At 41.9% G+C, this 116,367-nt stretch overlaps 4 protein-coding genes, 1 long non-coding RNA gene and 1 pseudogene across 7 annotated transcripts; 3 read left to right on the forward strand and 3 right to left on the reverse strand.

Moving 5' to 3' along the window:
* The first annotated feature begins 3,562 nt into the window (after positions 1 to 3,562).
* On the forward strand, positions 3,563 to 4,820 carry LOC127221613 (isocitrate dehydrogenase [NADP] cytoplasmic-like; annotated as a pseudogene).
* An 8,231-nt stretch (positions 4,821 to 13,051) lies between these two features.
* On the forward strand, positions 13,052 to 19,342 carry Ndufaf1 (NADH:ubiquinone oxidoreductase complex assembly factor 1). Its single transcript, XM_051183670.1, has 4 exons — positions 13,052 to 13,695; positions 16,722 to 16,907; positions 18,297 to 18,371; positions 18,986 to 19,342. The coding sequence occupies exons 1-4, from the start codon at positions 13,120 to 13,122 to the stop codon at positions 19,133 to 19,135; spliced, it is 987 nt and encodes a 328-aa protein (XP_051039627.1). The 5' UTR covers positions 13,052 to 13,119; the 3' UTR covers positions 19,136 to 19,342.
* A 3,656-nt stretch (positions 19,343 to 22,998) lies between these two features.
* Positions 22,999 to 50,717, reverse strand: Nusap1 (nucleolar and spindle associated protein 1). The gene is made up of 11 exons (XM_051183677.1): positions 50,418 to 50,717; positions 46,680 to 46,748; positions 42,247 to 42,390; positions 39,623 to 39,776; positions 36,821 to 36,919; positions 35,093 to 35,202; positions 33,278 to 33,450; positions 31,695 to 31,864; positions 27,311 to 27,427; positions 25,205 to 25,313; positions 22,999 to 23,904 (listed from the first exon to the last, which is right to left on the reverse strand). The coding sequence occupies exons 1-11, from the start codon at positions 50,508 to 50,510 to the stop codon at positions 23,808 to 23,810; spliced, it is 1,335 nt and encodes a 444-aa protein (XP_051039634.1). The 5' UTR covers positions 50,511 to 50,717; the 3' UTR covers positions 22,999 to 23,807.
* Positions 50,718 to 50,843: 126 nt separating this feature from the next.
* Oip5 (Opa interacting protein 5) lies at positions 50,844 to 55,643 on the forward strand. Of its 2 annotated transcripts, XM_051183673.1 has the most exons (6): positions 50,844 to 50,917; positions 50,990 to 51,160; positions 51,401 to 51,467; positions 53,545 to 53,667; positions 55,130 to 55,211; positions 55,503 to 55,599. In XM_051183673.1, the coding sequence occupies exons 1-6, from the start codon at positions 50,860 to 50,862 to the stop codon at positions 55,596 to 55,598; spliced, it is 597 nt and encodes a 198-aa protein (XP_051039630.1). In that variant the 5' UTR covers positions 50,844 to 50,859; the 3' UTR covers position 55,599. The 2 variants fall into 2 exon arrangements, with proteins under 2 accessions (XP_051039630.1, XP_051039629.1); XM_051183672.1 differs by having other exon boundaries at positions 50,854 to 51,160; positions 55,503 to 55,643.
* On the reverse strand, positions 53,555 to 75,824 carry LOC127221623 (uncharacterized). Of its 2 annotated transcripts, XR_007834457.1 has the most exons (4): positions 75,661 to 75,824; positions 73,633 to 73,716; positions 70,985 to 71,263; positions 53,555 to 53,649 (listed from the first exon to the last, which is right to left on the reverse strand). It is a non-coding gene; the product is annotated as an uncharacterized LOC127221623 (long non-coding RNA). The 2 variants fall into 2 exon arrangements; XR_007834456.1 differs by lacking the exon at positions 53,555 to 53,649 and having other exon boundaries at positions 63,719 to 71,263.
* An 8,174-nt stretch (positions 75,825 to 83,998) lies between these two features.
* Positions 83,999 to 113,781, reverse strand: Chp1 (calcineurin like EF-hand protein 1). The gene is made up of 7 exons (XM_051183674.1): positions 113,566 to 113,781; positions 106,627 to 106,699; positions 100,259 to 100,339; positions 94,973 to 95,100; positions 88,751 to 88,812; positions 84,963 to 85,085; positions 83,999 to 84,504 (listed from the first exon to the last, which is right to left on the reverse strand). Exons 1-7 carry the CDS (start codon positions 113,630 to 113,632, stop codon positions 84,451 to 84,453), a joined length of 588 nt encoding a protein of 195 aa, XP_051039631.1. The 5' UTR covers positions 113,633 to 113,781; the 3' UTR covers positions 83,999 to 84,450.
* Between the last annotated feature and the right edge of the window lie 2,586 nt (positions 113,782 to 116,367).

The following is a 116,367-nucleotide window of genomic DNA, read 5'->3' on the forward strand; positions in this document are numbered from 1 at the left end:
GAAGGAGCACGGGCTTCAAATTTTGGTTTAGGAAGGTGAAGGCAAGTTAGCCCTTTATCAAAATATAAGAGAGGTTTGGAGGGGAAAAGGAAGTGTTTTATGTCTATTGGATTTAAAATCATCTGACAAAAGATCAGCACCAGTATAAATGTATGTGTGTGTGTGTGTGTGTGTGTGTGTATGTATATATATATATATATATAATGTATATATATATTACATATATATATAGCAGGATTTGTATTTACTAAGGAATATAAACAGTAATAATTTCAGGCTGTTATCAAGTCTTCCTGGAGCCCATCAGTTCATTCATTCTGACTGAACTTTGGAATTCAGATCTTCCTTGGCTGTGTTGATGAGCTCTTGCTCTTTTGCTCACTATTCCACTTTGACTCTTTTAAGTTTTCTTTTCCAACTCAACTACAATACACATCAAAGATCCCTTGCCAAGTGTGGAGTTATAAACCGGTAGTTCAAGCTACTTGGGAGGTTAAGACAGGAGCAGCATAGGGAAACAGGCCTGCCTAAGGCTGCATAATGGGTCCAAGACTAGTCTGAGCAGTTTAATGAGACCCTTTCTCAATAAGTAAAGTATTGGAGAAAGTAGCTCAGTGATACAGGGCTTAAAAGCATATGTAAGGCCCCAGGCAACAATCTCCAATACTAAAACCAACAATAACAGTGTGCATGCTGCAAAATAGTAATAACCCCAGAAGAAGGATCACATATTTGAGGGTAGCTTAGGCTATATAGCAAGACCAGTTTATATATGTCTCTGAGATATGTGTGTATATACGTGTGTGTGTGTGTGTGTGTGTGTGTGTGTGTGTGTGTACAATTCCTAGAGAGAAAATGCTGTCTACTGTTAGCTATTTGAAAAGATGTTTTGGATTACAATGAAGGAAACAACCAAAGTAAAACCCAGGTACCATGTACTCCTCAAAAGTTCTCCCTAACTGTAATGCTTAGACATCTAATCTCCAGTATATTCTCACACCAAGATCATCCAAAAGGACCACAAAAGCTGAATTTCTAGGTACCCTTAAGTTTGATGCCCTCTGCTTTTTAAATGTGTTCACAGGATTGCTAAAATGCCATAATACAATCAATGAATTTTAAAGGTGGCCTTTGAGTGAAATCTGATAAATTTTGAACCACCTACAAGGGTCCTCTAAGGATTCAGGAACAAGTTACTCCTTGAGACTAATCAATATCTACATTGAGGGACTGACCTTTCTAAATCCCTTGTTGAGTGCTTTCAAAAATGTTTATTGAAAGCAAAATGAGGGTAACTGAGCCTGCTCCCCTGTCTCAAAAAAGCAATAAATAAATAAATTGAAAATAAGCTAGATGGTCACTTTTGTTTTCTTGTTTTGTTAAAAGGGTTTGACGTGGAAAACACTATAGTGACTACTTTTTTTTTTTTTTTTTTTTTTTTTTTTTTTTAGGCAAGAACTACTGAAACAGAAAAGAAAGGATTAAAGAGTTAGAGAACTACAGAGCTAGTTCCAGGATCGGCACCAAAGCAATGCAAAGAAACCCTGAGACATGTGCAAGTGCAACTGCAGTGGATACAAACGGGCAATGTAGGGAAGAAAATCCATTCAAGGGCTACATTCCATAGTTCCACAGTAGACCAATAGTGACAAGTATACCTCATGGTCAAAGGGCTGCTTCCAGAGTGAGTTCTCCTCCTACCATGGGGGGCCTGGGAATGGAATCCAGGTCAGGCTTGGTGCAGTTGCCTTTACTCACTGAGCCTCTTGCTGTCCTTTCCATGCTTTACTGGGCCAGTACAGTAGCAACTCTAGAAACAGCAGTATCTTTGGTACACTAATAAATCTGTCTCAGGAGAGTACTCCCTAACATAAATAAATAAAGGAAGGAAGCTGGGCACAGTGCTGGGAAGCAGAGACAGGTAAATGCAGCCAATTTTTCTGAAACGTTGAACTCTGGGTTCAGTAATAAGGTGTAGAGTAATAGAGGAAGATTCTTGACAGTGATGTCTGGCATCTGCACACACTTGTGTGCGAACTAAATAAAATGTATGAAAGGACTAGTCCTTACCTAAAACAAGTGGCTTGAATTGGAAGAAAGGGATTTCATGAAAAAGTCCAGAGGTGCACAATACAGGGCTGCTGAGACCCTCTTATCTTGTCTCCTGTGTGAGACAGGATCTCACTGTGTAACCTGACTTGGCCTCAAATTGAAGATGCTATTCCTGCTTCAGCCTCCTGAGTACTGGGATTACAAGTGTGGCTGCCATACTGAGGTCCCAAGATGGGTGCAACTGCTCCGATTCACCAAGTACCTAAATCCCCCAAGTCCTTTCAGTTCATTACTGTTCGTGGTTGTTTTCATCGTCATGGTCTAAGATGGAGTTCTATCATCTGTAAGTTCTAGATACCATGAAAGCAAAGAGAAGGGTAGAGAAAGCCTCCTGTTGTCTGCTGTGGTGCTGGGGAGTAAACCTCAAGAGACAGTGGTGGAGGAAAAGTTCCCATAGGGCAGGAGAGATGGCTCAGTGCTTAAGACCACTGGCTGCTTTTCCAGAGGACCTTTGTTCAATTTCCAGCACCCATATGGTTGCTCACAACAGACATAATTCTAGCATCAAGGTACCTAACGCCCTCCTCTAGCCTCTGAAGGCATTGTACACATTAGGTGCTCTTACATACATGTAGGCAAAAGTCCACACACATGAAGCACATGAAGCAAGTTCCCAGAAGCATGTGTTACACAGTTGTAGATTAGGCAAAATGCCTATATGCTTAAAAAAGGAAATAAATCTTCAAAAATAAACAAATGAAACAAGATGCTATCCCAGAAGCTATTACATGGCCTGCTAATCCTACTGTTACTTGCAATGGGGGCTTGGAAAAAAAAATCCATATACCCAGCTAAATATCCTATCGCAATGAAAAGATGGGAAAACATGTCAGTAACAATGGTCTGTTTTTCTTTCAGGGCTCACAACCTGAATATGATGACCGAGTTAGGCAACGCCAACCAGGAATTGAAGCCTCAAGTTTGCCTAACCCTTGTGTCATGTCAGGAAATTTGAGGATTTGGGGATTTTTGTGAAGGTGTGGCACATCTCAGCATACACACAGTGATGCAAAACCACCTGTAACTCCAGTTCCAAGGAATCTGATGCCCTCTTCTGACCACTGTGAGAACTGCATAGATGTGGTGCAGAGACACACAAATGCAGGCAAAACATTCATACACATAAATTTTAAAAAGGGACTGGAGTGATTGCTCAGTGGTTTAAGAGCACTTGCTACTCTTGAAGAGGACCCAAGTTTGATTCTCAGCATCTACATGGCAGTTCACAAGCATCTATAACTCCAGTTCCAGGGGATCCTACACTGTTTCTTGGCTTCTGAGGACACTGTATACATGTGCAAAGGCATACATGCAGGCAAAACATACACACACATAAAAAAAAATAAATATTTAGGTGCAAAGGTTGTGGTGGATGCTGAGCCAGCAGCAGCTGAGTTGGGACAGTGGGACAATCTGTGCAGTCTGTGTGCGCACAGGTGTGAGCAGGGTTATTGAAGTAAAAATGCCCCCCAAAATTCATGGCAGTTCTGTGGTGGAGATGCAAGGATATGAAATGACATGAATCATTTGAGAACTGATTAAAGAGAAACTCATTCTTCCCTATATGGAACTGGATCTGCACAGCTATGACTTAGGCATAGAGAATTGTGATGCCACCAATGGCCAGGTGACCAAGGATGCTGCAGAAGCTATAAAGAAATACAACGTCGGTGTCAAGTGTGCAACCATCAATCCCAATGAGAAGAAGGCTGAGGAGTTCAAGTTGAAACAAATGTGGATATCACCAAATGGCACCATCCGGAACATTCTAGGTGGTACTGTCTTCAGTACTGTAAAACTATCCCCCAACTGGTGACAGGCTGGGAAAAACTCATCATCATTGGTCATCATACTTATGAAGACCAATACAGAATGACTGATTTTGTTGTTCCAGGGCCTGGAAAAGTAGAGATAACCTACACACCAAAAGATGGGACTCAAAAGGTGACATACATGGTGCATAACTTTGAAGAAGGTGGCAGTGTTGCCATGGGCATGTACAACCAGGATAAGTCAATTGAAGATTTTTTGCACAGTTCCTTCCAAATGGCTCTGTCCAAAGGCTGGCCTTTGTATCTAAGCACCAGAAACACTATTCTGAAGAAGTATGATGGACATTTCAAAGACATCTTTCAGGAGATCTATGACAAGCAATACAAATCCCAGATTGAAGCTCAGAAGATCTGGTATGAGCATTGGTTCATTGAGGACATGGTGGCTCAAGCTATGAAGTCAGAGGGAGGCTTCATCTGGGCCTGTAAAAACTATGATGGCAATGTGCTGTCAGACTCAGTAGCCCAAGGTCATGATTCCCTTGGCATGATGACCAGTGTGCTGTTTGTCCAGATGGTAAGACTGTAGAAGCATAGGCTGCCCATGGCACTGTCATGTCACTACTGAATGTACCAGAAAGGACAGGAAACGTCCACCAACCCCATTGCCTCTATTTTTGCCTAGTCCTGAGGGTTAGCCCACAGAGCAAAGCTTGATAATAATACTGAGCTCAGCTTCTTTGCTAAGTCTCTAGAAGTCTGAATTGAGACCACTGAGTCTGGTTTTAAGACTAAGGACTTGGCTGCTTGCATTAAAGCTTACTCAATATTCAACATTCTGACTACTTGAATACATTTGAGTTCATGGACAAACCTGGAGAAAACTTGAAGGCCAAACTAGCTCAGGCCAAACTTTAAGGTCAAACCTGGGCTTAGGGGGGAACAAGTCTTTGTGGTAACCAAGTCCACAGGTTTACTAGCTCTGTGGACCAGGCTGGCCTTGAACTCACAGAAATCAGCCTGTCTCTGCCTCCCGAGTGCTGGGATTAAAGGCATGCTCCACCAACGCCCAGTTCCCAGTAGAGTTTTATTTAAAATATGTTAATATAGATTTTAAATTCAAGGGTTAAGAGAAATAAGGGTACTCAGGAAAGACTAAGTCATATCCAAGTTCACTTAAGAGCCAGAGGCAGGTGAATCTTGGTGAGTTCAAGGCCAGCCAGGGCTGTATGTAAAAGATACTATTAAAATAAAAGTTATATCACTGCTTGGGTGCCAGTTTCCCATAGGAGTATATCAATTAAATATCTTTGGATTGGATATGTGTACTGTTTGAATGGCGTTCAAGTTCTAACTCGCTATGAAACCTCCCCCACCCTTCTTCGGTAGGTGAGGTTAGATGGTGGTTTCGGAGGTGCCTTAAATGGGCTTATATTGTTGGAGCTCCTGATTTTCAGCTGGGGAGAAGCTTCAGCCAGACTCAAGTGAAGGACCCCTTTCCTTTGCCATGTCTTCAAAATTACCTATCCCTCTATCCTGTCTTAAGTTCAATAAACATGTTCATGATTACCCAATGTTTCAATAAACATTATTGTAGGCTGTATGTCTTATCTTGTTCACATATGTTGGTGAAGCTTGCAGAAGATATAAATGACCAATGTTTCTTTGTGGATAAGAGTGACTTATGTCTGGATTTTGTTGTGGTCAGCATTTCTGTCTAGCAAGTGCTGCTCCAGATATATGGCCTTTCCTTAGAACCTGGGACTAGGAAATCCTTAAGAAGTGTGTTTCTAGTTAACTTTAGTGTGTAATCTATAAAGACTTCAGTGGGGGCTAGAGAGATGGCTCAGAGGTTAAAAGCACTGTCTGCTCTTTCAGAGATCATGAGCTCAATTCCCAGCACAACCATCTATAATGAGATCTGGTGCCCTCTTCTGGTGTTTGGACATACATACAGGCAGGACACTGTATACATAATACATAAATAAATCTATTTTTAAAAGACTCCAGTGGTCAACTAACTCTTATGAAGCAGAGCAGGCAAGAGGAAGGAGAGATTTTTGAGGATTTGGTCTCAATGGGGATAAGCATACCTCAGTGCCCAGGGCTATCAAGACTGCTCACGGGGTAGAGATACTTGCCTGTTCAATCCTCAGAACCCACACTATGATGCCCCCAACCAATCAGTGCTATAAAAATTAAAATACAATATTGTTAGTGTTTTTGTGATCAAACTGTGGGTCACAACCTGTGCTCCAAGACAGGTCTGGCCCCCTGTCTTCAATAAGCCATGTTCCCTTCTAGAGCTGGCAGAGCCCTTATACACAGGTCACAGCAGGGAAAAAGCAAACTCAAGACATAGGATGTTTGACCATGTCTCCTTGAAGCCTCCCACTGAAGGGATGGCAGAGCTGTGCTCTCCTTATCTCTCCAGTCCCTAAATGAGTTAAGGTCAGGGTCTCAATGCCATTGAGAGCTCTCCTCCACTGCCATAGTCACTGTTGTCCTGTTTATCAGTAACACCCCAACATTGTTCACCAAGACCCCCAAAGACAGAACCAGTCAACTGCAACTTCACCAATCGATTCAAGAGAACCCCAAATGGCTCAAAAGACTCCAAAGGTGACCAGGAAGGCAAAGCTCAGGGTGCACAGATGAGGGAGGGACTTACCAGACATCCTGTTTTCTCAAAACCCAAAACAAAGTCCAAACTTGGTTTTCTGCTTCACCAAGTAGATGTAAAACGTGGCTAAGGGGCTGGAGAGACAGTCAGCCTTTGGTTCTTGGCACTCACATGGCAGTCTACAATCCTAAATTCCATTGGCTCTGAGGGTGCAAACACACATGTTGCACTTATATTTGTGAAGGAACCAGCCCAGTAAAAACAAAGATACTCTAAAGAGAGTATCTTTACTCTAAAGAGACTTTTGTGTCTCTCAATCTAACAGACTATTTAAACAATGTACCTCAAAGAAATGGGAGTTTCCCCAGGAATCTCATTTGAGGAGGAAAACAAACAAACAACCAAATGGGGAACTTGTCTCGCTAAGAAACAGATTTTACATAGTTTTTACAGGAAAAATGAGGAGGCAGAGAGACAGACAGACTCAATTTCAACAGACTAAGGCTGTTTTATTGGGACAGCAAGGGGTCTCAATCTTTCCATGAGATGAAGGTTGAACATGCTTTGGACAATGGCACACATACACATATACACACATACTTGGGTAGTTACTAGGAAGTTACTGCTACTTTTTGTGGTTTGACTAGGAGCGGGCTGGGTTGCTTTCCTTACCTGGACTGTTTCTGCAAGTGGAGCTGAAGTCAAGCTGGGCCTAAGCCATTCTTTATGGCTAGGAGCTATTATCACATACAGCCTGACTCAATTCCTCATGACCTGAGGCTATTACCCAACACTTTGCTAGACCACTTTAGACTAGAGACTGGAGCCCAGACCATGATGAGTCAGTGGTGAGCAGGACCACACCAGGATTGGGCTGCTTAACTACACATTTCCTTCATCTGCATTCAAACTTTGATTCCACTTCATGACTCTGAGGACTGGCTTAAGTGGTTTGTTCCATCTCTGTCCCCTTCCCCAGTGTAGCTAGAAGGGTTAAATCTCATTTTCTGCTTTCCATATTTATTTAACTTTATTGTTTTTGAGACAGGGTCTCTCTATGTAATGCTGTCTGTCCTGGAACTTCTCCGTGGTCTAGGCTGTCCTGGAACTACCAGAGATCTGCCTACCTCTGTTTCCTTTTCTTTTTTCTTTCTCTTCTCTCCTCCTTCTCCCTTTTCTCTCTTCTTCTCCTTCTTTTCGAGATAGGGTTGCTCTGTGTAGCTCTGGCTGACCTGGAACTCACTCTGTAGACCTGGCCTGACTCTGCCTCCCTAGTGCCGGGTTAAAGGTGTGAGCCACCAATGCCCGTTCTCCTTTTCACTTTTAATTTGGTTCTTTTAATGGCCTTATTGAAGACGGGTGGCTGCAGCTAACTTGGGACACAAGTTGTGACCCACAAGTTGGATAACTCTTTAACAGAAGTGTACACAGATATGCAACAACTCTGCTGTGTGGACTAAGTGGGTAGCAATTGAGTAAAACCAGGACTGATTGTTATCTAGGTCTATGCATTTCCCAGCACAGTTCCAGCGAAGTGGCTTTCCGGATTCACAGAGTGGACAGTTCTCAAGGGACTGCAGGGAAGAGGAGGCACGAGCGCCAGACATTTAGGAGTGAAAAAATCATTTAGGAGTGAAGAGGCGTTAGCAGTGCCTATCTCCTATTTGAAAGACAGAGGGTTGGTATTTGGATATGAGGACGGGATGCAAGAAGGAGAGCGAAAAGCTCGCTTACAAAGGATAGAAATTTCAAAACACCAACCATGGAGGAGGGGTGGGGTGGGGCTTTGTGGACCAAAAGCCTCAGGTCATCCAGCCTTAGAATCCGCCGGGGATTATCTGACACCTTGTGCCTAAATACCTAGTTTGGCGCCGGACCGGAAAAGTAGATGGACCTCCACCGGAAGCGTGGAGAACCCGGTGGGAAAAATAGAAGGACTGGGCGGAAGTGCGTGTGGCGTCTGAGAAGGTGAGCTGAACCTTCTCACTGCTGGGGAACGTCAGGGACAGGGAGACCCGAAGGAATCCTGGCAGGCGAGGGGTGAGGGGCTTCCGGAGGCTGGAGAGTGGTCAGCTCAGCGCCCCCCCTCCCCGCCTGGTCTGCAGAGTGAGTTTTGTCTCTAGTGTGTGACCTCGAATAATTTAATTGTGGGATCTCCTTTCCTTTTGTATTTGTAATTGGAATAATACAAATAGTACCTGTCTCAGGATTACCGAGAAGCCAATAAAAACACACTCAGGATAGTTTCTGCCACACTGTAAACCCTAGATTAACAGTCGTTACTCTTCTGTAGTAGAAAATGATACAACTCGGAGCGGTGTGAATACCGTAGTCAATACTCACCGTTAGCTTCGGACCGCTGTCGTCCAATTACTGAGTTTGACTGTGTTTATTGCAGGAAATTACTAAACACGAAGTTGTAATGTTATTAGGAAGATAATAAGACATCTGAATGTTTGGAAAACAGGGTTAAATAATTGTTACTCATAATCCCACCTGTTTACTACTTTAAGCCCTTTTCCTTCTCAAAATTATTGTCTTAATAGTTATTTTTTTTTTTTTTCAAAAAGGGCCACATAATGTCCAGCCTGAACTTGAAATTTCTGTGTATCAGTTGACCTTAAACTCTCGATCTTCGTGTCTCTATTTCCCAAGTGCTGGGTTTTGTAGGCTGCACCCAAATCTGACCAGGATTTTGATATTTAAAAGGTGTTCTCTTTAACAAGGCCTCACCCGGGAGATAGAGGCGGAAGGATCATGAGTTTAAGACCAGCCTGGGTCACATGAGACTTACAAAAAGAAAAAGAAATACAGACTCTCTTTGGCTGGGTATGGTAAGAAATGCCGATAATCCTAACACTTGGGGAAGTTGAGGAATGAGGATTACATCACAAGTCCCCTGATGTGTGGAGTGAAGAGGGGGGCACGTTAGAAGCATCACAAGTCCTCTGTTGCAGTTGAAGTGGCCTGGGTGTTCCTTTTGGATTAGGTCAGGAAAAGATTCCACTTTAGTTCAGGCTGAAATACAGCCTACTGTGTAGCCCAAGCTGTCCTGAAACTTAGGATGCTTTCCAAATGCTATATTATGGGCACGTTCTATGCTTGGATGTGGGTGCCATTCTGATTCAGATTCAAGCACTAATGGTGGGCTAGATTGTTGAGGACTTAAAATTTATTTTGATTATGTTTATTACTGTGTGGGGTTATCAGAGGGTAATTTTTTGGAATCAGTTCTCTCCTTTCACCTTTAAATGGATTCCAGGATTCGACTTTGCTTGCTTACCTGATGAGTCATCCGATCAGCCCCCTCCCATCCCTTTTGTTTTTAATGTTCATTGGCATTTTGCCTACATGTATGTCTGTGTGGGCATGTATGTTTGTGTGAGGGTGTCAGAAGCCCTGGAACTGGAGTTACAGGCAGGTGGGTGTTGGGAATTGAACTCAGGACCTCTGGAAGAGCAGCCAGTGCTCTTATGCCCCCTGAGCCATCCCTTCAGCCCAGTCACTAGCAGTTCTTAACTGCTGACCCATCTGGCCAGCACCCCAGCCCCATTAAAATGTCTTGTTTGTTGCTGTGTGCTGACTGGTATTGGACTGTTGTGGTGCTAGAGGTAAAGTTCAGGACCTTGCACATACTTGACAAGTACTTTCCCACAGAGGGACAGTTTCAGCTCTTAAATCTTCACTTTTATATTGTTTTGGACTGATCTCTGGGATTGGGACAGGGCTGTTTGGAATGGGAGGGAGGAAGGGCTGTTCTGCCTTTCTGGTTCACTCCTTAAATGTTGGGCAAAGTTGGTACTTTATTAGAACTGTAGGAGTAACATTGCTGGTGTCTTACAGGGAGCAGCATTAACTAGTGAAAGGACAGGAGGCCAGGGTTTCAGTTTCAGTACTAGGAAACATTGTGACTGTAGGCAAATCTCTTGGTGTGTTTTCTACAGAGAGGAAATACCTCACTGATTAGCTTCACAGGATTCTTTTTTTTTTTTTTTTTTTTTTTTTTTTAATTATTTGTGAGTCTGTGGTGGCGGTGCATGCCTTTAATCTCAGCACTCAGGAGACAGAGACAGGCAGACCTCTTGAGTTCAAGGCCAGCCTGGATTACAGAGTGAATTCCAGGACAGCCAAGGCTGTACAGAGAAACCCAGTCTAGAAAAATCCAATAAATAAATAAATGTTATTTATGGTATGCGTGTATGTATAATGGATGTGTATGGGCACATGTGCTGTGATGTATGTGTGGGCAGAGAAAAATTTTTGTGGCATTCTCTCCTTGCATTTTTTTTTTTTTTTTTTGCTTTTATGAGACAGGTTTCTCTCTGTGTAGTCCTGGGTGTACTGGAACTCACTTTGTAGAGCAGGCTGGCCTCAAACTCACAGAGATCCACCTACCTCTGCTTCTTGGGCGCTGGGATTAAAAGTGTGTGATACCAATGACCAGCTCTCTCCTTCCACTTTCATGTTGGTTCTGGGAATTGAACTCAGGCATGTTCAGCAAGCATCCTTTACTCACTGAGCTATCTTGCCAGCCCTTGTTTCACATTGTAAGTAAGACCCTAATTCTGGGGTCCTGATGGGCCAGTGGGAGAGCCCCGCGACACAAACACCAAAACCAGGAGCTGCAACAAGCAAGAGGTGTTTATTGAACGAGTGCACTCCGGTGACAGCAATCTCGGGGAAAGCTGCACACCCCCCAAAGGGTTCAGGCTCTTTTTATAGAGAAAGACCGCAATCAGCATACATGCATGGGGCACAAGGTGATTGATTGCAAAGTATGATCTCATGTTTGAGACAACAGGTATGACCTGTTCTTCATCAAAGGAAAAACCATAGAAAGACTTGGAAAGTCCCATGACTGTCCGTTGGCCAGGAGTGACCCAGACAGAGCTGGTCATCTGGAATCATTTGTTCCAGGATTGGGGCCTATTTCCTTGTTGTGGCCAAGACCTGGGAGAAAACTCTTTCATACTCTGGCTTTCTCTTGGCTGTACATTTAGAGCCTTCAGTTATTCCACAAAGGTTTGATGATTCAGTAACTAGCCCTATTTAACAAGATCAGCCTAGCATATAGCCACTAATCCCATCACCATAGTAACCTTTCTTGTTCTCATAATTCCTGATCTTTCCACCCATGTCAACGTACATTCTTTGTGATTTTCTATATTCTGCTTGCAAGAACTATTCTCCTGCCCCTTTCCTACATCCTTGCTCTGCAAACTAAAGTCTTTCAACATGATTCTTATGTGCGTTAAATGAGATAATATATGTCAGAAAATCTCTAAGTATTAACAGTAAGGTTTAAATGTGATGGTATTATTTAGGTCTACCATCTTTCCTTTCTTGCCTAGACTTGACTTGAACTTGTTATGTAGCCAAAGATGACTTCCTGATCCTATTGCTGATACCTACCAAATGCTAGGATTACAGCCCATCACCACCCTTCTTAGGTCTACCTTTGTGGTGCTCAAGTAATAACATCAGTGTGGTCCTGGCCTACAAAAATCTTGGGAGTCTCATGAAAAGGTTGAGGGAGCTTCTTTGTGACTGTCACTTCAATCAGGGTGGATAGGGGCTTAATTCCTGAAGAAAGAGAGACTCTGGTTTCTGTGAGGGCATACTGCTTTATTGGTATAGTAGATGAAGCCTCAGTGCTCCAATATTCACAACCTAGTAAGTAAACACAAGCAGGTATCACTCAGCTTTTCTGAGTGCGCAGTGCTCACTTTAGGTCTACTTTTTATAGATGGAGTACTAAGTCCAAATCATTTACCCCAAGCTCTAGACTGAATTACTTGAGCATTTTACTTTTTAGAACCTATTGTGCTTTAAAACTTCAGAAGAAAGCCTGACAGTGGTGGTGCACACCTTTAATCCCAGCACTCAGGAGGCAGAGGCAGGCGGATTTCTGTGAGTTCAAGGCCAGCCTGATCTACAGAGTGAGTTCCAGGACAGCCTCCAAATTACAGAGAAACCCTGTCTTGAAAAACAAAACAAAATAAAACAAACAAACAAAAAACACAACAACAAAACTCCAGAGGAAAAAAGTTTTAGTAGAAAAATTAAAACCCCCAATAAAAAGCTGTTTTAAAGTTGACACAATCTCTTGAGGCAGCTTGTGGCACATACTTGAGTTATTTGGGCATTCATCACCAGTTCTGTAAAGCTGAGGCTTTGCTTTTAGTTGTGTTGGTAGTTTTGTTTTGTATTGTGACAGGGTCTCATGTAGCCCAATTGTCCTTAAACTCATTATGTAGCTGAGGATGATTTTAAACTCCTAATCGTCCTGCCTTCATCTCCCAAGTGCTAGGGTTACAGGCACATGTCACTACACTTGGCTATATTGGCTTTTTTTTTTTTTTTTTTTTTTTTTTTTGATGCATTAAGACAGTACTCTACTTCTAAGAGCCACTGCTGCGTAAACTAAGGGGGTAAAAGCCTATGGATTATACAATGCATGGTCTCTGTTGAGTTTGAACTTCTGATCCACTGATTCGTTGCTCTGCTGGTAACCAGTGTCTCTCCTGTTATAGGTGGAATTGGGCCTGATTGCCGAAGCTTATTTTCTCAGCCCATGGAAATTTTCACATTTTGACATTTTTTTTTCTTACAATGGCTTCCATTCACAAATTACTGACTAGTACTTATATCCATAGAAGCTTTCTAAAGCCAAGGGCTGCCTTGCATCCATTTATGGGTATTCAGTTCGTAGACTATTCTTCCAGTCGTCTTCAGAAACAAGTGGCTCCTACTGCCAGAGTCTCCCAGCAGAGGAAGACTGAAGAGGCTGTACAACAGGACCACCACAAAGAAGCTGCTTTGGATGTAGCTTCCCCTGACCAGAAACCCGAAGTTAGTTTTGATAAAGCAATTAGAGATGAAGCAGTAGAACATATTAGGCGTTTGAAGAATGAAATTATGGCTCATTGGATAGGTCCAGAAGGCCGCCCATTACAAGAGGTCTTAATGGAACAAGCCAGGGTTGTCTGGAAGTTCCGTGAGGAAGAAGATTTGGAGAGGTGGATGGTGACTTCCGATAAGACAATTGGAGGCAGAAGTGAAGTATTCTTGAAAATGGCCAAGAACAACCAAAATGCCGTGCTCTATGGAACTCTGAGCTCCGAGGCCCCTCAAGATGGAAACAGTACCCAGAGTGGATACTGTGCAATGTTATCCAGGATTCCAAGGGTAGGTGAGGTCTAGAAGCCAGTTTCCTAGTGACTTTGGTTATAGCATGAACTATAACAGACAGCTTGCTTTTCTGGAAGCGAACACCTCTTTTTTGTTATATATAGGAATCTTGCTTCTATATAGGGGTAATCACTACTTGGCTTGAGTGTAAAATGGGGCAGCCCTTGTTTCGGGCCAGAGAAGAATGGTGTGTGTCTGAGGAATCCTGAGGACATAGACTTTGAAATGGGTCTGTGGAGATTTACGTCTTCAGCATGGATTAAGTAGGGTCACCCTGTAGCCTGGTTTTTGGTTTTAAGACAGGGTCTCATAAAGTTCAGGCTGGCCTTGAGCTAATTATGTAGCTGAGAATGACCTTGAACTCCTGAAACTCCTGCGTTGACATAAATGCTGGAATTGAAGGGGTGTGCCACCATTCTGGTACTTGTATTAATATTTGACATTACTATGCTGGGGGCTGGGGAGATGGCTCAGTCAGTAAAGGGCCTGCCATACAAGGTTGAGGACCAGAGTTTGGATCTCCAGTGCACATAAGAAGCTGGGTGTGGCATCATGCTCCTACAAGTAACAAACAACTACCTGTGTACGTTTAATAGCCATGTATACAGCTCTGTTGTTATTGCACTATGTCTGTGTTATGCTAAATATGGATACAGATTTTGTCTCTTACTCAAGTATCATGTGGTTCATTCTAGCCTTTCATCTCTTATCTGTAACTTTCCTCTCTAACAGTGAGAAGTCCTCTCACCATCCTCTGACCCCAGTAAATATATAATACAGTTTTAGAATTTCTGTAGTTGTGTTGCCCAAATTAGTCTTGAACTCCTGGGTTTAAGTGATCCTCCAGCTTTTGCCTAAGCAAATGCAGGTCTGTACCACCATGTTTCATTCATGTCTATTCTGTGTAGGGATCAGACCCAGGGCCTTCAGTATTGTATGCAAATATCAGAGGTTAAGCTACACCCCAGCCCCAGGTTCAGGATTCTTAACCCACAACCCTGTCAGAAATTACTTGTTAGAGTGAAGTGCTTAAACTGGGCCTGATGATGCATCCCTGTAATCTCAGCAGTGTGGGAGGTTAAAGGCAGGTGTTTTGCCAATTCAGGGTTTGCTGAGGCTTCTGAGTAAGTTCAGGGCCAGCCTAGGCAAATTAGTGAGACCCTATCACAAAATATAAACCTGGGGTATAGTAGTGCATTTTTGTCACTGCATTTGAGAGGAGCCTGGAGGATCGGAGTTTACGGTTGCTCTGAGCCCTATAGTGAGTGCTGGGCTATATGAGGCCCCATCTCAGAGCACTACCTAGTCAAAGGAGGGCTAGAGGTTCAACAGAGTAGTAGAGTGCTTGCCTGGCCTGTGCATGGCCCTCTTTCCATATTACAAGACAACAACAAGAAGAACATTGTCTGTTCATTTTAGTTATTTTTGTTCTTTTTCTTTTTGTTTTTTTGAGACAGGGTCATTCTTTGTAACAGCTCTGGCTGTCTTGGAACAAGATTTGTAGATCAGGTTGGCCTTGAACTCACAGAGATCCTCCTGCCTCTGTCTGCCTAGTGCTGGCATTAAAGATGTGTGTCACCACCACCCTCGTTTGTTTTTAAGATAGAATTCCCCTATGTAGCTCAGGCTAGCCTTAAGTTTATTCATATTTCTTGCCTCTGCACAAGCACTGGGATTACTGATGTGAACCACCAAGCCTAGTTTAACATTGGTTAGTATGTTTTTCCAGTGCAGGTGCACTTTATGTACATTCTCCACTTATCCCTCAAAACAGTCCTAGGAACGAGATCATCCCAATGCTACTGTGAGGAACTGAGGCTTTGGGAGTTGGTGATTCCTGCAGGGTTACAGCTAGTTAGAGTGAGTATTAGTACATGTCTGAGCACTGATGTCTCGAAACCCAGTTGTCCTTGAGAGTGCTATAAATAAATAAATGCCTACGGAAATGCACACTAAATTCCTTAACTTTTCTCTCTTTTTATTATTTACTTAGAGACAGAGTCTTACTCTGGAATGAAGAAAACTGGTCTGATAGCTATGTAGCCCAGGCTGGCTTCAATCTCTCAGAATCTTTTTGCCTCAGCATCCTTAGTGTAGGAATAACAGGCATGTGCCACCACACCTAGACCTTAAATTCCATTTTTTTAATGAGAGTGATAATCTAGGCTGTTAAACACAGATTAGATGGTTAAGTGCCTAAGTGGGGTAAAATATCTTGATGATATCTATATCTTAGGGCGGTGAGGAGGATTAAAGGAAATCATGCACATAAATTGCTTGAATGTTAGCTGTCATTATTTAGTGTGTGTGTGTGTGTGTGAGAGAGAGGAGGTGGGGGAGGGAGAGGTTAAGAGTGTACAAGCATGTGGAGTCCAGAGGGTAACGTTGGAATGTCTTCCTGTATCACTGTCTGCCTGTTTTTGGAGACAAGGTCTCCTCCTGAACCTGGAGCTCACTGTTTTGTCTAGGCTGGCTGACCATGAATCCCTGGGCTTGCCTCTCTCTCTGAGTGCTGGAGTTACAGATGGACACTGCCAACCAAGTTTTGTAGGTGTATGCTGGGATCTGACCTCAGGTCCTTATGCTTTTGCAGCAATCACTGAGCCATCTTCCCAGCCCTTGAGTTTTAAAACTTGAGCTTGATTTTTGATGGTAAGATAGTTGTCATAAAATGGGCCACTCAGAAGCCACTGTTTCTTAGAACCAGGAAGAAAAAGTACATTAATTTCTATTTGGCAAACACAAATGAGTGTCTATCATATGGAAGCATTGTCCTAGGCTAATCATGCCTTCAGCATTACCTTAGAAACATGTCAGTATTTTGTACTAAAATACTGATTTATTTGCCTCCTTGTGGTAGAAAGTCAGGAGGATGGCTCAGTAGGTAAGGCACTTGCTGGTAAGCATGAAGACCCAAGTTTAATCTCTGGAACCCACATGGAAAAAGTTATTCTCTGATGTCATATGTGCCCCTCCCCGGTAACAATCTGATGACTCGGCAGATTGACTTTTCTGTACCCTAGGGTGCTTTTGAGAGGAAGCGGTCTTATGATTGGTCCCTGTTCAATACTCTGTATCTCCGAATCCGTGGGGATGGCCGGCCTTGGATGGTGAATATCAGGCAAGACACAGACTTGCTCCAGAGGAAAAATCAGATATACAGTTACTTCATGTTCACTCGTGGGGGGCCCTACTGGCAGGAAGTTAAGGTAAATTTTCAGTTCTTCACTGTTAGGAAAATGGGGTTTATCGAAAGTATGGTTGCATTGTAGCTTCCTTTTTTATACTAATCATTCTTTTTTTTTTTTTTTTTTTTTTTTTTGTCTACATGTATGTTTGTGGGATGGTGTTAGATCCCCTGAAACTGAAGTTACGAACAGCTTTGTCATGTGGATGCTGGGAATTGAACCTAGGTCCCTCTGGAAGAGCAACCAGTGCTGTCAACTACAGAGTCATCTCCTCAGCCCATACTAATCATTCTTATATAGAATAGAGGCAAAATGAGTAGGAATAAGAGGACCTTGGGGAGATAACTTTTTTTTAAAGGACTTATTCTGCCTGCATATATTTTTGTGGGCCAGAAGGAGGCACCATATCTTATTATAGATGATTGTGAGCCACCCTGTGGTTGCTGGGAATTGAACTCAGGACCTTTGGAAGAACAGTGTTAACTTCTGAGCCATCTCATGGCTTGCTTGTCCAGACTGCTTTCTTATAGAACTCAGGACCACCAGCCCAGGGATGGCACCACCCACAATCACCAATAAGGAAATGCTCCACGGGCTTACCTATAGCCGCATCTTGTAGAGGCATTTTCTCAATTCCCTCTGCTTGGATGACTATAGGTTGTATCAAGTTGGCATAAAACTAGTCAGCACAGTGTGTTAGCTCACTAGCCAGTTCATTTGTGTGGGAGGAGTATTTGGCATGCAGGCACTCTACCACTGATCCACATCCTTGTCTCAGACCAAGAAGATTTGCCTTTTTCTTGTGATGCAAATAACTAGCATACTCCACCATCATCTCATACAAGGATTGCACCCAGGGCTTCTCACTTGCTGTGAAAATACTTCAAAGCCCAGCCTAATGCTTTTTTTTCTTTCCAATTTTGAAGTAAGGTATAACTAAGTTGCCTGTGCTGGCCTTGAATTATCATTGAATTATTATCTTCCTTCACTCTTCCAAGTAGCTGGAATTCATAGGCCTGCTGGCTGGATTGTTGGCTGTGTGTGTGTGTGTGTGCCTGTGTGTGTACACACTCTCACACATTTGTACTTATTGCCTATCTTTCGTGTAAAATAGTAAAATCCTTAAGACCCCAGGCTCAGTCTAAATCACTAAAAAAACAAAAACCCTTCAGAAAATGGCAGTTTTAATCCAAAGAGCTAGCCATTTCTAATATCTTTATTTTTTTTTTTAACTTACTAACTTACCTATTTATTGAAGTAGGGTCTTGTGATATTGCTCATGCTAGTCTGACCTCCTGCATTTAGGTGATCCTTCTGCCTTAGTCTTCTGAATACTGCGACTGTAGCTTTTAGCTATATATGCCTCAGATGGTCATGTTCCAGCTCTGAAATAACTTGTGTCTTTTTCAGATTCCTTTCTCCAAATTTTTCTTCTCAAGTCAAGGAAGGATAAGAGATGTCCAGAGCCCACTTATACTTGACAAGGTAATGTTTTCCACTCAGAGTGATGCCTTCTTTAGTAAAGTACAGTTGCTGTTTTACAGGGATAGCAGATGAAAGATTAAGATTCCTTCAGGCTGCTCTGTTGGGACTTAGACCTCTATCGTGGGGGCCACCTCTGTTAGGACTGATGTAAACTTGGGCCCCTGGGGGTTGTTACTATGGTCTTGTATTCAGCCTGCTTCATTTTATTTTCACTGTGTAATATGAGTTCAGACAGAGACTCCATTGAGAGTCCATGCTGTACTGACTGTCTTAAGTGGACCACTCAGAGGGGAGAGGAGGTAAAACATGGGGTAGAGAGAAGCAGGCACCCAAGTGTGGTGGGCACTGCTGTAAATCCCAGCACTTGGGAGGAGAAGGCAGGAGGATCAGGACTTCAAAGCCCGCTTGGGCTACAAGCAACCTGTCTAGAAAAAAAATGGAAGCAGTCTTGAAATTGTACTTCTTATAATTTAGTACAGCAAATGAAAAATGTAACAGCATGCTGAGGGCTGAGGGTGTGAAGCCTCTGGTGAAGTGATGCCCTTGAGGCATCTGGAGACTTCAGGAAGAAGTCAGTGTGTGAGACTAATCTATTTCTCTTATTTTACATTTAGATCTCTTCTATAGGATTCACCCTGGCAGATAAAGTGGATGGACCATTCTTTCTGGAAATAGATTTTATTGGTGTGTTTACTGATCCAGCCCATACAGAAGAATTTGCTTATGAGAATTCTCCAGCTCTTAACCCAGGACTTTTCAAATAGAGAACTGGGAGCAGACTTGAGTAAACTGAAGCATGGTCACAAAATACAAAGTAAAGCCTTTGTGTCTACCACCTCCCCACAAACTTTCTGTTGTGCTGGGTGTAGGGTAAAAAGGGCCAGTGAAAGAACACCCTGGCCCTGAGACCAGTGTCAAGGAAACAAACCCTGCCCCTTACCAAATCAGGAATTGAAATCCAACAAGTCCCTGAGCATGAAAACCAACCAATCCCAGAGCACAAAAAACATCCAACTCCTGAGCATGAAACCAACCCCTGACCACAAAATCCAGTCAATCTCTGAGTTTGTCCTAAACTCAGGAATTAAAATCCTACCACACCCTGAAAATCTCTACCTTGGAAAGTTCTGCCCCTAAGGAATCATATATAAGTTCTGAACCTGTGTTCATTTTGGGGCTGCCCCTTCTTCTGCCCTGGCAGAGGCAGCCACTCTCCTGGATTCTGACTTTCCAGTAAATCTCTTCAGTGAGGTTTGTTGTAATGACTTGGAGATGTAACAGCCTCACTGGGGAAATCCTCCCCTGCTGGAGAAGAGTTGTTACACTTTGATTAGGGAAACCTTTCCCAGAGCAAACACTGTAATGCTTTGCTGGGAAGTAGTGTCCCACTCAATAGAGCTGAAGCACTTCTGTTGGGATAACGTTCCCTGTTGAGTGGGATAACGTTCCCTATTGAGCTTCGACCACCAGGACACCTTTTCCTTAAAAGCTGTAACTCTGGGAACTGAAATCGAACCCAGGACCTCATGTATGCTAGGTAAACATGAGCTATATTCCCAAATGAGTACTTTTTTCTTCCTTTGGGTTTTTTTTGAGACAGAGTTTTTCTGTGTAGCCCTGACTGTCCTGGAACTCATTGTGTAGACCAGGCTGGCCTTGAACTCCCAGAGATCAACCTGGTTCTGCCTCCCAAGTGCTGGGCTTAAAAGGCATGCACCACTACCACCATCAACTGGCTGAGCAATGCATGTTGTTACAAATTCCTTAAGGTTAAATCCTGGTTAAGAGGGACCCAGCATGAACTCCAGGGCTGGGTTTTAGCTAACAAAGGCACAATGTAAGGGATGCATGTCCTACTTAAGGAGACAGTTTTCTTTCTTCCTACTTTTTTTTTCACTCTGTAGACCAGGCTGGCCCGGAACTCAGAGATCCGCCTGCCTCTGCCTCCTGAGTGCTGGGATCAAAGGCGTGCACCACCACTGCCCGGCAGGAGACAGTTTTCAAATAAGGCATCTCTGGGGCAATTGTGGTTGATCTTATACTACTCTGCCCTTCTGTTTCCAAATTGACCTTTGAGGAGAGGAGTGTGCTAAGTAATATGAAGATAAATGTGCCATGGAAGTCACTGGGAATAGGACACCTATATAGAGCTGGCCTTCCAGAGACATTAACTTAGTAGTTCTTACTTTCAGGGGTTTCTTACATGACTGCTGCTGGTAGAAGAGATAGACTGATTGCTAAAGGGTCTTATTCATTTAAAAATGTCACAGTGGGCTACAGAGATGGCTCAGTAGGTAAGATCACTGGCTGCTCTGACAGAGTACCCAGGTTTTGTTCCCAGCATCCACAAGCATCTGTAAACTGGAGTTTTAGGGGAACTGAAGTTCTCTTCTGGACTCCATGGGCACCAGTCACATATCAGTGCACAGATATACATGCAGTCAAAACACCCATGCATACTAAATGAAAAAAATTCCTTTTGGTTGTTTGGGACAGGGTTTCTCTGTGTAGCCCTGGCTGTCTTGGAACTCTCTGTGAACCAGGCTGGCTTCAAACTCACAGAGATCTGTCTGCCTCTGCCTCCACAGTGCTGGAATTTTAAAGGTGTGTGCCTTACTGAAAAAAATTTTTTTTAAAAAAAGATTTATTATCTGTACAGTGTTCTGCCTGCATGTATGTTTCAATGTCAGAAGAGGGCACCAGATTTCATTACAGATGGTTGTGAACTACTATACATTTTCTGGGAATTGAACTCAGGGTCTCTGAAAGAGCAGCCAGTGCTCTTAAACTCTGAGCTATCTCTCCAGCCCTTAAATTTAAAAAAAAAAAAAATTTAAAGGCTTACTTTTATTTTTTATGTGTGTTGTTTTGCTTGCCTGCATTGTCTGTATATCTTGTGCCCATGAAAGCTAGAAGAGGGTATTAGATCCCCTGGAACTGGAATTATTGGCTGTTATGAACCCTAGTAGACAAAATTCCAAATAAGGATATTTAAGGGAAGAGCATCTTTAGCATCTCTCGAAGAACCCATTTTAGATATTTACATGTAATACCTCTGAAATTTTAGAAGCCAGGCGGAGGTGGTGACACATACCTTTAATCCCAGTACTCATGAGGCAGAGGTAGGCAGATCTCTGTGAGGTTGAGGTCAGCCCCTGGTCTACAGATCCAAGACAGCCAGGCTACAAAGAGACTCTTGTCTCAATCTTCCTCACCCCAAACATTTCTATTCAATCAAAAATCAACTTTAAGTGTCTTCAATCTCTTATTTTATAAGACAGACATGAAATATATCAATCTAGATTTTTGGTTTCTTTCAGCAATATTTTATAGTTTTCAGTGTACAAATACTCACTGTAGTTTGAATATGAAATGTCTCTCAAAGGTCCGTGTGCTAAAGATTTGATTCTCGCCAGAGATATTATGGGATGTAATAAATCCTTTAAGGATTAAAGCATTATTTTTGTTATTTTGAGACAGTCTCACTATATAACTTTGGCTGGCCTAGAGCTCACTGTGTAGGCCAGGCTGGTCTCAGACTCACAGCAATCCTGCCTCTTTTTCCAAAGTACTAGGATTAAAAGAATGAGCCATCTGTGGTGCTTTAAATGGGAATGGCTCCCATAGGCTTCCTTGTTTGAATACTTGGTCCCCCATTGGTGGAATGTTTGGGAAGGACTGGGAGGTGTGGCTTTGGTGAGCAGGTATATCATGGGAATGGGCTTTGAGGTTTCAAATACCCTAGGCTGTCCAGTTAGCTCTCTCCCTTCTACTTGTGGATACGGATCTCAAGTACTGCACCAGCAACATGCCGCCTGCCTGCCTGCCTGCCTGCCCTGCTCCTCACCATGGTGGTCATGGACTCTAATCTTTTGCAACTGTGAGACTAATTAAGACTTTCTAAGGTACCTTGGTCATAGTGTTTTGTCATAGCAATTGAAAAGTAAAATAAGATCATATACCTAGTCAGTTTATGTATTTATTTATTTATTTATTTATTTTAAGAATCAATTTTTGGGCCAGGCAATGGTGGCACATGCCTTTAATTCCAGCATTTGGGAATCAGAGGCAGGCTAATCTCTTGAGTTTAAAGGCCAGCCTGGTCTACAGAGTAAGTTCCAAGACAGCCAGGGCTGTTACACAGAAAAACCCTGTCTCAAAAAACAAACAAACAAATCCCAAAAAACAACAACAAAGTGAGTTTGAGGCCAGTTTGAGTTACCTGAGACCCTGTTCCAAGAAAAAAGTTGGTGGGGCTGGAGAGATGGCTCAGAGGTTAAGAGCACTGATTTATTCTACAGGTCTTGAGTTCAATTCCCAGCAACCACATGGCTGCTCTCAACCATTCATAATGAGATCTGGTGTCCTCTTCTGGTGTGCAGACATACATGCAGGCAGAAAGCTATTTACATAATCAATAAACCTTCAAATAAACAAACAGACAAATAACTAACTAAATAAATAATGCAAGATCCAGGACAGCAGGATCAAAATATCAAAAAGAAATAAGGTTAAAAGAAGTTTGTTGTGGAAGAGAAGTGGGTGGGTAGGATGTGTAAGTACTTACTAACATTCAATGGCCATTTAAATCCTGGGCAACTTATATTTTAAAAGAATGAGCATACCAAAGTGAAACAATATTTTATTTATGAAAATCATAAGCATTACACAGAACTCAGAATCTCTACATGGCAGAGCAAAGAACTAAAAGCTATGTTTAGCTGCTCTCCTCTTCCTTAGAGCTTAGTCTGACAGTGGTGGTAACTTGTACATTAGTAATTCTCATTTTGTTTGTGATGATACCAGGTATCAAATCCAGGGTCAAGTGGGTGGTGGACAAAGCTGTTCAGCTGAGGCATACACCCTGCCCTGTGGCTTTTATTTAACAATCAGAAAGCACTGAGGAATTCTATTTTAAAAATATAATGAGTGACAGTTGGCAATTACATGAAATGATTTGAACAAGGCTCCTATAAACTAAAACATGTTTTACCTTGATTAGATATGGATCCATAACAAATCAATAGATTATTATAGACTTTCCAGACTAGTGAACAAAGGAGTGGTCTCCTCCCTCTCCCTGTGGGCTTTATCTCACCCACAGTCTCATGTTAAGCTCCTGCTGTGGCTTGTTGGAAACGCTCTTGTCCAGGAAACAACAGGTTGTCTCTGTTAGAACTAGCAAGACCTTGACATGAAAAAAACCTATGGCGAGAACCCAAGGACAGATGTCTTGAAAAGCAGAGTGGTACAGGACATCAGGTGAAGAACACTGTGGTTATGAACTTTAAGGTGAGAATGTGATTTCAGAGTTATAGCACACGAAGAACAGGCACTCCACAAGCTATGGTAGAAAAAGAGCTTCTGACTAAAGTACAGGAGAGTATAAACACATTTACAAAAGGAAAACAAGTTGAAATAGAGCAATCGACAGGATTAGTGGGCTTTAGGCAAAACCAGGTTTCTCCGAGCTTCCAAAACCTTTGCCTTCCTCTCCTTTCGTTCTTGCTCATGTTTCTTCCGTTGTTCTTCCCTAAGAGGGACAGACAGGTTCCATGTTAGGCTTGACCTAGATGCTCCAACAGGCACTGTAAAGAATGTCCTTCTGACCAAACATCCAGGTAAGTAACATCTGGCACACACATGTAACAGATGTCTACAGGGCACTGGACTCCACTTACAGGTTCCGACATTTGTCAGCATTGTGTGCCAAGGCTACAGGCCATTATGTTAACTCAGTCACCAGAGGACTCCTTGGTGAATGCAGTGCCTGCACTTCAAAAATTGGTTTTAAATGAGAAGTCTTAGTCCTAGAAATCAAACATATAGTTTGGCCACAGTACTAGAACTACAGTCTACTGACTAGAGACAAGAAAAATAAACCTCCAGGCTCATGATATCTTACGATAGTAAAAGGTCTTGGTGCAAATGGATATAGGCAAGAGGTGGATGATAGGAAACCTGTAGGGGAGAGTCCCAGGCAGTAAAATCTGATTCAGCCAAGATCAACTACAGCCTGGAGATCTCAGGCCCATGCTTTTGCTTGGAGCTGCATGAGTGAGGCTTCACTCTTAACATGCCTGCTTTTCTTGGGAGTGGAGAATTTATACCTGCCCATACTTGAGTACTGGCATCTACAGGGATAGCTACATGTGCTGTTGGGAAGACAGGTCCCACAGGAACATGAAGCAGTATTTGGGGTGCATTGCAAACCCAGTTTGGAATCTAGTTTGTTAGAGCTGAAAACACCTAACAAAATTTACATTTTTAGATAGGATATCATGGGTAGGCAGTTTTGGCGCACACCTTTAGTCCCAGCACTCAGGAGGCAGAGGCAGATAGATCTCTGAGTTTGATGTCAGCCAGGTCTACATAACGAGTTCCAGGACAGAGAGGCCCTGTTGCAAAAAAAAAAAAGCAACCAAAAGACAGAAAGTGTACCTCCAACAACAAAAGGAATGTCTAGGAGGTGGGTCCTAGAGCAAGATACAATTGTTACTGGTAGCACCCTTGTTAGTGATTAATTCCAAGTCTCAGGGATGAACTAGCTCTTCAGGGGGCTTCTAAAGACAGCAGAACACTTTTCCATTGCCTAATCCTCACATTCTTCCTTACTCTCAAATGCACTCTGTCATAACACAGCATAACACAGCACCTTGGAATTCCAGAACTGAAGTAAAAATAAACTGTTCTCTGTACAGTGTTTAATCACAAGCATTTTGTTATATCAACACAAAATGGAATATTCTGACACTATGAAATCCTACTCCTCACCTTCTTTGATACATTGTCTTTTGAAATAAGGAAATGTGTAATATGAGATATGTACTCACCTGGTACGGAGATGAGGCTGTTTATAAGTTTTCTTATGTATGCTAACTCTGTTTTCACCCTCCTTCAGAGAGCCATTCTCTTTAGATTGCCCCCAAGGTTTCAGCTTTCCTAGGTTAGGAAAAGGACAGGGTTAGGATGCTTTTATTCACAACTATATTGTCTCCACATTTTTGGCTATCATCATGTTTTATAGATATTTACATCAACATGTTTTATAGATATTTACATGTATTTTCTGCAATGTATATTGGGTTTGTAGGAGTGTGAGCACAGAGGTCGGAGGATAACTGTAGAGAGCGGGGTCTTTCCTCTCCACCAAGAGTTCTGGGAACAGAACTCACGATGCTCAGGGTTATGCAGCAGGCAGTCTGGACACCCGGCAGCTCACTGACCTGTGTCTTACATCTGTGTGCACGTGCCACCGCATGGGTAGGAGTCAACAGATGATTTCCTGCAGTTGACTCTTCTCCCACCATGGAGGCCCCAGGAATTGCAAACTCAGGCTGTCAGATTTGGTGGCAAGTGGCTTTACCTGCTGAGTCATTTTCTTTTTTTTTAAACTCTAAGGAAGTCATAGGGGCCAGAGAGATGGCTCAGTGGTTAAGAGTGCTTACAGCCCCTACAGAGGACCCAAGTTCCATTCTCATCGCCCATGTCAGGTATCTCACCGTCCCTGTAACTCCAGTTCCAGGATGTTCTAGGACACCTTCCGTATTCCAGGGTACCGCCTGCCTCCCTGGACACTGCACTTATATGCACACAGATAGACAGTACATATAACATTTAAAAAATCTAAGCAAATACTAGTAATTAAACCTGTTATCGTTGGTATGATTATACATCAGACTGAATAAAGCAATTATAACCAAATAGTTTATCTTAAAATTGTATAAGTATTATTTAATAGCATTTTAAAAAATCATTTCATATTTTTAAGATTTTTTTTTTTTTTTTTTTTTTTTTTTGGTTTTTTTAAGACTCTCCTGGCACTCACTCTGTAGACCAGGCTGGCCTTGAACTCATAGAAATCTACCTGCCTTTGCCTTCCAAGTGCTGGGACTAAAGGCGTGCCTTCCAAGTGCCCGGCTATTTTTAAGATCTTTAAAGATGCTTTAATTATTTGTATATGTATGTGTGAGTATATGCCACTGTGTGGGTACTGTGCACTTTATAGCTAGGCATGGTAGCTAACACTAGTAATTCCACTTTGGGAGGCTGAAGGAAATAAAAGGTCATGAGTTCAAGTACACACTGGGATAGAGTGAGTTTCAGACTGGCTTTAGCTACACAGTGAGACCCACAATCAAAAACCACTCTCTGCTTCCAGCCCACGTAATGTGGCAGGTTGGCCTCATGTCCTGCTGCAGTATCTTCCTGGCATGTTGGGCTGTATCTGCCTAGAACTACTGTGACACAATGTGATGGGACAGCCTCATGCTCGCCACATAGCCTTCTCCACCAAAATGAACTGGACCCAGCCCTAAACGTAAGGCCCAAGAAACCTTATCTTTTAAAACAAAACACCAACAAAGCCCAAACAACAAAAACCCCATACACAAAATAAAGTCACTCTGATAAATACTTTAAAATTGCTTAAAAAAAAAAAGTTAAAAAAATAAAGCAATAAAGTGAAGAAGATTCCGTCACTCTGAAGTTCAGTCATTCTTTGCTTTGAGCAAATTTGAGGACAACTAGAATACTTGAAGTCCTGTCTCAAAACAAAGGAACAGGAACTCAAACCAGTATTCATACACCCTGTTTTAAGATAAAAAGGCAACACAGGCCACTTTTAGGCTGACATCAATCTGTTGGAAAATCTTTTAAGTCAGGGATTCATGTGGAAGCAGGGGCAGAAATTTCCATAGTAGGACTTCTTTCAAGTTTTTTCCTCTTGTTTAAATTCAGAATCTCATGCCTGCCAGGTAGCACTTTACTACTATATATGTTATAATACCAGGTGAACACACAGACACACACAGACATACACCTACACACCCACACACAAAGACACACACCCACACACAGACACACACATACAGACACACACACACACCCACACACCCCTTCAGCCCTTTTGACATCGTCTACCAAACAATCCCACATACCTTTGTGTGGCTTGTAGTTGAGGGGACGAGACAAGCTTGCCTTTAGATCAAATAATGGTTTCTTACTAGAGCCTGGAGTCTGTGTTGCTTCAGTTGTTAACTTGAATGGGGTAATAACTGAAAAACAAGCAAAACAAAACAAACAAACCAAAAAAAAACCCAAATATACAAAACACCAAAGAACTTGTTTTTGGGTTTTTTTTTGGGAGGCGGGGGGCAGGGTTTTTCTGTGTAACAGTCCCGGCTGTCTTGGAACTCACACTGTAGACCAAGACGGCTTAAACTCACAAAGATTCACCTGCCTCTGCATGTCCCCTCCCGAAGTGCTGGGATTAAAGGTATGCACTACCACACCCAGCTAGAACTTAATTATTTAAACAAACAAACAAAAAAATAGAAGTTAAAATGTTTTTCTCAGGTTTGTTTTATGTATATTTATGAGTGTTCTGCCCACATGTCTGTACCATATGCATCCCTGTGCCCAGGGACTATTAGATCTCCTGGAGCTGGACTCATGGGCAGTGTGAACTGTCACACAAATGCTGGGAATTAAATCCAGGTTCTCTGAAGAACAGCAAATACTCATAACTGTTGTTGGTTGTTTTTTTTACCGGTTTGGAGGGGGCTAGCCACCCAGCTCCCAAATAAAAACCACACACGGAGGCTTATTCTTAATTATGAATGTCCAGACTCAGACTTAGCTTGGCTTGTTTCTTGCTGGCTTTCCTTAACTTAAATTATCCCATCTACTTTTTACCTCTGTGCTTTTCCCATTGTCTTTTGTAAATCTTACTCCATGGCTTGCTATGTAGCTGGGTGGCTGGTCCCTGATGTCCTCCTCCTTCTCTGGCTACTTTCTCCTCCCAGTCATCTATTTATACTCTCTGCCTACCAGCCCTGCCTGTTTTAGACAGGCAAAGAATCAGAGCTTTACAGAGTTAAACAAATGCAACAGAAACAAAATAATATTTCCCAACACATAACTACAGAGCTCTCTCTCCAGCTCTCCAAATTACAGGTTTTAATCAAAGTATTTCACCAATTAAAAATGTCTACATTATGGATGAAATGTTTTTGTCCCCATCTTCCATTCCAATGGGAAATGGAATCTTAATTGAGAGGAATCATTCTCCCTAAGTGGGATTAGTGCAACATAACGAATCTCTACAATGTATACTAGTTCAGTGTGGTGGTTGAATAAGGATGACATCTTAGTCTCCTGTATTTGAATGCTTCACCAGGGAGTGGAACTCTCTGACAGGCTTAGAAGGGTTAGGAGGTGTGGCCGGCTGGAGGAAATATGTCACTGAAGGAGGGCTTTAAAGTATCAAAAGCCCATGCCAGGCCCAGACTCTGTCTACTGACTTCAGGGCAGACTGTAGAATTCTCAGTTCTTTCCCGAGCACCATGCCTGCCTGCTGCCATGTTCCCTGACAACATGAAACTGGAAGCAAGCTCCCACATAAATGCTTTCTTCTATAATAGTTGCTTTGGTCATGCTGTCTCTTCAAAGCAATAGAACAGTGACCAAGACACTTAGTTTGCCATTTGAGCATGTGACTAGAAAACAGCAGCCTGGTACTTCAGGGGCCTTTGCTAGGTCCCAGCCAAACTAGAATCCTGATCTAGCCTAGAATCACCTAATTTCTTTTGTTAAAAGTCACTCAGCCTTTGGTAGTTTATTATAACAGGCAAAATTAATATGTATGGGTCATGTGATGTAGATGCTGGGCTCAAAAGTAGGAAAGAAGGGGTGTGAACTAGATGAGGAACCTAACTACTGAGGTTTGCTCCCCAGTTAGCAGCCCCTGGACATTCTGAATGGTTCATCCTTGTCTAGGATCATCTAGGAGTATAGAAGTCTTGAAATGGCTGAGGGCTGGGGAAATGGCTCAGCAGATAAAGGTGCTTGTGATGAAGCCTGACAACCTGAATTTGATCCCTGGAAACCCATGTGGTGGTGAGAGAGTGAGTCCCACAAGCTGTCCAAATGTGTGTCCTGGCACACAGGCATGTACATACACATACATACATGAATCTTCTTTTTAATAAAGAAAGAAAAGCTGATAGCCATCACAGGGAGTGCCAGGGCACGACTCTAACTGAAAGGTGAAGGCAGCAAGGCCTCAGCTACTCGAGATCCTGTCTTAAAAAGCAAATAAAAAAATGAATAGAGGGCTGGAGTGGGTCAGAGCATGCACTGTTCTGAGTTCAGTTCTCAGCACCCTCATCAGGTAGTTCACGCCGACCTGCAACTCTAGCTCCAGGGAGAGCTGACAACTTTTGGCCTCCGTGGGCACCAGTACTCATGTGCTCATACCTACTCACATACTTAAAAGAAATGGATTTTAAAAATTAATTAAGCCAGCACATTTATAATCCTAGTACTCAGAAAGCTGAGGCAGGAGGACTGTTGTGAATTCAAGGCCAGCCTGGGCTACACATTCAGTTCCAGGACAGGCTCCAAAGCGACACAGAGAAACTGTCTCAAAAAAATAAATAAATACATAAGTAATGCATAGTATTGTTAACTGAAATAGATTTTTTAAAAAAAGCCAATTTCATACGGGTGAAAATATTTGTAGCTCTAGTTATTAGTAAAAACTATTATTTAAGAATGTAAATTTTTGTAGCATAGAGTTAAAATGAGGATGGGTAATTTAGCAAGCCTTATTGCCATTGTTGAGCATCAAGTATCTACCACATTTTATATTCCTTTCCCTTCACAAGAGAAGCTACTCAGTTATGTCCAATGTGAACATTTGTGAAGAATCAGCTAAAATCAAGAGTCAATTAGTTAAACAACCACAAAGGTAAGTTTATTTATTGTGTTAATGGCTCTAAAGCAGGAGGTGGTGTACACCCTTTAGTACAATAGTCTTAATCCTCTGTCCAGAATAAATGCTTACATTTCCAGAGCATATGATATGTTTTAGAAGTACCTATATGTTCTTAGGGAATAAACTGAAATATATCCATGCTATTAAACTACCATAAAAATAACTGAACTTAGCCGGGTAGTGGAGGCACACACTTTTAGTCTCAGCACTTGGAAGGCAGAGGCAGGTCCTCTGTGAGTTGGAGGCCAGCCTGGCTTACAAAACCACACAGAGAAACCATATCTGGAAAAATAAAAACAAAACACTGAACATGTCCGAATCTTGAAACATTCTGTTGACTGAAAAAGTCACAGGAAAAAAAGTCAGAGTTAAATTTTATTCATGTAAAATTCACGTCTCACAGGGTAGTGGTGGCACATGCCTTTAGTCTCGGCACTCAGGAGGAACAGGCAGGTGGGTCTCTGTGAGTTCCAGGCTAGCCTGGTCTGTAAAGCTACACAGAGAAACACTGTCTCTGGGGAAAAAACAAAATCGAATTTGGTAAGGGGGGGTGAGGACCCTGAATCTGAATTACTTAGCAGAGAACACTCAGCATGAGGCAAACACTTTGGTCTGGGCCTCATATCTTTATGTCTAAGCAATAGTGAACCCTCTTGTTACTGTGATATAGGTGCTGTTCAGGCTCGAGCTCTTTGCAAAATGACAAGATATAGCTACTAATCACTTTTTTCTAGTCACCCTGCCCAGGCCATTTCTTCATATTTAGAATGCTAGGCAGAATGTTTACTGGCTGATGATAAGGCCAGATGATGAGAGGCCATTTAAGAGAAGAATTTTTTAAACTTAAGTATTCTCGTCTCTGCATTCTCTTTCTGTGTATGTGTGTATGTGATGCTTGTGTGTGTGTGTGTGTGTGTGCGTGTGTGAGAGAGAGAGAGAGAGAGAGACAGACAGACAGACAGACACATTCAGCAACAGATAGAGAGAGAGCAAACACACATTTTGAGGCAGGTATACAATAGCCTGGATCTCACCAACTGGTGAACTCCAGGGAGCCACGGTCTGTCTCCCTGGCACTGGGATTATAATAAGCTGCCAACACATCCAGTGTCCTTTTGTTAGACAAAGGTCCTAGGAATTGAACTCAGGTCTCATGTTTGAAAGACAAGTGCTTTTATTCACTAAGCCATCCCCTAGCCCTGGACCCTTGAATTTAATGTTCCTTCTTCCTGTTCAGTTAGGCCATGACCCCATTAGAAACCGAGTCTCCACACCGATTATCATCACCAATGGCGTCTCTGTCTGAAGCAATGGACAGCCCGAGTCTAGGAACCACTGTCAGCCTGACATTTTCAAGAGATTCTAAGGAGAAGCTTGATGTGTACAAAGCAGGAGTGTGAGTTTATAGCTCCTGTCTGGGTAAGTGAAAAATATGCTACAACCTTTTTGTACTTGATTTTATACATATGAGGAGACCTTAGAGAAAGAGGCATGCTTAACTTCAGAAGTTACAGGGTTAAAGCTAAAACCTTTTTTTTTTTTACCTGCAGGAGTGGTCTTTAAAAAAGACCTCTCAGTGGTCATTAACTTGGGTGTCCTGAGCACAGCCTGGCCTTTGTAAGCACTCCCAGGTAGGGACACATGTGGAGACTTCCTGGCTGGAGTCTTGGTCAATGAGCACTTATGTTCATTATCTTTAGTAGTGGCTGAAAACCTAAATGCAACAATGGAGAGAAAGATGTAGGTGCTTGTAACAAGAGTAACTACAGTTAAGCTTCTAAATGAAGCCACTGGGCCATCACCAGGTGGTCCATGAGCCTCAGTAAAGACTTGCTATGTGAATCACCCTCTCTCAACAAAAGACTTGCTTTTGTTAACTTCCATTTCTTGCAAAATAAGTTTTGAGGGACTAGAAAGGGAGCTCAGCAGCTAGAAGCACATACAGAGGACCCAGATTCAGTTCCCAGTACCCACAAGGTAGCCCACAACCATCTGTGACTCCAGTTTCAGAGGATCTGACACCTGGCCGGTCCCTGAGAACACAAGGCTCACACACATCAACTAATAAAGCTTTAAAAATAATAGATAAAATACATTTGTGTATTTTCCAGTAATCTTGTGTTGGCCAATGACAGACTTCAAGGGGTATGCCCGTGGGTCTCCAGGGCCAGTGCAGGAAGCCATCAGAGATGCCATCCTTTGCCTTTTCCTCCTGGCAACATCAAGTCAAAGGGATGGGAGACTGTTCTACCAGATCTCACTCTCTGCTCATGTCAGACATGTATTCTTGTGATTGTGCTGGCTAGTTTTATGTCAACTTGACATAAGCAATATTTGAAAGGAAAGAACCTCAATTGAGAAAATTGCCTCCGTAAAACCCAGCCATAGGGTATTTTCTTAATTAGTGATTGATGGGGGAGGGCCCAGCACATTGTGGGTGGTGCCACCCCTGGGCTGGTGGTCTTGGGTTATATAAGACAGCAGGCTGAGCAAGTCGTGGAGAGCAAGCCAGTAAGCAGCACCCCTCCATGGCCTCTGTATAAGCTCCTGCCTCCAGGTACCTGTCCTGCTTGAGTCTCTATTCTGACTTCTTCCAATAATGAACAAAGATGAGAAAGTGTAGACAAATAAACTCTTTTCTCCCCTTTACAGCAATAGCAACTATAACTAAGACATGATTCTACATTTTACTATCTCTGAAAACGAGAGGTAGGGTGGTGTGGGTTTGTAATCCTAGCAATGGGGAGGTAGATGCAGGTGGATTCCTGGGTTGGCAAGCTAGGTAGACTAGTGTACTTGGTAAGTTCCAGGCCAGTGGGAGACTCTGTCTCCAGAAAAAGAACCATAAAAGGCCCCTGATGACAACTGGAGGATTTCTTCTATCCAAGAAACCTACACACAAACATATATACACAACACCCAACACACACACACACACACACACACCCCAACCATAAAATGCCCATGAGACAATTGGAGGGTGTCCTCCATCCAACATACCTACACACACATATCCCAAGCATATGTGAACACTGGTAGAGATCTTGTCTAGCATACCCAAACCCTTGGATTTAAACACCAATGTGAATGAGTGTATACAGTCACTTAAGAAAAAAAATCTCTTTACCTGACATTCATTTTAGTTGCTGAAAGCACAGAGTGTTTGTCCAACCCCTTCAGACCCTGACTTTCAGGGCCATGGGACTGGCCTTGTGAGAACTGCTGCCTGGCAGGAGTACAGGGTACAGAGAGTCTTCCTCTTGCTGGAACTGGGGTCACTAGCCCTTTCTTCTCAGGCTGCTTTTGAAAGGAATAATAAGCACCATTTAAAATCTTGGTCTCAGGCCTAATGACCTGCATTCCATCCCACAGCCCACATGGGAGAGGAAGGAACCAACTCTCACAAGTGCTCCTGTGACCTCAACATGCACACACATACACACACAATATGATTTCCAAAATAAGACCTTGTTCTCAAACCAGGTGGAGGGGTATATCCCTGTAACGCCACCATTTGCAGGGTGGAGGCAACAAGGTCAGGAGTTCATGTTGCAGCATGGAAACAAGAAGGCCAGGAATTCATGGCCAGTTTTATCCAGAGTCATTTCAAGACTAGCTTGGACTACATAAAATCCTGTCTCAAGATAATAAATAAAAATAACAACAACAGCAATTTAAAAAAAGAAGAGGGGCTGTGATGGTGCACACCTTTTGTCCCAGTACTTGGGAGACAGAGGCAGGAGAATCTCTGTGAGTTCCAGTCCAACCTGCTCTACAGAGCAAGTTTCAGGACAGCTAGGGACACATGGAGAAACCCTGTATCAAAACAACAACAACACCTAAAAGCAAAGTAAAAAGAGAAAATACTCTGGAAGTTCTGTTTTCTTGTTTTTAAGTGTTAAATGTCTTTATTTTATGTGTATAAGTGTTTTGCATGTGTGTGTGCACTGTGTGCATGCTTGGTGTCCAGGGAGGCCATTAGAGTGTCAGATGCCCCAGGTCTGGAGTTCAGACATTTGTGAGCTTCTATGTGGGTCCTCTGGAAGAACAGACAGTGTTCTCAACTGCTGAGCCATCAATCCAGCTCCACTCAGTCCCCTTTTATTTTATTTTATTTATTTTCCAGACAGGGTTTCTCTGTGTGGTCCTGGCTACCCTGGAATTCGCTCTGTAGACCAGGCTGGCCTCAAACTCACAGAGATCCACCTGCCTGTGCCTCCTGAGTACTGAGGTTAAAGTCATGCACCACCGATATCCAGCTTCAGTACCCTTTTAAACTAACTTTATACTTTTTTTTTTTTTTTTTTTTTTTAATGTTTAGTGCTATACCTCTGTTTTGAAAGACAGCAAGCTAGACAGTACTGGTCCGTCCTTACATGAGTGTTTCTCAGCCCTGTCTAGAACCATCAACTGTGTTAAATATTCTACAATACAGTCTTGACTACACAACAAAAAGGCAGATAACAGAGGTTAGTCTGAGAACATGAGTTTTAAAAATTAACAAGAAACTGGGAACATTGGCACACATCTTTGATTCCAGCACTCAGGAGGTAGAAGCAAGTGGATATCTGTGAGTTTGAGGCCAACCTGGCTTATATAGTGAGTTCCAAGACAGCAAGAGCTACATAGTGAGTGTCTGTCTTAAAGAAAACAAAACAAAAACCAAACAACAATAACAAAGAAGATAGGACTGGAGAGATTGCTCAGTGCTTAAGAGCACTAAATATTCTTCCAGAGGATTTGGGTTTAATTCCTAGCAACCACATGGCAGCTCACAACAATCTGTAACTCCTATTCCAGAAGATCCAAACCTGTATCCTACCTCCATCGGTATCAGGCAGGTACATGATATACATATTTATATGTAGGCAAAACACTAAACACTCATACACACAAAATAAAATAAATGAATTTTAAAAAACCATTTATTTTGTCTGTATACCTTTAGTTCATTAAGTGAGTTGTGGTCGTTCAAGTGTTTCTTTTTTCTCACAATATATTCATCAATGGATTCCATTTTCTTAAAATGAGCCTCATGAAGCCTCTTAAAGTCTAGAATGTATTACAATATGAAAAATAGTAAGATAAAAATCCATTTTAACCTTCTCTGTGTTTATATTAACATTTGTTCTCTTTACTTTCCTGACATTCAACTTTAATGTCATCCTGACTAACACATAATTCTAGAACACTCAGCTTTTGGAAACTCAGGGGAAAGCATATTCATCTTAGGGACCATCAAGCATTCACCATCCTCCTGACCAGTTCCCTGATGTCTGGGTTTGGAGAACAAGAGGTTTGTCCTCTTCCACCTCTGTTAGTTAAAGGGCCTTTATTTAACCATTACAACATAGACCAAGTGTGCACGATGCTCTGCCACTTGAGATACAACTTCTCTAGCCTCTGAAAACTGACAGCTTATATGCCAAGAAAGCCCTAGGTTAAGACCTGTGTGCAGCCTGGCGTTGGTGGCACACACCTTTAATTCCAGCACTTGGGAGGCAGAGGCAGATGGATCTCTGTGAGTTCGAGACCAGCCTGGATTACAAGAGCTAGCCTCCAGAACCACAGAGAAACCCTGTCTCAAAAAAGACCTGTGTGAAGGTACAAACAATAAATACATTAGACTATTGTGTTTTCTGACTCATCTTATTTTAATCACTTTACGAATTTGAAAGCCAAGCTGAGTGTGGTGGCCCATGCTCTATAAACACAGCACAGGATAGGAAGAGACAAGAAGATCAAAAATTCAAAGCCAGCCTTGGATACATGGTGAATCTGAGGCCTTGTGGGGTATATTAAGACCCGTTTTCAAAAAGCCCAAAAGACAAAACCTTCAGCTTAGAGGATTTAAAACTATAAGATGAGCGGGGAGTGGTTTGCCAAATCTACCTTATGCTATTCCATTATTGAATTTCTTTTTCTTTTTTTAAATTTACTTTATTTCATATCTATGAATGTTTTGCCTCCACACATGTATATGTACTATGTGTATGCCTGATGCTCAAAGAGGCCAGAAAAGGAAGTTAGATCTCATTGAAACTGAGTTATGGATGGTTGTAGCCACTATGTAGATGCTGGGAGCTTAACTTGGGTCCTCTGAAAGAGCAGCAAGTGCTCTTAACCTCTGAACCGTCTCTCCATCCTCGATTATTGAATTTCTAATATAAGATAAACAGTATTATTATAAATATCTAATAATCTATGTGTCAAGCAACACAAGGCAGATGAGAAAACTGGTTTTGTATTTTGATGTATTGGGACAGAATGTCACATTACTAGACAGGCTCATCCAAAACCATGTAAGCAAGCCTCCAGCTCCAAAGTGCTGAGTACAGCATGTATGTAGTACCCCACAGATAATATTTCATCAGATGTTTATTTAAGTCTTGCTATGTGCTATTTGATGTGCTAGCTACTAAGTAGTGGAAAAAGCATTCTCAAGTTATATACTAACCCAGGAACCCTGAAGCACAGCCATTGTTACTTCACACTGAGAAAGTCAGTCTGAGGTCAGGTGCCCACTATGCTGAAGCTAGGAACCTAGAACAGTAGAGCATGAGCCCTGGTCCCCATTCCTCAGATGTTAGCTGCTGCAAACCACTACCTATTCAACAGGAATCTGAAGGAGGCCAACCCACGGTTTTGTTTCTTTGTGTACAAAACTTACTTGGTGTAGTGGTTGTAGTCCTTTTATTGTTTCCAAGTTTGGAAAACCCATCCGTGCATAGAGATCTTTTTTCCAAAGGCCTCTCTGAATCTTTATTGTCTAAATATAAAAATATAAAACAAATAAAAAACATTTTCCCATTAAACTCTGTTGACTTAAGTAATCAAAGATATAAAAAATTCTAAGAAACATCTGTATTTGAGCACTTGCCTAAAATGCCAAGGCCCTAGGTTCCATCTTTAGTACCACAAAAACTAGACAAAGAAACAAAAAAAAGGGTAAATTATTTTATCTGCTTCTATGTCCTATGTGTAATATAGGCACAGTTGAACAGGAAATGTTTCTGAAGTGCCTTTAGTAATAGCAGGTATTATTCAACCAAACACACCAATTGGGAGCTGCTGTTTCTTTTGACATAGGGTTTCTTTATGTAGCCCTGGCTGGCTTGAAACTCTCTATGAAGACGAGGCCGGTCTTCAGATCATAGAGACTTGTCTGTCTCTGCCTCCTGAGTGTTGGGATTCAAGTGTTTACCATCACACCTGACAGGCAAGTCGTAGTTTATAAAATGTTAGTTAAATGATGGAATATGGACTTGTAGCTGGGTGGTGGTGGTGCACGTCTTTAATCTCAGCACTCAGGAGGCAGAGGTAGGTGTAGCTCCATGAGTTTAGAGCCAGCCTGGTCTACAGAGCAAATTCTAAGACAGCTAGGGCTTCAGAGAAACCCTATCTCAGAAAAAAAAAGAATATGGACTTAAGTTCTTTGTGCATTGTACAAGAACACTCTTATTTAAGAAACACTCAGATAAGGAGCTAGGTAAAGAGGTGCATGTCTGTAATCCCAGCACTTGGGGCAGCAGAACAAGGAATTCAAAATATCCTCAGCTACATAGTGAGTTCCAGGCCAATGAGGGCTAGATGAAGTCATGTCTTTAAAAAAGAAAACAATAAAATAATACACATACTCCTCAACCAAAGACACACATGTAATACAGCTTCTCTCAGAGTTCAAAGGGAAAATGTGTGATAAACACACAAAGTAAGGGAAGAAAGGAGGGAGAGAGGGGATGAGGAAAAACTAAGGGAAAAGTTGTCACATGTTAACAGTTGGGAAACCCGAGTGACATTTTGCCCCACATTCTGATGGTTCCTGTAATGGCCATCATCTCCCTAAACCCTTCCTGTCCATCCTCCAGTGAGTCTCAGGGCCCAGGCAGATTTGTCAAGGGGAACCTAACTCAGAGATGACTCATGGCAACTGGCAGGCTTCCTAAGGAATAAAACTAGAGAGCACAAAGTGCTGTCATGATGGGCCAACTGAATTCTCTGGTCTTCTAAAACTTAATGAGGGCTCTGGAGAGGTAGCACAGCGGTTAAGAGCATTGCTGCTATTGGAGGACTTGGGTTCACTTCCTAGCACCCACATAGTGGCTCACAACCATCTATAACTCTAGTTCTAGGGCATCTGATGCCCTCTTGAACTCTGCAGGTACAAGGCATGGACCTGGTAAACATATATACCTGCAAGCACAACACTCTTACACATAAATTTTAAAAATGTATTTAAAAAATTTAAAACAAAGAAACAAAAACCTGTTAATTAAAAAGTTTTAAGGAAAACATGTTTTATTTACTTTTTTGGAGACAGTCTCTATGTTATCCTGGCTGGGCCAGAACTTATTCTCTTCAGTCTCCCAAATGTTAACTAAGGAAAGGGAGACAGGTGTGCACTATGGGAAAGGTGAGCATCACAGCTCTATGTAAGCATCCTGGTTGAAGCAGCAGGCAGTGATTGCATCAGTCTCCAGTTATGCAGAAGATTAAAGAGAACAAAACGGGTTCTCCTGACACCAAGGAGAGGTTGACCTTCCCAAACTATCCAGAAACCTCTTACTCCACTCTGGGTAAAAGTCATGGTTAAGGGTGTAGTTCAACCATTGAGCACTTTATGCAGCAATTCAAGCTCCTGAGTTTGATCCTAGGACCAGATAACAAATGCTAAATATGACTCCTTGGTCTTCTGCGTTTATTTCTAGGTTTTGCTTTGATTGCAAAACATGTGAAAGTTCCAAGTGTGGCTAGGGTGAACTGTGGTGCTCCAAAGATAAGTTAGTTCCCAAACTCTGGCACCTGTGATGTCAACTCACTTAGGGTCTCTAGATATTTAACCAAACAGAGATTGTGTAGTAGGTAGTAACCCAACAGGACGCATGTCCTTAGAAGAACAGAATCAATCCCAGAATCCTTAAGACTGAGGCAGGAAGACTGCAGTGAGTTTGAGGCCAGTGTGGGTTACAGTGTCCTCACACTAACTATCACAAAGCAAAGGATTCCTAACACAAATGTCATGTGATAACAGAAGCAGAGAGCAGAGCGTGTGGCATCAGGCCAAGGAACAGGCAGGCAGGCATAGCCACACTACATGGTACAGGAAGCAAAAAAGGTACCCAGTGACACACTGACTGTAGATTTACAGCTCCCAAATTTATACAACAATCTATTTCTCTTCTTTTTCAGGTTTTTTTTTTTTTTTTCTTTTTCTTTTTTGCTGTAGTTGTGTTGTTGGTTTGGAAACGGGGTCTTCTCTCTATTATGGCCTAAAACTCACTCTGTAGAACACATTGGCCTCAAATCCACAAAGATCTGCCTGCCTCTACCTCCTGAATGTTAGGATAAAAGAAGTATGCGACCATTCATGGCACAATTTCTGTTATTTTCAAACTGCCTGGTTTGCGTTCCTCAGAAACTGATGCGCATGATCCCCCCAGCAATTTCAGTTTGAAAATATTAGTTGGCGTACCATCGACCCCACTTTTTCCTGAGGAAACTGTACTTCCTTCTTCTTGGCTCTGGTCTGGCAAAGAAGGAACTTTTGTAGTAGTTCTGAGGTCTTGATTCTCCTGTTTTCCTTGATTCTGTAATGTAGGATCACTTCTTTTCATCTCAGAATGATCCTGCAACAAATTTTGAAAGGGAAAAAAGAAAACACGTTAGAATAATTGCTACCTTCTAAAAACAGTGTATGAAAACAAGGTTTGTGTGTGGGGTGGGGGCCAGTCAGAAGAACAATATAGGACTAAGACTCCTGAGTGGTTTTATTTGATCCAGTGTTCTGAAGACTATGATTTCAAAAATGGAGATACTAGAGGTCACTAGAAAGAATGGAAGATTTGTTCCTTATGGATGACAATTAATAGTAAGACATAGTTTCTTAATTCATGGGGTCATAAAACTAAACATGGCAGTCAGAAAGAATCTGGCAATAGGGAAAGCTGAACATGAAGCAACCCAAATTAATCCAAAACCAAATGAACCTGAGTTTGATTCCTGCGGCCCCACATGGAAGGAGAAACACAGCCCTGAAAATTCTGTCTTCTACATGTGAGCCCTCGCACCCTAACTAAGACATATATCTTTATTCCCAGCACTTGGGAAGCAGAAGCAGGTGGATCTCTGTTACTTCAAGGCTAGCCTGGAGTACAGAATGAGTTCTAAAATAGTCAGGGCTGCATAGTGAGACTCTGTCCCCTACCCCACCAAAAGCTAAATCAGAAAAAATAATTATAAGAAAAAATACTACATAACAAAAAAAAAAAAAATAAGAAATTAGGATAGGCATGTTGGCTCAAATCTATAATCCCAACACTTGGTCTGAGGCAGGAGAACTACTGTTGTGGGATGTTTGTACACTGTGTGAAAATATATTGCTGTGACCAGTTTAATAAACAGCTGAATGGTCAATAGGTAGGCGGAATGTCTGAGCAGGGAGACAGGAAGTAGATGAATTGAGGCATGCAGAATGCCATGGAGACCCTGACCAGTTGGACACAGAGAATGGGAGAGAGGTAAAAGCCACATTCTAGAACATAAATTAATAAAAACATGGATTAACTTAAGTTATAAGAGCTATTGGGCCTAGTGGTGGTGGTGCACACCTTTAAACCCAGCACTAGGGAGGCAGAGCAGGTGGGTCTCTGTGAGTTCAAAGGCAGCCTGGTCTACAGAGTGAGTTCCAGGACAGCTAGGGTTGGTTGTTACACAGAGAAAACCTGTCTTGAAAAACAATAACCAAACAACAATAACAACAGCAACAAAAAGAGCTAGTAGGGCAAGCCTTAGCTAAGGCTGAGCTTCATAATTAGTAAGATTCTCTTCGTCCATTATTTGGGAGCTGGATGGCGGGACAGAGAAAGACTTGTGGAAAGTTACCATGAGTTTCAGGCTGGCTAGGGTTAGAGAGTTGGACTCACATTCAGAAACTACCACCACCACCACCACCAAGAGACCAGGCATGGTGATGCATGCCTTTAAACTGAGCCTAGGCTACATAATGAGGACAGGACAGGCAGGTCCTCCTGTACAGTGAGACCCTGTGTCAAAGGGAAGAAGGGGGGGAGGGAGGGATTATGATTAAACATAGTAAGAATTAAATCTGAGGACTGCAAAGATGGCTCAGAGGTTAAGACTTCTTCCAGAGGTCCTGAGTTCAGTTCCCAGCAACCACATGGTGGCTCAGCCATCTGTAATGGGATCCAGTGCCCTCCTCTGGCGAGCAGAAGAACATGCAGATAGAGCACTCATAAATGAATCTTGAAAAAAAGTTAAAAAAAAAAAAAAAAAAAAAAAAAAAAAAGAATAAAATCAGTGTAATCAAAGGAAGTGACCATACACCACTGATAGATTAAGCACAGGATGATGGCCAGGCCAGGAGCAAGTGAAGAAAGAGAATTTAAAACTACACTTCTGGTTGGTTGCTCTTTCATATTTACTGCAGACTGCTATGTGAACCATACATGAGCATTCACATATATTCAATCAGCTTTTGTATGAATTGCATGTAGACGTATGTATGTGTAGGTATGCATACTGTGAATGCATGAATGCCAGAGGAGGGCATTGTGTGTGTGTGTGGTGGGGGTGTTTGGGGTGTATGTGTATGTGCACGCTCTCTACTATTCTCTTTGTTCCTCTGAGGCAGGACCTCTCACTGAACTTGAGACCTTGTTTTTAGGTAGACAGGCAGCCAACAAGCCCTAGAGATGCAGTTTCCACTGCCCTCAGAGCTAGAGGTAGACATAGAGGTATTCATGAAGCCACATCCAGCTTTCACATGGAAACTAGGATCTGAACGCCAGAGCAAGCATTCTTGACCCCTGGGCTGTCTTTCCTCTTTCTCAAGCCCCTTTAGTGGGTATTCAATTTGTAATTAATACTCATAATTCCTTCCCAAGGGCTAGGGGCAGGGGTGTGGTGGCGAGGACAGTAGGCACAGGTCTGTATTTTTGAGGAGTCTGCAGCTCATAGTATATTTCCAGCCTTCAGGCTCATAAGGGAAGGTAAAATGGAATCTCCCTAAAAACATGCCAGTTATGGTAGGTTATGGCAGTTATGGGGCTTCTCTTCAGTTTGCACAGTTCCATCCACCTGGAAGTTAGGAGTCCCGTGGACACTCTTGCGCTTCCTTCTTGTTTTGGTAATGTGACCAACAGGTTCCCTCTCAGCTTGCTCCTCACAGTTAATGTGTATCTCAGCTTCATCACAGGAGAATGCAGAAGCCTGATTCTCATCCTGGAAAAGGAGACAGTGTGAGTCAGGTCCTGTGTGCATATACACTAGCAACTGCATCCTAAGCCAAAGTAACTTGTCACAGATAAAAATAAGGAAATAGCACTTACATTTTCATAAACTAAAAAAGTAAAAAGTTACTACATGAATACAGTATGGTCAGAAAGCAGAGCATCCAAAACAGACCTGCTTATATAAGAAATCATTGTTAGCTGGACTGTGGTGGCGCAAGCCTTTAATCCCATCACTTGAGAGGAAAAGGCAGGTGGATCTCTGTGAGTTTGAGGCCAGCCTGATCTACAAAGTAAGTTCCAGGACAACCAGGGCTGCACAGAGAAACTCTATCCCCAAAAACAAACAAACAAACGAAACAAAGAAATAATTGTTAATGGCTTTTATATATTAAAATATAATATTATTAGCTATATTTCTTATATTGATGTTGGAAGGAGAAAAAAGATGGTTTCTCTGCCATTCCACAAAGACTCTGGATGGATTATAGTTGTTTCTGAGTACTAAGGAGCAAATCTAAGTACCCCATATGCTAGGCAATTAGTAGGGGTGAACTTATCCAGCCCCCCTTTTTTTAACTTCTTATTTTGAGACAGGGTGTCATTAAGTTACCCTAGCTGATTTTGACTCTTGATCCTCCTGTCTCAGCCGCCTGAGTGCTGGTTTATGGCTATGGTCCCACCACATGGGTCTGATTTTGTCTTTTTGGTTTTTTTAGATAAATTTATATATGAATATGGCATACATATATACATATACATATATATTATATCTATATATATCTATAATATATATGTATATCTATATATTATTAACTACAACAAGATTTGGTATAACACTTGCCTAGTATGTACAAGGTCCAGAGTTTGGTCCTTAGCAACTTGGAGATGGGGCAGGTATCACACATACAAAAACAACTATGAAAAACAATTGTTTCTCTCACCCTTCCTTATTGTTAATGCTTAAGTTCAGTAGGTTCCTCATTTGTCTCTAGGGAATCCTGGCATACTCATTCATAATTTCAGGGTTTTTATGTTAAAATGTGGCTTATTTGTACTCTTTCTTCCTAGTAGAATTATACCACTTTAGTCAGACTACCACCTTTATAGCCTTAAATATACCTTCAAATGTACTCTTTTATAGGTAATACATGTTGTCAGCTGTAGGTATAAGCATTTTTAATTACCCCTCTCCTTCCTAGCCTATTTAGCTTTTTTTTTGTTTTTTTGTTTTTTTGTTTTTTTTTTTTTTTTAAAAAAACTTAGTGCTGAGAAATTGAGCACACAAATGCTAAGCCAGTGAATACTCCACCACCGCGCTAAGGCTATAGTCCCCTACTTCTCAATTTGTGTCATCTGCAGCCCAGGCTGTCTTGATGCTAAATCTCAATGCTTCAGCTTCCCTAGTACTGGTATTACATGCCTACGCTGCTCTACCCAGCTCTTTCTGTTCTCTGTATCTTTGTATTGGTCAAGTTTATGTTCTGCTATATAACCTTAATTGAATCACCTCTGTTTTGCCCACTTCTCTTGATTCTATGGATGGTTTACTCAATAAGCTATTATAGAGTATGTATTTTTGTTTTTCAAGACAGGGTTTCTCTGTGTAGCCCTGGCTGTCCTGGAACTCACTCTGTAGACCAGGCTGGCCTTGAACTCAGAGATCCACTGCCTTTCCCTCCCCAGTGCTGGGACTAAAGGCGTGCGCCACCACCTGACTCCAGCTCCATTCTTCAGGGCTGTTTTTTCTGCTTATATTAGTGTTATTCAGGCTGCAGCTTTTCCACAACTGTTTGGTGACTGAGTTGTTTGTTCATAAGGAGCTTGAATGTAGGAGGGAATTTTTTTTAAGTGATTTTCCCCCTTTCTTCTGTGCATTGGTGTTTTGCCTGCATAGATGTCTGTACAAAGGTGTTGGATCTCCTGGAACTGGAGTTAAAGGCAGTTGTGAGCTGCCATGTAGGTGCTAGGAATTGAACCCAGGCCTTCTAAAAGAGCAGCCAGTATTCTTAACCACTGAGCCATCGCTCCAGCCCAAAGTAGGGCAGGATTCTAATACTAGATTTGTAGATGGAAGGAGTGCATTACACCCCAGGTTTCTTGAATACCCAAAGGCAGCAACTGGTCTTTGCTTCACAACCACCTATCCTCCATACACTCCACACATGGAGGAGGGAGTGGACTCCTTTGTATCCTGACTATCAGAGCAAAGCAGTTGATCATAGATGTACACACCTGTAATCTTAGGTACTTGGGTAAGACAGGGCCTCAAATTTGAGGCCAGTCTGGGCTACATACCTTGCCTATAAACAAATAAACAAACAAATAGATAAATGGGACTGGAGAAATAGGTTGTTGCTCTTTCGAAGACCAGTGTTCAATTTCCAACACCTACATGGCAGCTTATAACTATCCATGACTCCAGTTACAGGGGATCCAATGCCCTCTTCTGATCCCTCTGGGCACCAGACTCTCACAGGGTGCACAGACAAAACACCCATACACATAAATTAAAAATAAATAAGTCCAACTTAGACAGGGATGAAGTATTGCAGAAATGGAAAAACTTCAAATGATACAAGATCCACGAAAATCTTAAAGAACTGAATAGCTAACGAAGAACAAAAACAAAGGGTACTAGTTAAAGAACAAAGAGACAAGGGCAGTAGGAGAGACATCCTGATAGACCTGTAGACCTATGAACTAACCCAAAGTAAGTTCAGGATAGAAGGCAGTGACAACAACAGGGATGTTAGAATGCAGCAAATGGGCAGGGTGTGGTGGCTCGAACCTTGAATTCCAGCACTGGAGGCAGATGCAGGTACATCTCTATTTCAGGCCACATCAGTCTACAGAATTTTCCAAGCTAGCTAGAGTCGTACTGACAAACAACTGGGAAATCAGCAGATGAATAAGAATAGTAAGAATTTCAACACTGGGCATGGTGGTACGTACCTATAATCCCAACATTGTAGAGGTAGAAGCAGGAGAATTAGAAGGTCAGGGTCAAATTTGGGGACAGTTTTGGCTATGAGAGAGACTTTGTCACAAAACAAATGCAAATTTTTCAAAGATGGAGCTGGAGATGGCTTTAAGAGTACTTGCCATTTTTGCAGAGGGCTGAAGTTTGTTTCCCAGTACACATGCCAGGCAACTCACAACCTCCTGTAACTCCAGCTTCTGGCTTCTAAAGGCACAAGCATGTTATCATCACTCCCTTCCCTCCTCTCTCTTACCACACACATACACACACACACACACACACACACACACACACACACACACACACACACTCAAATGCATTTATAAAGAAACAAGATGGGGCCAGGAGTTGGTGGCACACGCCTTTAGTCACTGCACTCGGAAGACAGAGGCAGGAGTATTTCTGTGAGTTCGAGTTCTACAGAGCTAGTTCCAGGACAGGCTCCAAAGCAATACAGAGAAACTCTGTCTCAAAAAAAAAAAAAAAAAAAAAAAAAAAAAAAAATGGGGATGGAGGGATAGTTCAGTGGTTAAGAGCACTTGTTCTTACAGAGATCTTATTCCCGTATAATAAACAAACCTAAAATAATAACAAAAAGAAAAATGCTATCAGATCTGCTACTTAACCTTTAACTAGACTTCATGTCTTTAAATCTGGTTTCTAGCCTACTCCTCTCCTACTGTCTCTTATAATTTACAACCTATATTTAACTTTGCTTTCCTTGTTGTTTCTTTGTTTTCTTTTTCAAGACAAGGTTTCTCCCTGGCTGTCCTGGAACTCACTCTTTAGACCAGGCTGGCCTTAAACTCAGAGATCTATCTGCCTCTGGCTTCAAGATGCAGGGATTAAAAGCATGCACCATCAGGACCAGCCTTTTGTTTTCTTTTGAACACAGGGTCTTACATGAGCTTAGTTTGGTATTAAACTCATGAATTTCCTACCTCAATCACTGGATTATAAGCATTTGCTTAAAAGATTATCTTATTCATTAGATAGCATGGCATTTTCATCATTTATAACAAACAATAATGAGACAATTCAGTCCCTGGTCCTATTACTAATGACGATACCATCATATAATAATAAATACCACATCTTTTTCTTAGTTTTCTTTGAGCTAGGGTCAGTGTCTGGCCTAGTACTCTAGTAGTCTGTGCCAGCTTCACCTCCCAATATTAGGCCTATAAGTATGAGCCTTTACACCATCTACTGTATCTTAAATCATCATTAATAAGTGTTAATTGCTCATTAACTAAACACAACATTTTACTAGCTAATAAACGAAGAACACCACTCACCTGACTTTTATTTTCTTTCCTTGTTTCTGCATTCAGGTGGGCTTTCAAAGCTTTTAACAACTTGTCTGCCTGCAGGAAAGAATAGTTCATCATTACATTCAAAGGCAAACAGGTAGGAAAGCTATGCCAGACACCTTTTTTCCTCTGGTTGGGCTGACAAACTAGAGCAGAATTAAATTTCACACCCCAGGGGCAAAATCAGGTAAAGAAAAAAGACAAACATATGTTGAAGCTTTGGATATTGTGGGCTGGACAGTACCAGTGTCAGGAGGTGATGGATTGCCCCAGCTTTAAGATGGATGTCCCGATGAGGCTGTTGAGATCTTGAAAATGGAGAAGAGAGATTTAAACAGAGAGGACAAGATGGAGAAAAAGCAAGGGAAAGAAACAACAAGACCAATGAGAACTAAGTTCAGCATGGCTGGAACACTGACCCAATAGAGAGGAGGGTGAGAAAAAAGTTGGAAAAGTAAGCAGGGCAGTGGCAAGTGGATCTCTGTGAGTTCAAGGCCAGCCTGTTGACTGAGCTAGCTCCAGGACAGCTAGGGCTGTTACACAGAAAAACCTTGTCTTTGGGGGGTTGGGGAATTGGAAAAGTAGTCAGGATCCCAATTTTGCTAGCTAGGCCTGCCTCATAAGACTTGTAAATTTTGTCCTTGTAGCAAAGAACAGTCTTTGAAGAGTTGGCTTCAGGGCAGCAGGTGACCAACTGAATGCTTAGGAAATTAAAACTATGACCTGAACTGTGGAGGTGGATGAAAACCTTCAAAGGAAATAAATCAGCAGGGATATCAAGTTCACTAGGGAAACTGTTTTGGGCTGAGTTCTCTAGAGGGCAGGTGGTATCTTGTAGTGAGGGTCTTACAAGTCCTTGGGAAAGAGGGAACTTCTGGACTCACTTTCCATTCTAGGAAAGTTTCCCTATTCTTTTCTGGAAGACAAATACTGATCTGACTGGCTTTTCTTTCTTAAAAGGTCAAATGGAGTCAGGCATAGCAATTCCCTGAGATTTCTAGGCCAACCTGGGCTACAGAATGAGACCCTATTTCAAAACAAAGATCAAATATATTTATTAGCCCCCCCCCATTACTCCAAGGTATGGAGTTGAGGGTCAAAACCATTTTGTAAAAATAATAATTTTATTTGTATTTTTTTTTTTTAATTCTTAGCTGGGTATGATGGTACATGTTTTTAGCACTCAGCACTCAGGAGACAGAAGCAGGCAGATCTCTAGGAGTTTGAGGCCACCTGATCTACCTAGTGAATTCTAAGACAGCCAGAGCTATATAGTGAGATGCTGCCTCAAAATAAAAGAATAAAAAAAAAAAAAAAAAAAAAGACAGGGTTTCTTTGTATTCCTGGTTATCCTGGGACTAGCTCTGTAGACAAGACTGGCCTTGAATTCACAGAGATCTACCTGCCACCATTGTCTGGCTTAAAATTTTTTTTAATTTAAACCCCCCCACCACCACCATTCCTTTCCTCCCTTCAATCTCTATCCATGTACCTGGCTTTGCTCTCTCTCAAATTCATGACCTTTTTAAAAAACTGTTGTTACACACACACACACACACACACACACACACACACACACAAAGTACGTAACTACAACATGCTCAGCCCATGTTTCATATATATATATATATATATATGTCTATACACTTAAGATGGGCTCAACCTCTGAGTCCTCACAGAATTTATCATTAATCAGTAGTAAATGGCAAAGTTTGAAATTTGCCTGCCCTTTAAGTACAGGAGAAATTTTGTTGGGGCCTGAGACTAAACCACATGTTTCAACTGTACTAGATTCAGCATGAAGCCATCTATTAATAAAATGGCTCTTATTTACTACACAATAAATCTCACCTGAGGTTTCCTCTCACAAAACATAATCCAGGTCTTTCTTGTTGTTTTTGGCTTTTTGTTTTTTCCAGACAGGATTTCTCTGTGTAGCCCTGGCTGTCCTAGAACTCACTCTGTAGATCAGGCTGGCCTTGAACCCAGAGCTCTCCCTGTTGAGTGCTGGGTGAGATTAAAGGTCTGTGTCACCACGCCCAGCAAGGTGCAAAATTTTATTTACTTATTTACTTATTTGTGTGTGTGTGTGTGTGTGTGTGTGTGTGTGTGTGTGTGTGTACTTGGACATGTGTGCCCACAGTGCACCTTTGGAATTCAGAGAATAATTTTGCAGAGTTGATTCTTTCCTTTGAGGATGTGGGTCACAACACTGGGTTTATGTATTAAGCACTGTTCTAGGATCAAGACAGACTGGTGAACAGAACAGACAAAGCTTCTGCTGTTTCTCATTGGACTAATATGAAAATAGCTTTTTGACCAAGTAAGCTAAAAATAACATATCAGGTGCTAGAAAGAAAAACTTAAACTCTGTGAAAGAGGTGAGATAGGGCACTCAATTAAGATGGTGGTGGTTAGATGCAAATGAGATTAGAATCAGCAGATGTAGTCTGATAAAAAAAATTAGTCAGGCCAGAGGTGGTGGTACAAGCCTATATAGACCCAGGGAAGGTTAAGGCATGAGGGTTCTAAGTTCCAGGCCAGTTTAAACTGTATATAGTTTTCCAGGATACCCTAGGCAATATAATGTGACTTTGCTTCACAAAAGAGAAAAAAAAAAAAAAAAAAAATTCAGCAAAAAAATTCAGCCAGGTGTGATGGTGGAATTCCAGCACTTGGGAGGCAGAGGCAGAAGGATCTCTGAGTTTGAGGCCAGCCTGGTCTACAGAGCGAGTTCCAGGATGACAACCAGAACTGTTACACAGAAAAATCCCGTCTTAAAAAACAAAAAATCCACAAGATAGCAAATACCTGAGGGCCTAAGCTTTACTCATTAAGTTGTGCAACTCAGAAACATTTCCAAGTACTCTTCATTGCCGTTCAGACAGATCTAAGGAGCATCTATGATCTCATTATTCTGTTTAAACCATTTAAAAATATTTGTGATGGGACTGGAGAGATGGCTCAGAGGTTAAGAGCATTGGCTGCTCTTCCAGAGGTCCCGAGTTAAATTCCCAGCAACCACATGGTGGCTCACAACCATCTATGATGAGATCTGGTGCCCTGTTTTGGCACATAGGCAGAACACTATATACATAATAAGTAAATCTTAAAAAAAATATTTGTGATGACTGAATAGACAATTAGTGTAAATATCGGTTTGCTGTACATGTCTATAGGGTACACATATGGGAACTCTCAACTCCAACATAGCAAGCCCCAGTCTCACAATGAATCACATTTTCTCTGAACACCTTGCAAAAGTCCAAACGGGTTTTGAAAAAGAACACCATCACAACAGCCATCATACTATACCCGGATAGGTAGGCATCCCAATAAAGGCTCATGAGACTGTAGGTACTATCACAGTTTACTTAATAGTAGTAATTTGGGAGATTTCTAGAAGCCAATTTAACTTTTTCTAATAACTGCCATTAGACATTACATTGATTATGTCTTAGGAGCCTGCATTTCCATCTGGTAGCAGGGAAGTATCCATTAGAGTTTCCAGTAAGAGGCCTTTATGAGCTCCTGCCTCCAAATAAAATAACAGACATAGCTTCTCTTTCGTTTAACAAATTCCAGCCAACGTGAACCAAACCGACTCACCCAAAACCAGTGTCCCCCTGGGGTTCCCTCTGGCCCTTCGCCCTGCGTCCCCCACACCCCTCGTCTCTTCTACCCCGCCCACCCAACTGCTCGCACCACCAGCCAGCAACATACCCTCTGGTTAGCCCGGAGGCCCAGCCGTTTGGCTAAATTTTGCAGGTCGCTGTATTTGAAAGAGTCCAACTCCTCTGCAGAGGGGACGGTCATCGCGTTCTGCAATCGCGGCGACACCCAGAAAAACAACCAGACAACTCAAGCAGCACGGTTCAAAACTGGCGCCACCAGAGGCGTTGACAAGCCGACTTTTATATTCAGTTTAAATGAAGGCTGCTGCATGTCCATTGGTTGAACGCCTCGAGGGTGGGGTTTCGATGATAGCCAATAGAGATGCGGAATCACGCAATAACGCAAGCCTAACTATTTAATACGCAGGCCCTCGACGGCTTTTGGACGTGTCTTTCGGGCATGTTGTCCAATGAGGACGCAGGAAACTTCATTTGGGTGGAACCTGGCGCGAGTGTAAAAAAAAAAAAAAAGAGGCGCGGGCTTCAAAAAGATGGCTCGCTCGCGGCGGCGCCTCTTGCCCCTCGAGTCGCTATCCTGCAGTGACTCTTGTGACACGCCTTTTTCTTTTACTACCTCCATGGAGTGGGACACTCAGGTGGTGACTGGCTCTTCCCCTCTAGGTCCTTCCGGGACTGAGGTGGGGGCGTCACCCGTCGACCTGCGGCTGCCTGCGTGGTTGGAACCCGAGAGGTGTGCCGTGTTCCATTGCGCGCATTGCCACGCAGTGCTCGCCGACACCGTGCATCTCGCCTGGGACCTGTCGAGGTCTCTCGGGGCAGTGGCCTTCTCCAGTGAGTGAGGCGAGGGTTGGCGTCTGAGAAAGGCAGGCGAGGGCAGAGGAGGGGTATTCCCTACGCGTAGGATTCTAAATGAACTGGCCGAGGGAGGCATGGTTTTGTTTTCCGGAGCGGGGCATCAAACTCTGTGTGAACACTTGCGCTTTTGTGTGAGCACCACGCGTTTTCTTGATTTTTATGACCAGGATGAATCTGGTGGGATGTTTTCCTGTTCAAAACCCGTTTGTCTTTCAGGAGTCACGAACAACGTCGTTTTGTTAGAGCCCTTTCTCGTTGGAATTGAAGGTTCTCTCAAATGCAGGTACGTGTGGAGAGTTCCTGAGGTGCATCTATAGTTCCTGATTTAATAACACCGAGGAGTACCTAATTGTCGTAAACAAGAAGAAAACTTTATTTTTGTTATGACAAAAGTTTATTCTCTCCATACAATGTTTGAATGAAGTACTTTTATGCATTTGAAACATGTCAACAAGGCATTAATGAAATGAAAATTAGAGTCGGGTGTAGGTTTTAACATCTGAGGACCAACACATCCTGTGAGATAACTAGGGCTATTTAAATTTTTATTTAACTTGGAGTTTATATTATGAACCATGACAGAACTAATTCTGTAATAATCCCCGAAGCTGGGGAAACACAATGGAATGTTTGGTGTTTGAGTACTGCTAGTAATTTTCATCTTCCTTTGCTAATATTTTCCCCATAGAAATAAAGTACTCAGCAAATTTGTTGTACTTATGGGACCAAACTAAGTTGTAACCATACCTCTATTCCACTTGGCCAAACTAAAAACACATTCCTATCCTTATAGGAGTCCTGTTGGTTCATGCCTTTAATCTTAATGAGTTAATTGTGTGTGTGTGTGTGGTTGGGTAGACTTGGGGATTGGCATACATACTGAGGTTCAAAGGTAACTTGAAGGAGTCTTTTCACCATGCTGGTCCTGGGAATTTAACTCAGTCCCTCAGGCTTGGCAGCAAGTGCCTTTACCCATTGAGTCATCTCACTGCTCCTGAGGTGACATTTTAAATATATTTATAGGTAAAATAATGGTTTTGCCTTGACTTTACAATTCTGCCTCTGCCTCCCAAGTGCTGGTTCTCAAGTATAGACACCTACACCAAACCTCTTTTAAAACCTGGTAAGCAGTTTTAATTATGTATTTGGAGATGTGCAATAGCTCAGAAGTACAGTGCTTGCCTAACTTGTATGAGGTGCTAGAGTTGATTTATAGTAGTTCAAGAAAAATAATATAACAATAGAGTTAAGATTTCTGTTTCACATTATAATCTAAAAATAGTTTTTTTTCTATTTATTCATTTAGTGTTTGTGTATGTGTGTGGGTAGTATGTGTATGTGTGTATTCATGTACCATGTGCACATGTGAAGGGTGGAGGTCAGCTTTCAGGAGTCAAGTCTCTCCTGTTGTGCATCTCCTGAGGGACAAACTCAAGTCATCAAGCTTGGTAGCAAGCACCTTTACCTGTTAAGCTGTCACTCCAGCCCTGATTTTCTCACTTGTGTTCATCTGCTTTTTTGTTTGTTCATTTTTTTGAGACAGGGTTTCTCTGTGTAACAGCCCTGGCTGTCCTGGAACTCACTCTGTAGAGAGAGGCCAGGCTGGCCTTGAACTCACAGAGATCGACCTGCCTCTGCCTCCCGGGTGCAGGGATCAAAGGTGTGTGCCACCACCTCCTGGCTCATCTGCTTGTTTGTATTTTTGAGGTAAATGATCATTTTTACTAGTACACTTAAGATACTTTTTTTTACTATCTTTCAACTTGGTAGTTGATTATTACTTTGTTTTATATGGTACAACATATATTGTAAATGATTTTTAAAAGTTTTATTGGATTACAGTGAATTGATACTTTAAGCTTTGGCCAAGCATGGTGGTTCCTTTAGTCCCAGCACTCAAGAACATGGGTAAGAGTAGAGGAAAATCTTTATTCCACTCCACTGCCTGTTGCTATTATGTCTTGTTGCCTTTCAGATTGATGGAATGTTATAATGAATAGAAATTAAAATCGAATTGACCTGCTCTATACAATTGTTTATGTTTTAGAAGTAAGTGCCTAAGTCCTCCAGTGTTCATGTAACTATTTAGCATGGTGCAGAAAACCCCAAACATCTTAAGGACAGTAGTAGATTTCTTTATAAGGTAGGGCACCATGAACTGTACAAGTGATTAGAGGCAGTATAGAAGTTATGTTCTTTGTTTTTGTTTCTCTAAGACAAGAGTTTGCTGTAGCCCAGCTGTCCTTGGAAGCCTGTGAGCTTGAACTTGAGAACCTCCTGCCCAAGCCATCGGAGGGGTGGTTTTATTTCTTCTCTGGGTTTTCCTTGTGTTATATTCTGCTTTTTCCCATTCCCACCAGCACATACAACCTTCTCTTCTGTCATTCCTGTGGGGTTCCTGTTGGTTTCCATCTGTATTCCACCCATGCTGCTCTGGCTGCCTTGAGAGGTCACTTCTGCCTTTCCTGTGATAAAATGGTGTGGTGAGTAGATAATTATTTATCAAATAAGGTCTTTAAAATTTTCTACAAAAGCTCAGGTGTTTATAACCAAAGAAAATGCAAAAGGCCAGGCACTATTATTATATACATATCTTAAATAAAGACAAAATATATCCTGTGATAAATATGATTACTTTAGATGTTTTATTGCACCATGTCTTACTAGTCATATGGAATCATTCAAGTGTATTCTTTCATTAAGGGATATTCTGGAAGGTGTGCTTTTGCAAAAGTCTTATAGGTTACTTGGTTTACTGCTGTATCTCATACTCTTCTCATGTATAGAATTTGGCCTACATGGTACCCAGCCTCAAAGAAATGTATATATACATTTATACTAAGCCAATCAGAATTTCTACCCCAGGAATTTGAAATGAGGGCTGTCTTGGTAACTTGTCTAGTGACAGGACAATATACCTGACAAAATTGACCTTAAGGAAGGGACTAAGGGTATAGTCCAACATTGGAAGCCATGGAGGAGGTGGCTGGTCTTACTGTGTCAGCAGTCAGGAAGCAGAGATTAATGCTAATTCTCGGGTTCTCTCTCTTTCTGATGATTTATTTTTATGTGCATATGTGTTTTGCATGTATGTATGTGAGGGTATAACTGCAGTTGCAGACAGTTGTGGGCTGCCGTGTGGGTGCTGGGAATTGAACCCAGGTCCTCTGGAAGAGCAGCCAATGCTCTTAACCATGCTGGGGCATCTCTTCAGCCCTTGCTTTTTCATTTTTATTTTTAGTTCAGTACTCTAGCCCATGGGTTGGTGCTATTCTAGATAGTTCCTCATAGAGGCTTTTCTCCTATGTCAGCCCAGATATGTCAGTTGATAATATTAAACACAAGGACCTAGAGATATTTTTAGATGATATTGGTGCTGACCTTGGAAAGTGAATGCTCTACTCTTGGAGTAACTATTTTCTGCACTTCAGATACAGAGACCATCTTACCTGATGAAAAATTACTGAGATGAAGAATATAGTAATGACTTTGACCTCATTTACTACTTTTCCCATAGACTTCATTGAATGCTTCATCATCTTCCTAACTAATTAAACATTTGGCTTAAGGTGTTTTATTACAAGAAACTGAAAGGGCTGGAGAAATGGCTCAGAGGTTAAAATTACTTACAGCTCTGTCATAGTACCAGAGTTCAGATTCCAACACCCATCTTCCTCTGTCTCCCAAGAGATGGGGTCAACATTGTGCTCAGCCTTTAGTGAATTTGTTTACCCATGGTAGTTATTCGTTTCATTCTGGATTTGTTTTCAGTTTTCTTGAGATAATTTTGTCCCTGAGAATGGGAAATGTAAGAGGTAGAGTTTGTGGTTTTAATTGAGAATTTGTTTTTCCAATAAAATATACTGTGATCCTTGGAGCCATTAAGGCAGGCTTTGATGGTACTATTTGTTAATGATATTAATCCTTTATATATTTTCTCTCTAGCTATCTCTTAAAAACAAAGGCCATAGTAAGTGCATCTGAGATGGATATTCACAATGTGCCTCTACCAGAAAAGATTGCGGAGGTAAACTTGGTGGTGTAGTTACTTAATATGCAAAACTTTTTTTCTTTTTTGGAGACAGGATTTGACTTTGTAACTTTGCCTGGCCTCATATTAACTATGTAGGCCAGCTCATCCTAGAACTGAGCTATATCCTTTCCCTTAATATAGGCAATTTTTAAGTGTGTGTTGTGTTTGGTTGTTGTTGTTGTTTTTTTTTTTTTTTAAGATTCATTTTTATTTTAAAACTGGTAACATAACCTGCAAAATGAAGGTTGAGTGAGTTTAAGATATCCTCAATCGGTCTCTTCCCAGCTGAAAGAGAAGATAATGCTAATTCACTCTCGTTTAAATTCACTGATAAAGACTCTGAAGGATGTGACTCCTGATCATTCTAACCAAGAAAACTGAAGAAACAAGGTATTAGTACAGAACTCCCTCCTATCCTCAACAACAGGACCATTTGGTCATTTCTTTTTTTTCCCCCTTTTTAAAAAGATCTCTTTGTGGGTGTGTGTGTGTGTGTGGGTGTGTGTGTCTGTCTTTGTCACTTGTATGCTAATGATCATGGAAGACAGAAGAGGGAGGGGATGGGACTCACTGGAGCTGGAGAGTGCTGAGAACTAAACTCTGCATAGACTGGGAGAGCTCTGAGTAGCTGATCCCTTTCCATAGTCCATATTGAGCTGATCCCTTTCCCTAGTCCACATTAAGCAGATCCCTTTCCCTAGTCCACATTGAGCAGATCCCTTTCTCTAGTCCACATTGGTCTTTTCTTTGTGTTGTTTCTGAGACTTGGTCTCACTGGCTGTCCTGGAACTCACAGGGATCCTCCTGCCTCTGCTTCCAGAGTGCTAGGATTAAAGGTGTGGCGGCCACACCTGACTGTTCTTTTATTTTTTTAAATAGCACTAAGAATGAGAGGACTGCCAGATGTGGTGACACGTGACTATAATTCCTGCACTTTAAATAAAGCATGGAGATCAGAAGTTCAAGATCATCCTTGGCTACATTTTGAATTGAGGTTAACCTAAGCTTCCTGAAACTTGTCCCAAAATCCCTACTTGACCCAAATAATTGTTCTAGACTATGTCTTTGACCTGTGCCTTGCCCCATCTCACCAATCTATTCTTAATTGGAAGTATTTTTTTCTTTCTTAATAAATTGTGACTCTGTTGCTTTAAAAAAAAAAAAAAAAAAAAAAAAAAAAAAAGTTAACTTTGGCCAGGTGGTGGTGGTAGCTGCCTTTAATGCCAGAACTCAGGCAGCAGAGTCAGGTGGATCTCTGAATTTGAGGCCTGCCTGGTCTACAGCATGAAAATTCCAAAACAGCCAGGGCTACACAGAGACCCTGTCTCAAAACCAAACAAACAAACAAAACAACAAACACAAACAAAAACCCACTCCCAAACCAAAAAAAACAAAAAAGAAAAAGAAACCCAATTTATTTTATAGTATACTGAGTCTATAATGCTTATCTCTGAAAACATTTTTCACTACTAATTACTAATTAGCACTCAGTATCCCTTGTGTCCAATGATGTAAAGATTCACAGCTGGCCATGAATAAAAAATAGGTTTAATAGTGATGGTACTTCTACTTGCCATTTATATAAATATGGATAAATACTTGCTTGGTGGTTTTTTTGTTTTGGTTTTTTGTTTTGTTTTGAGACAGGGTTTCTCTGTATAGCCCTGGCTGACCTGGAACTTGGTCTGTAGACCAGGCTGGCCTTGAATTCACACAGATCTATATGAATTTACCTCCCAAGTGCTGAAAGTTCTCTCTGTGTAGCTTATAAAAGGTAACTCCATGTAGCTTTTGGTGTCCTGGAACTTGCTAAGTTGGCCAGGGTAACTTTGATTTATAGACGTTACCTGCTCCCATTTCCTGAGCGATAGAATTATAAGCATAAGCTACCATGTGTTGCTCTTAGAAATCATTTTTTCTTTATATAAAATAGATAGGTATGCAGGACAGTGATGGTGTACTCCTTTAATCCCAGCACTTGGGAGGCAGAGGGGTAGTATCTCAGAGTTCAAGACCAGCCTGGAGGGAGTTCCATGACAGGACTGCATAGAGAAAACTTGTCTCAAAAGTCAAAATAAACAAAAGAAGTAACATTGAATAAATTGTATAATAAACAATTTGTGTCTTGCTGTTTTTGGACAGGGTCTCCTTGTGTAATCCTGGCCACTTTAAAGTGGCTCAGGCTACTCTTGAACAGATCTCCACCTGCGTTCACCTCCTAGATTCTGAGATTAAACATGAACACTGCAAGCCTGTTGGGCTGTCAGATCCCCTAGAACTAGAGTTGAAGTCAGTTATGGATGCTGGAAACCAAACCCTAGTTCTCCTCAATAGCAGTAAATGTTAACTGCTGAGCATCTCTTCAGCCCCATAGAATGGGCCCTAATAAGTTAATACGTTGAATCGTTTTTGAGACAAGATCTTACTCTGTAGCCTATACTGGCCTCCAAAGTGGCAATTCTGCCTCATCCTCCTGAGTGCCTAGTGAGCTACAAGGTTTAACTGGATTTTTAAAACACATGTAAATGTATTTACCTTAACATTAACACATTTCCTTTATCAAAGCTTAAAATGCTGTTATGTCATTGTGTAGGTTGCTGGGACCTGACACATGGTAGGTGAAAGCTCTACCACTCCACTTATCTACATTTTACAAAATAAATTTAAAATTTTTATTAATTAGTTAATTTATGCAAGTGTTTTGCCTACATGTATTCCTGTGTGAGGGTGTCAGATCAGCTGTGAGCTGTCATCCAGATGCTGGGAATTGAACCCTGGTCCTGTAGAAGAGCAGTCAGTGCTCTTAACCTTGGAGCCATGTCTCCAGCCCTCATACATTTCGAATTTAATAACTGTTTTTAACTTCAGTATTTGCCATTTTGGATTTAATGCTTGAGCCTGACTCAGATTAAGCCGGGAAGCATGTGTTTTTTTTATATATTTACGTATGTGTTCAGGAAATGTATTTTCGAAAAATGGAGGTCTGAGGACAGCCAGCAGGAGGCAACCGGTTCTATCCTGCTTTGTGAGTCCTAAGGGTACAACGCAGGTTCTCTGGCTGATAGCTCAGCTCCTTTTCCTGATGAACTAGCTTGCTGCCTCTCCCCGCCCCCCCCCCTTTTTTTTTTAATTTCTAAATTAGATGTTTCTTTTTAAAAGAAACCATATGGTGGTTCACAACCATCTGTAATGAAATCTGGTACCCTTTTCTGGCCTTCAGACATATATGCAGGCAGAGCATTGTATACATAATAAATACATGTTTTTAAAATAAATCATTTTTTAAAATTTACATTTGTGTAGAGGCACGTTTGCCATGACTCACATGTGGCATCAGAGGCTTAGTGGCAAATGCCTCTACTTGCTGAGCTGTCTCACTGGTACCCACATGCTGGGAAGAGAGAAGATTTTAGAAATAAACCTTTTAGACTGAGACTGAGTTCTACTAATTAGTAGTTGTGAACTTGAGTTAACTAAACAGTAACCACACCTATGGTGAGGATTAAATGAATTAAAGAATACTGGAACTGGTTACCCCCATGGGAGAAAAAAATGAAAATCAATCCAGGTAGTGTAAAGATCTGCATGTTACACATGAGAATAGAAAACTTATAAGCAGAACCCTGGAGAAAGTCTTCATTATCTTACAGCAGAAGAAAGTTTCTTTCCTTCTTCTTTTTTTTTTTTTTTTTTTTTTTTTGTTTTTTGAGACAGAGTATCTCTGTATTGTTTTGGAGCCTGTCCTGGCACTCACTCTGTAGACCAGGCTGGACTGGAACTCACAGAGATCTGCCTGCCTCCCAAGTGCTGGGATTAAAGGTGTGCGCAACCAACAACCGGCTAGAAGAAAGTTTCTTAAGATGAGCATTAATTGAAGATGACAGTACTTTAAGATACAGAATTTCAACTAAAATAATAGAGTAAAAAAGAGAGCCATAGTAGAAAATGTCACACATAAACAACAAAAGTCCAAAATCTAGAAGCTATAGACCAACTGCTATATATCAAAACAACAAAAAACACTTAAAAACTGGAAAAATATCTAACCGGGTGTTGGTGGTATACACCTTTAGTCCCAGCACTCGGGAGGCGTAGACAGGCAAATCTCTCTGAGTTCGAGGTCTGCTTGTGCCAGGACAGGCTCTAAAACACTACTGAGAAACCCTGCCTCCAAAAAGCAAAACAACTACAAAACTGGCAAAATATGCAAGCTTTTTAGAGAAGGCATTGAGTGGAGAGATGACTCATGTAGAGTACTTGCATTCCAGGCATGCAAAGGTTCCCACACTACAGAAAACCGTCTAAGGCTTGAGATGTGGTACCCAACTTCACTACTAACAACCAATAACCCAAACTGGTGAAAATCAAAACACTGTGATGTAAAGATGTGAAAGAATCCTGTAAGCTACTTGTACAAGTAATGCCTTGGTACAACTGGAGGCTGGTTTGGCATTGCTTATGGAAACTAAAGACCTATAATCGCTACTACAGAGCAGCAACTTAATCCCTAGGCACCTGCACTGAAAATCATATAGCAGTTGTACGCCAGTGTGTGCACAAAAGGCTCATAGTCACATTTATAATAGGGATTGGGGATTTAGCTAAGTGGTAGAATGCTTGCCAGCAAAAGTAATTAAGGCCCTAGGTTCAGTCCTCAGCTTTGTGTAGTTGTGTGTGTGTGTGGGGGGGGGGGAGAAGACTAACAAAAAACACCACCAATAACAAGAAAAAACAAGGTAATTGGCACACACTGTTTGTAATAGACAAAACTCCAAGTCATGTTTCTCCAAGTGTAGTCTATGACTGGAGGAACACCATGTTTGTAATGTGGACAGGCACAGCAGAGATCTCAGTAGTCTAGTCTATTCTATTCCTTATTTGTGTTCCCTCTGTGGGTTAAACTAATCAGTGCTTTGTATCTAACTTGGAATAAACCATAAGTAGAAGATCTAATGTAATGAATATTCTCAGCATATAGTAAGTGCTCAATAAAACCCAGCTGTTGCCACAGATGTGGTGGTGCATACCTACAATATTAACATGTTTGAGCCTGAGAGCAGAAGGCAAGCCTGAACTAGAGTGAGAACTGTCTGTTAGCTACAGGAGCACTGTGTCTTACATTTCAGTCTCAATTGTGTCATGATATTATGTCACGTGATTGGCCCTGTAATATCTGCATTTGTCCACATACCATGAAATGTTCCCACACTGTCACAGAAGGGATAGGGTTCATGAGGGCCCTTCATTCCCTGGGGATTTATACAATTGATGGTTGACAAAGGAGAGACATTTTCTTTGGTGGTGTAGACACTGGTTAAGTGCCCATACTCTTGTAAGTAACCCTAAAGAAACTCACTGGGTTATACCCCCACACACACATGAAAACAGAAGAGGAGCTATGGCAAAAAAGGAAGTGTTTGGGAGGGGGAAAGGGAAAGAGGATGTGAGATCCAAACACACTCTGTGGTGTGTGTGTGTGTGTGTGTGTGTGTGTGTGTGTGTGTGTGTGTGTGTGTGAAAATATTATAAAGCCACTGTATATGCTAATAAAAACTTAGAGACAAATAACTGTTGCAGCATATTTGATCACATTGTAAATCCTGAGATTGTGTTATTTACTGGAAAAACCTGTTTTTTGTTCTGTTTGGTGTGGCTCAGCCCTAGCACACACTTTTAATCCAAGAGCTTTCTGCTTGAATACCGTAAATAAGATTAAATCAAATCAACCATAGATCAAGAGGAGCAAGTAACCAGTTGACAGAAAGTGGACATAGGATTATTAAGAAAAAAAACACAAGAGTAAGAGGGAGTCAGGAGGACAGACAGACACACAGGAAGTAGAAGGGAGGAAGGACATTGAGGAGAGTTACTTGAGACATCACGGGAGAAGGCTAGAGGCTTCTCAGAAGCCAGCTGAGGAGCAGGCTCAGCTGGGTGCGTTCTCTGCCTTTCTGAGCTAGCAGGCTTTCACCCCAGCCAGCATCTGGCTCCCCCTTTATTGGTAAAATCAAACAAATGACTAAGATTTTGTTATAAACAACAAATAACACTGGTTTCAAAGACTAAAACCAGCCTGGTCTACAGAGGGGGTTCCAGGACAGCCAGGACTAGAAAGAAACCCCCTCTTATCCTTGTCTTACCCCTCTCCAACCCAAAGTGCTTGGATGTTTTATAATTCACTTGACCCTTTAGAGAATTTTCAGACCCACCCCCTCATACACACACCAGAAATAGGCTGATGTCCTTACCAGGTTGAGGAAGGCACATGTCACATGTATGGATGCCATTATCTGTAACGTATTATGTGGAATTGACCTGTAAACGCTGCTCCTTTTAGCAGTCAGTAGCTTGTTAGTTTTTGACAACAGCCTATCTTGAAGTTTGTAACATCTTTGGAGGGTAGGGGGTGTGGGTGCCCATAAAAATGGCTGCACTCCATCCTGGCTCAAGGGCAGAGAGTTCAAAGCTGTCAGCAAGTCATAAGACCTAAAGATCAAAGGCGTGGCTACTCCTGACCTCAAGGTTGGAAACAAGAAGTTGGAGCTAAGGTGTGGTTACTGAACACTTAGAATAAGCGAGGAAGAAAAGTCTGTTCCACATACATGATACTGTGGTATATAAGGGTGGTGAAAAAATAAAAAGGTGGCATTTCAGTATTGACTGATCTGCCCTTCTGACCTTTATTCTGTCTTTATTTTCTATAGCTAGCCTTTCCCTCATCCACACTTCCTCCACTCAGGTACGGACTTGGGGCCGCTTAGCTGGCTCCGATGCGTCCCCACAAAGACCGCTCCTGACAAGGGGGACACCTTTTCGTTTCCCTTAATCATAGGAATCTTATTTATTTATTTTTTACGAAGATGTCACCTATCCCAGGCTGGCTTTAGACCAGTTCCATAGTCAAGACTCTGAACTGATTCTCCTGCCTCTACCTCCCAAGTGCTAGGATTAGACACACACCACTATGTTGTTTGGAATTTATTTTTACATTTATTCTGTGTGCATGTGTGGAGGTCAATGTTAACCTGTGGGAGTCATGTCTTTCCTAAAGCAGGGTCCTGAAGATAAGGGAAGGTCAGCAGGTTTAGCAGCAAATGCCTCTATCCGCTGAGCACTTACGGCCCAATACTCTTTTTCTTTCTTTCTTTCTTTTTTAAGCTAGTCTTTGCTAGGTTGGTGATGGTGCATGCCTTTAACCCAGCACTTGAGAGGCAGAGGCAGGTGTATCTCTGTGAATTCAAAGTCAGTCTGATCTACAGAGTTCCAGGAAGCCAAAACCACCGAGAAACCCAGTCTCAAAAAGGAAAACAAAACAAAACAACAAAAAGCAAAACAAAACAGAACAAAAAAACCCACAATAAAAGAAAAGGGCTAATGTTAAACTTAAGTAACCAAACCAGTGCATATTAAAAACAACGTGCTTTTTGGCTTCAGCATCATCTCCCTGATAAAAACTCCTGTACCAGGAACAAGGAGTAAAGGAGAAGCAGCAAACTTACAGCCTTTAGTACAAAAGATGGGCAGAAAGAAGTCTAAGCCAAACGATCATCCATAGGCCTGCAGGAGCAGAAATCAGGACACTGGAGGACAGTGGGACAGTGGTTGGTATACTGCTGTCATTAGTTTGTCTCAGGATCTGGAACCACATCTGACAGCAAATATCAACCCTGAGGAAGTCTTGTTTCAAACCAGTCACTGGTAGCCCTCTGCCTTACACCGGTGAGAGCTTGGCCCAGCTCTGTTCTTACAGCCAAGTTTAACACAGGTATGTTACCTTTTTTGGTGTCTTAGCTGAAGAATAAAACCACCTTGGAATGAATAGTTTTATCACTATTCTGTTTAGAATCCTAACAGAAACTGAGGATTGTAACAGGTCCTTCTTTGGACCTCCAGCTCCCAAATAATGACACGAAGACTTCTTAAGTATGAAAACTTGGCCTTAGTTTAATCTTGTTTCCTTATCTGGGTTCTACCACGTGGCCTGCTACCTCTCCTCACTACCTTATGTCATACTTCTGTTGCATCTGGCTGTTGAATATCACCTGATTTTTCCCTGGAGTTTCTGTCCCCAGAAGTCCTGTCTATCCTCTCCTGCCTAGCTATTGGCCATTCAGCTCTTTATTAAATCACTCAGAAGGTGCCTTAGCAGAGACATCTCCACAGTGTGCAAAGATTATCCCACAAGAATGGATTTATTTGGATGGAGCATAAGGTGGTCCCCAAAAGGGAAATAAATTACGTTCCTTCTCTTCAGATGGTTATGTTACCACTGGGCAACACAATCCTGCACTCACAGGGCAGAGGCAAGAGATCTCTGTGAGTTCAAGGCCAGCCAAGGTGGCCTTGTCTCAACATCCTTCATCCCTCACCATGACAAACAATAGCAGAAAGACACCTAACACCCACTTCAACAAGGGCCTGTAGACAGGCTTCTTTTCCCATTGTAACTACACTATCTGAAATCACCCATTTCAAAGTAACGGCACACAATGAAATGTCAGTGCATTCTCAGCTCATGCTTTATTGCTAAAAACATATACATACAGGTGCAGTTCCAAACTCTCACAACAGTTCCTTTTCCAAAGAGTCACATTTTTCAAAACTCCCAAAGATGCATAGATTAGGAAGCTGCCTTATGTAGTGCTTCACTCAGTGCAGCTTTTAACATAGCCTCACACACCAATGGCGCAATGGAAGGTACATGGTAACATAGCCTCACACACCAACGGCACAATGGTCTGTACATGGAAGAGCAATCGAACAGCAACACCTGTGCTTCAAAGGCAGAAGCTGCACCACTGTCAGGTAGATTGCTTGGATATTCTTAATCCTTTTCATTATAGGGCTGGGTGGGTTGAAGGTTAATGCCCAGACTAGAAACGTTTAAAGACTGGAAACTTGATGACAGAACACCGGTCTGATCCCTAGGACGGGATGTCAGGACTAAGGACTGGTCCAGGACCTAAGTGTTTTTCAAGAGCTGTGCCCCAAGAGGGGTGGGGGAGCACATTTAAATTAAAGACACAGCACACTATTACCAAAGGTGTCAAATGTTTTGAAAATCATCAGTAATCACAACTATATTCTGACTTTAAAGGCATTTATAAGTCTGAGCTCTACCATATATACATTTAATTTTCCTGTGTGACCTGTTTTAATTGATTTTAGTAGACTAAGAATGAATGACCGTTCACTTTATTGGCTGGAAGAATATCACAAAGTGGCAAAGATCATTTGTATCTGGGATACATCACAAACCTTAATTCCTGGATTTCGGCAGGAAGCAAACACCACACTGGCAACTCTAATTCAGTTCTGAACGATGAAGTTAGCATTCTAGGTGACATCCATTGCAAAGCACCACAACAAAAGTTAAATTTCAAACTATTTCCCCATCATATGACATGTAAACTGAATTAAACCCAGTGAAACAGTTTTACTTGAATTCTTCTTTAGGTCTTTCACACATTATAAATACTTCTCATTAACTGTCAAAGCTATTTGTTACTTGGATCATTTCCAAGTCAAGAAATTGTAAGAAATTCTTACTCTACTAACCATGGTCCTTTTGGTAGTGCTGGCAACTGAACCTATTTTCTCAGGTAAATGCTCTGCCACTAGATTATACTTCTGCTCCCTTCACTAGTATAACAAACCAATGTTTGTTCACCCAAATAAATGTCTTTTTTGGAAGAAGAGAAACTTTTTCTGTTCATCAGGAATCAAAAGTTTTAGGCAAGATCCACATTTTGACCGACTCATTTAAAGTAAAACTCTTGCTCAACAGTTATAAATACAGCAACAAGCACAATCAAAACAGCAACGGCAGAATTTCTGTAACTCTGCAACAGATACCCCATCACTGAAAAACGGAGCATGTGCACACTTTGCCACACATCTCCAAGATACTAATTTGTTATCTGTGGAAAAAGTCTAGCTATGGCACCCAGTCTGGCTTCTGCCTGTTCAGGGACTGCAGAGCATGCATCTGGCTTAATCTATAGTTTTAACAAACCCCAACCTTAGTCTACATAAAACTAATCAAACAAACCCTGCAGCTAGTTGTTCTGAAAACTGAACACTTATTTCTGAATTAAGATGACCCTACTTAGGCTATTTCTCAACTCTTCTGAAACCCTGCACTGATTATAGCAGCTTATTCAACATGCTTAGATTATCTTTTATTTGCAAACATGCTTGGTTACAAATAGAGCTAGGAAACAGAGTGAGCACTGCTTGCTGTATTCCTAACAGTATGAATGTCTTGTGGTTGCCCCTTGCTTATCTTGTACTTCCCATTTTTCAATGGAAGACAATCTTTAATTAGAAGATAAAGCTAATTCAAACAATAAAAATCAAGCTATTGGTTTATCTATTGCTTCATTATTAATAAATGCATATAGAAAATTACTAGTAACTACCTAATAATGAGAAATTTCAACCATGCATTAGAATGTTAGCATTCTAGAGTCAGTTATGGGCCTGCTACTATTGCTTATACTTTCAACCAGGCCTGGTTTTAATAAACATGCAAACCCTTTGATTCAGAACTGTAGGAAAAAGCAATGATACATGCAAAACTTCAACTAAATGTTTCAGTCAAATTTCTAAGAGATGCAGTCAGGAACACTGTATCTACTACAATGCTGCTTCAAAACAGAAACAAGTCATATAAAAAAGGTTAAACTTAAAACTTCTATTTAATTCTAAAAGACTTAGCTAGAAATCCTGGCCCTTTGAGGGTAAAGAATAAATTTAAAGCCCTGGGAAAAAGGAACTGAGGTGACTGTCTATGGAGCAGTAAGTTTCCTTGGCCACTTACTGAGAGCTGTATGGGTGGTGAGGATACACAGGCAGAATGGTTTCTTTTCTGATTCACATTAATGAACAGCTCCCTGGGGAAAGTTAAGGAGCAGAGCTACAACAATGTAAACTCAAACAGTAATGCCCTGAAATTTAGCATAGCCCTCTGAATTTTAAAACTCTTGGCTAAGGGGCTCTTCCAAAATGGTATAATTAATAGCAAAGCAATGTTCTAAATAAACTAGAGACAGTTTGCCTGCACTTACAGCACCATGAGAATGTAAACTCCTGAAGGCTAGGGGGGGGGTCTCTTCATATTTTGCATATCACAGGTACACAAAGAGTAAACAAGAGATTACAGGAAGAATGAATGCTAATTAACCACAAAATCTCGTAGCATAGTTTTACACTTAGAACCATAAACACAGCTGTTAAGGGTAATCTCTGATATAAGTTAGTTAGTCATGTGTCCATGATCATGCAGATGTCTGAATATTGCTTGGTTGTCTCAAACCCTAACATGGACATCACAGGACATTTAAATATAAACTACACTCAGTATAGCCTTTTCCCTACCCTTATGTTTGTAATAAAATAACTCATTAGAGAGTCTGAGATCTACAAAACTACTCTTATTTTTTTTCCCCCTGGGAAAATAAAGGAGCACAGACCCAGATCTTTTCAGATGTCCAAGTGGCTACAATGGACATGAGGTAAAGGGAATCGAGGACTCACCCCAGTCCTACTCTGATATTCTGATGTGAGCTGTGTGATTCCTCAGATCAAGAAAGGAATGAGCTTCATCATATACATGGATCAGACATACAGATAACCCCCAGACCCAGTACTGCCCAGTCATTTTGTTTACCTTTAATTCCTAACTTCCTTGATCTAAATACAAGGAAAAGCCAGCAAGTTCTTGAGGCTCCCTTCCCCACCCCCCAGACACACCAATCACACACAAAAACAGATTTTTCGTTTTGAAAAAGTAGCCAGGAAACCAATGAACAACAGTTACAAAGCATACATTATTCTACACAATAAATGACTATTAATAAGAACAATTTAAGCAAGACCCCTACATGTTGGCTTCACTGGGAATATATAAGTACATTTGTTTCCAGGTTAAGCACTAGAAAGATTTAACAGCTGTAAACTCTGGGGAAACAAAATAGTCTTTAACACATATATGAAAGTTGGTATTTTTCACGCAGATATATTCATATACATTCATAGTTTAAATGCTTTTTAACCTAGGATGTATTTTCCTTTTGTGGACTCTGTAAAAGACTGCAGAGGCTCACAATCTCAAATAGTAATCACTCAACCATACAACTTTGTGAACACAATTTACTATACATGCGAAACTGTTATTGCTACTAAATTCCACCTCTTTAACATATTTAGTTCATTTATGGCTTTTAATTTTTGCAATAGGAAATATCTTTTCCTATATACTGTGCTACTTTATATGCATTACTTTTTCAAGTTTTTTTTTCCCTTTGTTTCTTAAAATGCTTTTCAGAAGCAGATTCACCCAGGTGCTAACCACCTACTTGATATCCTACAGGGATCTATTGCTGGGTCCCTGCCTAGTTTGTGTGGGAAAAGTCACATTAAACACAGTTTTACATTTTCTATCATACTAATGTAATACATATTAATAAGTCCTAGACTCTCCTTTCGGTTTTTGGAGACAGGATCTCATGTAGCTCAGGTTGACTTCCAGCTCACTATGTAACAAAGGATAACTTTGAACCCCTGATCTTCCTGCCTCAGCTTTCCAAATGCTTTGATTACAGTATACACCACCTCACCTGGCAGGACTCTAATTCTAAAATTAAAACAACAACAACAACAAAAAAAAAAAAAAAAAAAAAAAAAATAAAAAAATAAAAAAATAAACCCCCAAACTCCACAACACTCCATAAAACTGTTCCTTCCAAGTTCCCTAGGCAGCTTTTAGAGGTAGGAATTTAATTTTACATAAAACTTTCTTTTTCAAAACAAAGCAACTACTTTATTTCCATAAGGAAAGCAGAAAAATGCCTAGAGTACAGGAGACTCCAAACTACTAAAAAGGTTGTGCAATTAGCACTCGTGCTGAAAACAGGAAAGGAAATGGCCAGAGATTAAATGTTCCAAAGCAATTAGCATAGCATCTCAGACATGCAAAACAGAAAATAATTCTCTGGACATAAAATAGGGAAAATGAACCCAAGACATACACTACAAAGACAATATAAGAACAAGCTAGTTTCAAACTAAGAGGGCAAGACATACCATGAAATGAGGCCTTGCTTTGAGGACTGAAAAGCTACAAAGGCAGCTATTTCTAGCTACCTTGTGAAAGGCTAACATTTCCCCAAGCACAATGTTTCTCAATGTGAACCCACTTTCTGTTCAGACATTAGTTGTTTTGGCCTTTATCGCCTATCCCCAGGGAGGATGTCACAGATTCATACACAAAAAGTAAAGGTCTAGGATTTTCCACTCTTTTTACACTACTGTTATTATCAATATTTCATCCTGAAGTTTAAAGTTATGCTAAATTCATGCACTAACCCCTAACATGGCACTACAATATGCTACCAAGCACTACTGCTTACAAAACTATACACATCTCAAAATGGAAGACATTGGTGATTTTGTTGTTCTTAAACAACTTGTAACACTTGTCCACAAGTATTAAAATATACATATATATATATATTTATATTGCACATATCCCGTTTTTGTTTAGTAACTTCAAAAGAAAAACTGCCAGCTTTTGCAGAGAAGGGAGGAGGCGTGGCTACATGTGGAAGCACAGCTCTAAAATGGTAGTTTTTGCTGCTATTAAGAAAACCCAACAAGACTATAAAATGAAAACGTACCACACACCAGGCAACTACAGCTGGAATGTCCCCAGGCTATGAAATGTCATCTGGCGCTAACAATGCAAGACACAGGAGCATCTTTGACCAAGGGCAATCAACACTTGAAGGTTTAAGCTACAAACCTGAAGCATTTGGAGCAAAAGGTGACACCTCCTTGGTGGTGACAGCCCTGCCCAAGAGCCTTACCTCATTAAGTTGCCCAAGTAAGGTGCAGGAACAGGTCACCAATTGGCTTCCACTGCCTTCTAAATGAAAATGTTAAATGGCTGGGGTACTTAAAGAGAAAAATTTGGGTCATATTTTTGTTTCATTTTGAGACAGGGTCTGTCATTCAGGTTGGGCTTGATCTTGTGGCCAATGTTCCTGCCTCAGCCTCCAAAATGCAGTGGTTACAGGTGTGGGCTATCAAGCCCAGCAATTTAGGTTAAATTTAATTCCTTATTTTTCTAGTGTTTTATCATTATTTGCTCTCATTAAAAGACTATAAGTATTTCATGAAAAAAAACTTTTAGTATAAATTTAAATTTGTTGCCCAATCTGACTAAGCATTAGAATATTCAAATTTCCAAATTATGATCCTTTCTATGACTCAAATTCATAGCACTGGGAAACGGTTCCAGAAATCAGCTCCAACAGCACCTGCTCCTAACTCATCTAGCAAGCTTAAAATTCCTTCTCTACTGGAAACCATTGCAAACAACAGTTCCCTCTCTTGTAAAAGCCTGGCATCACATAAAATAGACTTCTCTTGATTTGGAAACAAAGAGAGGTTTTCACAATGGTTCCTCGTAACTGTTAATTAAAGGAAAAAAATGAACATGCATCATTTCTTGGAACTATCTTGAGGTCTCCCCACCTCCGAACCTGAATATCATTTAAATATACAGTAACTGGTAACAAGATCCACACTGCTTATTGGACCCACTTTTCTTATTTGAAGTTTTGTTCAGATCCTGAATTTCTTCCAAGAGTAGATAGGGTTGATTGACCACAGCACTAGGAACATTGCTTCTGAGGTCCATTCTATGGTAAGGAAGTTCAATTCAAACTGGGAAAATTTACCTGAGTTCCAGAATTTCGTCCTTACATTACATTATCACCTAGAAAAATAAATGTCCAAGTACCCATCTTGGGATGAAGGAAAAGTTATTTATGCTTTTATAAAAAATGCAAGTACATAATGTAAAAATGCTGAAAAGTCAGATGACTTAGAAAAAAGGATTTATATGCCCAGTTATTTTTTCCTTCACTCCTGTATGTCCAAAGTTGAAGGCAAGTTACGATATAGGGTCCATCACATAACATATTCAACTTTCCAGCCACAGCCACAAGGAAAACCAAAGTTTCATGTGCTACATTCTATTACACACACACACACACACACACACACACAGAAAAACAAGAGTGGTGTTACTGGGCTACTTTTTTTTTTTTTTTCTGCTGTTTTTGAGATAGTTTCACCATGTGGCTCAAGTTGAACCTGAACTTCTGATCTTCCTGCCTCAGTCTCCCAAGTGCTGGCAGTGTAAGGCAAGACTCACCCCAGCATATTCTCTTCCCACTATCAACTAGCTATAGACTAGCTGGTCCTTCCTGAGGAGGATAAAAAGCCCAAAGCAATAGAGACAAAACCCAAACACTCAAGACCATCAAACTGTCCAAAGCCTCCTCATAAAACCACAGCTTTCTTCTCCAAGAGAAAAATCGTATTCAAACAAAAAACAAAAAAAGTGGAGTTATCCATATAAAAATGTGACTCTGCACACAAACTGCAATGGTTTCACTTTCATGTGAAATCAACACTGATATTCTTTCTTGCCTTTTGCTTTTATCATACTAAAGATTTGTTTTTGCCCAGGAAATCTGTCAAAGGGTGAGCCAGGATTTAGATAATGTTTCTTTCACCTCAAATTATAACGAATATTTGGAATTTACCATTGCAGTGTCAACTGTGCTTATAATAGTGTTAAAATTGGCAGACTTAAAAAAACAAAACAAAACCTGAAGTCATCCATACGTGGTATTTGTATAGTTTGTTGTTTGCAGCTTTTAAAAGGAAGAATTCTCAATGCACAATCTAAGCACCTGTTTCCACTTTAACATTTTCCTTTCACTTGCAAACGGTGTCTTTCTAAGGAAGCAAATTGCAGCAGAAGATCCTTGCCAGTTGGTTTTTTTCTTCCTGAAGTCAGCAGATAGCTGCATCCTCCAGCTTCTCTGTGCCGATCTGAGGTGAAGTAAAGGAAAGGAGTCTCTTCCTTCCACACCATGGAAGTGCCTGTAGAAAGCCATCTGCATTTCACCAAGGAAAGCAGCTGCATGAAAGAACCAGGGTGCTCCACTGAGAAGACAGCACAGAGATTCCTGGAAAAACAAATCAAATTTAAAATAGGAAGATTAGGACAGAGACTCCCATGTAAGCTTACTTTTAAAAATCAATATTTAAAACGTACACACAGGTGCACACAATTATTTGCTGTGTTCACTTGTAGCCTGTAGTACTGAGGCTGAGGCACAGGGATTACAGAGTTCAAAGCCAGACTGAGGTAGATAGTGAGACCATGCCATAAGCCAATGACATCTTTTCTATCCCTCAAAAAGAAACCTTGTGAGGCTGGAGATGGCTAGCAGTTAAGAACACTTGTGCTTGCAGAGGACCCAGTTCAGTTCCCAGCAACCAGATGGTGGATCATAACACAGGGTACACTCACGTGTAGAAAAAACATCCATACACATAGGTAAACCTTTAAAAAAAAAAAAATGTGTTTTGTTTTTTTGTGGTTTTTGGTTTGGTTTTGGTTTTTTGAGTCTTGGATGTCTTGGAACAAACTCTGTAGACCAGGCTGGCCTTGGACTCACAGAAATCTGCCTGCCTCTGCCTCCAGAGTGCTGGGATTAAAGAAATGTGCCACCAACGCCCAGCAAGAGGACTGCTATTAAATCCGAGGCCAACCTGAGCTACACAATGAGGTGAGGTCAGTCTGAGCTACAAAGTGAGACAAGTCTCAAAACAAAAGATTTTTTTTTATTCTTCCTTTCTTGCATGTCCTGGAAACCACATTTTTGTTTTTTACATCAGGGTGGATCTATGCAGCCCTGGCTGTCCTGGAACTTGCTGTGTAGAACAGGCAGGCCTCAAAGATAAGCCTGGCTCTCTTAGAATTAAAGGCACCCACCATCACCACCACATGTGGCTCATTAAAACCCTGACATGAGGTTGCCACGTTAGTTTGTCAAATGCCCTGGTCTCTGTGCCAGCCCATGATTTTGACTATTACTAGAATTCTTTTTACTTTAATTACTTCACATAAATAGTATACAAAGTTAAGGTCTGACTGGTTGTACACTGAATGATTTTCATAATACAATTAGTGTATTTAAGTGGGTATCACAGGTTAATTCAGTGTCCTGCCAAAATTCCTATGTTGAAATCCTGAGTTTAGAATGAGACTATGACATTACTTGGAAATAAGGTCATAACAGGTAAAACCAGTTGAGAAGAAACTAGAGCATAGTGGATCCTTCATCCAATGACTACTGTACTTATAAAATGAGTTAGGCTGGGTGGTGGTGGCACATGACTTTAATCCCAGCACTCTGGAGGCAGAGGCTCTAAGTTCAAGGCCAGTCTAGCCTACAGATCGAGTTCCAGGACAGCCAGGGCTCTGTCTTGAAAAACCAAAACCAACCAACCAACAAACAAAAATAAATAAATAAAAAACACCAAACCAAACCCCAGGACCTTGCACTCTAAGCACATCATCAACCCGTCTTCAGTTTTTAATATTATTTACTTACTTATGTTTGAGTGTTTTAACTGTGCATGCACGCCACATGTATGCCTGGTGTCCATCAAGTCAGAAAAGGGTGTTGGATGTCATGTGGGTGCTAGGACTGAATCTGGAGGTCCCTGAAAGAACACTGGGTGCTTTTTAACCACTGAGGCATCTCTCTAGGCCCTACAGTGGTTTTAGTTGGTTAGCTGGCTGGTTGTATTATGATAGGATATGTCTCTGTAAGCCAGCCTGGCCTTGAAATTCCAATTTTTCTTGCTTCAGCCTTTTAATTACTGTATTGTTTTTGAGGTGAAGTTGTTTGTCTCACTGTATAGTCTTCTCCAACTCTCGAGGTAGAGCAGACTGGCCTTGAACTCACAGAGATCTGTCTGCCTTTGCCTCCCCAGTGCCTGGACCAAAGGCATGCAACACGAAGGTCCTGGTTTTGATCCTGCTTTGATTAAAATACAAAATAGAAGCCAGTAGTGTGATCATACGTATACAAGTTTGTACATACATACACATACTGGATAGATAATAATTATCTATGACTAGGTCTTTTGGTTTTGGTTTATTTATTCTGAGTCAGAGTTTCTCTTTGTACTCTGGAACATGTTCTGTACACCAGGATGGCCTTGAGCTCAGAGATGGCCTGCTCCTGCCTCCCAAGTGCTTGGATTAAAGGTATTCGTTACCACCACCTGGCTAGTCTTTGGGTTTTATTTATTAAAACAAATGTCTTGCTATATAGCCCAGATTAGTTTCAAACATCAATCCTCACTACTGTTTCCCAAATCCCAAATGCTGTGAAATAAAGGGCATGTGCCATGGTGTCTGGCTTGTAGTCATTTTTATATTCATCTTTTGCTGAAGTTAATGGTTTAGTATTTTAATTCTATGGAGCCCTTTTCAAGCTGCTATAACAGATTTTAGAATGATTATCCCATTACTACTTACTTGCCAAGTCCTGAGTTCTGAATTCTGAGCTGAATATAAAAGCACCTAAGGTCATGAAAATATTCATCCTGTGTGCTAAGATTCCTGAAAATGAAAAGAATAGAACGATAAGTGTCTTAGCTTCTTTTTATTGCTGTGATATGACCAATGCAATCCATAAAAGAAATCATTTAATGGGGCTTACAGTTTCAGAGGGTTAGAGTCCATGATGGCAGAGTAGAAAAAGCATGGTGGCAGGAACAGGTGAACTCACATCTCAAATAAGTAGGAGGCAGAGAGAGACCTGACAGGAATAACTCTGGGTCTTTTGGCCTCTCAAAGCCTGACCCTAGTAATACACACCTTTAATAAGACCAGTCTTCCTAGACCTTCCCAAACAGTTCCTCTAACTTGGGACCAAGCATTCAAACATAAGGGTCAATGGGGCCATTCTCATTCAAACCACCAAAGCAAAGATATCCATATCCTTTACTAATACTACAATTATTATAATGCAAAGATATTCCAACCTAACCATTCTAAGAAAAAGCACTCATAAGCATTCTAAAAGACCAATCAAAGTCACTTTCTGTCTACTAATGTTTAAAAACATCATTATAGTGGTTCTAAAGCATTTATGCAACATTGTCCTCTTAAAATTTACAGTTATTGTACATTCTTTCTGGAGGGGAAAAAAGTGTAATTGCATACACCTTCCGTTTTAAGATGGGGAAGAGTGTTATAGTCCTTTCCCCTGGCTCATATTTTTTTTTTTCTTCTTGAGGATCAGATTTTAAAAAAATTACTCCTGCCAAAGGGGAGGGCTTTTTTGTTTTTTTTGTTTTTTCTAAGTGTTTCTTTCTATTAGTTCTGCTAAAGGGCTAACAAAAAACATATAAGCTATCAAAAACATTCATTAACATATGATACTTCCATCTGATCTAGCTCCCACGAAAGTGCCAGTTTGTCTGTTGTTTGTCTTTTGGTTTGCCAGGGTTTCTCTATGTGGTCCTGGCTGTCTTGGAACTTTTTTGTAAACCAGGGTGGCCTTGAACTCAGAGATCCATTTGCCTCTGCCTCCCAAGTGCTGGGATCAAAGGTGTACGCCATCACAGCCGTGCCATTTATTTTTGAGACAAGTGTTTGACAGATATATTCTAGATCTGTGCACTAGGTATATGCCTCTGCAATTCAGAAATCAGAAACGCAGACATGCCTAGAATTGAACTGACACCCAATATAGGGGCTCCAAATTACAAAGAAATGCCTCATAAAATTAAATAAGAACCAAATACAAATGTCTGACAGTACTAATACTTTGTATTCACATCAGCTACCGAAATGATATTCTAACAGAATTTCCAAAACTATTGTTCTTAATAAATTTTTTAAAAAAATTAAAAAGCATCGTAAACCGTTTTTCTTAATTCTGGGCAAGAAATCAACAACGGTGAATTCCACTGAGACCTGTCAGCCGAAATTAATGCGCCATAAGGGCATTATAAGGAAGGACATCGCTCTGCTTACTATGGTCATAAAAGTTTGGCGGGTGCGAGTCATGAGATAAAGGTTGCAAGAGTCTATCTGTAATCCACATTCTCTTATGAAAATACCAGGGGGAGCCAGTTACCGTAAATCTCAAGGTCAACGCACGGGGACACGAAACACCCAGAGCTGCAACAGGCCTCATTGTTACCTTGACTGATGACGCTTTCGGTAACAGGTCACTGTGGATGTTAAAAACGATACGGAGATATTCTTAGAAAAATAAATGGGTGATGCACACAGCGGCTTCCAGGTACAGACCGCGCGAGGGCAATCGTGGAGGACTAAGGTAAAGCACACGGGGGCCAAAGCGAAGGGCACGGAGAAGGGCGTGGAGCGCGGGTTAGGGAAGGACGTGGCCACATACCAGGAGGCGGCGCAAGGCAAGTCTGTCTGGCCCAGGCCCCGCCGGCTCCCGCATTAGGTTCGTGGCCATCCCGTCCCATTCCACGCCGCCACACCGGCTGCTCGTCGCCCGATGAACGGACGACCTTCCCAGCTCACCTCACACGGTGCAGCAGAAGTACTCCGCCTCTCGCGGGAGGCCCGCCCGGGCCCGGAGGCCAGCTGCCCGGGGAACGCCTCACTCCGCCATCTTCGCTCCTTCTCCAGTCCGCCAACCCCGGGGCGGAGGCGCGAAAGGTCCCGCCCCACCTTCGAGTGCTGATTGGACAGAACCTTGCTCGCGCGCTCACCTTCCGTCGCAGATTGGCTGGAAGCCTCATCAATCAGCACGCTTTTTTTTTTTTTTTTGCTGTCGTTGGAGCTTATATTATTCAGGTGAAGTTAGCGATTGAAAGGGTAACTGTAATTCACTTGAGTTAAAAAAAAAAAAAAAAGTCGCACGGAGGCAGTTCCACTTTTTAGTAAGATAGTGTGTCAAGGCAGAATGAGTTTTTAAAACTACTGTTAAAATATAAGTTAAAATATAAACTGTTACTAGTAATGTCTGTCTTGGCCTGAAAGATTACATTACACAGAGGAACAATTTCATGGTTTCAGTTCTAACTTTGACTCTTTTAGAATCTTAAAAGCCCGAACGTAGCCTGCTGTTTAAAGGTCAACACAGGAGCGCAATTTTCCTCACCACTGAGGGCCTGTGTGCTGAACTGAATGAGAGAATGATAAAAGGCAATTTTGTTGTTTTTCCCAAATCTAAGATTTAAAGATTCTTTAGCTATAGTTCCAGGAGAGGTAGGGAAGGCAATCTTGTGACTCTTCCATACTATGAGGAGAGTTCTCCCATGCTTGCTGAACAACAGGGTAGTCATCTAGCCCATTTATTGAATCCAAATTCCTAGGCTGAACCCTCTTCGGTAAGGGTACTCTGCCAAACACAGAGGAAACGTGGTTGTGGATTTCCACAATGTCAGAATCTATTAACGGTAAATTCACAAGCTACATTGCTTCACTGGCTGCAATTTATCAAGCAGCCTTGATTTCCCTTGTTAGCTTGTACAGGCTGGACTCAAATTCACTATGTAGCAGAAGGTAATCTACCACACTGGTTATGTCCTGCCTGCCAACTGAACAACCTATGTCCTCAACCCAAACACAGGTTCTTCTTCCAGTGTTAACTGTGTATCGTATCATTGCATTTCACACAGTATTTTATAGGATGTATATATGTAGTTTACAGAATGCCTACAAAGGATTACATAAACCTCTGTGTTCAAAGATGTTTGTTTTATTGCATTCAGACAGAGCTGGTACAATTGGGAAAGAGTCACTGTGGTTAGCTAGATATTACTTAACCCAGTTAGAAAGCCACAGCATACTGAAGCTAGCTGGAGGGTCTAGGTGAGCTGCCAAGAAGGGTTATGGAGAGGTAGGGACTGAGTAGGGACAGAGGGCTACACAGACAACAGTAATTCAAATGAGCAATATCGAGCAATGGCGCCTATGCTAAGCTGAAGCCCAAAGAACAGACAGAGATTGTTTTTTATCCATCCTTAACTCACTCAACCAGGGGGTCAGATGACACGGGGGAGGATCTGTTACCACTGGAGCAAAGTGCTGTGTTCATACTATTTATATGGAGTATAGGTGAGCAATGTTCAGTAGCTTTCAGTAACCCTGCCTGATTTGTATGTGTGCATAGTTGCATATGAGGCAAACACTCATCTGAGCTATATCCTCAGCCCTCTATTTAATATACCCATATCCATGTTTCCTATCTACTTTTATTTTAAACATATTTTAAAATGTTTATGTAAATGAATGCTTTCCCTTCTTATATACATGTACCACATGCTTGCTTGGTGCCTGAGGAGATTGAAAAGGGTGTCAGTTACCGTGGATCTGGAGTCACACACAGATCATTGTGAATCACCGCGTCAGTGCTGAGAATCATACCTGGGTCCCTGCATGAGCAACAGGTGCTCTCTACCTGCAGAGCCATCTCTCCAAAGTACTTTAACCCTTCAGCAATCCCCCCTCCTCTGCCATCTGAACCCCATCTTATTTGGTTATGTTTGTAGTTTTCCTGAAAACTTTTACTTTTAAAAATTGTGGCTGGCCAGTGGTGGTGGCTCACGCCTTTAATTCCAGCACTCAGGAGGCATAGGCAGGCAGATCGATGTGAGTTCAAGGCCAGCCTGGTCTATAGAGTGAGTTCTAGAAGACTCTTAAGCTACACAGAGAATCCCTGTTTGAAAAGAAAGAAAGAAAGATAGATAGAAAGGAAGGAAGGAAGAAAAAGAAAAAAGGAAGAAAGATAAAATCTTTATCTGAGTGGTGGTGACTCAAGCCTGTAATCCCAGCACTTAGGAAGCAGAGGTAAGCAGACCTCTGAATTTGAGTCTGCATAGCTGGTTCCAGGACAGTCAGAGCTGTTACACAGAAAAACCGTCTCAAAAAACAAAAGACAAAACAAAAAAAAAGAATTGGGGCTGAAGAATACCCACATAATTTTTTTAATTATTTATTTTTATACGTATTGGTGTTTTGCATGTTTGTATGCCTGTGTAAGGCTGTCAGGTCCCCTGGACTCGGGTCCTCTGGAAGAACACTCAGTACTCTTAACTGCTGAGCCATTTCTCCAGCTCCTACCACATATCTTCATTACTGTAACACTATACTAGGTAACTCTTGAAATTTATTTCTCCAATATTGCTAACTTTGGTCTTCTACATTTTTACTATATGGTATTCAATTATCATCCAACTAATTTTCTTCCAATTTAACCATGTGAATACTATTATTAATATCAATAATACTGTGCCTATGCCATTGATCTGACACATATATACTTATTCTCTTTTTTTGGAGACCGGATCTCCTGTAGTAAGACTGACCTTGAGGGACTGGGGACATGGCTCAGTGGTTTTTAGAGGACAGCTCAATTCCCAGCAGCTACATGGTAGCTCACAACTATCTGTAACTAGAGTTTTAGAGGCTGCAAGACCCTCTTCTGTCCACCATAGTGCATAGATGTGCATGTAGGCACCCATACACATAAAAATAAATAAAGTTAAAAGATGATCTTGAAGTTCTGATTCTCCTGTCTCCACCTCCCATGCTGGAATTACAGATGTGTGCCACCAAGCCTGATTTTGTACAGTGCTAAGAATGGAATCCAGAACTTTGTGCATGCTTGTGGTAGTTACGCCTGGAGGTGTGTCACCAAATAGTGCCTAGCTGCCGAGGCCCGTCTTATTCCGGTTCTGCCTAGAAGTGTGCTGCCAAATATTGTCTGGCAGCAGACGATCCTTCTGATTCCGGTCCCTGTAGAATAGCTCTTAACAAACTATGACAAGCAGAATTTTGTTAAAAGGGGACTTTTGGAGTTACTTGTAACACAAGACAAAACGCGTGCAAGCCGAGCAGCTCTGCTGAAATGGGAGGATGATTGCTCCAAGTGACTTTTGTAGTGAGATAGTTCTGTGGCACTGGCCACGCCCATTGGGGGTGGAGCCATGGGCGGAGTGACCTGTGGTAGGAGGTCGGAGGGGGCCAGGAAAGGCACTCTCTTTCTGGCGTGACTCAGACAGGAGAGGATCGGGTTGAATTTCCTGGTGTTCATCTGTCTAGGTTGTAAGTTATTTCTCCCTGAATAAACATCTATTCAGCCTATTTGTTTATCCTAATCCTTTAATCCTGACAAACTAGATCTGTCCGGGGTTTACCAACATGACATTAACATCCAAAGGTTTTATTGTGGCAGCATTGTCTGACAGTTAAAAAAGCTCAGGGTATGAACACTTGTTGCTCTTGCAAAGGACCTGGGTTCTGGGTCTCAGCACCCATATAGTCATCCACAACTATTCATAAGTCAAGTTCCATAGGCATCAAACATACATACAATAAGTAAACATACATGTTGTAGGAAAACATTCATACATATAAAATAGCATATATATGTTTGTATATAAGTTTAAAGCGATAAAATGAATAGGCCTTGCAATATGTGAAGAGTAGTGTGACATGTTTATTTCTTTGTCAAAAACATCAGCTTATCAGTCAGTGCTCATTGAATTGCTTTCCACAGTTTCACAACCACATGAGTCCTTGTGAGATCCCTTGGAAAATATTACCAAATAGAAAGAAGACTGTCTCTGAAGTCTACCCTTAGCCCTTTAACACAGTTTGTATTTGTGTCTTCCTTCCCCTTCTGTATGGAATGGAGGAAGATCTGAGTGAGTGAAGCCCTGAGTAAATGTGTATTTTGATATGGACCCATGGAACAATTTCACAAAGTTTTTACCCATGTAGAAATGTCAAAGCATTCCTGAGGAATCTGAGAACAAGTGTTCATGGATCAGTGTGTGCATACTAGGAACCACAGCTTTCTCCTTCCAGATGTTTACAGCCTGAGACTGCTCTACAGAGATCTTGAGACTAGCCAACCGCTCCTCTGCTATACCTAACACACCGAGGTTCCTGGTTGCAGGGGTAGTCTGGACAGAACTGACTTAGAGCTTTACTGTCTGTATGCATGTCTATTTGTCCATTCTTCATTCTCTAGAAGCCCCAAGTCAGGACCCAAGCCACACCCAGCACCTTTTTTTCTCAAGCACCCTTCTCTTCTGACTTTATGTTGATACAAGGATAACGGAAATGCCCTTGGTAATAGGTACAAATGATTTCACACAACAGTTACAACAGATTACAGGCTGCTTAGCTCCCTATCCACCAAAGATATAGCACATAACACATTAAAATAGCACACTCATTCTTTGAAGCTTTTTCAATTTTGAGAAGATAAAATTCTCCATGGCTAGTCTCCAGAATGACATCCTATAGGACATATTTTAATGGCAGCTAGAAATTTGTTCTTAGATTAGGCTGAGAAGAGACAACTCCTCCTCTCAAGAAAGTGAACATCACAGCCAGGAGTGGTGGCACACACCTTTACTCCACCCGAAGAGGCAGAAGCAGGAGAATTTCTGCATTCATGGCTAGTTTGATCTACATCTTGAGGTCCATGCCAACCAGGGCTACACAGGAAGACTGCCTCATAAGCAAGTAAGTAAGTAAATAAGGAATTCGGCATGACACAAGGGGATTTTTTTCACAGTGCTCTCAGGTTATAAGCTTCCAAGTCTTATCAATAAAAGTTTCTGATTTCAAGGCCCTAAGAAAAAATATCAGACAGGAATGGTTGGGTTCAATCCTCCAAATATTCAGGTGTGATCCAGTCTGAATAATATACAATTGCATTAAATTTCCCTTTTTAGTATTGCCAGGAATGTTTAAGTAGATTTCCACTGGTGCTTAAGCCTATAAGCTCCAACACAGTTTAGACATTGAATGCATCTTTTAAGTTTTTTTGGCCAATCTGTGAGTTCAAGGCTAGCCTGGTCTACAGATTGAGTTCCAGGACAGTCAGAGCTATCACACAGAGAAAACCTGTCTCAAAACAAACAGATTTCTAACTGCATGTTTGTGTGTGTGTGTTTGTTGAGTGTGGGTGTGAGCAGTAAGGCCAGAGCACTTGATTCTCTTGAGCTGGAGTCACAAGCACTGAGAATTTACCAACATGGATACTGAGAACTGAACTCTGACCTTCCACAAAAGCAACATGCTAACTGCTGAGCCATCCCTCCAACCTCACTGGTTGCTGTTTTTGAGACAGGGTCTCCTGTAGCATAAACTGGCCTCAAACTTCAGTAGTGAGTGGAGCATGGCCTTGAACTCCTGAGTCTCCTGTCTCTGTCTTCTTCTTTTAAAGATTGCACATTGCTGTTTTGCCTGTGTGTATGTCTGTATGAGGGTATCTGATCCTCTGGAACTGGAGCTACAGACCGCTGTGAGCTGCCGTGTGGGTGCTGGGAACTGAACCTGGGTCTTCTGGAAGAGTAGCTGTTGCTCTTAACCACTGAGCTTCCTCTCCAGGTCCACATCTCTGTCTCCTAAGTGCTAGAATCACCAACTAGCTCTACAATGGGCTTTGCAGACTTTTTTATATGTTATGAGACTAGCAGGGGTAATGAACTGCTGAGATTATTGATCTATATTAGAATGTCTATAATGCTAGATTTTTTTTTTTAAAATAAGGTGTGTGTGTGTAATGAATATTTTGCCTGGTGTATCTATGCACATGTGTACTTGATGCCTTCAGAGGCCAGAAGAGGGTACAGATACACTGGAACTGGAGTTAAAAACCAAATGTAAAGCCACTGGACAGGTGCTGGGAATCCATCCCTGGCCCTCTGTAAGAACAGCAGGTGCTCTTAACTGCTGAGTATCTGTCCAGTCTCATTTTTTTTTTCTTTTTTAAAACAAGGTTTCAAACCTAAGCTTGAACCCCTGATCCTTATGTGTCCACCTCCAGAGTGCTTGTGTTGTAGGTATACACCACACTCAACTTGCTATTTATTTTCTTGTAACACCTCCTCTGTAAGCAATGCTTCTTAGATTTAGAGACTAGAGAAAAGAAACTGACAGATGGACACATGGCTCAGCTATGTAGCACTTGCCTAGCAAGTGTAAGGCCCTAACTGAATTCCACATAACACACACACACACACACACACACACACACACACACACACACACACACACACAGAGATTTTAGCTGGGTGTTTTGGGAAGCTAAGGTGGAAGGACTTTGCAAGTTTGAGGCCAGCCAGATCTACCTGGTAAATTCTAAGCCAGTCAGGCAAACAAGACTCTGCCTCAAAAAATAAAATAAGCAAGCAAAACCCCACCCTAATACCCCATCCACTCCTGAAAGAAAGGAAGGAGGAAGGAAGGAAGGAAGGGAAAGAAAGGAAAGAAGAAAGAAGGAAATTAGATTAGATCTTACTTGGAATTAGTATGAAGGTGCCAGAGATGAAACACCATGACTCTTGGCAGACTGAGCCCCTAGATGAATATCTCTATGTCACAGGCCTTGCAATTGATACTATAAACATAAATTTGTGCAAGGGAGACACTATATTATTTCAAACTTGAGACACTTGAGTTATATAAAATTATAGAACACACAGATAAAAGTCAACCAAATTCTTTTGTTTTAATGATAATTTATTGATGGATTGAGGAATACAATTTTAATGGGACAATAAGGCACAACTGTGGATTAAAACAGTTTGCTATACAGCCAAGGGGGGCATAATTTTAGAAAGTTTAAATATATAAATCAAGAAGCCTCTGAAGTACTTCTCAAACAGATCAGTATCAGACAATTCTTCCCTTTTATACAATTCTTATATTACATCATTTGATCACAAAGTCAGACAGATATTTCATAAAGAATTCCCCAGTTCATGTGGACTCCAGCCATCCATCCTGGCCACTCCCTGCTCCTCACCCTTATCCTTCCATTTTGCAGTGTTTTGTTTGTCTGGGTTTTTAATAGCAATTTCTTTCCTAAAGAATTGTTTACACATCTTGGATAGCCTTCCAAAGCAAAGAAACAAGCAAGCAAGCAAGCAAGCAAACAATGTCAGAGAGAGTCAGTCAAGAGCGGACTTACACAGACACAGGATAGAAGCAGCCTGACTCAGTGAGGTCTAAAGCAAGCTGACACTGGCCCAAAAGTGGAGCTAGGCCTTTCAAAGACCTCTGCTATCACTTCCGTTGGCGTCACCAGTGCCAGGCCCTACACTCCTAGAGGGTGTGCAGTGGTCTACACTCTCCACAAGGAGCTAGGAAGGTCATGTGATCAGGAAGCTCATGAGACAACGCATTCAACACCTGGACCAGGGTTATGGACAGGGCTTCCAGCATTAAAATTTGCCAAGCATCAGATTCATTCAGAATTTTGTGCAAAACTTTAAGACATCGAAGACAATTTAATTCAGGAGTTCTGAGATAAATCAGGCACTCCCATAACACTAGTCTGTCTTTCTATTGGAAATGTGAAGGTCTTCCAGATACAGAACACTGAGGGCAGAGTGAATGTGGGCAGCTCTCCAGGGTGCCTAGCCTCTGCAGAAAACTACAAGAAGGCCCACTACCATGTTGTCAAAACAGCTACTCTATTGGTGACAATGTCCCAAAGAGAAGCAAACTGTCAGGCATTAAGACTATTTTCTGAATGTCAACACTGTACTCAGAAAAGAAGCCCCATAAATATGTTGAAAATAAAAAACCAGAGGTAGAGAGACCTGGGGAAACCACCTAGGAGACATGGTTCTACAAGCCTCACCATGACTACCTTTCTAGAATATCTCTGTTCATAAGCCCTGTGATGAAACAGTGCAGGGGACCAAGAGAGTCACATGCTTCCAAGAGTTGTACTGTTGCCAAAAATCTCCTCAATAGGCAATGTCTCGGAGACACATCCAGAAGAAGGTAGATATAAACCACCGGACCATTCACTATCCTGTCACACTGGAGACAGGCTTGACAGCAGAGCCCAGAATCAAGGAGAACACAGGGAATCTCAATCAAAAGGATCAAATGGATACACGGTTGGTTGACAGGGAGGTAGGAAGTAAAAGACACAAGAAGGACATAGGAACATGATGAAGGCTTGATGAAGGGAAGGTAGCATGGATATGGTCTCCATCCAGTGGGAGCTTTTCTGGATGTTCTTGACACGAGTCCCTATCTCATTTCCCCAGACAGGATGGATGCATGGCATTCAGCAGCAAAACAAGGGAAGATGTTACAAATAGAGACCTGGTGGGTACATACGAACAGAAATAGACTGAGGGTACCATTCTGTAACGCCCTGTTTACACACCAAAGGCAAGTCTGTGTGGACAGGAAAGACTTCAGGTTGTCATGCAAGAGCAGTAGTATTCTGGTAAAGGGGGATGACAGGACAGGGGTGGGGCTGGAGGACAGAAGGAAGTTCCAGTTCTTAAATACTAGAAAGCAAGAATATTTTGGTCCTGTCCTTTAGTGAAGAAACCGGATGCTCATTTTCTGTTCTACATCCACCTTCTCCAAAACCTGGAGTTGAAAAACAAACAAACAATTTATCATTAAGATTATGACCATTCTGAGCACCCTTCTAAATAATGGGTGTTCTCTTCCTCCTTCTATGCAACAGAATTGAACTTAAAATCAAAAGGTAAGGGGGAAAGGCTCATAAGGGCACACCCCTCCCCGAGGATCCATGGCAAGCTAATGGTTGCTGGGGAGAGACATTTCCTTCAGCTATGAAGACCTTCATAAGATCCCCCATGCCCTGTAAGTAACTCCAATTAAACTCTTATCTTTACCCTCCAAAAAGAAAAGAACATAAAAGATTAGTTGAGGAAAATAAGAGAATCGGCAAGTGAGAGGGAGACAGAGTGAATATGATTACAATATATACATGTATAAAAATGTTACACTAAAACTCATTATAAATAATACATGCTAATAAAAAAGGATGGAAGGGGGAAAAAATAAAAATGTGGACAGACCTTAACAAATTCCGTGAAGGATATGGCACTATCCCCATCCTGGTCGGCCTCCTGAATGGTCCTGTCCGCAATGCTGCCCAGCTGCTCATCTGAGATGTTCACGCCAACCATCATTCGAAGGACCTACAAGACCAAAAGCCTTAGAGGAGGCTTGAGAAAAAGCCACCTCAACTCCTCCTCCCTTTGATTCCTTTGATTCACCAGCAGGAGAGGTGAAATCCTTAGCTTCTTATCTAGGCCATTCTAAAACAAGGAAGTGAGTGTGACTCCAGCAAAGTCACGAAGAGTCTTCTCCATATGGACAGACTGATTCTTCTTGCTCAAACTACAGGCATGTTTGCTGGCACAGCAGTCATACTGGGGCTGTGAGGTACATCACACATGTTATAAATTCCACACAAGAACAGAGCAGAAGCTGGGATACTCAGGTACTGTGATACCCAGATAACCTATCCCTGGGTGTTCTGTTACATGGGGCAAAGCAGTTTTTTACTGATGTAGGTCAGCTTGGTGGGCTGTTTTGGAATCCAATACAGAAGCAGACCTGGGGGGGGGCACTGAGCCTTTATTTCAGGTTACAGCCCACATAAACCTCCTTGAAGACTATGAAGGAGGCCTATGTGGGATGATTACAAATTGAGTCCAGTTTGGGTGAACTCAGTGAAGACCTTTTTAAAACGTGGGGGTGTCTGGGATAGTGCTCACAAAGCAAACACAAGGCCCCAGTACCACACACAATCATGCCACCTTAAACAAAATAAGTAACTTCAATGTCCTCTTGCCTAGTGGCTCACAGGCCTTCCTTTTCCCATTCATTTGCATCCTTCTGGAAATAATAAATTGTATCAGCAGTGGGTTTCTACTTTTTACCAATTATTTTTGTTGAGGTGGGGGCAGGCAAAAGAGGACTATTTTTTAGATAGATTTACTATGCTGCTCTGGTTGGCACTGGCCTTAACTGCCTAGACTCCAATTATCTTCCTTAGCTTGTCAAGTAGCTCTTACCAGTTACATATACTACTTACATAACTGTCAACCAATTCTTTTGTTTTTTCGAGACAGGGCAATCAACCAATTCTTAAAAACCAAAAGTTGTGCCAGACAGTGGTGGCGCATGCCTTTAATACTAACACTCAAGAGACAGAGGCAGGTTGATCTACAGAGAAAGTTCCAGAACAGCCAAGGCTACACAGAGAAACCCTGTCTCAAACAAACTAACCAACCTAGAAGTTGTGGATCAGCGATTAAGATATCATTTTAGCAAACCATTTCCACCTCTCCCAAACCAAGTAACCAAGCAGATAAATTGATCCCCAAGTGGTAGCCTCCTCAGATCTCAATTCAATTAGTGCCTCCTGGGGTGTTTTGCCTGGAGAATGATAAGAGCTTAGGCTGTGGAGAGGCTTGTGGGGAGAATACTCACATGTGTGAGGCCCTGGACACATTCCCAACTTTATATACACAAAAAGAATCATAGAGTTAAGAATATGTATGTGTATATGTTCTTGTTGGGAGGTAGACAAGAGTGGGTGCAATAAAATACCTTTATCTTGTCCATTAATGAGGGCAAGAGGTCCAGAAGTGGTTTGATCCAGGTGCTATGAACCAGTTGACAGATGCTGTCTCTCCAGGCCTCAATTCCCAGATCAATACTTCTTCCATTTGTCTACCTTACCACTTACTAATCCAGCTAGAAGTTTACTAACCAATGGAAATTTACTGTTTTTTAACTATTTATTATTTAGTTTCTATATGCATATTCCCTTTTTTGTGTGTGTGGTCTTCTCAATTAAACCCAGGGCCTTCCATGTGCCATGTGAGCATTCTGCCACTGAGTTAAATCCCCAGCACTCTTTTCAGAAGAGGACACTGGATGCCCTGAACTAGAGTAATAGGTGGTTGTGAGCCATATTATGGGCGCTGGAAACGGAATCAGGGAATCAGAGTCCTCTCCAAGAATAGCTAGTGCTCTCAACCTCTGAGCATCACTCCAGCCCGATGTTTGGAATTTTTAAAAATCGGTATGAAAAGGTTTGGATGGTATTTTTCTCACACTATCTTTATAAAGGTTTTGTGTCTGAGTCGTGCTAGCCTCATGAAATGGGTCTTTGAACACAGCAACCCGCTCTACTGAAGTATAACTGACAGGGTATAGAAATAATTTACCAAATGCTTTATAAATTATAGTGTGTAGAAAGACAAATGAATGTTCTCTTCTACTGTAGACAACTATTCTCTTCTTGCTAGGCTAAAACTTGTCTGAATACCTCAACAGCCCAGGAGCACATATGAAACAAAGCTCTTCCTGCCCCACAGTGACTTTCCCATCCCATGCCACACAATTTCTAGCGACAGAAAATATATCAATTCTCCATTCCAAAATCATCTTTCTGACAGCCAGGTCTAGACCAGAGGATGAAAATGTGCAACTCAAGAGTAGCTGTCTCCATCTTTTCAGTAAGTGTCTCAAGAAAAAGAGCTATTCCCATCTCAAAAGCAAAGGGTAAAGTCAACATCTGGTATGGATGGTGAGGGCTCATGAGACCCCCACCCATAGCTGAGGAGCTATTGGCAGGTGGCCACTGGGGGATGGAGTCTTCTGGGTTTTATTGTTTGTTTTTTGAGACAGCATTTCTCTGTATAACAGTCCTGGAACTCATTTTGCAGAACAGGCTGGAGAGTCATGTTGTTGCTCCGATGGATGGGATGGTCCCACATCCATTCGCACATAGTTAGCACTAACTGCACTCAGTGGGTTATTTTTTTCAAATAGGATATACATTAAGGAGGGGGGTGTATTGGAGAGAATAAGAAGTGAAGGAAGAGGGCATATATAATCAAAAATATCATACCTATATAAAATTCTCAAAAGAATAAATAGTAAATATTATGTGTATTTTTTTTTAAAGCAAGGGCCAAGATACCCTACCATTAGCCTCCTGTTTCAGGTCTTCTCATTGAAATGAAGATTGAGTAGCAGGCTTCAACTTGTGAGATTTTTGTTATTTATTTGGAGAAAGGGTTTCTTTGAGTAGCCCTGGCTGTCCTGGAACTTGATCTGTAGCTCAGGCTGACTCAGAGATCTACCTGCCTCTACCTGGATTAAAGGTGTACACCACCATGCCTGGAAACTTGTAAGTTTTTTAAAAACAAAAAAATTGAGTTCTGGTTTAGTGTAGAGCAGGAAGCACTTTCCCTTTTTAGATATATCTTGAAACATCTTGCCCCATGGGGAATTCCTCAATGTGCTGGCTACCTGGGGTCTTCCAGATTCGAAAAAGGGAACAGCTCCCTACTGCCCTAAATTTACAAAGAGAAAGGGATAGTAAACAATGCAAATCATGCAACTGTCAGTCATAGCTGGAAAACAGGGACACATGGGCTGGAACTACCAACTGGAGTGGTTAACTGGGCAGATGGTGCTACCGCAGTCCCCTCTGACACCAAGTTTAAGGAGAGACTAAACAGCACAATTTACTTCAGAGTCCTTGGAATAAAATGACTGCTACCAAGCTGACCTGTCAGTGAGTGAGCTATCCGACCCTGCTCACTGTGTACTTCCTCAGCACCGCAGAGACAGCGGCTTTTAAGTGGTGGAGACTGCCCAACCATGAAGACCTCGTGACCCATTTCAAGTGTTTGCAGGTCTTCTCTGCCTTTTATCTGCATCAGGACTCTTTCCACGGCAGGGATTCAATGAATGTTTACTGCAAAGGTAGAACAACTGTTGCCCATAAAAATGAAGTCAGGGCCCCAAATGCACACTGTTCCGAGACTTCCCCACATACCTGCAGCAGCTCATCGCGGGAGATCTTGTCATCTTTATCCAGATCGTACAGCCGGAAAGCAACTGGTAGGAAAACACAAGGAGTCAGTGGGTAATTTTTGCAGTGCTTTGACCTTTTTTCAAGGAGCTGAGCACACAAAGGTTAGTAGACAGAAAACTGATACCTAATATACAGACCTTAGGTCAGAGTTCAAATCCTACTCTCCCTTAGTATACTGGAATTTCCTTTCCTTTTTGAGACACTTCTTATGCAGATGAAGCTGGCCTAGAGACTGACACTCAGTTACAGCTTTCCATCTCCACTTCCTAAGTGCTGAGATTATAGGCATCACAGTGCCCAGCAAGGACTGGAGTTTTAAATAAAAATCAACAAAACTCTGATGTCTATATATCCCCATCCCACTGCCCAGACTAGGCTTATGGGCATGCACGTACACCTGACTTGTCATTCAAGTGGGGCACCTAAACTCCAGTCATCAGGATGGTGCAGCAAGTGCCTGCACACCCTGTGTCACCTCTCAGTTCCTGCCCTGCCTTATGTTTCTCTCTTAAAAAAAAAAAAAAAAAGATTTACTTTATTTATTATGTATACAGTGTATCCCTGCAGGCCAGAAGAGGGCACCAGATCTCATTTCAGATGGTTGTGAGCCACCATGTGGTTGCTGGGAATTGAACCTAGGACCTCTAGAAGTGTAGTCAGTGCTTCTAATCTCTGAGCTATCTCATGTTTTTCTCTTAAACAACACATAAACCTTTTAGAAAGCAGGCTATACAAAAGCTTTGCTTATGTCAATATAAGAGAAAATTCAAAAGAGTAAAACCTATTCAGTTTTTTACCATGTTGTTTAAGACCTACTATGTGAGTAGTATTTGAGAACAGGTGGTGATTTTATAGGAATAAGAGATGAACTTACTGAAGAGGTGACTACTGAATAACTGAATTCAAGTTGGTTTTAAACTATTTCAAATAAGTCACTGATTTCTGGTTATTTATTATGCCCTTTCAGTTAGGGTCTTGTTCTAGAGCCTACACTGGCCTGGAACTATGTGGTCCAGGCTAGCCTCAAATTCACAGCAATTCTCCTGCTTCAGTCTACAGGTCTGATCTACCAAGCCTGGCTTCAAATTTTGTTTTCCAAATTGGGACTGCCAAGCTAGGCATACTGATGCACACCTATAACCCCAGAATTGAGAGGTAGAGACAAGGGGATCAGGAATATAAGGCCAACCTCAGTTACACAGGATGTTCCAGGCCAACCTAGGCTACATGAGACCCTGTGTCAAAAGCAAAAATAAATAAAAGGGGAGCTGAACCCAGTTCCTCTAGAAGAACAGCAAATACTATTAACTGTAGTTTTGTTGTGGTTGTTTTGTTTTGAGACACGGTCTCACTGTTGTCTGGGCTAGCCTTGAACTTTGAACTAACAGAAATCTTTTGCTTCTGCCTCCCAAATGCTGGGATTTAAGTCATGTTTCATCATGCCTAGCTCTTAATTTCTTGACTAGGCAAATGGAATGAGGATTCTCCTATCATTTCAACCCCAACACACACTTTTTAAAAAATGAGACGGGGTCTTATATAACCCAGACTGACCTTAAACTTACTGTTCTTCCTGAGAACTGAACACACATTGGGAAGCTCACAACCCCTAGTTAACTCCAGTTCCAGGGGCCCTATAACACCTTCTAGAACACATATGAGTGTACACAGATACACAAAGAAGAATAAAAATGATTTTGTTTTTTAAAAGAAGATGGGTTGGGGTGATGACTCTGTGGGCAAGAGTAGCCTAATCAGCAAGCTTTAAGTTCAGTGAGAGATCCTGTTTCAAGGAAAGAAAGCAGAGAGAGATGGAGAAAGAACCCCAACATCTGGCTCTGGCCTCGTCACATGAATGTGGACCTACACATTCACATGCAAGCATGACAGCAAGCCCATACCCATGAAAGAGGGGGAGGAGAGGCAGCAAACTCAGAGAAATAGTAGTTAATTCCTTTCAAACAAAGGCTAAGGGGGTAAGACTTCCCACGTGGTCCAATCCTTACCACCACCCACGATTCTACTATTACTGTCATGCCTTTGATAAATGTCATAGAATAACCTGCAAGAGTTGGTTTTCTCTTGCCACTATGTGGGCTCTGGGATTTGATCTTGAGTCATGAGGATTGGTGGCAGGTGTCTCTACTCACGGAGTCATTTCTATGACTCTTTTTTGTTGTTGTTTTTAGGCTGGCCTGCTATTACCAGAAGCATGCTCCACCATGTCCTGTGGGTTTCAGGCCCTTTTTTAATAATTTTTTTTTTTTAAAGTCTGGATATGTTACCTATACTGGTTTTGAATTTGTGATCTTCAAGACTCAGTCTCCAAGTATTTGGAATAATAGGCACACACAACTGTATCTGCCTGATTTTTTTTTCCTGTGTGTATAGTAAAAAATATAACAAAACTTGCAATCTTAACTATTTTAAAACTATAGTTCATTATTATTAAGTATACTCATATTGTTGTGAACCAATGGCAAGGAGATCTTTTTTAAAACTTATTTTTATTTATGTATTTATCTATTTGTTTTATTTTTCAAGAGAATAGTTCTTTATAGCCCTGGCTGTCCTGGAACTAACTCTGGAGTCCAGGCTGGCCTCAAATCCAACAATTCGCCTGCCTCTGCCTGAAGGTGCTCTTCACCACTGCCTGGACCTACCACTTTTGTTTGTTTGTGTTTTCTAGACAGGGTTTCTCTGTGTAACAATCCTGGCTGTCCTGGAACTCACTCTGTAGATCATGTTGGCCTTACAGAGACCTGCCTGCCTCTTCCTTTGTAATGATTTATTTATTTTTACTTTATGTGCATTGGTGTTTTGCTTACATGTATGTCTGTGTGAGGGTGTCAGATCCCCTGGAACTGAAATTACAGACAGTTGTGAGCTGTCATGTGGGTTTTGGGAACTGAACCTGGGTCCTTTGGAAGAGCAGCCTGTGATCTTAACTGCTGAGACATCTCTCCAGCCCCCAGAAGCATTTTTCTTTAAATAAATTTTTAAAAGTTTATTTATTGATACATATGGGTTTTTTGCTGCATGTTTGTGCACTATGTACATGTCTGGTACCCACAGAGGCCAGAAGAAGTTATTGGATTTCTCTGGGACTGGAGTTATAAATGGTTTTGAGCCACCCTGTAGGTGCTGGTAATAGGACCTGGATCCTCTGGAAGAACAGCTAGAGGTTTTGTTTGTTTGTTTGGGAGACAGGGTTTCTCTGTGTAGCCCTGGCACTCTTGGAACTCACTCTATAGATAAGGCTAGCCTCAAACCCAAGAAATCCACCTGCCTCTGCCTCTGCCTCCTGAGTGATGGGATCCAAAATGTGTGCCACCACCGCCTGGCACAGTTAGTGCTTTTAACCTGTGAGTCGTGCCTCCCTGTAAAGTATTTGTTCTTTTTTTTTTTTTTTTTTTTAATTGATTCTCAATAAGGTATGGTGGTGCATGCCTTTAACCCTAACATTTGGGAGTCAGAGACAGGCAGGTACTCTGTTGAGTTTGGAGGCCAGTTTTGTCTATATATTGAATTATAGGCCAGCCAAAGCTACATAGTGAGACCCTGCCTTAAAAAAAAGGGAGAGAAAAAGAGTGTGTGTGTGTGTGTGGCAGGGGGAGAAATCATGTTGATATATAGACAAAGCTGCTTTAGGAGATGTTTCAATTCCTTGTTCAAGAACAGAGGTTGCTGTAGAATATTCTTTCTAGCCCCTGGGTTCACAGACAAAGGAATTTGTGACTGTGGAAAGAAAAAAAATTTTTTTCTTTTCAAAATGTCTACTAGACAGGTACCTGTGACTCTGAATGCAGCACAAATGGATTGTTTCACATGGCATATATTGCTGGTTTCTCAGGTTTACCATTTGTGCTTCTCATCAATTTAAGGCTTAAGACTGTTCTTTGACTAAATACTACATCCTGTTACTTAATGTATAATAAAGACGTGATACAACTTCCATCAGCACAATGCTCTTGTATAATGTTGGTTATAATAAAACGCTGACTGGCCAGGCAGGAAGTATAGGTGGAACTACCAGACTGGGAAGAGGAAGGCAGAGAGTGAGTTGTCAGGGCAAGGAAGCAAGAGACCTGGGTATCACCGGTAAGCCAAGACCATGTAGAGATATACAGACTAATAGAAATGAGTTAATAATCAAGAGAGAGCTAGCCAATAAGAAGCCTGAGCCATAGGCCAACCCGTTTTTAATTAATATAAGCCTCTGTGTATTTATTTGGGACTGAACGGCTGCGGGACCAGGATGGACAGAAACTTCTATCTACACACACCTTTAATCCCAGTGCTCAGAGGCAGATGGGTCTCTATGAGTTCCCTACATAGCTTTTTTTTTTTTTTTTTTTTTTGGTGTAGCTCTGGTCGCCTGTGTAGTGAGACCTGGAACTCACTGTGTAGACCAGACTGGCTTTAAGCTCACCAAGATCTGCCTACTTCTACCTCCTCAGTGCTGGGATTAAAGGTGTGCACCATCACTACCAGGCTGAGTTCTCTGTCTACAAGATAGCCTGTTGTACACAGAGAGTTCAAGGACAGCCAAAGCTACATAGTGAGACCCTGTCTCAAAGAAAATAACTACTGCTGGGTTATGGTGGCACATGCCTTTAGTCCCAGCACTAGGGAGGCAGAGGCAGGTGGATTGAAAGAAAGAAGAAAGAGAGGGAAGAGAGGGAGAGAAAGACAGAAAGGAAGAAAGGATGAAATGAAGAGAAAGGAAGAAAAAGAGAGAAAGAAAACTACTGGCTTACAGTCCTAAAGTAGTTTAAAGTAAAAGAAAATGTTAAATCATGTGCACTTTTCTAGTACACATTTGACTTTTTCCAATTAGTCACTGATTCCTTGTCAGAAGGCTGGCAAATAAATTTTTACTATATAGTTTCAAGATCAGACAGGCATATAGTAGAAGTATATTAAAACACTATCAAAGCTGGACTGGGTGGCACTCAGGAGGCAGAGGGGAGGAGGACTGTCCCAGTCTGAGACTTGCCTAGATTACACCATGCCTAGAGTTCCAGACCATGCCTGGACTACAATGACTCTGTCTAGAAAACAATTGAAAATAACTTAATAAATAAAAGATACTAACAACCCACAGACAGAAAGAAGGCTTTGCATGAAGCAAACAGTATTTGGTCTTGAAGAAAGGAAATGTGGCTCTTCTAATATTTAAAAACCTTCCAGTTAGTATCTTTAAATCATCCATTAATCTGAGGCTTCACAAACTGCTGAGCACCACCGTGCATTCTTTCAAGGCAGGGTTGAGCTCAATCAGTTTCATACAATTTCGATATCAACTTGTGTTGAAAGAAAAGTAGAAATTCAACTTCAGCTTCCTGGAAAAGTGTTGTAAGGGATTGGGCAATGAACCAGTAAGGGCAGAAGGAAATCTAGTAAGTATTTAAAGAAAGGAGGCAAGAGGCAACAGGCACAGAAAATTAAACATTGCCTCTCTCTGACTGGAACTTTAGTCAAATCCATAATCTACCAAATTCCAGAATACACGGAGGACCAATATTATCTCTCAAAGGCAAGGCCTGGGGCCTTGCTCCCAGTTGTCACTCTAGTACCTTCTACAGTGCCTGGCCTGCAAGAGATAATGAATTATAAATTGCAGGTAACACTTATGAGTATATACAGTACCAGTATACACAAGGTACTGTTTGAAGCACTTGACATATATTAATTCTTAAAACAGGAAGAATCCTTTAGTGGGGATTACAGATGTGGCTCAGTAGTAAGAGCGCCCAAGCACCTAAAAAATAAGGTGTGGTGGTACAAGCCAGTAATCTCAGCACACGGGAGGTACAGACAATGGAATCAGGAACTCAAGCAAGCCTTAGCTACATACACATAGTAAGTCTGAGGCTAACCTAGGAAACATGTGACCCTATCTCTAACAGCAACCAAAATCCCATAATGAGCTATGAAATGATCTATAAAGTCCCTTAATATCTCATTTTACACAAGAGAGAACTGTAGCTCAATGATGTCAGGTAACCTGTCCAAAGTGTCATGAGCAAAAAATGGTAAACTGGGAATTCCAACTCAGCTTAGCTCTACGGTCTGACCACTTGGCACTCTGCTTTTATGAATGTTGAATGAGTAAATGAGCACACAGATGATTCGGGGAGAGGAGGAAACATGTTAAGCCACACAACTGATGTTCCTTACAGTGCAGTTTGTTGCTTCTGCTGTTGAGTGGTTCAGGTCCATTCACATCTTTGCTCTTTTCGTTATCCTCGATGGGTCGGAAATGAGCCAAAGTTCTCATGAATCCTCGGAAGTTTACCTGGTCCTCTCTGATTAGGAAACAACAGAACACCATGTTAACCAGGGTGGGCTCTTCTGTTTATAGGTTTTGTCTTTTTGCAGTGTTTAGGGACCAGACTCAGCCTTCCACAGCTCAGTAAGCACTCTGGTGCTTAACTATATTTTCTTTCCATATGCACGCATCGTTCCTCAGGGCTTATATAATGTCTGCATCGCAGAACCCTCACCCCAATTGTGTGAAGCGGTATATTATTTTCATTTATTAAACGATTAACTAGGCTGAAAGAAGGAAAGCACTTAGCTATAGTCAGAGTTATCAACTGAATTCACTTATATATTTTTTCCAAAAGTTGGATGTAGAGAAGGGCCAGCACCACACAGGAATAATTTCTCTCTGCTTTGCACTTTGGAGCAGCCAATATGTTAGTACAATAAAGTATGCCTAAAATATTCTAAGAAACCTTGCTTTTTTTTGTCTACTTGTTCTGTAGCCAACCTAGCTTGAATTCACCGCAGTCCTGTTTTGGCTTCCCAAGTGCTAGGGTAATAGGTATACGGAAACATGCCCAGTAACTGTGCTATGCTTTTCTTCCTCTTTTCCTCCTCTAGTGCTGGGGATCAAACACAGGACTTCAGCTATACTAGGCAAGCACTTTACCACTGAGCTATAGATACAGCTTTCCTTCCTAAAAAAAAAAACTCATATTTTAGCCCTGCTCCAAATGATATGACAGACTTTGAAGATCCCCCATGGGATCCTCCCTGGGGAGCAAAAGGGGATGGGATGGAGGTTGGAGGGAGGACAGGGGAGTGGAGGGAACTGGGACTGACATATAAAACAAGCTCGTTTCAAATTTAAATAAAAATATTATCATAAAAAATGAACTATATCTCATGAAGAAAAATCTAAACTAAAAGACCAACAGCAGTCATTTTTAATAAGACATTAAAATAGACTGAATAATGACTTTAAGTAAATCACTGTCATTACTGCCTAAAAAACAAAACAAAAACTTTATTTGATGTGTATGGCTGTTTTGCCTGCATAGCTGTCTGTGCACCACTTGCTTGCCTGGTGCCTGTAGAGGTCAGAAAAGAGCATCCAATTCTCTGAATAGGAGTTATCGCCAATTGTGAGCTTCCATGGGTGGGCTTGGAATCGAACATGGGTCCTCTAGAAAAGCAGTCAGTGTTTTTAACTGATTAGCTATCTTTCCAGTCCTATACTTTCTTTTGTTGAAACAGTATCTCAGCATGTAATCCTGGTTGCCCTGAAATTTACTGTGTATACCAGGATGACCTTAATTTTGACAATGCTCTGCCTCTGCCTCCCAAGTGCTGAAATTACAGACATACATACCACTGCCTGGCTATTTTAATCCTAAAAAAATAAAAAGCTATTACAGTAAAGACCAACACTGCAGTAAAGCATGGCAATGGCACCCAGGAGGTGGAGACAAGAGGATTGCTTCAAGTTTAAGTTCGGTTTAGGGCACATAAGAGTACTAGGTCAGCCAAAGAATCAAGCAATGCTTTGTCTCCAAAAAAAAAAAAAAAAAATCAAAAACAAAACAGCAACAACAAAAAAGGGCTAGGGATGTCGCTTAGTTGGCTGAGTATTTATTTGCCTAACATTCATGAGACCCAGTTCTTAAACCCCAGTATCACATAAAATTGACTTAGCATTTGCTGCTGTGTCTGACGACTGAGTTTAAACCTTAGAACCTATACAGTAGAAAGAGAAAACTGACTCCAGGAAGTCTGACTTCCATGCATGCATGTCTATGACTAACACACACACACACACACACACAGTAATAAAAAATAAAACAGCAACAACATAAAGGAAATAACTTTAAAATCAAATAAATGAATTTTTAACAGTTAAAGGGTGACGCATGGGACTTGTTTACTTTAGACAATCATATCAGTCTCATGGGGCCTGCTTCCTAGAGCTACCTACAAAACTCCTGCCAGGCATAGTAGCACACGCTTTTAATCTTAGTCCTTGCAGACAGAGATAGGTAGAGCTCTATAAATTCAAGGCAAGCCTGGTCTACATAGTTCCAGGTCACCCAAATCCAGACAGCGTGAGAAACTGTGTCGAAAAACAAAACAAAATTCCAGCCTTAGCTGGGTAACCCCAGCATTTAGGAGGCAGCAGCAGTAGTATTCTGAATTTGAGTTCCTTATGTACTACAAAGGGACCAGGTTTCAAAAATAAAATAGGGTTTAAAAAAAAAAAAAAAAAACCTGGTCTCTTAGTGTAGAAGTGACAGGTAGACACAGTTCAAAGACCTGTGGGGGAGATCAAGGGAAGGCTAGCTCAAAAGGGTGATCTTTGATTCCTTCATGGAAGCATACTCCTTGTGGAGTATAGTATCTGCAACAAAATGTAAGTTCTGAGAAACCAAGCAATATGGAGTAACACCTGAACCAGGTAGCCGGGATGGGGGTGTAGGTAATGATATTAGCACAATGTGCACGCAACAGAGAATGCAACACCTATGTTCTACTATCAAATTTCACTCTGAAGAAAAGAAAACAAAGAGAACAGAAAGACCCTCCCTTTTTAAGACAGGAAAAATAAAAGTCTGGGAGCCAAGTGTCTGATAAGAACAGGAAGCAGCGGCACAGGTTGCCTAAGCCTGGCCACAGAGGCCATGGCACTCTTTGCAGCAGACCAGAGAAAATGGAGGTTACCCGAGCCAGAGGGAAACAGACTTCCAGGGCTGGTGAGATGACTCAGTGGGGCAGGCTCTTGCCAAGCCTGATGATCTGTGTTCATTCCCTAGAATCCAACTGGTGCAGAGGAGAACTAACTCCCGAGAGTTGTCCTCTAATTTATATCCACACAAATAAATAAATGTTAAAACATGAAAAGAAGAAGAAAAAGACTTCCACAAGATATTTCTCCAAGTAACTGATGGAAACGAAGGAGCTCTGAAAAAGGAGCTGACAAAATGAGTCTAGTGAATTTACTTTCCATTGCAAACAGTCTGTGTATGAAGCACGTCTGTGAAGATTGTGTCTGGACATGGTGTAGTGCTCTGCTGGCTCTCAAAACACATGTAACAGTGGCAAGGAGGCAAGAGAGGCCAAAGGGAAGGAGCACGGAAGATTGCCCAGGTTCAACAGGACTCTGAATTGAGTGCGCCTTTGCCTGAATGGATCCCGGCTACCCTTCCTGATCTAACTGGCCCTGAGTTTTGTTATTCAATTAAAAAACAAAACAAAACAAAACAAAAACCCTTTTATGTGTATGGCTATTTTGCTGGCATGTATAACTGTGGAGCGTGCGTGCGTGTGTGTGTGCGTGTGTGTGTGTGTGTGTGTGTGTGTTGGCTAGTTTTTATATCAACTTGACATAGGCTAGACTCATTTGGGAAGAAAGAACCTAGACTAGCCTGTAGGCATGCTTTGGAGGCATTTTTAAAACTAGTGATTGATGGGAGAGGGCCCAGCACATTGTGGGTGGTGCTACCCCTGGGCCCCCATGGTCCTGGATAGTATAAAAAAACAGGCTGAAGCCTTGGTGGTGGCTCATGCCTTTGGAGGCAGAGGCAGGTGGATCTCTGGAGTTCAAGGACAGCCTGGTCTACACACAGAGTTCCAGGACAGCAGGGGTACACAGAGAAACCCTGTCTTGGGATTGGGGGGGCAGGCTGAGTAGCAAGCTAGTAAACAGCACTCCTCTGTGGTTTTACTTCAGTCCCTGCCTTCAGGTTCCAACCTTGAGCTCCTCTCCTGACCTCCTTCGATGATGGACTGTGATGTGAACTGTGAGCTGTAATAAACCCTTTCCTCCCTCAGTAACTGAGACAGCCACCATCATCTCAATAACAAATTCCTTTGTTCTCAATTCATAGTCCTAAAATTTTCCATCCAGGCAGTTTATCTGATAGCACTAGCAGAATCATCGTCATCATCAGCAGCAGCAGCAGCAGCAGCTATCTTCTTTTGCTTTTGAAATAAAGTCTTACTCTGCACCCCAGGCTATCTTCAAACTGGAGGCAATCTATAGTGTCAGCCTCCCAAATGCTCGGATTATAGGCATGCATTATCATCCAGTTCTGTAAGTGATCAATATTAAATTTTAGAATGGATAACTCCTAAACAAACATATACTGAAGCATTCATAGGTAAATGAATGCAATTTACCCTCAAATAGTTAAAAAATATGATTATGTGAACAGGCACACATTTATGTACTATATAATGTGAAAAAGGACTATGTGCGCATGTATTATATGTCTGTGTATATGTATATATAAACTCATATATATGAGAGAGAACCAAGGAAGGGAGGGAGAGGAAAGAAGGGAGTGTTTATGAGTATGTGGGTAAGGGGGGTTAGGGAAATGCCCCAGTGATAAATCTTTGTCTAGCATACATCAATACTCACACTTGATCCTTAGCTCCCCCACCTCCCCGCAAAAAAGCAAAGCAGGTGTATGGAAGGGCATACCTTTAATATCAGAACTCAGGAGGCACAGGTATGCAGAACTCATTGAGTTTAAGGCCAACTGGTCTATAAATGAGTTCCAGGTCAGCTAGGATTATACAGTGAGAGCTCAAAAACAAAGGCAAAAAGAAAGAAAGAAAGAAAGGAAGGAAGGAAGGAAGGAAGGAAGGAAGGAAGGAAGGAAGGAAGAAATTAAAACAAAAACAAAAAAACAGAAACAGCTTGGAGGGGAGGAGGTATCAAGGGAGAAGCAAGTGCATTGCCCAACACTTTAACAGCCAGCCAGTAATGTGTTGTGTGCTGTAAATTCTGTGGTAGACTTCAATTTTTAACATCAAAAACTGTAAAATAGGAGGCTATATAGAGGACTAAATGGTGAAGAGCATGTGCGTTTCTTGCAGAGGACAGGATTTGACTTCCAGCACAAACATGGCAGTTCACAATCATCCACAATTCTCTTCCCAGCAGATCTAAAACTCTCTGATGGCAACACACAGGTGGTGTACATCCAGACACAAAAGTAAACAGAACAAAGTCAAGGAGAGTGGAACACAAGAGATAATTAGGGGCAACCATGATCTGAGATGACAACTATCATTATTCTATTCTACATTATTGTTATTATTACTACTATAGTTATTCTACATTAGCAACTAATGTAGGTTAGATAACAAAGGAAGGAGCCAAAACCAAGCCCAAAAGCAACAGCCATCCCAACTCACCCCTCTGAAAAGAAGGCATTGATGATCCGGTCCCCCAGTGGGTTGATGGCAAGTTCTGGAATCCTCTGGAAATCTTCACGGCTGCCAAGAGAATCACCTTAAGCTAGACCTTTGGCATGAACTCCTTTAAATCCAAAGGAGTACAACCCAGTAAAAATATTGCTTCCTGAAATTATTTCTGTGGCAAATTATACAAGTAACTAGAATATTTACCAAGTGTGTTTTTACCAACTCAGGTGTGATTGAAGCAAAATTTAATCTTGCTACATTTCCAGTAAATTCAGCAAACAGGTCATGTCAATAAACCAAATAATGATCAAATAGTAAGCTGTTCCTTAGTAAATAATTTTTTTTAAAATATTACCATTTTGTAGTTATTTGGTTAATTTAATTTTATTTTTTGAGACAGGGTTTCTCTGTGTAGCCTTGAACTCACAGAGATCCACCTGCCTCTGTCTCCCCAGGGCTGGGATTAAAGGTGTTCAACAAAATGCAAGAAATTCTTGAGCTGTTACCACTCAAGAAAAAAACTACAGAATTATAGGGTGTAGTGGCTCACCCTATGGTCCCAGAACTTGGAGGCAATCTGAGCTATAAGTGAGTTCTAGTACAGTTTGAACTACAGCATGAGACCCTCTCACAGTTTCCTAAGAAACTAATAAGAGAGAGAGAGGGGAGAGAGAGGGAGGGAGAGAGAAGAAAAGAAAGGGGGAAAGAATCCTTTCACAGACAAGAACTGGAGATTTAACCTTGAGCCATGGACAAATAGCATGGAGTTTGTGATACCATTTATTATACATACATCCTGTGCTGCTCCAGCTTGATACAGTATCACTCTTTTCTCATTTATCTGTGCCCTTGTAGAGCAGAGGAAATTGAATAAGAGAGCCACAACCAAAGGGCAGAAATGGTTTAAATCTAAGTCAAAATGTGTTTTAAATGTGTGTTTAAAGAGACTTTCCTGTATTGTATTATTGTTGTTGTTGTTATTATGGCATGGTAGCTGAAGCTGTCATGGGTTCAATCCCAGCACCACATAATCGGGCAAAATGGCACATGCCTGAAGTTGCAACAACAGGAAGGTAGAGGTGGGAGGGTCAGAAGTTCTAAGTCACCCTTGGTTATGTAATAAACATAAGGGCAGAGCCAGGCGGTGGTGGCAAACACTGTAAGTCCCAGCACTCAGGAGGCAGAGGCAGGTGGATCTCTGTGAACCAGCCTGGTCTACAGAGTGAGTTCCAGGACAGGCTCCAAAGCTACAGAGAAATCCTGTCTTGGAAAAAACCTAAACAAACAAACAAACTTAAGGATAGCCAAGGATACATGTGACCTGTTTCAAAAAACAAAACAAAAGAACAACGGGCTGGTAAGATGCCTCCATTGGTCATACAAGCATAAGAACCTGAGTTCAGATCCCCAGCACTCACGCAAAAAAGCCAGGTGTGGCAGCACACATCTGTAATTCCCACACTGGAGAGGTAGAGACAGGCAGATCCCTGGACCTCACTGGCCAGTCAGTTTAGCAGAATTGATGAATTCTAGATTTAGTGAGACCTTGTCTCAAACATAAAGATTGGCTGGGTCATGTAGCTCATTTTTCAATCCCAATACTATGGATGCTGAGGCAGAGGCATGCAGCTCTCAGAGTTTGAGGTCAACCTGGCTACATAGTGAGTACCAGGCCAGCCAAGGATAAGTAGTGAGAATCCTGTATAAAAAATAAATTAAAAAAAAAAAAAAGAGTGGAGAAGGCACCCAATGCGGGCCTATGACCTATAAATTCTATACCCACATATACACAAGTGTATGCACACCCATGCAGGAATCCATGCATGGACACAGGCACACAGGCACCAGGTGGGGGTGTGGAGCAGTAACAACCAAATGTAGAAGAGATGGCCCATCAGATGGGGCTTTTGCCATTAGGTTTGATCCCCAGTACCCACATGGTGACTGGGAGAGCTAACTCTTTCTAGGTTCATTTATTTTACTTTATAAGTGTTTTAACTATGTGTATGTATGTGTACCACTTGCATGCCTGGTACCTGGGGAGGTCAGAAGAGGGCATTAGATCCCATGGAACTGGAGTCACAAATGGTTATGAACCAACAATTAGGTGCTGGGATTTGAATCAAAGTCTTCTACAAGAGCAACAACTGCTCTTAATTGCTGAGTCATCACTCCAGTCCCCAGAAAGTCAATTTTTTCAAGTTGTCTTCTGACCTCTGAAGGAAGCAGGCAAAAGCACCTTGGCCTAAGTACTGCCATTTTGACTTCAGACTCCATTTTACCTGAAAGGTAAAATAAAGTTCAGGTTCCCAAGCCCTAGGAGAGCCGAGAACTTTCCAATGGCTGACCAACCTTGTAAACACAGGTTTCTCTGTTGTATTCTGTCCCACAACTCCTTCTAAATAATCACTCAGAGGCTTAACATTACTTACAAACTGTTTGGCCTATAGCTCAGGCTTATTACTAACTAGCTCTTACAGTTAAATCAACCCAATTCTATTTATTAATCTATGCATTGTCACATGGCTGTGGCTTTTACTGGTTGGTTGGCATCTTGTTTCTTGAGCAGCTGGCTTGTGTCTCTTCATCCTTCTTTCTCCGGGCATTCAGTTTGGCTTTCCCAACTAGCTATATTCTGCCTTGGTATAGGCCAAAGCAGCTTTTATTATCAACCAATGACAGCAACACATATTCATTCACAGCATACAGAAGGGTTATTCCACAGCACAACCTCCTCCCTAAACCATAGAAAGTCATTATGCATCTTTAGTTCTCTCTCTCCTTCATGGCACTTAATGGGCTAGGTGTAATATCTGGAGGTCCCACCAAGATGCGACACTGAGGAACAGGATCAAAATGTCCAAGTCCTCTGGAGGCAGGTAAGGTTTTAGCTTCAAGGTTTAAACTCAATAAGGAGGCCCAATGTGGCAGCATGCCTCCAGGAAAGAGGAGAGACATCTCTCTTACAGGGGGTCCCAGATCAGACCCAGTCTCTCCAGCTTCTAGGTGTAATAACTCCCACACACAAACATATATACATGCAAATAAATAAATGTAAAACAAACAAACAAAAAACTCCCAAGAAATAGATATATAAATACTATACATGATTTTAGACTAGAATATGCTGTAAAGCATATTATATATCAACTATATAGAATATAGACACATTTAATACAGACTATTACAAGATAGTATTGTATCAAAATACTAAATTTTAAAATTATTTTATGTGTATGGGTGTTTTGCCTGCATGTATGTCTGTGTATCATGTGTGTACCTAATGCCTGAGGAGGCATGAAACTGGTGCTACAGAGGACTGTGAATTGCCCTGTGGGTGCTGGGAACGGAGTCTGGATCCTCTGGAAGTGTAGCCAGTGCTCTTAACCACCGAGCCATTTTCCCAGCCCCTTGCCCTTCCTTTTCCTTTTCTTTTCTGTTGGGGGTGGGGGGAATGTCGCTCTATGTAGCTCTGGCTGTCCTAGAACTCATTATGTAGACTTGGATGACTCAAGCTCAGACAGAGATCCCCCTGCCTCTGCCTCCAGAGTGTTGGGATTAAAGGCATATGCTATTGCGACCCAGCTGCCCTCAAATTCTTGATCTTCCTAAATCTACCTCACAAGTACTAGAATTACAGGCTGTTGCCACCATACCCTACACAATAAAGTTTTCTATTAATTTTTTTTGATGGAATAAACTCAAGCCCTCTAAAAAAGCAGCCAGTGCTCTTAATTATTGAACTTTCTCTCCAGGCCTTATTTATTTATTTGTTTATTTATGAATGAACAGTGTGTCAGATAGCACTGGCTGGCCTTGAACTTGCTATGTAGCCAAGGATGAACATCTAATCCTTTTGCCTCTATTGCCTAAGTGCAAGTATGTGTGGCCAGACCCAATTGTGAGATACTGGAGATTGAACTGGGGCTTTATGGGTGATAAGCAAATATCCTACCAACTGAGCTATATTCTCAGTCCTTGTTTTTCTCATGTTGAAATATACTCCCAAATATATGACAAAATGTTAGTGTGGGGGTGGGGGTGAGGGTGGGGGAAGACTGCATAGATGTCCCAGCAGAGGACCTAGGTTCAATTCCCAGCACCAACATGGCAGCTCACACCTGGCTCAGGAGGTAGAGGTACTTACTACTTAGACTGCTCCATGGTAGAAAGAGAACTGACTCCCACAAGTTGGTATATGATTCCACCACATGTCCCCTCCAACACCTACCCACACACACAATAAATAACTGTAAGGAAATAAGTTAAAAACTCCAGAAACTTGAATGCATCTCATGCCTGACTCCAAGAAGTATATGAACAGAAAACAATGGGCACATTATTCTCCTAACAGAAAATGCTAATGACAGTATACGAAACATTCCTATTCCACTTAGGAGTCTTCACGCTCTTCCAGTGGTGGTTTAACCTTTCCCCGGTGTTTAATGAACTGAGCTAAACTCCCCTCCAGACACCTGGTAACGGGCAGAAACTGACCAGTGGGCTGAGAGTAAAGCCCTAGGACAGTCCTGGGTTTAGTCTTCCTTGATCATTTAGGAAACTGAATTTTGTTATCAATGAATAACAAAAACTTATTAAGATGATAAAGAAGATAGGTTACTAGGACCCGGACTGTTTAATTCAGCAAAGCTTATTATATAATTTGTGCTGTAATACAAAAGTCTACCTGCTCAACAAAATGTAGTTCCTCTTGCCTAACAAGAGGGTAAAAAACAAACCTTGGGGCTGGAGGAATGGCTTAGCAGTTAAGAGCACTGATTCCTTTTCCAGAGGACCTAGGTTCAATTCCCAGGACCACATGGCTGCTCACACCTACCTGTAACTCCTGTCCCAGGACTTCTGACACCCTCACACAGACACACATGCAAGCAAAACACCTGTGCACATTAATTAAAAGGAAGTACATACTTAAAAATCCTCACTTTTACATGAAAACAAAGGCTTATGACCTTAATTTTAGCTGAAAGCACATACCTATAAATAACAAGTATCAAGTAGTGGATGTACAATCCAGCCATATCAGTTCAGACTCTACGATAGGACCTAAACAGGATTTCCAATGTCATAAGAACCTAAGTTCTGTCTTTCAATACCAATTGTGTTTTCGTTTATTTGTTTTTAAAGCTAGGACCTTACTATGTAATAGCTACATAGTGAACCCCAGGCTGCCTCAACCTCCCAAGCTAGAATTATAGATGTTCATCTCTAGTCTTTTTTATTTTGTTTTGTTTTTCGAGACAGGGTTTCTCTGTGTAGCTTTCGAGCCTGTCCTGGCACTCGCTTTGTAGGCCAGGCTGGCTTTGAATTCAGATATCCGCCAGCCTCTGCCTCATGAGTGATGCAACTAAAGGCCTGTGCCACCATCGACCTGCTCATCTCTAGTCTTAATACACAGATGGTCAAGAGGTGTAGAGGGTATGGGATCCTCTGCAGCTGCAGATACAGGCAGTTGTAAGCAGCCTTTTATGGAACAGAACTCAGGTTTTCTGCAAAAACATATGTGGTCTTAACCGCTGAGCTGTCTCTGCAGCCCTAGTGTAGCATAATTCTTGGTCAAGGTGCTACTAAAGGATAGCTGGCTACATCTCTACAGCAGTTGCCAGTCATGACCACCAAAAATGCTTCTGGACAATTTGTCCCTGGGTGGTAAATCAGCCTTCAGACCAGTGATCTAGACAACGTAATGAATACTTAGTCTAGCATTAATATAAAGTGATGCTCCCTAAAGTTATGGGTTGGTACATGATAGACAGTAGAGTAATCCAGGCCATGCATGGGTCAGCTTTATATAAACCAATGTGTTGGGTTGGAAAGATGGCTTAGTGGTTAAAAGCAATGACTGATCTTCCAGAGGATCTGGGTTCAATTCTCAGCACCCACAAGGCAGCTCACAGCTGTCTGTAACTCCAGTTCCAGGGGACCTGACGCCCATGGCAAAGCACCATTGCACATAAAATAAAATGCACCAGGTGGCGGTGGTACAAGATTATAATCCCAGTACTTGGGAGGCAGAGGCAGGAGGATCTCTCTGAGTTCAAAGCCAGACTGGTCTACAGAATGAGTTCTAGGACAGCCAGGGATACACAGAGAAACCCTGTCTCATAAAATAACAATAACAAACTAGGAGTAGAACTAGAACAGTAGCCACCTAAACATAGAAGGAGTTGGTATAAAGCAATAAAAACTCAGCCATGAATTAGCATCACTGTTCTGCTTATTTAATTCCTTGGTGGACTAATAAACCAAAATACCATGGCCAAAATGGTTATTGTCCTCTAAATGCAAGACACTTAGTGTGCCTACCCTTGGAATAAATACAGCTGGTAGGAAGTGCTTACCTGAGAGTCCCATTTTCCCCTTTGTCCAGGCTGGTGAATCGGCTGTACAGGCGTGTGATCTGACTGTGAGAAACTAAAGAGAACAAAATTAGTCCCAGTTGAAGGAGACAAGCATTCACACTACACCCACAACCGATCACATGCTTCAGTGTGGGGAGATGGGGAGCTGTGCAACTTTTTCTAGAATGTCAAAACAGCAAATTAAAAAAAAGAAGAAAGAGAAAAAGAAAGAAGAAAGAGAGGAGGAGGAACTGGAAAGGAAACTAAATCAAAAGCAATGACAATGACTCTGAAAATGAAGAGTGGTAGCCAGACAGTGGCGGCAAAGGAGTTTGATCTCAACACTTGGGAAGCAGAGGCAGCTGGATTTCTTTGAGTTCAAGGACAGCCTGGTCTACAGAATGAGCTCCAGAACTACACAGAGAAACCCTGTCTGGAAAAACCAAACCAAACCATTTCCAACAGAACCTAACTACAAAACAACAGGGGCTGAAGATATAATGCAGCGGTTAAGAGCACTTGCTGCTCTTCCAGGGGACCTGAGTTCAGTTCCTAAAACCCAGTGAGGTTGCTAACAAACATCTGTAACTCTAGCTCCAGGGAATGAAGTGAGGTTGCTAACAAACATCTGTAACTCTAGCTCCAGGGAATGAAGCCCTCTTCTGGTCTCCATGGGTATCTACACACGCACACACGCACAGTGTAAAAACACAAAAATATTTTTCTAAAAATTGCCAGGTAGTGATTCAGGCCTTTAATCCCAGCACTCAGGAGGCAGAGGCAGGTGAATCTCTGTGAATCCAAGGCCAGCCTGGTCTATAGAGCGAGTTCCAGGACAGCCAAGGCTACAAAGAAAAACCCTATCTCAAAATCTCCTCCACATACCAAACAAAAAAAGTGTTGGGGGGCAAAGACTACATACAGGGTCAGTTGTAGAGTACCTGTTCAGTAGTATGAGCAAGGCTCTCAATTTGTTCCCTAGCAACACACACCTACACTCCAAATGAAATAAAGTTAAAGGAAAAAAACAATCCAACTCAAACCTGTTAGTTGGCTCTTCACACTGGAATTTCTAAATTGATAATTTGATACATCAAACAATTCTGTTTTTAAAGCCTAGTTTCCTTCTGCCCATTACTGCAACATCACCTCTTCTTCAGGACTCTATCAGATGATATACCACAGCCTGAGATCAGCTTGTTTGCTGTGACAAAGTGGCCATGCTCTGACCGGGTGACATCTACAAGAGAAGCTAACAGCTCCTCATTTTGGGTTACTCCATGACTTCCGGCACAAGCTCAGCTAAAAGCAGTTTATAACTGCAGGTGTACATCAGCTTAGTCTTTGGTAGATTGGAGGCAAGAAGAAAAAACAGAGTAACCGCAGGAGAAAAGACTCCAGGTTCAGACTTTGTCTCTGTTGTACCCACTAGGCATTAGGGGTTAATGGAAATGTGCTTCTGGCGGCTGTCCTCTGAAGCTCCAGCAACAAGACTGGACTTGCTGCATTAGGAACAATGAAACAAAGTAAACTGACAGGGCAGAGAGGACAGACACATCAGGGCAGCTGTGACATCTGTGGCATTAGCTTCATCTTTGAGGTGGAGCTCTAAGAACTAAGGTGCACAGAGGATAGAACAGAGGAGGAGGCACAACTGCTCCCATCAGGCAGAGAGCAAGCAGGGGCAGGGCTGCTAAAGGACTCAGGTGGGCACTCTGTTGCCAGCCAGGCAGGTTTGAGCAGCTCTTTGTAAAGGGTACACACTTTACAGGCAGGTAGTGAGATTCTAATTCCATTCACAGTACCCTAGGGGTAAGTGAGTGGGAATGTGAATGCTGATGAAAGGAAAAGGCGAAGCCTGGAGTTTGGAAAGACACCAAGTGAACTAACTATTAGCATCACCTCAGCATCCCTTCAGGGGGAGCATGAAGAGTTAAAGAAGATGAGTGAAATCATTTTCATCCTTGATGAAGACAATCTGGGTTAAAGCATACAACTGCAGGCAACAGCAGCTCTGGGGGGATGCAGAGCTGAGCCTATACCTCTACCTATTCCTTTTACTGCTTCACACCGACTTTAAGATCTAACCTCTTCTCCTGAAAATTAAACGGTGGTGGGGCATGCCTTTAATCCCAACACTCAGGAGGAAGAGGCTGACAAACGTGAGCTCAGGGCCAGCCTGTTCTACAGAGTGAATTCCAGGACAACCAGGGCTGCACAGAGAAACCCTATCTCAGAGAAAAACAACAAACAAAACAAAATGCATTTTCTCAGAATGAGGCAAACTTGAGTATTACTGACCAGTAAATAACAGAAAATCTCTATCAACTTTCTTAGGAACGATGACAGTACTGCAGTTATCAAGTTACATGTTTCCCTCTTCCTACATAACACATGAAAGTAATTGAGGGTAAAGTACTGTGAGTTTCATGCCAGTTGGACTAGTGAGTTCCAGGTCAACAAGGGTTACACAGTAAGGCAAAAACAAAAACAAGGGCTGGAGAGATGGCTCAGAGGTTAAGAGCACTGACTGCTCTTCTAGAGCTCCTGAGTTCAATTCGCAGCAACCACATGGTGGCTCACAACCATCTGCAATGAAATCTGGCACTCTCTTCTGTTGTGCAGGAATATATGCAGGCAGAACACTGCATAAGTAATAAATAAATAAAACCTTAAACAACAACAACAAAGAAAATAGGGCTGGAGATGGAGCTCAATGGCATATCCCCTTCTAAGCACGCACAAAAGCCAGACTCTAGGTTCACTCCCTTATATCAAAATAAACAGATTAATGAGCAGAAAATAAACATATAAAACAAATATGGCAAAACTGTAACAACATATGTGTTAAATAGTAATGGGTACTAGTGAACATTCATTGTCATCCTTCCTGTATATCTGAAAGGTTACAGTACAAATTCTGAACTTTTGAGGTTTTTCTTTTGTTCAGGTGGTTGTTGCTCCTGCTGGTTTTTTGTTTAAGACTGATTGTATATAGGTATAGCATGTGTGTGCTTAGTGCTGGCAGAGGCCAAAAAAAGGGAGTTACAAATAATAGTGACTGACATGTGGGAGCAGAGAATCAACCTGGGTCCTCCAGCAAGCACTCTTAACTGCTGAGCGCCTCTCCAGACCCTTCTTTTTATTTTAAAAATTATAGTTGTGTGCATGCACACACATGTTCACATGTGTTTGTGCCACAACCCACATGTGAAGGTTAAAGGGCGACTTGTCAGAGTAAATTCTCTTTCCACTGTGTGGGCCCTGGAAATCAAACTTGGGACATCAGGTTTGATGGCAAGCACCTTTACCTGAGGAGCCCTCTGGCCAGCAAAAGACAGCATCATGTTATGCAATCTAGTCTGTCCTTGAACTCACAACCCTCTGATCTTAGCCTCACAAGTGCTAGGGTGACAGGCATAAAATAAGCTGCCACATCAGGAAGTGGTATGAATTCTAATCTTTTGAATCTAATACATTCAGGCCAGGTCACGATACATTTGCCTTTTGCTACATACAACCTAAGGTATGTGTTCCCGCTCTTCCATAAGTGTTTATTGCATGTAACATGTGTATTACTGTTTAGTTCCATGATGTCTTTCTGCTTAGACTCAGAAGACAGCTTCTATTATTGCGGCTGTTATTAGGGGCGTTGAATTTCTACGTAAACTTCAAGTAAACTTCAAAACCCCTTCCTCATTCCTAAGGTTCCATTCCTTCAGGGTTCTTTACTTGACACATTGTCCTCCTTACCCCTTCTAGTCAGAAATGGGAACGCTGGGAGAAAACTAGAACCTGCTGAAGATATTATCTGTGCATTTCCACTTCAACAGGAAGGTCCTCGGTGCTCAGAGCTCTCCAACAATGTGATGTGACAGGGAGAGGACAGGAGGGGCCCAGACGTAGCAGCCAGAAGCTCAGTCTTAAACTGTTCTCAAGCAGCTGCCTTTGTCGGGTTGTACTCTGCTGGCACTAAAGAGACCCACACCCTTCATGTCATCACTACACCCTTCCAAACAAACAACTCACTTCCTAACCTTGCTCAACACCCTGCCCATACCCACAAGAACACACACAAGAGGGCAGAAACTAAAAATAAACCAACCTGCATTCACCACTATTTAGCTGGCATGAACCTTTGCTCAAAGTTAAGGTTTCTGGCAATCCACAGCCGGGCTATTCCTATGGTTAAAGGAACTAAGGGTCATTACAGAAATTTCTAATACACTGCAACCTCCCCCCAATTATGTTTCATTCAGATGTGCTGACTTATAAATATGTAGAAATGTAAAAGAAAGTGATAGAACAAAGACTAACAATGAAGTGTTTCTTTTCTTTCTTTTTGAGACAGGGTCTCATTATGTAGCCCTAGTTAGCCTGGAACTTGGAGATCCACCTGCCTCTGCTTCCATGACTGGCTTTTTTGTTTGTTTGTTTGTTTGGTTGGTTGGTTGGTTGGTTTTTCAAGACAGGGTTTCTCTGTGTAGCCCTGGCTGTCCTGGAACTCACTCTGTAGACCAGGCTATTCTTGAACTCAGAGATCCACCTGCCTCTACCTCCCGAGTGCTGGGATGAAAGGTGTTTTGTGGTGTTGACACACCTGTAATCCCAGTACTTTGGGAGGCTGAAGCAACAGGATCTCATATTTGAGGCCAGTCTGGGCTACACAGAACCTGTGGAGGGAAAAAAGAAAAAGAAGGAGACAAGCCTTTGTTAAGGGTGCTAACTAGATAAACTCCCACTCAGTTTCTAGGGTAGAGGACTGTCCGTGTAGCCAACACTGAGACACCCTAGGTTAATTATCAAAAATGAGTCCATTTTGCATCAAGATACAATTCCTGAACTCCACATGGCCAGCTCAAGACTCTCTTCCCTAATTGCTGAAGGTGGGTGCCACAGGATTTCAGCTTCCTTATGTCCTGATGCTAATCATAACTCTCTTTGGCTTATCTCCTGAGCCAGGCTGTGGGTGTCTTTTCACCATCTGCTCTGAATACCTAACATAATATTAAATTTCACTAATTACTTGTTTCATGAGGTTTCCCAATCAATACATACATTGGTTTTGGCGGCAATCTTTCTCATACTTGAATTACTCTTGGATAACCAGGATAACAGTTCTTCCATGATTACTTAGGTTTGTCCATGAGTCACAAGGTAAAATAACTCAGTCTTATAGCCAAAACTGGAATGATATTACTGCCCCATTCACTTGGAAGCAAAAGCAGCATTTCCCTAGTTGGGCATAATGGCTCATACTTACAATCCCAGCAGCCTAGGCTATGTAGTGAAACTTTCTGTTTTATTTTTAAAGATTTCCCTGAGTAGTCCAACTATTCTGGAGCTTGTTATATAGATCAGGCTGGCCTCAAACTCAGAGATCCATCTGCTTCTGCTGGGACTAACGGTGTACATCACCAGGCCCCGTTTATATAGCAAGTCTAGGCTACAGAATAAAACTTTGAGCCAAAAAAAGAAAACAAAAACAAAACAACAACTTGTCCTATATACACATTTCATCATGATGTGACTCCGGTGCTTTAAACACAGATACTTTAATTTGGCTGTCATCCTAGATGTAAAGAAGTCACTGTGTTTACAAGTGTGGTCAGAGGTCATGGCCACAAAATGTAGTTAAGTGCTTGTTGAATCATCCAGCTGCCTACATTCTACTCATGGAATCAGAGTAAGTCATGAAATGTCCAAAAAGTTGAGTCGACAAACAAAAGCTATAAAAAGATAAGTAATTTCTGTCACTCATTAAAGGATGTGAAAAGGATCACCTTGGTTAAGCAGGTAGGTCAGCATGGTTAAATATCTTGGCAAAACTTAGCAGCCATATGTGTTAGTGAGGTATGGTAAAAGAAGCAAACCAGCTCGATAGGAGGTAAGGCTAGATAACATCTCTTCCAACCTGAACTTGTCAGACAGCCAAGACAACTTCTAATTTACCCAAGGATTCCATTCCTGGAGAATTCTGTGGTTCACCCAGTAACCTCTCAGTACTATTTGCCATTGTGTACTTGCTGCTCACAGTATTATCCAAGATGGGTATCATGAAGACACAACTTAGAAAGGATCACTGAGAAAGGTTATAGCAATATAATTGTAGTGCACACTATCAAGGGCTTTTCAAAGGTATGGTGGTGTTCTCAGTGCTTCTGAGTTCTGTTGCTCCTTCATTCAGGTTAATAAGGAAGAACCCAGACTATATGTTAAAAAAAAAAACACACACACACACACAAAAACCTGTTCCTGTTATAGTTCACAGATTTTGGGAGTACATGCAGTTTCATAAGATACAGCAATATAGCAAAAATCAATACACACACACACACACACATATGGACGTGTCCTCATTGTATCTTTAAAAACCTGGTCACTATACCCGTGCTTTTTCTCCTCCAGTTCAGATAAAAAAAGTCTCAGGTTTTCAGACTCCTGATTGCTTACAGATCTCCAGTCCCCGGTCACAAGCCTTACTGAGTCTATTCTTCCCTGTGTGTGGCTTTAGTAGTTTGAGGTCCTTGCTGAGAAACTTCATTGGAATGTATTACGTCTTCTCCAGGAAGGAACCTGAATGGTTCCCGGATTGACTTCTGCTTTACCTACTATTCAGGATGCCTCTGGAAGAGGAACGATAAAGAAAATTCGCGTACTTTCGTGGGCAAGAGTGGAGTGGTGTCTGTGCTCAGTGGCTGGATCGAGATCCCGAGCTTCTGAGAAAAGACAGCACCAGAGGAGCCACCGTCCGGCTCCGGGAAGCCACAGATGAACGTACAGGTACTCTAGCCTTCGGTTATCCAAAGCACCGGAGACTGCACGGGACCCTCCCAACAAAGTCACCGCACCCAGATCAAGACCTCAGCGGCGACTGCCCTCAGTACTGAGGCCAGCTGGAGGCGCCGGGCCGCCTTCCCACTCCCAACCCCAACTCACAGCCGGTCTCCTTCTTGATCTCCTCGAGCTCTTCGTCCCGCAGTAACGTGGAGGCCCGAGACCCCATCACCGTGGCGGGAGCTCCTCCGGGAGCGGCAGCGCCAGCAGCTACGGCAGCAAGAGGGAATGAGGGAGGGAAGGGCCAGGGGTCAAGAAGGGACAGGGCACTGTTTCTCTTGCGGCCCGGGGAGGGAAACCAGGGGTGGCGCGCGGGGGAGGGCGGCCCGATACCAGCCAATCGGGAGCGAGGCCGCGCCCTGCGCAGGCGCCAACGTCAAAGCTTGGCGATCGAGCCCGGAATGAATCAGCCGGCGGCTGCGGGAGTCCAAAGGGAGACGGACCCCGCCCCCGGAACCCCAGCTGCCGCCGGCCTTAAAAGGGCGATGCCGCTGTGGCGCTAGCCAACACGATTAAAAGGGCAGTGCCGCCGAGCCACCGTTTCCCCACAAACCAGAGGCAGACTCAGCGTAACGCACAGGTTTCTCTGAGGGCTCTAACACCAAGGAATGCCACCCTAGAGGTGACCCTAGGCTGGATCCCCAGGCTGCGCCTAGCACAGTCTCAGTCTCCCTTTTTCCTCTCCCTCTCCTCCCACTCCCACCGTCCCTCCCCTGGCCGGGCCGCTGAGTAGGCCGGGCCGCCCATTGGCTGCGTCTTTCCTGCTCTCTCTCCCTTGGCCGCTGGAGGGCGCTGGAGACCGCACGCCCATTGGCTGCGTCTTTCCAGGCCCTGGCGGGGCGCTGGGAGCAGGCTCGGGGCCGCAAGCTGATTGGCTCCTCCGGAAAGCCGCAAATCGTTTGTAGGCGCTGAGGCTTCAGCGGCTGGCGTTGCGAGCTTTCTACCGGGTTTGTGACAAGGCTGTGCCAAGATAACCCCCAGATTTCTTCTTTAACTGTAGTCCCTCTTCAAGGAACTCACCTTCTGACTGAAATTAAGGTCCGGGTTTTCCAAACTTCTTTGCCCTGGGGGGGCGGGGTGTGGGTGGGTGGATGGTAGACGACCCTAAAGGTGAGAAGGTGAGGGAGAGTGAACCTTGAGCAGGTACTGTCATTTATTTATTTGAAATTTATCTTGTTTTAAAAATGAGAACTTTTGGGGGGGGGGGGTTCGAGAGACAGGATTTCTCCGTGTAACAGTCCTAGCTATCCTGGAACTCAAATCAGTAGATAAGGCTGGCTGCACCACCTGGCTCCAAAGAGGATTTTTTTTTTTTTTTTTTTTTTTTTTTGGCCACTCATGAATGCTTATGCTTGTAATCCCAGGAGGCTGCAGGATTAGGCGTTTCTGTTGCAACAAGCGAGTTCGAGGCCAGCCTGGGATCATAAAACCCTTCCTAGAAGCGGGGAAACATTTTCCCCCACCCAGAGGAGACCTGGCTGGTCTCAGCCTCGTAAATTCTTAAATGGCAGGCATTATACACTTGAGCCTCCATGCCGGTCTTGCATTTTCTTTCTTTCTCTCCCTCTCTCACATGTATGTATGTATGTATGTATGCATGCATGCATGCGATCTCCCCCTGTCGGTGTTTTGCTTCGTTTTGTTTTTCGAGACAGGGCTTCTCTGTGTACCCTTGACTGTCCTGGAATTCGCTGTGTAGACTAGGCTGACCTCAAACCCAGATATTTGCCTGCCTCTGCCTCCCAAGTGCTGGGATAAAGTTTAAAGTTGTGCATTGGGATTCAAGACGTGCACCGCCACTGCCCAGTTTGCATTTTATTCTTACGCATTTTTTGTGTGCTCTAATGAAAAAGTATACACCTTCTCAGGTGAAGCAGTGGTTTTCCTGCAGCATCACCTGTCTTGACGCTTCACACCTTTGTTTAGAACCTCTGTTTTCTTCTGTAGATGAGGGTCTGGTTTTTGCAAATATCAATATTACTGAGAGCCCTTCTTCAAAGTATAAAGATACAGCTGGCCAAGGTGGTACGAACCTTAAATCCCAGCACTTGGGAGGCAGAGGCAGGTGGATCTCTGTGAGTTCGAGGCCAGCATGGTCTACAGAGCAAATTCCAGGGCAGTTACACAGAGAAACCCTGTCTCAAAACCACATACATAACAATACTGGGACTAGATACTCTTGTAGAGAACTTGTGTTCAGTTTCCAGTACTCATTTGATGGCCCACACCATTTGTAACTCCAGCTCCTTTTGGCCTCCAAGGGCTCTGTATATATGTGGTTCACAGACATACATGCAAACAAAGCACCCATACATACAAAATAATAATTATAAAAGCCCAGTGTGATGGTACACTCCTTTAATCCTAGTACTCTAAAGCTGTGAGTTCAAGGCTACCTAGTCTACAAAGAGTTCCAGGGCTACACAGTGAGACACTTTCAAAATAATAATGATAATAATAATAAATTAAAACTTTTAAAATTATGGCTGGAGAAATGGCTGAGAAGTTACCAGCACTGACTGCTCTTCCAGAGATCCTGAGTTCAACTCCCAGGAACCACATGGTGGCTCACAGTCATCTGTAATGAGATCTGGTGCCCTCTTCCAGTGTCCTGGCATACGTGCAGGCAGAACACTGTATACATAATAAGTTTAAAAAATCTTCTAAAATAAAAAACACAATACTGGAGCTAGGGATGTATCTCAGTGGTAGAATGCTTGCTTAGTGTGTGTAAGGCTCTGTGTTCAGTACCCATCATCACCAGTATAAATAGACAAAAACACTTGGGAACTGGGAAGTCAGATCAGTGAGAACCAGACATAGCATATATCTTTAATTGCAGCATCCAGAATGCAGAGGCAGGTGCATCTCTATGAGTTCCACACCAGGCTGATCTTTATAGCA

Source organism: Phodopus roborovskii, unplaced genomic scaffold (assembly GCF_943737965.1).
Source record: "Phodopus roborovskii unplaced genomic scaffold, PHOROB, whole genome shotgun sequence".
Lineage (NCBI taxonomy): Eukaryota > Metazoa > Chordata > Mammalia > Rodentia > Cricetidae > Phodopus > Phodopus roborovskii.

Coding starts and splice junctions, on each gene's coding strand:
- Ndufaf1 (XM_051183670.1), top strand. CDS start 13,120: ATGGCTTCCATTCACAAATTACTGACTAGTACTTATATCCATAGAAGC. Junction 16,908..18,296: donor CCTACTGGCAGGAAGTTAAG/GTAAATTTTCAG, acceptor TGTCTTTTTCAG/ATTCCTTTCTCCAAATTTTT. Junction 18,372..18,985: donor GCCCACTTATACTTGACAAG/GTAATGTTTTCC, acceptor TTTTACATTTAG/ATCTCTTCTATAGGATTCAC.
- Oip5 (XM_051183672.1), top strand. CDS start 50,860: ATGGCTCGCTCGCGGCGGCGCCTCTTGCCCCTCGAGTCGCTATCCTGC. Junction 51,468..53,544: donor GAAGGTTCTCTCAAATGCAG/GTACGTGTGGAG, acceptor CATTCCCACCAG/CACATACAACCTTCTCTTCT. Junction 55,212..55,502: donor TACCAGAAAAGATTGCGGAG/GTAAACTTGGTG, acceptor GTCTCTTCCCAG/CTGAAAGAGAAGATAATGCT.
- Nusap1 (XM_051183677.1), bottom strand. CDS start 50,510: ATGACCGTCCCCTCTGCAGAGGAGTTGGACTCTTTCAAATACAGCGAC. Junction 42,391..46,679: donor GGAAAGAAAATAAAAGTCAG/GTGAGTGGTGTT, acceptor CTCCTTTTCCAG/GATGAGAATCAGGCTTCTGC. Junction 36,920..39,622: donor AGGAAAAAGTGGGGTCGATG/GTACGCCAACTA, acceptor TTTTATATTTAG/ACAATAAAGATTCAGAGAGG.
- Chp1 (XM_051183674.1), bottom strand. CDS start 113,632: ATGGGGTCTCGGGCCTCCACGTTACTGCGGGACGAAGAGCTCGAGGAG. Junction 100,340..106,626: donor GGGGAAAATGGGACTCTCAG/GTAAGCACTTCC, acceptor TTCTCTTGGCAG/CCGTGAAGATTTCCAGAGGA. Junction 88,813..94,972: donor CAGAAGCAACAAACTGCACT/GTAAGGAACATC, acceptor TTTTCCTACCAG/TTGCTTTCCGGCTGTACGAT.